General features: G+C 31.7%; 5 protein-coding genes across 11 annotated transcripts; 4 read left to right on the top strand and 1 right to left on the bottom strand.

Annotated features, from left to right (window-relative positions):
• Positions 1–14,763: 14,763 nt before the first annotated feature.
• Positions 14,764–25,122, top strand: LOC124359423 (zinc finger CCHC-type and RNA-binding motif-containing protein 1-like). Of its 2 annotated transcripts, none has more exons than XM_046812167.1 (5): positions 14,764–14,795; positions 18,294–18,405; positions 20,539–20,748; positions 23,767–23,904; positions 24,881–25,122. In XM_046812167.1, exons 1-5 carry the CDS (start codon positions 14,779–14,781, stop codon positions 24,986–24,988), a joined length of 585 nt encoding a protein of 194 aa, XP_046668123.1. In that variant the 5' UTR covers positions 14,764–14,778; the 3' UTR covers positions 24,989–25,122. The 2 variants fall into 2 exon arrangements, with proteins under 2 accessions (XP_046668123.1, XP_046668114.1); XM_046812158.1 differs by lacking the exon at positions 14,764–14,795 and adding an exon at positions 15,226–15,807.
• Positions 25,123–25,258: 136 nt separating this feature from the next.
• Positions 25,259–26,824, top strand: LOC124359414 (tigger transposable element-derived protein 6-like). Its single transcript, XM_046812147.1, has one exon. The coding sequence runs from the start codon at positions 25,850–25,852 to the stop codon at positions 26,822–26,824; it is 975 nt and encodes a 324-aa protein (XP_046668103.1). The 5' UTR covers positions 25,259–25,849.
• Positions 26,825–26,866: 42 nt separating this feature from the next.
• On the top strand, positions 26,867–27,701 carry LOC124359436. The gene is made up of 2 exons (XM_046812179.1): positions 26,867–27,211; positions 27,513–27,701. The coding sequence occupies exons 1-2, from the start codon at positions 26,867–26,869 to the stop codon at positions 27,645–27,647; spliced, it is 480 nt and encodes a 159-aa protein (XP_046668135.1). The 3' UTR covers positions 27,648–27,701.
• Positions 27,702–29,108: 1,407 nt separating this feature from the next.
• LOC124359444 lies at positions 29,109–76,585 on the bottom strand. Of its 6 annotated transcripts, none has more exons than XM_046812205.1 (16): positions 75,974–76,583; positions 63,438–63,564; positions 60,169–60,248; positions 57,350–57,511; positions 57,076–57,176; positions 54,996–55,204; positions 50,413–50,708; positions 48,104–48,261; positions 47,822–47,926; positions 44,622–44,748; positions 41,963–42,054; positions 41,573–41,709; positions 40,783–40,836; positions 38,233–38,463; positions 33,420–33,605; positions 29,109–31,689 (listed from the first exon to the last, which is right to left on the bottom strand). In XM_046812205.1, the coding sequence occupies exons 1-16, from the start codon at positions 76,274–76,276 to the stop codon at positions 31,511–31,513; spliced, it is 2,547 nt and encodes an 848-aa protein (XP_046668161.1). In that variant the 5' UTR covers positions 76,277–76,583; the 3' UTR covers positions 29,109–31,510. The 6 variants fall into 6 exon arrangements, with proteins under 6 accessions (XP_046668161.1, XP_046668155.1, XP_046668146.1 ...); XM_046812199.1 differs by having other exon boundaries at positions 60,169–60,245; positions 63,438–63,585; XM_046812190.1 differs by having other exon boundaries at positions 63,438–63,585; positions 75,974–76,582.
• Positions 76,586–82,726: 6,141 nt separating this feature from the next.
• LOC124359474 (DNA polymerase interacting tetratricopeptide repeat-containing, protein of 47 kDa) lies at positions 82,727–102,556 on the top strand. Its single transcript, XM_046812239.1, has 9 exons — positions 82,727–82,876; positions 86,392–86,561; positions 86,848–86,965; positions 87,139–87,310; positions 89,940–90,132; positions 96,403–96,517; positions 97,005–97,164; positions 101,638–101,799; positions 102,403–102,556. Exons 2-9 carry the CDS (start codon positions 86,418–86,420, stop codon positions 102,485–102,487), a joined length of 1,149 nt encoding a protein of 382 aa, XP_046668195.1. The 5' UTR covers positions 82,727–82,876; positions 86,392–86,417; the 3' UTR covers positions 102,488–102,556.
• The last annotated feature ends 5,263 nt before the right edge of the window (positions 102,557–107,819 follow it).

Here is a 107,819-nt window from a genome sequence, read left to right on the forward strand (position 1 = left end):
AACTAAAGTTCCGTTATCACCCTGAAAATTGTTATTTTCATTATTTTAAATGTAAGGAAGCATTTGTCAAACTATCTTTGTTTGATTTTAAAGTACGGTATCAGACATTTTACAAGCATGTAGGTCTATGTCGGCATATGTTAAAAGAACCTCGGTAAAAAAATATTGAATTCTCTATGTAAACCTAGTCTTTTGGGAAAGCTTTATTGCTTTTTGCTAAAAGCACATCAGCCACATGCATTATTACTAATGGTAATAGCTGATGAAATTTGTGACATCTGGTCAGTAGCGTAGCTACCTTGGGTGGCACCCGGTGCGGAAGTTGGTGGTGTCACCCCATCGAAAGTAAAAAGTAATACAAAAATCGCGAACTTTCCCGCTACTTCGCCCGACCGTGCGTTTCGTACGTGAACGGTTGCATATTACCTCATTATGTTTGATATTTCGCGGCCGCGCCCGCCACCGCGCCTGCGGGTCAACTTGAACAAGCACATAGTCGCGTACTTGTCGAAGTGTATATTTCAATTTATTATTGTGCAAAACGTGCGATTTACAACATTAAATTATATTAAAATATGAAAGTAGATAAAATCTCCTGACTTATATTATAATAATATTAGATAATACATATATTATAATAATATTAGTTTATAAGGAAATATATTATGTTTGTTATACATAATCAGATAAAAATCCCGTTAAAAGTATTATGACGTATTAGCACATGTTGACTTTATGGTGCCAGTCCATACGTACTCACGAAAAATGACTGATATGACATTAGCCATTTTTGCATAACCCTATAGGTTTCGCCCGTAGAAGTACTAGGAAATTAATCTTATAAATAAAAATGAATCACAAAATGTGTTGTTAAGCGCACATCTTGAGAACGACTAGACCACTTCGGTTAATTCCTTTTGTAAAATGTTCATCGAAATCCATGGAAGGTTTTTATGAAGCAAAATATAAGAAAAGTTACCTTGAATATTTGGAAATTCAGAAAAAATGTAGTCTTTACGTTTCATAATCCAAATTAAACTGGCACTAACCACCTGTTCAAACCTTCAGTTTTATATCGATAAATTGGCTCCAATATCTGTTTACATTTAAATTTCATGAAATATTAAGTAAACAGTGATTGATCAGTAGTGTAATGCAGATAGTAAATATGAAGTTAATATATAAAGTTTAATCCAGATTGGGTCAGTGATGGATTTAAATAATCTAATGCATTTTAAATATTATTTAAACACTGTTATGTAACCAACCTTAATGAACAAAGTTATGAATGTTTTCAAGTAAGTTACTTTAAACTGGTGGGCTTCCTTGACATTGTGATATTGCATTTTAACATTGGCTTATGGAAAACAGAGAAATGAACACTAACATACCTCAACGATTCATTGTTTCCCTGGCTGCAGTCCAAAAGGCGACTGGTATAGCGTGTATACCGAAAGTACATAAGATATAGGTAGGACTTCGCCCCTAGGTCGTAAGGCTTTTCAGTCCTACTTATGTGTGTATTTTCTTCATCAGGACAAGGCAAACTCAACTATGTCAACACGATTGTGACCAAAATAGATTTCTGTGAACTAGATAATCGAACGTATATAGTATTTTGATCGAGGCAATATGGCAAGCTACACTGTGACATAGTAGGTAAGTGAATTTAAGGGATCTTAAGTAGGTACTTTTTAACCGAAGTAGGCATCTTGGTCCTACGTAAGTATATATTTTTTCTTCATCAGAACAACAAGGCAAACTCTACTATGGTACTGGAAATATCTTAGACCTGAAATATATGATAAGGACTGGAAATATACGCTTTTTGACCGAAGTAAGTTTCCGAGACCTGTGTGATCCGAGATTTATGTTTCTTGATCGGGATGACGAGGCAGATTCAGCTGTGATGTTATATATATAATTAATTAGAACCAGAAATGCTCCTACACGTGCCAAACATATAATAATTAAGTTAAACTCTGATACTATTTACCATGAACTTAAATAATATCTACCTGATGTTTGCCTACTTACGTTTTAAAATTTTTATAGGACTCCCATCATATTACATCATAATTGCTTTCACTAAGTAATATAAGGACTTCGGTTTTAAAGATTGCGTTTGAAGCCGGGTAACAGCTAGTTTAATTATAAAATTATCTTACCTGTAAAATATTCTATAGGAATCTGTCAATCTTTTTAATCTTCACAAAACAGCATTTAAGTTTCTAAAATATATTTTTTTCTTTTTATTATCTATCACTATAGAATAATACACGTTTAATAATTCACGCCAACCAAACACAACACACTTCACGAAACAAATGAGAAATGTTGCGACTGAAACGTCAAAGATCACGAGTATGGGACGGGGAATCCCCCACGACAGCGTCAGGCTCTTTTGCGGGAATCCCCGAATTATACATATAGTTGAACTAGTACTAGTAGAGGAATCCCCGAAAAAGAATTTTAGTGCTCACGATTTATTTTGTTTGTTTTTACATTGTTCTTAAAATTGAGAGACCGGGTGGGTGTAACCTTTTTTCGGTGCGGCCCGCCCCCGCCGCTCTCCCTATGCATCTGCTAGAAGGGGCCTTAGGCATTGATTGAGGTCCTTTTAGCACACATAGTTGGCAACACTGACCAACTTATTTGTTTCATTAGATGCAATTAGTTTATGATTTTTAACTTTAGTACACCGCTGCTATGTCCTCTAATTAATTGTTTTTGTCATTCTGGGTGTTTTGAAGTATTCTAATAAGTTTGTGTTAGTTAAACGGTTGAGTTACGGGAAGTAGATAAAGGTGGTAGGGAGGAAAGGCTAAGGAAAAGTGCAATAATATTGTAAGCTATGGTAAAAATTGAGAAGTTTGCTGATTACAAAAGAAATACTGTGGCTAAAAGACTACTAGAGATGACTGCAGATAAAAGTTAAATCACATTGAAAGCTTCCTCCAAAAAAAACTAGATATGCATATAATATACGAGTATTAAAATGTAAGGTTGATCAAAAACGTGATATGTACTATCTATAACAAAACTTCCAGATACTAAATCATTGTCTCCGAGCTCAAATGTGCTACTTTTGATAAACCTGATTTTCAGTTCTCTTTCACTCCAGTGACTGAGATAGATGTGTTAAAGGCTATTATAAAGATGTCCAGCTACGCAATCGGGGCCGATGGTATTCCTATAAGATTAATAAAAGACACTCTTCCAGTCACTCTTCCAACTATCACCGCTATTTTCAATAAATCTCTGGCTACTTCAATGTTCCCATCGACATGGAAGTCTGATTCAGTTCGTTCACTTCAGAAGTGTTCCTTTCCACAAAATCCTTCACAATTCAAGCCAATAAGTATACTCCCTGCTTTATCAAAGTGTGTGGAGCGGATTGTTCATCAGTAATTAATTGTCAATATATTTTGAAAGTAATAACATTTTACCAAATTTTCACTCCAACCACTGCACTACTACTGCACTTCTAAGAATAGTTGATGATATACGCCTTGGAATTGATGATTCAGGTAACCATTTTAACCCTTTTCGACTTTTTAAAGGCTTTTGACTGTGTTTATTATTCCCTTCTCCTTATCAAACTTAAGGAGGATGGTTTCTCTGATGGTAGTGTCAAGTGGGTCGAGTCTTATCTTTCGGGACGGCGTCAGTGTGTCAGGTCGAGAAGCAGTCGAGATGGAGACCAGCCACTCGTAGAGTTCCACAGGGTTCAGTCCTTGGGCCACTTCTATTCTTACTGTACATCGATGACATTACTACTCTAATTACTCATTCCCCTTTTCACTTATATGCAGATGACTTACACATATACCGCAACTTTTCTATAAGAGAAATGGAAACACTTGTGTGACTCATGAATTCCGATATTGACGCTGTTACTCGCTGGACTAGGAAACATGGACTAAAATTAAACGTAGATAAAACTCAGGGTATTATGATAGGTTATTCAAAGCTTGTTCGTAATATTTACTTTACTACGGCTCTCAAATTAAAACTAAATAATCAGGAGCTAGTATACTCTGAGAAAGTAAAATATCTAGGACTTATTATTGACAAACACTTAAGATGGACTGAACAGGCCTCCTTGATATTAAATATGTAATAGGGTCTTTGTCGGTGTTCACAGCCTCAATCGGCTGGCTTCATATCTTCCACGGCAAATTAATTAATGCTGATAAAAACCCTTTTACTGCCTCACTTCAACTACTGTGACAAGAGTCATTAATGACATGTCTGTAGAGCTTCCAAATAAACTCCAGTGTGCTCAGAACTTTTGCATTAGGTTTATTTTCAATCTCAGACGTGATGATCACGTAACGCTCTACTTCAAACAATTATCTATCTTAAAATTACAAGATCTTCGAGACTATCACTCACTCACTTTGTTGCACGCTCTTCTACATACAAATTACCCCAGTTATCTATAAAACAAATTTCAACTTATGTCTGAAGTAAGTGAACGAAATACAAGAAGGGGTACGTCCTTATCATCAATCCCAATTCAAACAACTACCTTTAGTAAGTCGTTTACAGTTTCTGCCTGTAGATTGTTGAATGCTTTACCTGTAAACATCAGAGTCATCGATAAGCGCGCTCGTTTTGGGGGGAGAGGTCAGGGCTTGCCTTGATGCAGGGGGATCAGGGGGTATAGAAGTTGGCGGCTTTGAGGTTGTGATACTTAGGGCAATGCAAGTTGAATGAATGCGAGTGTGTCTTGTAATAGTAGTGTAAATATGTATAAAGTTACATGAATTAATTATGCTTATTTTAAGCTATGGTACATTCATATATAATTGAAATAAATGGATTTATGTTTAGGTATAAATGTATATATGTTAGTTTAACCTTTTACGAGGTTAAGTAGTAGAGATAACTTTATAGTTCTAACTTCCCACTAATAAAAACATTCTAATTTCATTTTCGTTCCGTTTCCGTTCAGTTTCGTCTTCCGTTTCGTTTCCCATCTCGTTTCCCGCCTCGTTTCCCGTCTCGTTTCTCGTCTCGTTTCCTGTTTCGTTTTCGTTTTCATTACGTTTCCGTTTCGTTTTCATTACGTTTCCGTTTCGTTTTCATTTTTATTCATTCAGTTTTCGTTTTCGTTTCCATTTCGTTTCAATTTCGTTTCATTTTCGTTTCCGATTCCGTATCGGTTTCAGTTTCATTTTCGTTTTTTTACGTTTAATTTCCGAGCCATCTTCATTTAATTTTCATTTCATACAAATAGATTCTACAACGAGGTATTGAATTCTCATATATTTTCGTTCCGTTTCCGTTCGGTTTCGTCTTCCGTTTCGGTCCGGTTTCATTTCATTTTCATTTCATTTTCATTTCATTTTCATTTCATTTTCATTTCATTTTCATTTCATTTCATTTTCATTTCATTTTCATTTCATTTTCATTTCATTTTCATTTCATTTTCATTTCATTTTCATTTCATTTTCATTTCATTTTCATTTCATTTTCATTTCATTTTCATTTCATTTTCATTTCATTTTCATTTCATTTTCATTTCATTTTCATTTCATTTTCATTTCATTTTCATTTCATTTTCATTTCATTTTCATTTCATTTTCATTTCATTTTCATTTCATTTTCATTTCATTTTCATTTCATTTTCATTTCATTTTCATTTCATTTCATTTCATTTTCATTTCATTTTCATTTCATTTTCATTTCATTTTCATTTCATTTTCATTTCATTTTCATTTCATTTTCATTTCATTTTCATTTCATTTTCATTTCATTTTCATTTCATTTTCATTTCATTTTCATTTCATTTTCATTTCATTTTCATTTCATTTTCATTTCATTTTCATTTCATTTTCATTTCATTTTCATTTCATTTTCATTTCATTTTCATTTCATTTTCATTTCATTTTCATTTCATTTTCATTTCATTTTTCATTTCATTTTCATTTTCATCATTTCATTTCATTTTCATTTCATTTTCATTTCATTTTCATTTCATTTTCATTTCATTTTCATTTCATTTTCATTTCATTTTCATTTCATTTTCTTCATTTCATTTTCATTTCATTTTCATTTCATTTTCATTTCATTTTCATTTCATTTTCATTTCATTTTCATTTCATTTTCATTTCATTTTCATTTCATTTTCATTTCATTTTCATTTCATTTTCATTTCATTTTCATTTCATTTTCATTTCATTTTCATTTCATTTTTCATTTCATTTTCATTTCATTTTCATTTCATTTTCATTTCATTTTCATTTCATTTTCATTTCATTTTCATTTCATTTTCATTTCATTTTCATTTCATTTTCATTTCATTTTCATTTCATTTTCATTTCATTTTCATTTCATTTTCATTTCATTTTCATTTCATTTTCATTTCATTTTCATTTCATTTTCATTTCATTTTCATTTCATTTTCATTTCATTTTCATTTCATTTTCATTTCATTTTCATTTCATTTTCATTTCATTTTCATTTCATTTTCATTTCATTTTCATTTCATTTTCATTTCATTTTCATTTCATTTTCATTTCATTTTCATTTCATTTTCATTTCATTTTCATTTCATTTTCATTTCATTTTCATTTCATTTTCATTTCATTTTCATTTCATTTTCATTTCATTTTCATTTCATTTTCATTTCATTTTCATTTCATTTTCATTTCATTTCATTTCATTTCATTTTCATTTCATTTTCATTTCATTTTCATTTCATTTTCATTTCATTTTCATTTCATTTTCATTTCATTTTCATTTCATTTTCATTTCATTTTCATTTCATTTTCATTTCATTTTCATTTCATTTTCATTTCATTTTCATTTCATTTCATTTTCATTTCATTTTCATTTCATTTCATTTTCATTTCATTTTCATTTCATTTTCATTTCATTTTCATTTCATTTTCATTTCATTTCATTTTCATTTCATTTTCATTTCATTTTCATTTCATTTTTCATTTCATTTTCATTTCATTTTCATTTCATTTTCATTTCATTTTCATTTCATTTTCATTTCATTTTCATTTCATTTTCATTTCATTTTCATTTCATTTTCATTTCATTTTCATCTTCATTTTCATTTCATTTTCATTTCATTTTCATCTTCATTTTCATTTCATTTTCATTTCATTTCATCTTCATTTCATCTTCATTTCATCTTCATTTCATTTTCATTTTCATTTTCATTTCATCTTTCATTTCATCATTCATTTCATCTTCATTTCATCTTCATTTCATCTTCATTTCATCTTCATTTCATCTTCATTTCATCTTCATTTCATCTTCATTTCATCTTCATTTCATCTCCATTTCATCTTCATTTCATCTCCATTTCATCTTCCATTTCATCTCCATTTCATCTCCATTTCATCTCCATTTCATCTCCATTTCATCTCCATTTCATCTCCATTTCATCTCCATTTCATCTCCATTTCATCTCCATTTTCATCTTCATTTTCATCTTCATTTTCATCTTCATTTTCATCTTCATTTCATCTTCATTTCATCTTCATTTTCATCTTCATTTTCATCTTCATTTCATTTTCATTTACGTTTCGTGTTTGTGTTCGTTTACGTTTCGTGTTTGTGTTCGTTTACGTTCTTGTTCGTGTTCGTGTTCGTTTTCGTTTTCGTTTACGTTTTCGTTTACCTTTACGTTTTCATTTACGTTTTCGTTTTCATCTACGTTTTCGGTTTCGTTGTTGTTTCTGTATTATTTAGTTTCAATTAATTTTAGTTTTCGTTTCTGTTTAGTTTTTTATTTTCATTTCGTTTTGTTATTGTTTTCGTTTCCTTTTCGTTTCCGGTTCCGTTTTGGCTTCCTTTTAATTTTCTTTTCGTTTTTACGTTTAATTTCCGTTTCATCTTCGTTTCATTTTCGCTTCTTACAAATAGATTCTACAACGAGATTTTGAAATGTCCTGTTACTGAGGACATTGAAAATGTTAGAAAAGATCATACTGTTAACATCAATATTACTTCTACTCTTTCTTATGAACGTTTAAAGGCACATTGTTTTACAATGTAAATAATACAATTTTCAAAAGATTTCATTTGGAATTCAATACATTCTTGGGAAACCCATACCATGTTAAAATGGCCCTAAGTCTAGGGTATTTAAAGATTCTTTTATTAATAAAAATTCATAAAAATGTATTGCAATAGAAATCACTAACAAAGACTCTTCCGGATTGGACGTAGCTAACCAATGAGCTGGTCCACAGTCATCTGACTTGTCACCCTTTGATTTATGGCTCTTGTTATGACAAAGAAACGCGTGCATAGCTAAACAGTTCGTGACGTTAATGAACTCAAGAGCCGGATACAGGATGCGATATCATCCTTTCCTCGCGAAATGAACGTACTTGCTTTGCATACCTCCGTGAAGCATTGTATTATGCGAGCAGAACATAATGGTAACCAGGTTGTGAGCTACTTTATTTTATGTTCTAGGTTCTATGTTCTAATGCATTGTTTGTTTTCATTCTTAAATTGTAAGCTAAGTAAATAAATTAGCCTACCATTTACGTGTAAACATGTTATTAAAATTCTCTGTATACTGTATATTGCTTTTAAAATAAATTGCCATACGTATGAAGTTATACTCGTAGTTTGTAAACAATCCTAGTTCCAGGTTATTAGATATTTAAGCTTGATTATATTACTAAAAATGCGATTTTTTTATAAAATGTCAAAGGGCTAAAAGGTTTGTATTTATCATATAACACTCTTTTCCTAACTTTTATTAAAATAAAAATTGTACTTTTAGAACGTTTACGACAATCTAAAAATAGGTACTATAGTTATTCAAATCTGAAATCAGCATACACTTATAAGATTATTCATACTACTAAATTATTTTAATTTATGTGTTACCCAGAATATCACACCAACGATATAAGTTGGTATACAACTACGTAAAGATTAAAATATGATCATTAACATACATTGCGACTTACTATTTTAATGCTTTAAATTTTAGATAAATAGAATTCCATGTTACTACAGTAGTTTGTAGCATCGTTTCTACATTAGTTCAAGTTAAAATTTATTTCATTAATTATTAGAACTAATAACAATTAATTAAAGAGATTATGTTTTACCTTATTATAATGTAGAATTGTATACCATATACCATAGGCAAAATATGTGTTGTGATTCCTCTAGAAAGAATACAGTAGGAAGTAGCGACGTTGCTAGGACTTAGTTTATCAGGAGGGAAGGGAGAAGTCAAATGGTCAGGTTAGTACAGGTTAGTAATGTTCTCTTTGTTTTTAATAACACTTGAATATAGATAGTATGGATTTTTTTAAATCTTATTTAGTCGCATTCTATTCACTGTAATCGGTAATAATATAATGGGGTCATAATTATCGAGATTGCGGCCGGTTAATTGCAGTTTTGGTATCAGCGTATCACTTATTTTAAGTAGTGAGTTTTTTCGAAAATGGTCCTGTGTTATTTAACGTAAGTGTTCAATTTATTAGAAATGTTCGTATATTAATAAAAGTAGGATTCAAAATAATATGTGGGGTTTTTTCTGTTTTAGAAATTATTAAATATATTTCAAACATATTTAAAGGAGAATTCTACAAATTTTAGTAATTATACTGACAAGACAAAGAAGTAATATGTAGTACTGGTTCTTTTTGCATGAAGTGAAATTAAATTTTCAAGAAAATTTTGATTCTGTTAAAAATAGGCTAATAGTATTTTGACGAACAGTTTTTTTATATAATAATAGTTTATTTCGTTGTATTATTCTAATTGCTAATTATTTGGAATTTAAACTGATGTTTGGGTTAAGAATATTGTTAGGTATAATGCATGAACAGGATTGAGAATACCATGTGTTAGTGGAAACTATTTGTTTTACGGTAATTTTTGTTTGAAATAACCCTCAGTATATAATTTTAATTTGATTTGAATTTTTGGATGTATAAAAGTTGGCATAAATATTACGGGGAGGTATGAATATTACTCTTCTGAATTATTTCCTGTCTGTTCGCAGGATATCTCGAAAATGATATAAGCTATTAATAGACTGGAATTTTTGTTGCAACCTAAGCAAAGTATGTTACGTGATATGAGGTATGGAGGTATGGTCTACTTTATCAATATCAGAGGCGGCGTTGAAAATTTGCCAGCCATGGGCTAACGTGATAGGGCCGTCTCTGCCTACCTCCTTTGATAATACAATAGTCTACGAGAAGATGTCATAACACGGTAAAATTTGAAGATACCTAAAAATGTTCAAGTTGCAATTTCTTTAGCGGACAAACAAACAAAATAAAAAGGGATGGTAGATATGTTACAGGGCATCAAACGTGTTATATACATTAAACTTTGACAATAACAGAAATGCCCAATATTTAAACGTATTTTCATCAAAATAAGATCTTTACTAGAAAATTAAAATGGATTTCAACTGTTATCGCGCCAACCTGTCACCCTGCGCTATAGCCCATATGTAAATCCAACCTAAGACAATATTAACGATATGTTCAATATCATATATTGAATATTTCAGTTATTTCATAACGGGTATAACATAATGATTTGTGTAGTCTTTTTTTGTTTGAAGGTTATTTTTGACGATGGAAGGATTGTGAAGGAAACAGGATTTTTCCGGACATTTGCCATCGTTCAGTGAAACAAGATATCAGTAACACTACGTTTCGAGATCTGCAATCTGATCTCTTCTTCAGGTAAAGAACTAACCTAATACATAATTACAAACTAGGTTAAAATAAACAAATCATTCCAAAGCGTTGTGGCACGCATATGTCAGAAATCACAACCACCATGTTGTTTGTCAACTTCACTAACTCTAAAAACATGCACTTAATAAAAACCATACACAATACTAATCATTAAAACTGAACTACAGAATACAGGTCACAATACGTCTGCATTCGTCTACTAACCACCTTCGACTGACCAGAGGGCACTAGCCAATGGCAATCGTCACGGCTGACAAAAACAAGATGGCGGAAATTAAAAGGAAGGGGGACAGAAATGGGCCCTTTCGTTATTATTGGTTCATGCTAGATGAACTTCTTAAAACCATATTGAGACTCCGCATTGGTTTATTACAAATATCTGATCCGTTTGATACTTTTGGTTTTCTTTTTAGTTCATTTTTTAGAATTGGTAACCAAAGCGGCCTAATCTCGACTGATGGTCGACTGATTGGTTGGTCTGCCAATTTAATGTATGTTGCTTCAATTTCTGAATGAAATTTTTACTGCTTATTTTATGATGCCTAAAGCACACTTTAACACAGGGATTTTTTATACTTGTGTTTATTTACTAACATTATTTTTTTAACATATACAAAAAAGGTTTATTTAATAATAGTTAAAATTTTTAATTTTTGTTCAATGACCAAACCCCTATGTTAAAGTGTGCTCCTTACAGTATAGAGCATGTGGTAAAAATTGCAATCTGATATCTTTAATAGTGTCTGAGAAAACTGTTCCACAAGTTTAAAAATCACAAGTTTCGGGAAATCACAATTAAAGTAGCCTAACGGGATTTCAGTTAAGCAACATCATGTTAGTACTCACCCATGCCAGTTTAGTTCAGTTTAAAACATGCCAGGATCATGGGTTGTCTGTGTCCTCTTGTAGATCTCCTAACATTCTCTTGGCTTGTCTCTTTGTCTGTCTCGCCTTTTTCAGTTCCGCTGTTGTTCGTAATGAGTTACGCAGCCTCTCAGTATCTAAACCCTTCATTGCTAAATTAGTATTTTTCCCTACAGATGTGCCAACATATTTTAGGACCTTGCACTGAGTTATTATAAGCTCCGAAATGTAAGGTTTTAATTAATGCCTACCAATCCAGTTTTTTGCAGTCTGGCCCAAATAACACTGTTTACACTTTCATTTGGTTTTTTAATTTGTTTGTGTAAAAATTATTTTTAAAATTCTCTATCGGATAGGCTTTGAAAAACTGGTTTGATAAATTCCATTATAACTACAGGAATACTGTTCTCTGTTCTTATGTGTGTAGGTGTCCATGTAGCTATCGCTCTTTGATACTTATACCAGCTTAATTCACCTTTTGGACTAAGTTCGTGCTCGGGGCTCTCATCAGTAGATATCTTGTGATAAAATAAAGCCCATGTAGCCTGTTTCATTTCTTCTACTGTATTGTTCCTACTTACAGCAAGACCACAATAGGTAGATAAAAGTCAGTTTTTACTGCCAAATGTGTTTCCATCTGATAGTTACAATCCTTTGTTTTCAGATTTCAGCCTCCACAACCTGGTCCTCATGCGTTTTTGGACATGACCAATACATTCCAGCTTAGAAACAGGTGCCTCATCTCCATAAGGGTTCAATTCTTTTAACGTGTCATATCCCTTTGAGTCTCCATCCCGTAAGTATTTCGTATATCGGACATCATACGAAGACACAGAGTTTGTAAAATGTTTATCGCTCCTTGAACTTCTTTTTGTTCACTACATCCTTGAAAGTTGGCTTTGCATGATTTGAGATGTTGTTTGTTTAGTTTGTTAGGGGACATACAATGTTTAGACTTAGTCGATACGTCAATCATTTTCCCAGTATCAAAACTAAAGACCGTCACGACTCCATTCAGTGAGGTGTGACCGCGCTTCTGCCACGTACACTGGAATGTCTCGAACCCTTTCATTCACTAACACTGCTTCCTCAACAACATCTCTCATTGATTTAAAACACATACCCTGTGATGCAGAGTCTAAAATCTCAGTGTAAGGTAAGAATTTTGTTGTAGGATTGGGCAAATTCATTATTCCGCAAAGGACTTTGGCAGCCTTTACCAATGGCGCGACAGCCATAGGCTAAACGAACATTGACTTCAAAAAGGTTATGTCTCTTTATTTTATCTGAGGTGTAAAATGGATGACAATGTTTACAGCTATTACAAAACACTTCTAGCCTAGACCATTAACCAATATTAGTAGCAAGGTTAGTACTATGCAGAATTTCAACGCCAACTGAAAAACACTGCGAACATGCCAGAGATTGTGACAATGCATCATTCAACAAACCTAAAACAATGATTACACTCTCTTTACTTTGGTTAGGTCAACAAACTGTTCATAGTTTTCCTTAATATTACCTAGCTTAGCCTTCGATGCAATTTCTGAGGCTTTAGATATGTTTGCTGTAGGACAAGGCCTGCAATCAGAATCTGGGCTTGGACCAGGCCTACAATCATTATCTGCAGGTAAAGGTTGAACCAAATATCTTATATGTATTCCATCATGTCTTCATTTTAAAAATACAATGCGAGCTTTTTTAGGTCTTCTTCTATCCATTTTAGTGAATGACAACACAACACTGCACTAAAACAATTCATTTGTAAAACAAACACACAAATAGGTTATTGTTTGACAACTGATATATAGAATTGAAAATTTGCGTCATCTTCAAGTCCTTATAGGCAACATTAAGTTTGAAGATTGTGTATAATATACACATTATATTATATTATATTATAATTTCATGCAATTTGGTTGAGCATTAGCTCATATTTTAATAGTGGTCTTTTTGATAACAATTGTGGCAAAGAGAAAATCATAGAATAAACAAATTTGTAAACAAACGAGTTCAGTTCACGATATAACATTGTAACATGTAACATAGAATCACATGTAATGAGGTATCGATTGTTTATTAAGAGTTGTATTACGTTTTGTCGGGTCCTATGATACTCCTTTGTGAATGTTTATTTGTATACATAAAATATAAGAGTTCGATTTTAGTGCATATCCCTCCATTATTTTTGACTAAGAGTTAGCAAAACCTATAACTCAGGGGGTTGCCTCAAGAGTAAAATACTAGTTCTGGAAGTTTAAGCATGCAACCACAGCGAAGCCTATTCACTGACAGGAGGATAAAGCGTATTCCTACCTTGTCCATAATTTGGTCCCTTTACAAAATGTTAATAAACTGAATGTATGATGTCTATCTGTCCACAGGACGTGTCAAGAATGGAATGAACTTTAGGCCAGAAATCTTTGTATAATGGATCATTGTCTATCTGTCTTCAGGGAATGTCAATAATGAAATGAGCAATAGACTGGAAATTTTGCCTGTCCCTCAGCGAAACCTGTGATATAACATAAAGATCAGGCATATTCCTGCCTTGTCAATAATTTTGTTCTATTGCAATATTTTAACACACAGATTGGATGATTGTCTATCTGCTGGCATGATATGTCAAGAATGAAATGAGCTATGGACCGGAAGTTTTGCCTACAACCTCAGCAAAGCCTATTACGTGACATGATGTTTTTGTGTAAATAAAGAATTAATTAAATATGTAGAATGTGTTGACACATGTGTGTTTATTGGTTTATTATTCGATATTATTCTACAGTACATTTAAACATTAAGAGATTACACAGCTAAAACAAACTAGACTATAGTTCTTGTTGTTGCTTGAATGATAAACACAATTTTAAGTAATATATTTTAGTGGCTTAATACCAGTGAAACAAAAGAAACTATGTGCATTATATAAGACAACAGCCATAATATAAAAATATTAATTTTATATCAAGTTAATAGCAAACATTGGCAACAAATAAGACAAAACAGTTTTCATATAACCATTATAACCATTATAATGTTTAACTTTTTTACTTATATAAATCATAAATTAAGAAATTAAATAATAATGACTAAATGCACGCACGTATCCCGATTTTTAACGGTATAAACATAATATTGCGTATTACTCACCTTAAATGTAATCTCGGTTACAGTGTTGTATCTGGCCTTGCAAGAAATGTGTGAATTCAAAAAGTAAATAGTTGTTGACTTCAGCCAATAGATTATATTGAAATAATTGTAGTATAAGTAAAAAACTTTCATATTTAAAAAATTATTGTCTTGTACTTTGTTGAATATTATCATCTTATTCAGTTTTTATCCATTGAAATATATACGGTTGCGGCTTGCAAGGCCTAATGGAAGGTACTCAAAAGTAGTTTAAAGTGAAAGTGTTACTAGAATTCTTGTAGAGATGTGAAGTTAAACTATATCGAGAAGATTAATTTGCAAATGCTTGCGACCTAAAAAAATCTTGTAATTTAAAATAGCCTTGTACTTTGTTTCTTTTTTTTATTTTGTTTTAAGTTTCTTATATTCTTACTATAAACATATAATTTTAAAGAAATTTAAATGTTACTTTTATTTATAAAATGTTTGAGGGAGTTATATGTTAATAATTAGCTTAGTTATATTTATTCCCTTAACTCGGGGCGTCATGACACCTTCAAAGCCCTCCTTTTATAAGTAAACCGGAAAAAGATGTCTTTGATAAACGATTGTTTACAGACAAAATTTGTTAAAGACTGAGTTGACAATAATGTTCATAACAAAAACAGATAATTAAATAATGTTGTATTAACCACCTAACCTCACGATTGTGTATCTTGTACCCCTTTCTCTACTTTAGTAGGTAATATTGTTCGTTGTGTTAACTTTTTGTAGGAACTAAAACGATTTACTTATTGACCTGAAATCAATTTCTGTTGGTGGTTAGGAAGGTTATAATATGTTTTAATGTTGTCTAATAAATACCATAGACTGGAGTCACCAAAGTGTACACAAGGAGTTACTGATTTGTGAAGATTTTTATTTAAATTTCACCTATTATTATTACAAAAATAAGACATCAAGTGCGTGTTCAGGTAGCCTAAATGAGTTGTGGTTTGGTACCGAGTAGAAGTACAGTATATGTGTCTAATCTGCCTTATTCTTTAACAAATAATGATTTACATAAAGTATTTTCCAAGTTTGGGAAAGTTGTGAAGTAAGTAAACATACAAATGTGGAAATGCTTTCTAGATATTCTGTTCTAGGTTATTGTTGTGATGAAAAATCACATTCAAGTTTGATAATACATTTTTTCAAATAAGATTAAGAACTTTTCCATTTTTGTTATATCATGTATTTTTGTTTTTTGTAGGCTTTAAACTAAAACACGGAAACTGGATCAACTTTTTTTCATTTTCTAGTAGCCTAACGATATCAGGTAATTACATGATTTGATCACAAGAAAGTACCAATTACAAATGCTCCTGGCCATCATTGCAGATTTTGCTACCACCCCAAACTGCTGAAACTAAAAGACAAACACCCCTGGAGATAACACCTAAATTGGAGCTCAAATTGTTTAAAGGTTGCAGTAGACTATAATGAGAGGCTTCCACAACAATCGAATCAGCTAACACATTATCAAATAAGGCCTATAAATAAAAATTTGTAAAAAATAAATAAATTTGAAGTACCTAAAACAGCTACAATGCTATTCGAAATGACATTTTGGTTTTTGCTCAATGGTTTAGATAATTACAAATATCGATAATTTGACTTTTGTGGTGGCCGCTTATTATACTGAGTTCACATAATAGTTTGTAAAGGATAAATTTAAATTTAAAAAAATCTTTAATACATTTGTACCTATCTACCTATATTGCATAATGATAAACATGTACCTATCTACCTATATTGCATAATAACAATCAGTAGGCCTAGATAGGGAAAGAGGATTGCTATGTTAGCTTCATTCATTTTTTTAATTAGGCCTGTTAACTTTTAGTTTGTCTTTCTTTCTAATATCTTTAATCATCTACAGTATAATGTTATTAAAAATGTTTACTTGGTAATATATTTGGGTAGGGTACGATAAGCGGACCCGGTTTTTTATATCGAAGAATGTAGTCTTCGATACCTAATATTCGCATCTCAAATCCTAGACTATCAGTTAATATAAAAGTATCTTGAGTCCTCAATAACAATCATATGTTTTAAATTATAATATGAATTTAATATTTACAGTGATCAAACAAGTTATTATAACAAAAATTAGGAAAACTGAAGACTACCATATTTGCTCCTCTCACACCTACAGTTGTTTCTTTCCCACAAATTTCACATAATGGGGTTTTCGGTACGAGTCCAACAAGTTGAAGCCACAAAAACAATATATTTTATTTATGTTTTATCATCTTTCAAAGCAATGTCGTGTAGTTTTCTAAAATTGACTGCCATTTTTAATAATTAAAATTACTTATGTAAAATTTAAATATTAGGCTACCCTACGTGTATTATTTTAGTGTTTACAGCTGTTGATATAGACTATTTAAGTTAATAATTCAAAATAATTAATCAGTATCGATTGATTATATCGATGGTTATGATTAAGTAATATCGATTGCCAATTTCGATATAAAAACAGGGTCCGCTTATCGTACCCTACCCATAAATTTCAATAAGAAAAATAACAATTGTGTAATAAAAATAGTAAATAGAAAAATGGGATTACTATGTTAGCTTCATTTGACATGTTAAATCTATTAGGCTACTATGGATTAACTTTGTCTTTCCGACACAGCTATAATCGTATTAAATGGTACAAAAAAACATTCAATTTATTTCAATAGTCAAAAATATGAGATTGATACAGTTATTGTAGAGAATTACCTATTTAAGCATCGAAATGGCACACAAACTCCTTCTGGTTAATTCTGATTTATTCCTGGATCAGTTAGTTAGTATTCTTACAGTATCTTTTTTAGTATGTTACAACAAATTAAGAAATATAAAAAAACCAAATTCTGGAAACATGAGTTGGAGTTGCAGCAAGTAATAATATTTCAAAGTTCATGTAGCACTATTTATCAACACTAGTGATGTCCGCAGATATTATTAGTCTTTATTTGTATGACGTTAACCGCAAGGTTAAGAAGTCCAAGTGGTCGGGGGAGTGTGGTGGTGCCCAGAGTAATCTGGTCTGCAATTCATTATTTTTCAATGCCCAGGTCTCGAGACGCTTGGAAATATAATATGAGCTAATATGTTGTAAAAGAACACAAACAAATATTTTGTCAGTATCTAATTTTACTGATGTGTATTGATTATTTTGTCACCCTGCAGGGCTAGAAAGTATTTTTTCTACTGCTGCAGACCTGTGAATGACCTGTGTGTTTTCAAGTGACTTGCAAGTCTTAGAAAAGCCATTTTTCATTGATTTTAAGTTTAAATAACCTTAAGCTTGCAGATTCACAGTATGGTAGTTGAATAGATTTGTAACTATCTATCTATAATGACTTCATCATTTTGCAAGAACCCTACACCATCATTCACACCACACCAAGACACTGACTCAGAATAGCCAACCAAACTGATTGTAATGTTCCTACTATTGAGTTGCCATCTGTTTGATAAATAAGCTTAAACATACCCATTCTCAGAACCCAATATTTATGACACTCAAATTCATTTGTTTTTCCACAGAGTTACAATTGTGAAAGATAAAATATCAAGAAAGAGTAAAGGAGTAGCATTTGTATTTTTCTTAAATAGAGACGATGCAATCAAATGTGCTTCAAGCCTCAACGGACAACAGGTAAGCTAGGTAAACAATTTAATTCAGTGGAATTAACCAAGTATGACTACTGTGTGGTTACTAGTCAATATTATCTAATATGTAATGTCTAAAACAGTAGTGGGTGTGGCTGTGTCACTAGTGACCGCCCCGCACATGATTTGTTAAATGGATTTGATATCTACATTTTAGAGTTAACATCGTTGGTAGGGAGATATTCATCAAAATACACTCTCAGTTTGTAAAAATACTGCAAAAACACGTCATTGAGTTCGTCTTCTATAGTCAATTCATTGTCTTCAATAAACTGATTCAAGGTGGGAAATCTAGCTATGATAGCCTTCCACATATGCATTTTATTTTTAAAACCTTCCACTTTGACAGGTTTGTATCTTTTCTTTTTGCAATTATTTGTTTAGTATGTTTAAATTTTCAAACAAAAAAGCTAACTAGCTTCGTCAGAAACCCCTTATCAATAAATTTGTTTCTATTGGCATGGCTTTCATTCTTCCGGTAAGCATAAATTTTGTGTCTCAGTTTAAACACTTTAGAAACGGAGTTGGCAACAACTGTAGAATAAAACACGAGTGGTCTGATCCTATTTCCTTGGACATTTGTTCAAAAATCTTGGCTTTGTAGGAGTGTAGTTGTTAATTTAGTTGATTGCACCAATCACAATATTAAATGTATCATATAGTTCCTTATTGAAATTTTCAGTGGCCAATGCCAATGCACCTCTTTGGATTATGCAATGGGTCAAAATCACACTGGTAACTTTTGCCTGAACTAGAGCTTCAAGCCCCCTTTTCTAACCTGCCACCATTAGTATGTATTAAAACACAAATTTATTACCAGTCAATGTCATGTAGACTCATGAAGTTATCTAAAATAATACATCATGTGTGCCTTTCAACCATTGGTTAACTGAACAAAAGGTAGCACATACACACAGCCACCTAACCACTGCACCTTTCACTCACAATGGGTTAAGAAAATGTATGTCTGCCTCCATGATACTTTCAGGAATATGCATAAGAAACACAATAACATTTTTAGATACCACAGAATTAATTTAAACTAGTGTGAGTTTATTTTGTTCACCAAATTGTACCTAACCAAACAAGCATTAACTATGAATATTCATGTACAGACAATTTAACACATGACCATATAACAGTCACCAATTAAGTGTTAAACATTAGAAATTTCAAATTAAAAATCTTATATTTGTGATAGCTTTGTCTCCTTGTTTAATCTAGCTATAAATGTAACTTAATATAACTTTTCTTTGTATTAGCTTTTTTGTGAATGTCTCTTGGTGCATGTATTCATTTCATTATTACAGATACAGTTTGTTTCATATAGGATTTGATATTGAAATACGGTAACAATAAATTAATAATATGGAGTATCTCAGTTACTCAGGTTTCATTACTAGCATAAGTACAGAACAACACTGTTTTTATAAATTCTTAGCTTTCAAGATTAGGATACCTCCTGACCACTTCATACTTTACCTTTCGGTTCACTTGTTCGTGTTTTCTCAGACTTCATCCTCTGAAATAGTAGTAGTTGTGTGGAGTAGTGTCTGAACATTAAGTTTTGTTTTTAATGAAAGTTTTTAGAAACTGAAATACAGATGAAAATATTTTCATTTTTATTCAAACTAAAAGAAATTTTTAATTTATAAAACTTTTTTTATTTTTGAGATAAATGCTTATTATGTTTGCACTGCCCAGGAAATGAGAATCAATGTGCATTGTATGTGCATACAGCCTAGTGTTTTTGAAATTAAATGAGGAATTTCTTATAAGAATATATACATTTTCCACAAGCCCTATTTTCTTTAGTAGATGTTTACAAATCATTAAATACTTAAGAGTGAATTAATATATTAAAAGAATTGAATTGTGTTGACAATGTTACGTTGTAGGGTAAACAGGAAAACTTAGATATTAATGTTCCTGAAAATCCTACAAACTTGTGTGAATTTTGGGAGATAATGTGATGATCAGATCATATATTTTTTTACAAACTGGATGTACACAGACTACGCTGATCTCTAAAACGGTTATATGTGGACCCAAGCTTTGAACTTGTGAATAAAGATGATTTATTGATTGAATTATTAAATGATTTACTTCAATTTAATAGATGTTTGGACGCACACTGAAAAGCAGTATGGCAAAGGACAATGGAAGAAGTACAGAATTCATCAAAAAAAGACAGTATCCTGACAAGAGTCGATGTTATGAGTGTGGTGAAGAAGGACATCTTAGCTATGCTTGCCCATCAAATGCCCTTGGTGAACGAGAGCCTCCACCTAAAAAAGAAAAGAAGAGGAAGAAGAAAGATGAATGTCAGGTAATTTTCCCAGTATAATTGTTTCAGTTCAGTTAGAGATGTGATGATGCTACTTATTTATGTCAATGGGATTATTCATAACGATTAAATATGGTAAAGTTAAAATTAGTAATGGGTCGAAGCCAAATCCCGAATCTTCAGCAGACAAATTAACCGATCACTAAACATGTTTTTGATGTCCTTAGAATATTAAAAGCCATAAGTACATACTTAATTAAATAATAATTATCATAATTTTGAAAATAATATTTTGCTTGCGGTTAGTATTTTCTATATGTATGTTTATACAGTGCTACATTTATACATGGATGACTGCTGATCACCATTACTAAAATTACTGATAGTGAAAACGTAATGTTATATTTTGTGTATGAAATCCCATAAATAGATAATTTAATGAACAAGTTATCGTTTTGTAAATAATATTTTGTTTTGAATTAGTAATTTGTATATTTATTTTTGTACATTGCCACAAGTCTACTGTGTCTATTTGTGGGTAACTGCTGATCGGCATTATGCAATTATCAATCGCTGAAACATGTTTTTATTTATGAAAAATCTTAGATAATCTATGTACAAAAAATATCGTGCTCTTATGAATAATATTTTGCATGCAGTTTATATTTTCTATGTTTATGTTTATTTAATGCCATGACGTGTCTGCTGCTTGTATGTAAGCCTAATTTTTGTTAACTTCACAACTATTTTAGTTGTATAAATATTTCCTTTACAAAATATGAGCTATTGTGTTTATATTGTAGATTATTTTTTATAACGACTAGGGTTGGTTTCAAATTTTTACATTTAAAGTTAAAAATAACATTCATTAAGTGATGCAAATTTATGTCCATTTTTTGCAGATTAAAAGCATATATTAAGGAATCCCATTAATCTACCACATTAAAGTATGAAGTGGGAGACATGACTTTGTTTTTAAAATACAGCTATTTCTCTGAACCTCTGCCCCTTTGGAAATCCCTTTCCAATGAATTTGTTTTCAGGGATTACTTTTATAATATCACACTGTCTGCAAAGGCTTAAGAATGGCAGAAATTGGTGGTAATTTTGTTTAATAAAAACATAGCAGAAATTGGTGGTGATTTTGTTCAATAAAAACATACTCAAGTGTTAAAAGAACTGGGAATTGATTTTTTTAATTTGGAATCAGATTTGAAAATTATCACATCACTAGGTGAAATGTTTATTAAATTATACTCTTGATACAGTTATCCTGATATGATACAGTGAAATTTTGTCTTTAAACAACAATATTCTTTAATAAATATAATTAAACCATTCAAAAATAAATTCTATGATTATAATTGTTTAGTACACTAACTGTGACGGATGCCAAATTTAAACTTAGAACACTGGTTAATATCATTTAGTATAGAGCCACAGTGAATGTGTTAAAACATTATGATAAATTATGAAATTTTACAAATTGTTTTATAAAAATATAAGTAACCATTTATCTAGTTTATATTAGTTTTAACAATAATCTTTTAGTTAAATAAAATTATTTAATAACAGTATGGAATTTCACAATAAAGAATCATCGAAAAAGGTGGCCTTAATTTTGATTTTAATAACTCAGAATGCAATAAAAATAATTTAATTATTTTTACACCAAAAGATAGAAAAAGTCATAAAGTTTTATTTACATATTTAGTATATGTTTTGATGTGAGCTCCACCTGTTGCACGACACACATCAAAGCGATACTCCACCTCCGTCCAGGTCCTCTTTATCATGTCAGGAGTCACAGTCGTTATTGCATCGGTGATTCGGTTCTTTAGATTGTTGCAGGCACTGGATATTTTGAGCGTAGACAATGTTTTTTATGTACTCCACAAGATAAAAATCTAAAGGAGTTAAGTCAGGGCTCCTTGGGGGCTACGCAAGAGGACCACCTCTACCAATCCACTGATTAGGGAATCTTCTGTTGAGAGCTTCACGCACTATAACACTGTAGTGAGGCGGTGCCCCATCTTGTTGGAAAGTAAAACAGTTATTCCGTTTTCCCTTTCAACGTCATCAATTTGTGGAAAAAACATAGAGTTCTAACATATCCAAGTAGTTAGTTCCACGGATTGTGTCTTCAGCAAAAACAAATGGGCAACAACACGATCCTGCATGAGACCGCACCACACGTTTTACCTTGGGTGAATCACGGACGTACTCAAACACTTCATTGGATTGTTGTCTGCATTATGTTGTTTGTTTCGCACACATCGCTTAACTATTTCTTTAACAATAAAGAATCAAAATCAATGCCACCTTTTTCGACGACCCGATATTTATTACAAAGCTTATTGATTGGTCAGTGATCATTGAAATTGTGGTTATAAGCATTGTGGATTAGGGTTCCATTAAAAGTCTATTTACAAACATATCAAATGAAAAAGTAGAATTATTTAAACTGATTAATATTCAACTTTTTAATGACACAGAAGGTTAGAAAGATAATAACAAAATTTTTAATGTTTAGTCAATATCAAGTGTATCATGAAATGGGGTGTGTTTTGAGACAGACTGAGTCAATATTTTGGTTTTTCTGATGATCTTTCTTTTGCTAAGTCAAATTGGGATTGCAGAAAACGATTTGGTGGAATATCCGGCTGGATTCAGCGCAGGGGCTTTGTTCAATAGCCAAGAGCAATGTTTTATCTCCTGCTCTGATCAGTAGAGGAAACAAGGCAAAGTTTTAAAAGGTTTAGTGCCAAAGTCAAATTAACAGATAAGGGACACTGGCTTAAATCTTACAAAATTACTCCCTAATGCACCACTATAGTTGTTGCACATTACGAATGATTGTTTACACTTATAGGAATTGCTAAGTATTTGTTTTAGGCATATTTGCAATATGCATATCTTGTTTTTGGAATTACCATTGAAATTTGGTCTCCAAAATTGATTGCTTTCAAAAATGGTTAGCTAATAGGCTACTATTACAGAACTGAATGTTATTGTTCTATATGGAATTAATATTAATAAAATTGTATAAACAATTTATAGAGAGACTACTCCGCATACGACAGTGATGATGAAGACTGGAGGGCTAGAAATCCGTTGAACACAACATGTGACACTGACGGTGAGGAGGAGGAGGGGGAGCCAGATCTGGAAACATTGAGTGCAGCTATTCAGATGGAGGTAAGGCACACAGACTAAAATCCATAATTGAGTTATTTAGTATACAAAGTATGATGAATTAGGTAAAAAAGTGAAATGTTGCTATTAGTTCAAGTTACATCACTGTTTCGCAGTTCAGCCCGTCAGGTTATAATCCATTTTTCATCACCAGTGACTATGTGGTTAATAAACTTGTCATCTTCACTCATTCATTCAAAAGAGTGGTCGTAAAACCTAACCATGTTAGCCAAATAGTCACCTTCATGGTACTGAATAAGAAAATGGAGCTTGTCCCATTCTTTTTCTTTTGAATTCATCAGTCAAGTTTAAACAATATCCAAGTTTATCAGTCTTAATTTCCCACTTTAGCTAGATTTTTATATCAGTGAATAATGCTTTGAGAGATCTGTGTTTGTGAACCTTCAGTTTTCCCTAACATAGTGATTGATTTGTTTGACGAGGTCATCAGTAACCACAGAAGCAGCTGGACAAGGAGGTGCATTTTGGTTTTCCATGAAGTAAAGTAATTTTTCTTTTAATTTCAGTTATCTCCTTTTTGAAATAACCATTGAGAACAATATTCTTGATATGCTATAATCAATTTACGAGGATGTACAAGCGTTTAAAGTGGTGATTTTGGGGAAATTACCACTTGCACCACCTTAATTAATGAACTTTGGAAAATACAAATTGAAAATTTGTTAATCTATTGTAATTGGATCATGCTCAACAGTGATTGATTGTGGAATTGCTTACATGGTTGGCTTCAATTTACTCAGCCAATTGGATAATAGGCTTTCCAATGCAGAAATTCTATACACTTTACAAGTCAATCAAAGAATTTGAATTTATTTGAAAATAAAAATTAGGATGGTATACAGAATATATTTTAAAGCACTGAAAACCTATCATTCTTTAATAATTTACTACTTATTTTGAACTTGTTCTTTAAAATTATAAAATAGTTGTTTGTAAAACAGAGTTCTTATGGTTTCAGCAAGAGCGAGAGGCTCAATCTTCATCTTCAATAGAGAAGACAACAGTTAAAAGGAAAAGGATAAAGAAAGATTCATATTTCAGTGATGAGGAAGAACTAAGTGAATAAATCTGCTGAAATAATAAGATGAAAAAACTGTTCAGAAAATCATGCATGATCAGAACAAGCTGAGTACTCTACCAAGACTGCTCACCTATTTTACTTCCAGATATATTGTACAAAATAATAAAAATCAAAACTCATGTTTTGGTCATTGATTTCCTTACATTAAATTTCTCTACACTACTTTTTCAACAATTATTAAAATAGTAATAATCCTGTGCTCTTTTTATGCCTTAATTGTATTTACAAATAAATTTTAAACACAATTTCTGTTCAATTGGTTTTATTCATTAATAGATATCTATCATCACATACAGTACCATAACAGCAATCTAAATTTTAAATCCTCATCCCCCCCCCTTTAAAGTTACTAAAAAAAAGATAATCAAAGTAAACTAAGCAATACAATCAAATACAGCCGACTCTCGATAATTCAAACATTCGATAATTCAAAACTCTTGGTAATTCGAACGAAAAGGCCGGCCCCTCGAAAAACTCTTGCTATTTCGAAATTTTTCAATGCATTTTGATACACTTGGTATTTCGAACTTACCGCAGAGGACAGACTAATTTTGAACACGCAGTAATTCGAAGTCTTGTCGGCGGAACTCTCTATAATTCGAAATGACGTAAACGAATTGAGGTTAGGCCGATACAGAACACGCAGTAATTCGAAGTTCACTCGACAGAACTCTTTGTAATTCAAATTGAGAGTCGGCCGGTGGGAAACACGCATTTCAACTTATTCCTGTCATAACAAGAAACTTTGCATCCTGTGTCCCAGAGCATACTCTTTGCAGTGTTGGTTATGTTTGCGCCGTGTTGTGTGGAAGTCGTGTTTGTTGTGTGTAAGAAGTGTTTGTCGTGATGGCTACTAAGCAAAAATATAAATGTCTTTCTCTTTCGGAAAAGAAAGAAGTAATCGCGGCGGTAGAAAGTGGTAAAGCGAAGTCGGAAGTTGCAAAAACATTTCAAATCCCTGCGAGTACCTTGTCTACCATTCTAAAAAATAAACAAAAAATAGTTGAAGTGAGTTCCGTAGCAGGAAGAAAAAGAACGACAAAAGGTGAATATCCTAGATTAGAAGACTGTTTAGTCACATGGCTTAGACAGTGTAGAGATAAAAATGTTCCTGTTGGAGGTTCGCTTTTAAAAGAAAAGGCAAAGGCATATGCTAAAGAGCTTGACATCCCCAGCTTTGCAGCAAGCGAAGGCTGGTTGACTAATTTCAAAAAACGTAATGATATATTTTTTAAAAAGGTTTGTGGGGAAAGCACTAGCATTAGCGACAGTGTGTGTTCCGATTGGCGTGCAGAGTTGTCCAGCTTAACAGAAAGTTATGAACCACACAACATTTTTAACACCGACGTGACCGGCTTATTCTTTAATTGCATGCCGGACAAGACATTTACATTTAAAGACGAGAAATGCCACGGAGGGAAACATAGTAAGGAAAGGTTAACTCTTCTGTTGACTGTTAACATGGATGGTTCCGAAAAATTGAAGCCCCTCCTCATCGGGAAAGCAGCAAAACCTAGGTGTTTTAAAGGTATCCAGTCATTTCCCGTAACCTACCGCTCGAACAAAAAGGCGTGGATGACAACGGAGTTGTTTAACGAGTGGTTAAATTCATTGAACAGCGACATGAAAAAGCAAAATCGTGAAATCCTCTTATTCCTTGATAACTGCTCAGTTCATAACAACCCTCCAAATCTCTCGAATGTGAAACTTCACTTTTTTCCACCAAATACAACATCCAAGTTGCAGCCTCTAGACCAAGGCATAATTCAAAACTTCAAAGCATTTTACAGACATGAAATAGTCAAGATTGTACTGGATTGAATTGACAGTAATGAAACTCCAAACATCTCTATTCTCACAGCCATGTTGATTGTTGGAAAAGCGTGGAAAAGTGTGAGTCAAACGACAATATTTAACTGTTTTCGTAAGTCTGGATTCTGTGTTAACACACCCGATGAAGAACTTCAAGTTGTGCAGCCAACACCTTGGGAATCTCACCCTGTAATAGGAGATGTTCCATTTGAAGATTTTGTGCAAGTTGATGACGAAGTTGCAGTATGGGGAACCCTTACTGATGCTGACATCTTGGCCGCTAAAGATGAAGAACAACCTGATGTTGATAACGATGAGGAAGACCAGGAGTTCCCGCCTGTCACACTGAAGGAAGCCAGCACATCCTTAAAAAAGCTGCGCCATTTTTCTCTCCAGGTAAAAGCATCGCAATAAACTACTGTAGTTAGCCTATCAATTTGTTAAACTGATTTAAAAATGCCATATTCTCCACACTGCAATTTATCCATCATTTTTTTACTGAATTTGATGTCCGAAAGTAGCGTAGACTTTTTTTAACCTTAGGGTCTTAGGGCTGTAAAATCAGCTGTTTGTTTAGTTTAAAACTTCAATGTAAATACTGTATGTCATAAGTTATAATACAACCAACAAATTACGTAATTTTCGGCATTTGTTACGAAATACGCTGTGATAGTTGTTTTCTTTCTTTTCTTTGCAGACAGAAGTTGGGCCGGAAGTGTTCGACGCACTATTTGTGTTAAACAAGGTCGTCGATGAGGCACGAATCAACAAGAAAAAGCAATCAAAGATAACAGATTTTTTCAATGAATCATTAGAAATTAATGTTCTTTAAGTTTTGTTAGTTTGCCGTATGACATTATGTGTTTAGTAAAAAAACTCTTGGTAATTCGAATAGTTTTCTTTTCCTCTCAATAAATCGAAACTCTCTGTAATTCAAAACTCTCACTAATTCGAATTTTTGTGCATGTCCCGCCAATTTCGAATTATGGAGAGTCGACTGTATTTTATTTGTATCACAAGAGTACAGTAAGTGATATTTCTGAAATACTGAAAATTCACAACTCTAAACCATTATTCAGTGTAACTTACAAGTATGGATACATTCTGTTTAGTTTTTGAGGGCTAAAGATGGAGGAATGGAACATCTTTCTAGGAAATAGAAGTGAACTTTTTAGTTACTGTTACAACATTGCCCATTTTCCCAAAATGGGATTTTGATGGGGTGGCTCAAAAGTTTTAAATGCAAAGACCCATTCTTTTACCAAGGTCTTGGTAAAAGAAGAATAATAGTGGAAACTAGAGCTTTCTATCTAAATTCTGTACAAAATGGCAGCTCATTGAAATTAATTGTTAAAAGCAATTATAGATCCTGCTCAACCTTCAATGGACAAAGATAGAAAAATAAAATTCAGGACACTCCTCTAGCAAAAAAAAAAAAAAAAAAAAAAAAAAAAAAAAAAAAAAAAAAAAAACACCCACTAACAATTTTAAAAGTTAAAATGTTTATTGAATGTTTAAATTATTGACTAAAATCAATATAATTATATAAATTTCAATTGAATTACTTCCTAAAAGAAGTTTTGATATCAAAAAGTCGCATATCATGACCAAATCCCAGTACAGACTAAAATTATCGGCAGGGCACATTAGCAATTCTTGTCATAGACCACACCAGTTAATTCAACTAACAAAATTAAAGTTACAGGAAATATGAAATTTGTTTCTAAGTACGTACCAATTTGAAATTCCAGCATTACAATTGTGTCCCACGCTTGCACTGTGTTTACCTAAATGTGAAGTAAGTGCTGTTATTTGTTTTCTTGGTGCTAAAGCGTGAAAGCAATTACATGCACAGTCAGAATTGTGAGCGTTTAGAGAAAACACTCGCCTTTGGCTCACTGGGGGCTACGCCTCCAGGCCCTAGAGATGAAAGTTTCCAAATTCAGAGATAAGCGGAATTAGGTAATATTTGGATTCTGAAATGAGGTTTCCACATGTGAAATTTCATGTTCACATGTGTGTCTGCTCTCGAGAACTGTGTAGGACTTAATGCTTTGTTAATGATTAGCCAAATGATGTGTGATATGTAAAAATAATCAATGGATTTTGTAGAAAAATGAACTTGTTCTCGAGACCAAAGCTAATCTAACAATATGTAATTTTATAATAAAGAAAAAGAAGAATTTAAAGTATGAAATTGACAAGAATTTACTGAAGTTTTGAATTTTAGTGGAATTTTCGGGACGAGAAATAGAAGTACGAGGAAATACTAAATAATCTTTTTAAAGCTCACTTAATTTCCAAAAGATGTATTGCATTAAATGTGTCTTCTGATCTCTAGATAGATGAAAATTGGCCCTGTAGCTTGATGATAGATGAAACACATTTTGTAGCTTAACCGTTCCAGATACAACAAAAAGTGGCTGGACCTTTTTTGTAGGAAATTTAAAACTTGATTTCTTATACTATTTTAGATTACTCATTAAAAAGAATTATTATCACACAACATTACATTATTATATATGCATGAGTATTTTAGAAATACGCAAACACTTTTTATAATATAAATTTATCATTGCTTATAGAAATTTGTATAATTAAAGACTCTTCTATCATGTAATCTCAAAGTCAGACCTTTGATTTATATTGCATTACTGGTATGCAGTCACAATTAACCATATGATATTATTCATACTTTACTTTGTCCCTTATAGGCATATTTTTCTATCTACTTGAACAGTAAATTGCCATGTCTCTGCAATTATCTATGGCCTCATTATCCTCATTAATTTCCACTTTTCAAATAAATTTAAATGCGAATTATTAAAAAAAATTCCGATTGATTCAAGTTCCATTTAACCTTGGAAGATTATTTTCGACTACTGGAGAAACATCGTCATTCACTGCAGACAAGATTTTGAAAAAACTTCAGCCAATCAACAAGAACCCAACCACATCTACAATCACTGGGTACTGCTGGTCATTTGGAAAGGATTCTGATCCCATTCAGAAGACACTCTGCGCTCCTGACAACTAATCGTGAGCTCATTCCAATATTAATGTTAACCTACATATTTTCCAAATTTATTATCTTTAATTACATACATAACTTTCTCAGCCTATAGCCACATAAGAACTCGGACTCTGATATTATATTCCATTTCTCATGAATCTATTGCACTTTCACATTTAACTGTATTGGATTTATTTATTTGTATATTCATCTTGGTCAAAATAATTGATTTCAATAAAAAGTTTTGTTACCATACAGAACTTTTATTTTAATTCATAGTTATTATGGTTATTATTATTATTATTGTTTTATTACTATAACGTCTGGTAAAATAATGCTGTCATTGCCACTCCTTGGGTGACACCAGGGGGTCATTTGACCAACTTTGTAAAGAAAAGCTTTGTTATATATAGCAGCAAAGCAGCCGTGCAATACTCATCTGACATAGCCAAATACTTTCTTGTGAGTTGGCTGTCAGTCTTTCAAGGCCACATTTTCCCCTCGTTGACTACTAAGGACAGAGTCACTTTGGGCTAATAAGTAGGAATACATATTAGAATTGTTTACATCAAGCTGATTAGTATGCAAATAGTGATGCTGGTCCTGCTGAATCATTGATAATGTTAATACTGGTGTACATGTCTAGGGACCATGAGCTATGATCCTGCTCTTGGTGATCATTGAGGAAAAACTTAACATGAGGACTTCAAAAACTGACTGGTGACGTAACAAAATATTACTGTCCAAGAAGCTATGAGTAGTACATGGCTGGTATGTGCTTCTATTTACCGAGTTGGTCACATAACCTCCTTGCACAAAGCTAAAAATGATCAAAAATAGTTTGGTAGTAAGTTTTGTGCAAAATTAAACAATGGATTTTAACAAAATATTCCATTAAAATTATGTATTATGTTTCTAACAGTACAAAATTCCCCTTATTTTGTATGTGTATTTAAACATTCATATAAAACCTTCACATAAATATATTTTGAGGTAGCACAAAGTTATAAACAATTCTGAAAAAATCCTTAATATACATTGAAAAATACTTGATCCTTCAAACAGATTTTTCAAGATAATTACATAACAAAAGGTGTTTATTAATTATTTAAGTTTTCTGAAAACAATTATACATAGTAAATTATACTTATATTAACTAGTTTTCTAGATGATATATGTTTTACATAAAAGTTAAGAACGTCTGAACCTTATGTACCTCTACTTGAGCGAACACTGCCAGTTCAAGTGTTTACAGTTACATATTTTATTATTACTAATAATACAATAAAAATCTCATGGAAAGGTTTTTTTTATAGTATGCTATTTTTATATGCTTCTAATGTGCAAAGTTTTGTTTTATAAAACATTTACTGAAAACGTTTATTGCTTGTATTAGAACCTTCCTGTTTGGTTCTATTTTTTAGGAATATTTTAAAGCTTAGAAGTCTCTTAAAGGTTTCATATTTATAAACGACTTGATTACACTGTACACAATAATTATTATTAGTGGTAATTTACAATAAACTTACAAATTTTAATAATGTTATACAGATTATACACTTATCTTTACAATATTTACAGTAACGTTAACTAGCACAGCTTCATATTAATATATTATGTAAATTTAAGAACTATTCTTACATATACTAGGTTCAGTAAAATAGCCTGAAGTTAATCACAGTTTAAGAAGTAACAATGTGTTTTGTTTGTGGCTGAAAGTTCAAACACTCCTGTACTTCACTGTCATTGCTAATGCAGCTCAAAGATTTCAAGAGGTCATTCACTTCACTAGTATCCCCTTCACATTTACACATCGGCTGTCGTAAATACTCCTGCATACACAAGCTTTCTAAAATGTTTCCTGAAAGCAAAATCATAGGCTAAATTACACTGTGCACACAGTCTAATTATCTACAAAAGTACAAAATTATATGAATGATTTGTTATCCAGCTATTATTCAGCATCTTTAAAAGGGTGACATTTTTTCTAAACTTAACTCCATTTTATTTTCAAGATACATACTGTTAAAACTTTAATGTGCAAACATGGACACACATTTTTTTGTTTTAAACAGCAAGCTCATCATGAAATGGACATGACATTCTAGACTCACATGTGTCATTTCCTATTTTTCTGTGTTTCTTTTGAAAGATTTAAAGTTTATTTTAATTGGTTTATATAGATCTTACAGTTCAAATATAAATCTATTTTTGATAGATTAAGCTGTCATTTATATGGTTATAAAAATTAACCAAATATTATATGGACTGGAGACATACATATTGATGCCCAAAAAATACTAGGTAATTCGGGTTTGTTTGCAATTAGAAAATGTTAAAATTGTTTTGGTTTAGATATCATAAAATTTAGTGTTTTATTCTTATATAGCTTGTGGAGTTTGAACATGAAGCCACCAAGGGGAAAACAAAAGTTTTAAAATTACAAGCAAAATAATCAGTGCTATATTAAATCTGATGAAAAATAATTTAAATAATTAAATATTTTGACTCATTTTGGACTTTATATTTTTGAATCTGTAATGTTATTAAAAATAATCCACTAAAACCCAAATCTTGTTATTCACCCATATAACACAATACACAAAAATCTGTAGGAAATAATTTTGCTATACCACAAGAAATTAAAATGGAGAAAAAGGTATATGTTGGAAAAATTTGAAAGTGCTATTTTTAACATACACATTTATTTTTTAAATTTTAATTCAATGTTGCTATTTCAAGTCATTGTAAAATCTGACATTGTTCTATTGTTCAAGATGTGCTATTTATTGACAAAGAGGTCATGACTTGACATAACTGTCCTGCAACAAGAATGACATGAAATCATGTAATTTCTTATTATCAGTTGTTATGGTATTCTTCATCGCACCACTCTTAAATTTGAGGATAAAATATCAAGTGTTTGAAAAAACAATGATATATTCAAACACAATTTCAGAAGCAAAATGATTTTGTTAGAAATAATTATGGGTTTAAATTTCAAAAGAGAGTCAAGAAGGTAAAAAATAGTGGCCAATCTTTGTTGTTATGCATTGGGAATTAATTTAAAAAGTATGTTCAACAGTTGAAAATCTAGAAAGACAAATAAAGATAATTTAATACACACACATATATCCTACATGGTCAAGTAATTACCCATTGATACTGTACAGTAGTTAAAAGAAAATACCACATTCTGATAACAGACAATCATAAGAATATTTATTTTGAGGATTATGACAAATTTGATTTCTACAATGTCACAACATTTTTATATCGTTGCATTCCATTAAGAATAAGTGAAAAGGACCAAGCCAAAAGTGAGCGTTTTCCAGATGGTTACAAATAATTTATAGATAACTTGAGTAGTAACACAATATATCTTTAAAATATTTTAAACTAAATTTTCTATTATATTTTGATGAATATAGTTATATGGGTAACAATGTTTTTAATTTTGAAGTTTGCTTCATACTTATCAGAGATATCAGAGTTAAAAGATTCCTTTTCAAGTAATGGACCACAAGGCATACAATCTTTAGCTGTATACATTGTATTGAAAAAAGAAATCACCCAGAAAATTTTACTTACGGCATGGTTCATTCAATTTTATGTCAAATGTAGTCATTGAATGAACAAACAGCTCATAGTAGCCCACACTGTCGGCATCAACATTGGCACCAAAATAATCGTCTTGGAACAGCAGTGTAGAGACAACCGGTATACCTTGGGTCAACAACTTAGCATACAACGGCTTCTCACTGTTCAATGGTGAAACTAGAAACACATTCAAGTATATTAGATAATCTAATGTTACTCTTGGTACAACATTGTACGGACTACCAGCACACCTTGGGTGAGCAACTTAGCATACAATGGCTTGTCACTGTTCAATGGTGAAACTGGAAACACATTCAAGTATATTAGATAATCTAATGCTATTCTTGGTACAACATTGTACAGACTACCAGCACACCTTGGGTGAGCAACTTAGCATACAATGGCTTGTCACTGTTCAATGGTGAAACTGGAAACACATTCAAGTATATTAGATTATCTAATGCTACTCTTGGTACAACATTGTACAGACTACCAGCACACCTTGGGTGAGCAACTTAGCATACAACGGCTTCTCACTGTTCAATGGTGAAACTAAAAACACATTCAAGTATATTAGATTATCTAATGTTACTCTTGGTACAACATTGTACAGACTACCAGCACACCTTGGGTGAGCAACTTAGCATACAACGGCTTCTCACTGTTCAATGGTGAAACTAAAAACACATTCAAGTATATTAGATTATCTAATGTTACTCTTGGTACAACATTGTACAGACTACCAGCACACCTTGGGTGAGCAACTTAGCATACAACGGCTTGTCACTGTTCAATGGTGAAACTGGAAACACATTCAAGTATATTAGATAATCTAATGTTACTCTTGGTACAACATTGTACGGACTACCAGCACACCTTGGGTGAGCAACTTAGCATACAACGGCTTGTCACTGTTCAATGGTGAAACTGGAAACACATACAAGTATATTAGATAATCTAATGCTATTCTTGGTACAACATTGTACAGACTACCAGCACACCTTGGGTGAGCAACTTAGCATACAACGGCTTGTCACTGTTCAATGGTGAAACTGGAAACACATTCAAGTATATTAGATAATCTAATGCTATTCTTGGTACAACATTGTACGGACTACCAGCACACCTTGGGTGAGCAACTTAGCATACAACGGCTTGTCACTGTTCAATGGTGAAACTGGAAACACATTCAAGTATATTAGATAATCTAATGCTACTCTTGGTACAACATTGTACAGACTACCAGCACACCTTGGGTGAGCAACTTAGCATACAATGGCTTGTCACTGTTCAATGGTGAAACTAAAAACACATTCAAGTATATTAGATATCTAATGTTACTCTTGGTACGACATTGTACAGACTACCAGCACACCTTGGGTGAGCAACTTAGCATACAATGGCTTGTTACTGTTCAATGGTGAAACTGGAAACACATACAAGTATATTAGATTATCTAATGTTACTCTTGGTACAACATTGTACAGACTACCAGCACACCTTGGGTGAGCAACTTAGCATACAACGGCTTGTCACTGTTCAATGGTGAAACTGGAAACACATTCAAGTATATTAGATTATCTAATGCTATTCTTGGTACAACATTGTACAGACTACCAGCACACCTTGGGTGAGCAACTTAGCATACAACGGCTTGTCACTGTTCAATGGTGAAACTGGAAACACATTCAAGTATATTAGATAATCTAATGCTATTCTTGGTACAACATTGTACAGACTACCAGCACACCTTGGGTGAGCAACTTAGCATACAATGGCTTGTCACTGTTCAATGGTGAAACTGGAAACACATTCAAGTATATTAGATAATCTAATGCTATTCTTGGTACAACATTGTACAGACTACCAGCACACCTTGGGTGAGCAACTTAGCATACAACGGCTTCTCACTGTTCAATGGTGAAACTAAAAACACATTCAAGTATATTAGATTATCTAATGTTACTCTTGGTACAACATTGTACAGACAACCAGCACACCTTGGGTGAGCAACTTAGCATACAACGGCTTCTCACTGTTCAATGGTGAAACTGGAAACACATACAAGTATATTAGATTATCTAATGTTACTCTTGGTACAACATTGTACAGACTACCAGCACACCTTGGGTGAGCAACTTAGCATACAACGGCTTGTCACTGTTCAATGGTGAAACTGGAAACACATACAAGTATATTAGATTATCTAATGTTACTCTTGGTACAACATTGTACAGACTACCAGCACACCTTGGGTGAGCAACTTAGCATACAACGGCTTGTCACTGTTCAATGGTGAAACTGGAAATACATACAAGTATATTAGATTATCTAATGTTACTCTTGGTACAACATTGTACAGACTACCAGCACACCTTGGGTGAGCAACTTAGCATACAATGGCTTGTCACTGTTCAATGGTGAAACTGGAAACACATTCAAGTATATTAGATAATCTAATGCTATTCTTGGTACAACATTGTACGGACTACCAGCACACCTTGGGTGAGCAACTTAGCATACAACGGCTTGTCACTGTTCAATGGTGAAACTGGAAACACATACAAGTATATTAGATTATCTAATGTTACTCTTGGTACAACATTGTACAGACTACCAGCACACCTTGGGTGAGCAACTTAGCATACAACGGCTTGTCACTGTTCAATGGTGAAACTGGAAACACATACAAGTATATTAGGTAACTTAATTTTCATCTTAGAAAAACAGTGTAGAGATAACTAGTACACTGTGGGTAAAAAATATTTTTAAATGAACTTTCGGCTGCTATTCACCATGTTTAACCAATATACTTTTCATATATTAATCCAATATTAAAGACTGGACTACTTTTTGAATGATGTATGAATTGAGAAAAAATAACTTTTCTGTTTTTATACTAAAAATAGTAATAAATATATAACTTGATTTACAACCAACTATGAATTATAACATATTTATATAACAAAATAGAAGAATCCTTTTAAAATTAAAAACACATTGCATACTTAAAGAAAAAACCTCCAAGGATGTATGTTTTTTTAAATTTGTATTAAACCACATAAAAAGATATTTCAATAATTTGTTTTGCAAGCTAAAAAATCATTTAACTATAGTTAGATTTTACAAGCTGTGAATAAATTCGTGCAAATATGGGAGGTTATGAAGGATGAACTAGGACTCAATACTTCACTAACAGATGCAGATATATAGTGGACACTTATGAGGATGAATAAGAATTTTATTCTGCCAGAAAATTTCACACAAATACATTGGCTCATCAATGCAATGTTACAACTTTTGTAAAACAATGAACATTCTAAAAGTCTTGCTTCGTCCACACTCTTGAGATGTACTCTTCCACTGAATAGAATGATCTTTTACAAAGAAAATAATTTAGTTTAGCTTTGAATTCCATATCACTTAGCATCCTTATATCTAATGGTAACTTATTGTATAGTCGAATAGCCATCATCATTGGGCTTTTGTCGGTTTTAGCTAGTCTAGTTTGAGGTAAGTTGATATTGTTACGACTTCTTGTTTCATAATTGTGAACATTTTTCCTTAGGTTTACTTTATCTAAATTAGCTCGGAGGTAAAGTAGGCATTGTTGTATATGTAAAGAGAATAATGTCAAAATTTTGAAACGTTAGAAAAGTTCTCTGCAACTATGATATTTATTGACTCCTGCCAATATTCTGACAGCTCTTTTTGGATGATGAATACTTCAATTGTGTGAGGAGAAGAGCCCCAAACAATCAAACCGTCAGTTAAATGACAGTGAAAAGCCTGAAATAAGATTGTATAAGAGCTTTCTCCTCAAGTTCACCACATAAACGTTTAATTGCAAACACACTTGTACTTAGTTGACTTTTAACCCCTACATTTGCTGATAACAATTTAAATTAGGATCAAAAGTCAAACCTAAAAATTTTGGAAATATATCTTCTTGCGTCTTATTAGGATCTTCCCTGAGGCTAAATTTTATGGTAGTTGACTTATCACTATTTAGAATCAAGTTGTTGGCAGTAGTAGTAGATGTATGGTTACATTTTCACATAGAGTTCACGGATATAAATCTGCAAAATCAAATCAAACCATACCAATCTATTTTTTATGTAAATACTGTTTAAATCTGCATTTATCAAATGTAATTTACAAAATTAAAAATATAAACTCTCGAAACACAAAATGTACAATTATTTTTTAAGAGAAATTTGTTTTGTGCATAGGCAATACTGCAGTTGGATATATCATTTTGTCATAAAACTGTGAACAACATTATTGGTGCCAATGTACACACTAAGTTTTGTATTATAATGTACCATAAAACATATTTCTAAACACAAGTTTTTTTGTCATGAGCCTAAAACATTTCAACCTATTTTACTGATTTCATTTGTCCACAAAATTTTAAAGCAAGTAATAAAGTTAACAACATAATTGAAATGGGAGGAAGAACTATGACTTAACTCAATGAGAATAAACTCTCGTCAATGTAAAATTAAGAATATTGGAATTATATTCAATGTTCTTAATATGTGCAAAAACTTGTAAGGTTGTTACACAGTTTTAAATCATAATGTTAACAGTATTAATTAAATATCAAAAATTATTTTGTTTAGGTTTTCATAATTTATTTCTATTTGTTCTCAATGATATTATTTTTCAATTTTATAATTCTTTAGTTTCTGTACTTTTTATGATAACTACCATAAACAATTGTGTTTATTATTTATTTTTGTATTTATTTATACTTCCATCAATAATAACTAAAAACACCAGAATCTTAATGTTTCCTCACGTTTTGGGTAAATAAAGCAAGCCTCTCCGAGCAGTGTGAAAGACAGCCTTGAGATGAGAGGACGGCATGAACACGAAGACTGCGATGGTACAGAGAACAACCACCAAGGACTCGTAGAGTTGCCATAGAATAGTGTCAGCACCCAAGATGTGAAAATATCTGAGAGTAAATATTTCTTAGACGACTCCACAATCTCTACTTGTTTACATAGCACTTGTAGAACACATGAACCTGAGACAGAAAAAATTAAAAATCACATATTACATAACAATAAACCTTCTTGAGAAGAACACACAAAATCTAACACTGTAAACTACACAATAATAATCAGAAGATCTCCTAAAATCAAATGCAGCACTGTTGTACAGGTTTCAGGTACTGGCATTAGTTTCAAGAAGCTGAGCTGACCTTCTTCATCACAGAACCTATCCATCCAATGAAGATTGCATTACAGACTAGTTTAAAAATGTCCATACGTACTACAAAGATTCATAAAGGTCACTTAATTTTGAATTATTGTTACTACTCTTTAATGTTCTAACCACTACCAAACTTATTCATTTTACGTTTAAATTTTTGACAAAGTAGTATCTGATATTACGGGTTCTTCAATTGACAGATCAAAGTTTAATTACTAAGTTTGGAACCATTTGATAAAGACTGAAAAAGAAATGACTGGCAGTATACAAAAGTACTAAGTGTTGAGGCTTACAGCTTAGAGACGGTAGATTTGGTTAATGGTGACATTTCTTCACACACAAAACACACACACACACACACTAATAGTTAATCAAGCACTTTAAAATCTAACAGAGAGTGAAATAGCTCTTTTGGACCAGTTGGAAGAAGTAGGCATATTTTGTGACACATGAATTATTAATATGGTATATTATAGTTACAGAATTTCAAACAAATTGGTAAAAAACCATTTTCCCTAAGCCACAAATAACAAAAAAGATTTTAAAGTTTGAATAGCCACCATATTGGAATAACATGATGTACCAAGTTGGCCAATGAACTAAGCAAAGATATTTATAAGGTTAATTTTTAACTTATTTCAGCATTTCTTTCGCCAGATCAAAAATTTTTTTTTAAGATTTACATGTAAGTGATTCTCGAAAACAATTTGAGGTACAACAAAACTGTTTATAAAAATGTTGAGGAAGTGTTATATGCATTGCAAAACACTTTTTTCTTCTCTAAGTTTTATAAATAACAGAGTTGTGAATTTTAAAAAATTGAACAATAGTTATTGATTCAACAAGCATTGTTATACAGGGTGTAAATTAAGTCATGATACGCTTGGATATATTCCAAATGGATTGAGATATCGATGCAAAATCTTCACCATAATTATTAAAATACTTTGGATTTTTTGGAGGATAAAAATATTTTCTTCCCTTTTCAAAGGGAGGTAAAAGGGGGTAACTTTGAATTTCCTAATTGCAACCCTTATCTTGTGATATGTCATTTTAAAAGTATTCAATAAAAAAATAATAACATAAATAAAACATCTCTACAATGTTCCTAGCAAAGTTATCGGCAAATAACCCTTTACATTTTAGGTTGTAAATTAAGTCCTGATACACCTGGATATATTCCAAACGAATTGAGATATCTATGTACAACCTTCACCATATTTATTCAAATACTTTTGTACATTTTTTTGGAGAATACAAAAATTTATCCACCCCCTTTTTAAAACGGGGTAGAACGGAGTAACTTTAAATTTTCAAATTTCAACCCCTATCTTGTGACATGTAATTTTAAAGTTCTATTAAAAAGAAATACAATGACACTAAGAAAACATCTCTACGACCTTTCTACCAAAATTCATGGGCAAATAACACCCACAAAAATAATAAATGCATGCGTGATATCTTGAAGTAAGACTTTCAACATGCCCAGCTTATACCTTACATAGTATCTAATTTATGGTGTGGTGTGTGCATAGGTTTGGTAAAAGGTGTTTTTCCAAGGTGGCACTACAATGTAAGGGGTTATTTGCCCATAACTTTTGCTAGGAACGTTGATATTCAGGCGTATCAGGACTTAATTTAAACCTGACACACATATTTTGAAACATGGATGAATTTTGGGCTCTGGAGTGTTTGTTATGTTCGGTGATGTCATGTTGAAGTTTTCCACAAGTCAATGAGGAAAATTGCAATAGGATGATTTTGTCTCCAATATCTATTTAAGATCGCACTCAAATAACAAAACGATCCAAGTGATCAATAGTTTTAAGTCAAATATAAACATAGAAAGAATCGACAAATTTTAATAAAGTTTCAATATGGAGACAGAACAAGATCTAATATGGAAAATAGGATAAGAAGAAAATGGAAATATAATTCAATAAAAACCAAAAAGAAACTAATGTAACTGATTAGTTACTTGACCTTCCCAATAAACTCACATTATTGATAAATCAACTACACCTATTATTTGAATGTGCTTTTATTCCATTAATACTATAAACTACTTTAAAAATTAATATCAACATGTCACATTTTCCCCATGCACTTATTTTTAACTGGGAATCCTTACCTGCCGTAAATGTAAAACCAGATTTCACTCGGTCTTCTAGAAATGCCCCCTTTTCTAAAACAACATTAGTTGTTATTACTGAGGATACAGGGGCAAGTGGACAGAAGGAAGGGGAAGTTCACAAGAATCTTTATAAGTCAATTCATAAATAAATAACTAAAATTTTGGTCTATTTGTTTTGAGTAGTATATGTCACATTTGTATTATCTACGTTGAAATAACATAATATATTTCTCTTGTGTTCATTCACATCTGTATGGCTTAAATGTATATCGAAACTCTGATAAAAATAATTCCTCAAATTTGCATGTTTGCCTTTCAGACTGGAATTAAAATATGTAACTCTGGTGTACCAACCTCACTTTCACCAAACACTAGAAATCTATGGTACAATATAAACACTGTAGCAACTGATAGTGACATAAAACTGCTATATATCATGATTCATTTTATAGATGACACTTCACTTAGAGATGAGTGAAAACAATTATAGGAGACGCTACTGGACATTCATTGCTGATGGCCATCTGAGCAGAGAGAAACAAATTCCGAAAATAATTTCAAGCTGATACATAAACAGCTGTGGACTAGTACTAAGGGCCACCTGCTCCTTAAGAACTTATTTCTTAATTGATCACAAAAAACATTTGGTAATATATTAAATAGGCTACTTTTTAACCATGAATAAATAATAATAAAAATTTTTGTTTTATTCAAACAAGTTTAAAATATTCATCCACAGCAAACTAACCAATAATTAAGCCTATATAAAGTAAGCACTTTTTCTCACTTGAGTTGTGACACAGCTTCTCTGTAATGTTGGTATACTTTGTGGCTGCCAGCAGCAGTTGAAGTACCTGGTGGAGGACCAAGCTGCCAGGTCGAGCCATCACTACACTTCGCAACATTTGTACGACAGTGTCCTGGCTGACAAACACAGCATTACCAAAATACAGCAAAATCAAAGGAAACAGCAGGTAAAATCTGTTTTACATCAACAAATTAAGAACTAGGGGAAACAATTTTGACAGTACAATAATATATAACAATATCTCCAGGTGGCATGTAACTTAACCTTTTATGGACAAATATTAACTGGGCAACAAAATATTTGCTACAAAGATTACAGCTCCATTGAGAGTAACAAACTTGACAATAAGATAGTGTATTCTGAATTTACCTTTCTTTGGACAAATCCACACTTGACAGTAACAAATTTCTGACTAAGGTTATAGCTCCTGCCAATACACCTTCAAAGATGGTTATTTTCCGCTGAAACATAAAATTGATCAATCAATATTTATTGCAGAGACATGGCTCACAGTCAAATTGCATATAACCTTTAGTTCAGAGCTAAAATTTTGTACATTCTCACCATATCAGGATTACACTTAAACATACAATTCAACATTCATGCATTTTCCAATTTGGCACTTGGCAGAAGAAAGAATTTCAATTTATTATTTGAACTCCTTACATCCCCAGATACTTCAATTATCAATAATTTGTCACAATATAAATGTAACAAAACCAGCTACACACCAACAACTTAAGTTAAACAAGCTATACTGCCTTGTGTTGTGTGTGGCTTTTTCATCTTTGTTTGATTAATGAAAACATATAGAGTTTTGATAGAATAGGCTTACTAGAATAGGCAGGCTTACTTTTACCAGATTGGAAGGATGGATTTTTCTCCTTCATAGAGACATTAAAAAGAACAAACAAAATGTCACTAAAGGTTTTGTGTATTTTTTATGCCTGTATAATAAAGCAAGAAAACTATTCTTCCATTTTGGTAAAGGTAAGCCTTCTCCTCCTATCCTATCAAAACTCTGATGTTAGAATCTGCTCTTTAATAAAAAAAAACCTAATTAATAGAATACTTAATATGAGTATGTGGAAGGTTATGGTGTCAAAACCACCTAAGGCCAGAGGGAAATCACAATCTCAGAGTTGGTTCTACTGCTGTGTTAATCTAAGCTATCACACCAGCCAGATCTATAGTTATAATTGGTTGTAATCAGGAAGCGTATTTACTATAAAATTATTGTTAACTCCACCATAAAAATATCTTTCTAAGTGTGAAATGCAGAGTTTTATTCTGCCTCAAGGTAGACCAGCAAAGAAATCGCTAGCTGGTTTTATATATGTGTTCCATCAATAAATGATTTAATCCCCAGAGCCAAACAATTTTTTATATATTATTCAAAAGTGCCAAGAGTTTTTTCATAGGTATTACAAAAAAAGTGCCAGGCAATTTCAACGATAGGTAATTCGAATAGTTATGTTTGTTTTTTATTGACTAATTTATAAAATTGTTTTGTTGTGTTTAAAAGTGTTTATAGTTTATACTAGCATTCTTTGTATTTAATAACAACAATGAAAATTGAAAAATAAACAATATAAAAAATTTATAATTTTTACAAAACATTTTCAGGAATGACACTCAAAGAAAACCTTAAAAATACCCCATATACACTTAGAACATCAAAAATATTTTCATCTACCAGACCATAATTTAACTAAATTATGTCTAAACATTGAAAAATTACAGCTTTTTCTAAAAATATAATTCTTATCTTTAATGAATTGCTTATCAAAATTTCTGGTTGTCAACTTTTACTACTGCTGATTTTTTAGCTGAATTTATGCACTATATAATATTTAACAAAAGGAACATTTAATTTTAACATATATCTATAAAAAATGTAAGTAAAACGTGAAATGTGCCAGTATAAATTATAACTAAGTACCAGCAACTATTATTTTTTCTTCAAATTGAAACTTGATTTCTATGAATATTCCCCTTTTAAACTATGATGAAATTGATGTTCATTTTTAAATTCAAAAATGTAATTTCAGGTACACAAAATACAGTATATTATTATTCGTGTAGAACAATGTATTAATGATCAATGTATAAAAATAAATTAAGGAGAGATCTAAAACAAAGTAACACATTTTAACATACATTTATGTACACAAAATTTAAACAATCTGGCAACTCTTATATATGTGCAGATATAACATGAAAAATATTTTAGTGTAACTTAGTAAAATATTGATATGGCCACCATTTATGGCTCTGAGGATAATGATTTCTTAGAAAGTTATTTTTTCAGATTTAGCAACTTTTCACATTAATGGTCATGTCCTGTCAATTTGGGAGTTAGAACCATCATATGAGTTTGTCAAGCATGAACGTGATACTCCAAAAGTCAACGTTTGGTGTGTTCTATTGCACGATTGATGTTTGGAGCCAATTTTATTTGCAGGGAATTCTGTAACCGGTACAATTTATTGTTATACGCTGGAACCTTTTGCATTTCCCCAAATAGACGTAACTGAGACTAAGGAAAGCCAATATATTTCCAGCACGATGGTGCTCCACCTTATTTCCATAACCATGTTCTGGATGACAAAAGTTTCAAGATTGATGGATTGGGAGGGGAGAACCGATACAATGGCCACCAAGAAGTCAAGACTCCAATGAATTTCTTTCTGGTCTTAAGCTGAGAAATGTTTGGCAAAAGATAAACTCCATAAACGGTGGCTATATAGAGATTTATTGAGTACCCATAAGAACTTGTTAAGTTTTTCTATCTTTTTTAAATTTATAAATGTTACCATAATATAGTAAACACTATGTGATTAAAAATGTATGTTCAAATCTGTCAGTTCTTTCTGGACCTCCCTGTATGCTTATTAATCCTTCTATTTTTATTTTCTGAATATGCTTATTATGTACTTTAATTTAGTAAAATCAGTAGATTTTTACAATGGTTGAACACAATCCTCAATTTTTCAACCGAGAACAGAAGTAAGATTTTAAACAATACCTTCAAGTAGATTTCTTGAGCAATGTCATTGACAATACTCAGTATAACTTGTGATGAGTTTGTGCATGTTTTAATGCCATCTGTACCACCATCTTTGCTTTTCTGATCTAGTTTATCCAAAATGGGCCTGTGAAAAAACATTCATTATAAGAATATTAATCTCTGATCTATTATGAAAAAAAAAAAAAACATTCACAAATTGAAGCTCAAAATATTCTTATTTCATGGCTATTTGAACTTGTCACTTTAAAATTATACTAGTAACAAAAAGACTTAATCGTAAAATAATTCAAATCATTTTTTAAACTTCCATAGTTTACTAAAAGTGGTTCATAGCAATGGATCTTGTATGCCAGTAGTTCCCAAACAGTGGTTCGTGCACCCCTAAAGTTTTATTGTATATTAGATTAATCAAGTTCTTTCACGATTAATTGTATATATAATTTATTGGTTTTTACTAAGTGCCAGGCCACCTTTGACTGCCCGGAGCAGAGAGGAAAGAGTGTGGGTAGCTCAACATTCAGCTAAAGTAAAGTAAAATAGTCAAAGTAAAATATTAAGTATTTTTCTGATGAAAATCTACATTTAGTATATTTTCTCTACTACTGCACGTTTTGAATAAAGTGAGCTAAGTTTGAAGCATTTATATTATATATATTTTTTTTGCTTTTTTTTATCAACTGTAGACATATAGAATACATTTCTCATTTTCTGCAACGAAGAATCAAACCTCAGTTTGAGGATTGGTTTCTATTCTCTTATTCAGGTTTCAAAAACTTAATGCATACAGGTACTTTTACCTGTAGAAGCAAAATAATCAGAATCAGTATGCAGCAGCGAACTCGTCAAATGAAGATGAACAACAGAACAAGCTGTACATTACATAAATTCAACCATCTACCTGAGCTGTATGAACATCACAAACCACAAAACTTCAAAACCCATGTGCAATATACATAACATGCTATACACACCAAAAAGAGTGAGAGACTGAGAAAAACTTAATATCAGGACATTACGTAGCATACAGTACTGATTCAGATGTTCTGAATCGAATCTCTCTATGATTGACAAAGTGCCCAGTGGTCATGAAATATCCCATTTTTTTGTATTCTTTTTAAAATCTCTATAATAATAAGAAGAAGAGGTAGGTTCTCTATGCCAGGTCAGGCAGACGTGAGGTGGGATTTATTACAACGTCCTGTCCTTCAGCTCAGTGGACCACACGTAGTTGCCTGATGAGCTGAAAAGCAAAACAATGAGGGCTCATCACGCCACTACCTGTGGACCACTGTATTGTGCAATTATAAAATTCAATCCTTATCCAGTTGTGGCTGGAGAGTGCTGTGATTTCTCAGTCAAATAAGTAACTAAATTGATATTCCTCTATTTCCAGTACATACCATAGTAAACATTGTTCAGAATTGTTTTTGATCCAACTGTCAGTGTCACTATAGGCACTATAATGTATCCTATCAATTTTTTAAAATACTAGTGCATTTGTTGGAGACAAAGCTCAAAATATGGAAACGAGTTTAAATTCTGTTGATACTTAAGTTCTACTTGAGACTGATTGTATTTTTATTTTGCAAATAAAAATACTTTTCAACGTATAACTTTGTAACAAATCAATATCGGTCAAATTTAAATTTCAAATAGTTCGCAAAAAGATCGGTAAGCGGAAGTTGTCGTGTACCACAAACAGCTGATAAAACAAATCAGATGTTATGTTTTTCATCACATGTAAGTCTAAAATAATTAATAAAGCAAATGATAAACCAACTTGATATTGGAATCGATTCGAGTTTTTTAATTGCGATGATAAATAGAGATATTTAAAATCTATTGGGCATATTAACTAACATCAAAGTAAAACGTATTAGTTTGGGTCGGATAGTTTACAGTCTCCGGTCTGTAGACCAGGGCAGATGTAGCAGATTTCTCAGCCTTCTTGCCTCATCTGTTAATGGGAGAGGACGTGTGTTGATGGTCCTCGTGATAGGAGAAAGCACATGTTCTTATAAAATTTTATTTTGATTAAATTTAGTCATATGTTGAAGCAAATATTAGATTAGCTGATTTCTGAGTGGAATTATGTTCAAGTACAGAATATAAACTTATATGAAAAATAGGAGAACTTATTATCCTGGACAGCAAATAATTAATTGGTGACTTCGGTGTTTTTACTGACTGGACCTCATTAGAATTGGTTTACAATCATATTATTTATTCATCTCATATAAAATTCAACAAAATTTGCAAACAATAAATGCAGTGAATACAAATTATTAATAAAACTAATTGACATTGGTATTCTAGACCTTATAGAGATCACAAGCTCAGGTTAACACAACCTCACTTTACACCGGAACCACGTCATAACACAAAGCAAGCGGCCCGCCTGCCCGGCCATTGGTGGTGGTTCAGAAGTCACCTTTAAGCCGTTGGTCCCCAGGTTAAGTATTAGAGAGGGCTTCTTAGCCCTAACTTCGCCTGGTAAAATAAGATATCTTTACTTTACTTTTACTTTATAACACAATTCAACACGTTCATTTTAACCTAAATCGGACATCCATTTGAGATTATTACCACAACAGAATCAATCTCACATTTTGGACTTTATCAAACGGCATCACCAACCTTGGGCAATACACTGCAACCTAATCATTGAACTACCTCAAATAACACAACAACGTGGGGCAATTAATTAACCTCATACTAGTACTTCATCATACAGCAACAACAACATTGTGCATTTACTCAGATCTACAACAACTTATATTACATATTACTTAGTTCATTTAAAAGCAAATAGTTATAAAGTTTCAACTTTAAAGCTAATAATCTTTGTAAATTATTTGAGATTTTCATTTAAATTTCAGTCATCTAAAGAACTGAAAGTCAAATACTGCCATTTAAATCCGAGACAAATTGATATACATAGTTATGCAAGAACCGAGTGATGACACAGAATCCAACCGGCTACTATGCACAGCCCAACAAGCTAAGAAGACAACCACCTGGGACTCCATCCAAGCTGAGCGAGAAATAAGTGGCCACATTATAGGCCTCCCAATCGCAAGGATTAAATTTCAATGGGTGCACCTATTTCTAAAAGCAATAAAGTTACTGAGGTTAATTTCCATCACATATGTGAATAACAATAATGGAAATACACTTCAAATAATCAATAGTCCTACCTTAAAAGAATTCTTTCAACAGCAAAATCTGAGATATCTGCCAGAATCGATAGAAGTGCCAGGGCTCTTCTAGCCCCGATTCCCCTTTCATTGTTGTATAGTTCCCTGAAAGAAAGAATAGATTATAACAATTAATTACTGTTTGTGTGTGGAATCACCACATTACTAGTTCATAATAAAGTTGTGAATAATTAATCAATTCAAAACAATTTTTTAACCAGACTTCATAGCCAGTCTAAAAAGAATCAGTTTCTAATGACCAATATTTACTGTGTAACATACTTGCCAGAGAGAAGGTTGTAGTTTTCACCAAGCCTCAGATTGTTTAACTTGCAGTAAATCAATTCCCTGTTCTTTTCTGTATCACGGTTTTGAGGGCCTGGAGCACATCTTAATTGATTAAGTTGATGTGATAATATCTGTTGACATGTTTTTATTACCTGCACAGAAAAACAGCAATAAGTTGTATAATTTATGTTTTGTTTTTTATTTTTATACTTGTACATAATCTATACATATATGTATTGAACCCTTTAAATTGGTTGTGTGTCAAAGCCGAATCTTGAATCTAGAATCTTCACAAAAGATTTGGATTCGATTGATGTGATTTGGTATTCAAAAACTGTAAATAGAAAACCTAATAAAAAAAATTATTGAAGTTTTGTAAACAATATTTTGCTTGCAGTAGGTTTTTTTTAAATTTATGTTCGTGCATTTCAAGTCTGCTGCAGATATTATTTTGTGGATGATATCACTAAAACTGTTGTTGTACTTGGTGTAAGAAAAAGCACAGATAAATAACTAAATCAACCAATTACCATAGTTATGAAAATAAAATACTGCTTTTACTAAATAAAATTAATTAATTTAACAAAACTTGGTCAAATGCAATAAATTAAAATTTTCTACACAACAGGTGAATGGAAACACAATTTCTTTTAAAGACTTGTTTTGGCATGTCTAGCAACATTATAAAGGATGAACAGAAAAAAACTGATAACAGATGGAAATACTGAGGAAAAGAATGATTGGGCAGACAATAGTTGTCGTAATACCGGTCTGGTCTCTCACATAATTCTTACAGCTGGGATAGAAGGAGGGACTGACAGCTGCAGCAGCTCTGCCGGTTATCTTGTTCCAATAGAGAAATTCGTGTACTGATCTATGTAATGCGTTTCAAGTCTCTAGGACCTTTCTATCCAGAGTTACACAAACAGACAGATGATACGATTTTACGAAGAACTTGTCGGGTTCTTAGTAACACACAGTTTTTCTTTCCTTCAGAGATATAATATGTAAAGTGAGAAATAAAAAAAGTTAATTAAATCTCGAAACCTGGTTTAACACTAGGCCATTTTGATAATATTATAAATTAGCATTTCTGGCATTTCGTTATCTTTGCAATATTATACCAACTGTTAGTGTTATATTTAACTTCAGCAACAAATAGTTTTTTGCAGAAGAGGGTTGTATATCTCTATTACCAATGACCAATGAAAAGAGGGTCCAAATTTTTCTAAATTTTAAGACCTATTTGGTTATAATTTTAATAAATGTATTTGTTGATTTAATATGTTACTTGACAATTACACAGCTTCATCAAGTTCCGAAAATTCTAAAACCTGAGAAGATATTTACTACAATGAGCTAACCCTGAAAGCGTTGACCGACCCGTTTGGTGTCAATCGTATGACTTCAAAAGTGCGATTGACCCTGAAAGATTCAATTCGTATTTTACCACTAAAAGATTTATTACCCGTCAAAGACCTTTAAATTACAAATCAATCAAAAGCGTAAAAGTTGATTTTATTGTTTAGTCGTCTTTGATTTTCTTTCATCCTGTTTCTAGTTCAAATTCAAGTTGTTTTTCCAGATGTTATTTTGTTGTTAACCTCTGTGCAGCAGATGTTGTTGTTTCTAAACAAATCATTTTGTTCTTTGTTCGAAAATTTTTTATTCAAATTGAGCAAAGTTTTATCATACACTGTTCATTATATAATACTTCAGAATGGGAGATCCTTGTAGATAAAGTGATATTCATGAAATTAAAATGGAATCTGACATGACTGACTTTGTTGAGTCTGAAGTAGAAGTGTGTCTCATTTTCTTTTTTGTTAATTTTGAAACCCATAACACTTTATATTATTGTGCTCACAACTAAATTTCCTACAATTTGGCTTTTTTGGACTGTTGAAACAGCTTGTATTTTATTATAACGTAGAAAATTTAATTAATTTTTTTCCACATGTCAAATACTAAATACAACATATGCTGTAAACATTCATAGATTTTTATTTTTACTTCAAAAGTATGTAGCTTGACTCTGATTCTTAACAAGAAAAATTATATAGAACACTTTATACATATAAGACTTTACACAAAATTTACAAAGAGACCCTGTAAAACCTACAAAAATAAATGCACAGTTTAGAATTGTTGATAGATGATTCCAGGGTTAAGTATTGATTCAACATAACACCGTATAATATTGAGTTATGACTATGATTTTAATATAAGCATTACAATCTTTTACTTATTTGCTTAGACATCAATCTTACTATTGAAAACAATGTAAAAATATCTTGACGAACCTGAGAGACAATCTCTTGGCCCTTTTGACTTGTGATGTCCAGTGTTTGTACAGAAAGGAGGGGTGCAATACAGCTTTCCACTGTCGGACAAGGAGCTGCAGGCTGTTTTTTATCCTCTGCCAAAGTAGTTTTCTCATTACTGATAGCTGTGATAAACACATTGTTCGAGTTTTTGTTGCTGCTTACGTTTTGCGGCAATGTAGGTTTCTTGCTGTTGACAGCTGTGAAAAACATGCTCTTTGAGGAGTTTCCACTGCTGCTTGTTCGATTTTGCTGCCGATTCGATCCAATCAATCCTAAAAACATTTAATTTTTAATAAATTAACATAAATTTCTTTATTACTAGTCAAAAAGGTGTAAAAGAAGTCTTATATTCTCACCAATCCTAACTTACATCATTATTTTTATTATAATCAAAACCAATACATAACCAATCACTTTGTTGTCATTATTTTGCTATGTTTGAGCTTTACGCACTTATATAGTTTCAGGCTGAAGGAATTTATAATCTTTAATTAAAAGGAGAGTTCCACTGGACAAATAAACATATACATATATATATGTAAAGATATTATATATTATTATTCATTTTTACTACCTTTCAAAATCGAATGACTAATATAATTTTTTTATTCCAATGGTAAACAGATTTTATTTTATTAACATAATTTAAAATAAAAATGTAATTTTAAAAGTATAACATAGTATTTGTTAAAAAAAAATGAAAAAGTTTGTAACTGCGAACACAGGCATCTATACGGGTATTATATTGTAACAATAAGGTTATTAATAGAGGAATATGTAAGGAATAAGGAGCAACAGGTCTGTAATACTTAAATTTTTCTAAACCACATTTTGTAATTTTCTCCATAATGCTGGAGTCTAGCTGCACTACAAACTGGTTATATAAAGGGAGGGAAACAGAACCTTAAAATCTGCTGACAACACTTGCAGATCAGTTTAGTTAGGATTTCAGGTGTAAGGATTATATGCCAAGGATGGTGTATTATATTGTGTTAGATTTTCTTAAATTTGGGTGGAAAATATATACTAAATTATGTTTTGGCAGAATTTAAACTATGTACTATATGATTAATTTGCAACTTTAGAATTTCAAATGATGAATTAAAATTATGATCAATAAAAATTGCATCAATATTTTCATTATTAAACCTTTTGCTTTCCGAAAATATTTGACAGGTATCCTAAAATAACTGGCTTTCTGACACAGGGTATCTTCCAGGTTCCCAGGACCAAATTATCAAATTAATTGGAATGTTTTAGTTTTTAGTTAAAATTTACATTTTATTTACTTACGATCCAATTTTAATCAAACATTTTTATTATAGGATAGAGGATAGAGGATAGAGAAAGCTATAATGAAGCAAATAGGGAGGCAAACAAGTTGCTGAGGCGGAAAAAAAGACTGTATCTGCATAGATTGCTTGACAAGGCTGAGGAAGATAATACAGCAAATAACGCAAAGGACTTCTACAGGAAAATAAGATTCTTCAAAAGAGGTTTTACCCCATACCCATATGGGGTAAAAAACAGAAATGGAGAGTTGGTGACAGAAAGTACAAAAGTTATAGAAAGATGGAGAGAGTACTTTTGCGAGCTACTAAATGTAGAGGACCAAACTAGGGACGAAGAGCAAGTTGGTGAATACTATCATGTTCAACCAAATATAGAACCACCAACCATAGAAGAAGTAAAGGATGCAGTCAAAGCGCTAAAGACCAACAAAGCTCCTGGGAAGGATGAAATAACAGCAGAATTCTTGAAGAAAGGAGGAGAAATAATAGTGGAAAATCTATGGAAACTAATACTTCGTATTTGGGAGAAAGAAGAAATGCCAGCTGAATGGCAAGAAGCAATAATAATACCTATACACAAGAAGGGTGAAAAAGAAGAGTGTGGTAACTACAGAGGCATCTCATTACTCAGCATCCCATATAAAGTTTTATCCAAAATTGTTTTAAACCGACTTGAACATTATACAAATGAAATAATCAGGGAAGAACAGGCAGGGTTCATAAAGGGCAGATCAACCACAAATCAGATTTTCATTTTCAAAGAAATATTAGCTAAATACTGGGAATATAATAAAGAATTTTTTGCCATATTTATTGACTTTCAAAAAGCATACGATAGCATAATCAGAAAAGAGTTGTGGACACAACTAGATAAATTTGGCATCCCGAGAAAATTAATAAACTTAGTTAAGATGAGTGTCACAGAGTCAAGAGGCTCAGTAAGAATTAATGGTCGGGACTGTGTACCTTTTGGGATAAACTCAGGAGTCAGGCAAGGAGATGGTCTTTCTCCAATCTTATTTAATATTGCCATAGAAGAAGCACTTCAGAGTGTAGCAGAGAGGGATTTAGGGGTGGAAGTTGGAGCTAAACTAAACATCCTGGCTTTTGCAGATGATGTTGTCATATTTGCAGAAAATGTAGATGATTTGAGGTCACTAACTAGACTATTTATGAGTGAGGCAGAGAAAGTGGGGTTGAAGACGAATGATGCAAAAACTAAATATATGCACTTTAAAAGGAATCAAAATCAAAGAGGAGGACCCCTACAAATTGATGGGCATGTTTTCGAACAAGTGGAGAACTTTAAGTACCTTGGGGTCACAATATCAAATAAAAACACAGATGAACCAGAGATACAAAATAGGATCAACTCAGCAAATAGATGTGTATATGCATGCAATAGGATACTTTCAACCAAATCTCTCTCTCACAAAACTAAAACTAGAATATACAAAACAATTATATGTCCAGTGCTTTTGTACGGATCCGAAACGTGGAGGCTAAATAAGAAGGATGAGAAAAAGCTTCTAGTTTTCGAGAATAGAATTTTACGTAAAATTTATGGGCCATCATATGAACAAGGGGTATGGAGAAGAAAACATAATAGAGAAATCAGGGAGCTCTACAATAGTACGGATGTAATAGGAGAAATAAAGTGCAGAAGACTCCGTTGGGCAGGCCATGTTTTGAGAAGAGAAGAGGAATGCAAACTGAGGAGGGTAATGTACGGTAACCCAGAAGGAAGACGACCCCGTGGGAGACCGAAAGTGAGATGGTGGAACCAGGTGAAGGCTGATATGGAGAAGGTGGGCGCTTCAGAGGAAGATGCAGAGGACCGTTCAAGATGGAGGAGCTTTGTTGGTGCGGCTAAATATCACCTCCGATATAAATGGCCCTGGGAGTAAGTAAGTAAGTAAGTAAGTAGTAAGTATTTTTATTATACTTGTAACAAATTTTACACTTTCGCTAATTTTCAGTTTAATTTTACAGACTTTTGATTTTCATATTTTAAGTGAGTTTTATCTGCCTCAGGTGGTGCACAAGTTATAATATCCACAAACTGAAATAATTTGTGAATAGATAGACTTCAATACTTTTCAGGAAGCACCACATGACTTTTTCTTAACTGGGCACTAACCCACACACTTTAGTTAACTAGCTTTTATAATTATCCATTATATTGTCATTACTGATACTGCATGTAATTAAGAATACACAGAATATAGAGGGTTAGACATGACACTTGCTGCTTATGAAAATCAGCCTCAAGTATATGACATATGCTTAAAGTAAATTAAAATACACTACCAAAATACATAATTGTACGGATAAACCACATCATCGATTATATTTTAATTGTGTAAAAAAATAAGTTCCTTTCTATAACAGAAGAATAAATATACTTTAATATCCCTAAAATAAGATAATATATTTTAGATAAAATGATAAAGTTTACCTTAAGATTTAAAAATTTAAGGGTTTATTTTAATTCTCATTAAAATTATTAGAATATAAATCAATATTATTATAACATATTTGTAATAAATATTATTACAATCATACAAGTTTTCTAATTCATACTGCATTGAAACGTTAGAAAAACTGAAATTTTGAAACATTATAAGCATGAAAGACTTGATTTTTTTTAAATGTATCCAAGCACATTCCATTCAACCAATTTCCTAGCAGAGGTCACAGTAGTAGTGAGTGATGAGACTCCCAATATATGGTTCTGCGCCACTCTGTATCCAAAAAGTTGTGCAGTACAGTACTTATATTCTACTCCCTATAAGTAACCTTCAAATAGATGGAGTTTTGTGGGTCTTGATAGACAAAGTTATAAATACTTCAGAATCACTAACAAAACAGTGATTGCACCACAACCACACAAATTTTTTGATAATTATCTAAAATGTAAATAAGATTATTATATCAAAATATAAGGAAAGCCCCAACGAGAATTTGTATAGGAAATTTTACTTTGGTATAGTGTTTATTTTAGTTGTTCTTAGTCAAATAACAAGTGGATAAGTGATAGTATGTATTTACTATCTGAATGTTAATATTGTCTTACTCTTCCGTACATTAAAGAAACATTTTTTAATGTACTTTTAAATCTTTTCGGTGTGAATTCACTAACCTGTTACGAGAAGAATAAGTTTATACCTAGTTATTATTAAATTACATTTATTCCTTAAATTATATATTGTCAATTTTGTCAGAACCCATAAAAAGGAGCTATAGCAGGCTTAAAAAACGAGTTACCAGAAAAGAGACCAGAACCGGTGGCAGTTCTGACCGGTTCCATTATGTTGGGTTCAGGTTGAGTTGGCTCCGACAGCTCAGGGAAAACCAGCTTTTGTAATAGTTCAAAGGAAAGATACTGAGTCTTAGTTCTTGTCATACTTTTAACATTTCTCATACATTCTTCATACAAAGATTGCTGTATAGCTTTAGATGCAGTAAGTCCTATTCTGAAAAAAAAAAACATGACAATATAAATGGAAGTTACAAAGTTATAAGTTTTTTGTCATAAACTTAATATTTTTCTTACATTCTTCATAGTTTAAGATGCTGTAAATATTGTTATGAAAAAAAAAAACAGAAAATTATTAAAAATCTTTCATTTAGTTTAACAATCCCATATAGACTTAAAAACCAGAATTGTTTGCTGAACTTTACGATCATAAGGATCACTATAGGAATATATTATTGTTTAATGATTTAATTACAGAATATTCTCCAGTGAACACAATCATGAAAGAGATGTATTTCCAATGCTATAGTTGGTTTGTAATGTTGTTTTAAATTAATATTTGGATAAAATAGTTAAACAGCTATGTTAAAATAAATAGTTCCACGGCCTGGATATATATTATTTATGCAAGAATCAATGCTAGAATGGATATCTAATTTTCTAGTTTAATTTATTGTTTTGGTCTAGTTTCAGGAATTAAGAAGTATAATCCAACATAACATCCACAATTGTACAACTATAAATGTTGTGTGATTGTCAATATATCCTATTAACCATAAAAAAAGCTTTGAGGATTGCTATGAAGTCAAAGCTGTAAGCAAAATTAAACCTTGTGATAATATTTTATGAACAGATTAAAAATCTAAGAAATTACGAATTGGCAGATCAACTCATACTACAATCTAAGCAATCATATGAACTATATTATTGTATTATTGTATGTATTGTATTATTGTGTTCCACTTGACTCCTAAGGTGGAAACATACCTAGATATAAGTAATTTAGCAAAATATAAAATTGCATTACATATAATTTTTATTTGTAAATCAATAACCTATCAAAATGTAAAAAATATCAACATTTTTATTCGCCTTTAAGAATTTGTGTTATAAGGTATTTTTTCTTATGTTTGTTTATTTTTATATAGTGTTCAACTTTTATATTAAGACTTTAAAAAGCTATTAATACAAAGAAATACTGTACATTTTCAAACTGTTATGAATAAATATATATTTAAAAAAAACCATTCTTTCCTAGACTAGTGTCTGAAAAATAACATGACTTCTATCACACTTATTTTTAAACCTATGATTTTTAAAATATGATTTGAAATGTTGCATGAACTCAGCAAAGGTTTTTTCTACTCTTACTCTTATAATGGAAATAGATTACAAGCAATGGAAGTAAATGCTTTTTGACTGAAGCAGTCTTCTCAAGCCTACGTGACATATTTTCTTGATCTGGGTAACAAAGCAAAATCAACTATAACACCAAAAATATCTTGGACCAGAAGTAAATTATAAATTGTGGAATAGACACTTTTTGACCATAGTATGCCTCTTAGTGCTAAGTATATGTATATATTCGTAGTACAAAGTAACTTCATTACATGTGTTGATATGTTACTGAAAAATGTAATGTAATTAAACTTTAAAATATACTCTGTTTACTAATTTATTTATTCTGTTTTTTTCTTTTTACCAACACGGTTATGTGTAAGAAAAATGAAACCAGGATCAGTTCCTTCACAGACAAAAATCAGGACTACCAATGGTATGATGTTTACATTTACAATACTGATGAAAGAGGTAGAGTTTCTCACTAAATTTTCTCAACTCTCTAGTAAACTAATTCGACTGTTATTATGTATACTTACAGAACAAAATCAAATTGTGTCATCAAATGGCAGGAAAGCCTTCATTAAACAGCCAGCTATAAATGTTACAATTAAAATATCAAGAAATTTGAGTTTTAAGTATATAGATTGCTTGATCTAAACTAGATTAAACCAAATCTAACAGAGACAGAAAAAAACAAAATAGGTAAACTTTATTTAATTAAAAAAACTTCATAATTTTTTTACTTACTTAGAGCTGCCTTGGAATCTGCTGTTTGAGGAGTCAGAATGTAATCGGGTTGTTGAGCTTAAATGTTGGAGTCTGCTTTCATCAGCTTGTTTTTCCATATCCTAAAATTTAAATAAACCATTTTTGTACATTATTATTATTATTTAAAGGTATAGGCATGTTTATTACTCAATACTAACAATCTCATATTGTAAATAGTTAGTGGATATAAACTGAAAGGATTAAGAGACATGATATACTAAATGAAATGCTATAAAAGGATATAAAATATTACCTTTACTTTTAGTTGACTTTTAAGTGATTTGTTTTCCCTTAAAAGACGACTTCTTTCCAATTCAGTTTCCTTCTTGTGAATCTCCAGCTTTTCCATAAGGGTACATTTTAATGTAGCCATATCTTTCTCCAGGCGTTTATTCTTTTCTCTAAGTATAGATGCCTGCAAAAAGTATTAAATTCTTTAAAACACTATAATAATGAATATTTTTTAAACATTCTCATTTTCAATTTGATGTGTTTAAAGCTGTAATGAATAAACTTTAATTTTTTTCAATTTCATCTAATACACAATACAAATTAATTTGTGGTTTTATTTGAACGTCATCACACATGTTTAGTGCAGACCGCAAGCATATGCGATCTAGTAGCATCAGTTTGAACTACTTCCAGCAATATTTTATATTGTTACAAAGAGGACATTGCATTTCTCATTTTTGTCTTCCCAGAAAATGTTTTCTTCTTATTCATCTGTTTATAGAAATCAAACAGTTGGCTCAAATCAGCTATATTGAAACACCACATGCTCTGTTGATAATTAGATATTGATTTTGTGTCTCATAACTTATGGTAAAACAATAATTGTTTTGTAAAAGTTTTGAGTCAGCACAAAATGTATAGGTTAGGTGTATGGATGTATAGGAAGTTTTGGTTTAAATACTATTCCACTATACAGGAAGTGTAAAATAATAACGATAAAAAAGTGAATTAGTAGGTGTGTGTTTGTGTTTGTAGACTTAAGCCTATGTGTGAAAGTTATTCGTTTTTTGCATAATTTTAACAATTTTTGGTAAGTGTTGCATTATTTCTGACTTTTAGACATTTTTGTACTATTTATACTGAATTTAATTATAACTAAAGAATATCATTATACGCTCATTAGTAGGAAAAATATTTGCAGCAGGTTCTTGGAAACCTCACGTTGAAGGGTTAAAACAAGATATCACATTCCCAATATTACCAATGAAAAATTAATTAACCACATACCAAAATCATTGAAAGAGCTCCAGATGAATGTGTTAAGAGGGAGGGAATCGATGACTCCCTGTGTTAATCAGTCCTTCTATATAAAATCATTGATATATTTCAGAATCAAAGTAACCTTATATTTTCTGAATTTAAGGCCGCTACTAGCTGAGGGTAACTTATGGTGTACACCAGGCAGAGATCACTTCTGGCTGGTTTATACCTTCCAGTTGAACCTACCGCTGGGCACAGCAAAAACCGATGTGTCACTTAAATCTGGGCAACCTTATGGATGTCCAGGAGTGGCACATCACTAACCGCAAATGTCGAGATTCTGGGGTTCAAGGGCAATTCGATAGGTCTAGTCTACTGAGGGAGATGACTGTTGAATTTAGGGGGGTTTGTTCCCTAATCTCAGAGGTTTTTTGCCTCAACAAAAATGTGCCACCCCCTGCCTACCTTGCCCCTGCCTAATTCTTCCTCGTGGATCTTGATAGGAGGCAGTCCCTACACTCTAACTTACCCATCCAAAATATCCTGTTATATCCTGCTAAAGTTCATATAGGACTAAGTGCAATTTATAAGCTTCTTGTCCTAAGAGAAAAAAAACTTGTGGTGTAACTTCATCTGTTATTAGTTTACCAATGGATTTGCTGGTCATTTTATGAGAGTACCCTATTATCCAAAGGTGACACAACCGAGTGACCAGTTACGGACAGTTGCCAAGCTCAATCACAAACCGGGTAACATTTTATTGATCAGAATTGTTCTGGGGCGTAGGGGTAAATCCATTCTATTTGCCAAGTCATTAGTAATAAGACTGTTTCTGCACATGCATGCAAAATCAGCTGTTCTCGCTCTTTCTCCCAACGTACACAAGTCATGTACTATATTGTTTACTATCCTAATCTCAAATCAAAACCACTGTCATGGTTGCATTGTACTTTAATGAGAACTGTTGAAGTCTCTAAGCTAAAATGAATAGTGAAGTTAGCATCAATAGGGAAAAGATGAGAGAAAATTATATTGTTTTATGTAGCCTAGCAATTCATACAATTATGGTTCATGTTAATCATAAGAAAAATCTTATTAGTGTACGGGCACAGGTCATCAAACAGTCTGTAATATTGTCTTGAACTTAATCTAAAAAGAAACATTAGATGTTTACGCATTTTCCAGACTCTTCTTCTTTTCTTCCCATAACCAGACCCTCGTCAGTCAACACCATTTTTGCAACCAACTAAAATGCCATACTTTAATGTTACTGTGAGTAGCATGACCAATGACAGAGTATAATTTTGCTGCAGTAACTAATATGTCACTAAAATGCCCCTAGATGCATCAATAGTTCTGTGGCTAATAGCGACCTTTTGTTTGGCGCATTATACAAATCAATGTATAGAATAAAGTTAATATATTTCTTGATTCTATTGCTGTTTCTGAAGAATATGTTAATAAAACAGTTTGTCTTTAGCCTGTTATCTAAAAATTCTCTTTGATGAAACTTGCAATTAAGTTTATTTGTATATTCCATTTTAAGTTTGATTCCTTTGATTCCATAAAAATATTTACAAATATAATTTTAGTACTTTAGTCAATACTTCCCTTATAGTTCTCACGAGTTTTTCTCTGTTTAGATCCAATTATTTTTTACCTAAACACCAATTATTTACTACATAATTGAAGGCTAGTATGTACTTCTACTCATTTATAGTTATCACCTATATATTATGTATGTACATAAGCTATATGCAACTAACATTGGTTTCACATAATCACTTGTATATTTATATGTTATCTATTTCATTAACACAAATTGTAAAATTTCATCATACAACACAGGATTTTCATTACCTCTCCAGATGATTTTGCAAGGGTCTCCTTCAGACGTTTATTTTGATCTAGTATTTGGGAAGAACTAAGGCCATTGGTTGCTGAAAAAACAATTCAATAAGTTTTTTTAAGATAAAAATACATGATTTCTTTGACCTAAAAAAATAACATTAACATTTTGAGTAGACAGAGCAAACCTCATCCCTTCAAACAATCACTAGCAATTAAATATTAATTTAATTTTTATCATTTACAATCATGAAGAATATTCAGGTTATCCTACTATTGTTCTTACAGTTTTTAATATTTCCAAAGGGTTCAACATAATGTCTATAGAAAGTTTTGATCGTTATTCATTAAAATTCTATAATTTCTAAGCGATTCAAATTAAACTTGGTACAGAGATAGTACCTTTACATGGCTTGTGTAGGTTTGTCAGGCAATCTCAACCAATAAAAAGTTAAAAAATGGCAGTTGTACAATTTTTTAATTTAAAATATTTTATAACACAGACCAAAAATGTTATGTAGTTTAGAAACTTCAATCAATTAAAAAAAAATTATATACTTGTAACACATTTTTCAATCTCCTGAATGTTTATGACAGATATTCAAAGTTTGGAAAAGGGATGCTTATATCTCAGTTATTACGTATGCATTGTAGAGCTAAACGAGTGTTTTAGAATTCTCAGGTCATTTACAATATGTATTGCTATGTCCTTTTCTTATACCTCGAAAGGGTTTAAAATTTCATACGTTGGAAAAAGGAGTATGTCAGTTATTGTGCAGCAAAATATAAAGGTGTAGAATGCTTAGGTCATTGATAACAATATTTTATTTACATGGATTTTGACAATATTTTGAATTATTTCCAGCTAGCTGGTATACAGTATTTTGAAAAGTGAAAATGTTTTTCCATACCTAGATGAATTGCAACTGAACAGGTCCACGTTTTTAGAAACAATTTATTTGATGAAAATGTTTTTTGGCTTTTAAAGTATTATGAATAATTAAAAAAACAACCATAGTGTCATACCATCAGTGTTGTAGACTAATATCTTAATCTTGTTTGAATTTTGGGATAATAGTAGTAAGTGAAGTCTTCTGACTAAACCAGAAATGACATTTTAAATTTTAAAATGGTGACCCTTTTAAGACTTTAATGTCAAATTTAATAGAAGTTACGAAAAACTACTGAGAAAAGATAAAAGGTTTTTTTTTTATTTGATAAAATTAGAGAGAAATTCTTACACTATATAAAAGTTTATGCATACTAAATTCTCCATGAGTTTTGGAAATTTTTTCCAGTTACCATCATAATACAATATTTACTTTGAAATTCTGTACTAAAAATTTCTGGTTTTAGGTTTATTTTGTATATAAAATCGACCTATTACAATTGTCCTCATGGTACCACTTACTGGAAACTTCACCAAACAGGAGTTTCATAGCTCAAAACCACTCCCTATTCAAAAGTGTATCTATATATGTTATATAATACGGTTTCTACAAACAATAACTGTCCGCCAAAATTGCCCAAACAAGTTGAAACTTGATGAAAAGATTGACATTATAAATATCTCAGCTAAGTTTGTTGGGTAGCCTGGTACACCATTTCGTTTCAAATTCCTTAAAACTCTATTATTTATGGATATAGAAAAAACAAAAAGTGTTCTGGAATGTTTGTAAAATTTCCCAAACATTGTGTAGTATAACATTTTTGTATCTCAAATGCTTTTCAAAATATTTATTACATGTAAATCCCATAAGAATTTGTCAATCGCCAAGAAGTAGAGAAAGGAATGCTGAAACTAGTTCTAATGTACAAAAATTTTTATTATTACAATCAAACCTCAATATAACAAATTCCTTGATATAACGAATTTTTCTAAATCCTCTAGAAGTCTCCATAAGAATAAATGTAAATTTCACCTCTACATAACAAATAAAGCATACTCACAACCTCGATATAACGAATTTTTAGTAATCCTGGAAAAAATAAATCACCCTCGGTATAGTGAATTTTTCTTTGTTAGAACCTCTTGTAGCGAAATTCACCTCTATATAATGAATTTTCCACGACTGCACCTTGTTATAACGAAGATTATAGCATAAGATTTTTAAGTTTTGTTCAGGTCATGTTTGCTTTTAAACTTTTTTTAATGTGTTTTCAAAGTACATAGCTACTGTATTACAGTTCTTCTGTTTTACATACTGTATTCTTAATTGAAACAAAATAATAAAAATAAAGTTTCATTGTTCCAAATTAAATGCATTTTTATTTCGTTTTACACACTATTTAAATACAGTACAGTTACGATTTCACAACGTTTTAACACGACCAAGCCGATGGTCTGAGAACCTCGATGTAGCGAAATTGTACCAAACCTAAACAAAATCAAACGAACCTCATTATAACAAAAATACTCATTATAACGAATTTTCTGTCCGGTCTCTTGAGGTTCGTTATATTGAGGTTTGACTGTAATACCTCGACTATGTTTGTTGGCCACAAAGAAGTATGGAAAGGAATGCTAAAACAAGTTCTAATGTTATATAAAAATTCATATTATTAATATCTCAACTATCTTTGTTGGCCAGCTTGGTATGCTATTTCGTTTCATTATAGCGGCTATTCAATTTAAAAAAAAATCACAACTCTGTTATTTACAAACCTAGAGAAAAAATAAAATAAGTGTTCTGAAATGGTTATAACATTTTTAAACATTTTTTTATAACAACTTCTTTTGTATATGGAACAGTTTTCGAGATATGGAGTAAATGTATATTCCACGAGAATAAATAAATGACATTTCAGTTATTACAAAACCTATTTACTTTTTTCGACTGAGCCGGAAAGAATATTTAGAACTTTCCCATTTGTGATATTGAATGTTAAGACAAGTTTTTCATATAAAGACAATTTTTTTAAACAACATAAATATAAGTATTAAAGGAGTGCTATTGGTAAAATTATGTATACAGTAATTATTTTTTAAACTTATATTTTAAATTGTAAAAACAAACAAGGAAGTGCTTGAACAAAATTAAAATATTGTAATGTATGAGCCTAATTGGTTAAGTTGGAATGTAATGTTTCCTAGAGTTAATTTAAAAACATTATTAAACAAACCCCATATACAATATAGCCTACAGAGTACTATACAGATGCCCAAAACATGTCATTTTTCAAATGGAATAAAAATATTATGAAACAATGTAACAATAACCTGTTAATATAAATAGCTTGATACTAAATAAAACTAATGAGTGATCTGAATTTATACAGACCTCTTTCATCCAACTTTTGGTTGCTGAACTCAGAAGAAAATGAACTAGATGATGGCCAGCCACTACTGGCCGTTCGGCGGAATTTGGTACCAGTCTTCATTTCAACTTGAGGTTTTTTTATTTCAACTTGAGATTTTTTTATTTCAACCTAGATAAGTAACACAGTAGTTTTTTAATTAATAACAAATGACTATGACAGAATATAATGTTTATGATTTTAAAAAATATCACTTTTTGTATGTAACAATGTCGGTATTGTAATACAACAATTTTTAAGTTCACAGTTGTTTTCCTTCTATATTAATATTAAGAAATAAATACAATTAAATACAATCTTGGAGATACAGAAAGCATTTCCAATAAAAAAATCAAAATTTATAAACTGTTAATCATAAATTTTGAATTTATTTGTTTATACCCATGTGGTCTTCTCTCTCTTACAAATCTATTTTTAATTATATTCTAAAATCAAGCTTGATGATTAAACGTTAATTTTAATTTCTAGTGACAGAACTGTTCTTAAATTGAAATATGTGTAATAAAACTTCTTAGGATAATTAGGATTGATTTTTTTTAGCTCCAAAAGTTTCTCTATTTAAGTGGTTTCAAAGTGATTTTTAAAATAAATTTTTATATAAAATTGTGTAGTTTTTTAAGTGCTATAGATTAAAATGGTAGTAAGTTTATCCACTATATTTATTATAAGTGTGAAAAATTTCCAAAACATTTTATTAACTTTGTTGGATCTGGCATAATTGGGTGAAGTTAATAAAAAGTAGTACTTGCTTCGTTACACTGATTTTGAAGCAATTACTTCGTTTCAAGTGAATAAAAAAGAAAGCGCTACCAAAGGGTAGTACTAGCTTCATATTTCCGGACCTCGTAGTATTTGCTCCAGATTCATGTGAATAAAACCTAGCAACTACTACCTTGCTGTAGTAAACTGCTTCGTTTTTGTGGAGTCTGGTGTAGGTCAGACTTCGTTTCAGTTCAGTCGGCATCATGGCGATGTTCATGCACGTTCGTGAACGTAAGTTATATCGTGAGCGTCGGCACGTCAGTGACAAAAACAACTTTTACGGTTTGAGGATGAAAGCATTAATTTTTTGACCGCTGAATTTCTGCCTGAAAGTGATGAGACAAGAGGAGGGGCTTTGACACCAAGGGGGGAAAATGGAAATTTTTTTACGTGCTGTGGCTGATCCAGGATTTCAAATTGGAGTGGCTGAAGATGTCGGAGTTGATCGCTCAACGGTTTGTAAAACCTTTCACTATGTTATGGACTGTATTACTGACCGAGCACATCATTGGATTAAAATTTCCGAATTCAGTGAGAAAAATAAATGATGCTCAACTCTTGTGGCAGACCCGTTTTAGGCTGCCTTCGGTTATTGGTGCACTTGACTGTACACAGATTGAAATTCTGAAACCTAGATTGTTTGGTGATGAATATGTGTGCCGGAAAGGATACCCGAGTATAAACGTGCAGGCAACTTGTATCGACCGAACAATTCACCAGCATCTGTGCAGAATGGCCGGGTAGTGTTCACGACTCGAGAATTTGGAGAAATAGCCAGGTAAGAGAGGTTATAGCCAGATATGATGGGGCTGCTTGTCTGTTGGGAGACTCGGGGTATGGCATTTCACCTTGGCTTATTACTCCCTTCAAACCTCCCCGCAATCAAGACGAAATACAATTTAATCGGCTGCACGCTCAAGAAAGAGTTATTGTTGAAAGAGTTTTCGGTCAAGTTAAAAAAAGGTTTCCTATAATAGCAAACTGTGTGAGGATTTCTCTGGAAAATAATTCCCAAACTCATTGTAAGCTGTGCAGTTCTACATAACATAAGTAAACATTTGAATGATAACTTTGACTATCAGCTTGAAGAAAATCCTGCCCTTGAAGAAGAACAAGAAGAGTTAGCTGCGGAAGAACAAATAGAAAAATGCTGTAACAAAAACTCGAGGTGTTGAAAAGCGTCAAAAGATTATCCAAATTCTGTTTTAAATAATACTTGACATTTTTATGCTGCAAAATGTATATTTAATGTAATTGATGGTTTGTTTTAGTTGATTTTTAAGGCTTGTTTAGGCGTCTGTTATTATTTCATACTTAACTTTAATTTTATCGAGCATATTTGTGAAATCTGAAGTTAATATTTTGCATTATTGATGTACTCTTATGTTAAAATGTATGTTGTTCTAAAGTATTATAAAAAAAAATAAAAAATAAAAAATATATATATGTATGTATTCTTTGTTTAAAGTTTGTAATTGACGATGGATGATTTGAAGGAATAACAGGATTGCGGGACATTTGCCATCTTTAAATGTTACAATAAATGATAACACTACGTTTCGAGGAATGGAAATCATCCTCTTTTTCAGGTGTAAAAAAACTTAAAACATTAAAATGTGGGCTGTATTTTTGTCACGTTTTATTATCAAGGAGGTGACATCAGGTTCTATTTACAGGTTAATTCTATGTTTAAAGTTAATTGTTGACGATGGTTGATCTGAAAGGAATTAAAGGAAATTCCGGACATTTGTCATCGTTAAGTGTTACAAATTAAAACACGACGTTTCCAGAACTGGAATTTGTTCTCTTCTGCAGGTAAATTAACTAAAAGATTCCAGTTTTCTAAATGTCTTGTTTAATCGACGATCGCAGGCACACATGATTTTTATAGTTTTTTTGTTTTAATTATTATTTTTTTTATATAATTTTTTTGTTTTTTAAATATTATTATTTTTTTATTTATTTATTTTCTTTTTATATGGGGGGATAGGATTTGGAACTTACAACAAATTATTTATTAATCAAACAAAGAAAATAAGTCTTCCGTGTCAGTTGAAGCATCATTGACAGTCTTCTTCAAATTGTTTAGCAATATTCTTTCTTTTTCTATCTGGATTTTTTGGAGTTCCATTTGTTGCAGCAACACTGCACGCTGTAATTGCGGAGTGGACATATCCCTTGTTTCGGTCCGTTTCTAGCATTGACAGCCTTTTCGCTCCTTTTCTCACAGCTACCACAGGCTGCTTTGATGTAATCACTGAACAACTTGGCTGGTGTTCTACTTCCATGTTATCAGCTCCCTTTCTGTTTAGATGAGGTTGTGTTTTTAAGCAGATTCACCTTCACAAATTCCTACTGAAGCAGCTCCTGGCACCTTTTTTAAAAACAGGATTTTCTTCTTGTGTAAGGAGCAGTAAGAACTCTTTCTCCCAGTCTTTAAGTTTAATTTTTTTTGTTTTCCAGTTGCTGTTCTATCAGTTTTTTTTCTTTATTTTTGTTTTCATGTTGTTCAGCATTTGAGAGTTGCGCCGGAGTAACTATTTTTCCCGGTGGCTTTAGAATATTCTGAACAATATGATATCCCAAGCTTTCTTCTTAGCACACATGACACTTGGCACTTAGACTTTTCTACGACAACTGAATTTTCACTCAATAGTCGCACAAAAAGTGTTCTGTTAACAACGTCAGCACAGTCACCGGCCTCATCACTTGACGACATAGTCAGCACCCAGAATGGTAAGTGACTGACAGACAGCAGACAAGTGAGTCATGCACCGACGAGCCGGTACATGGATATCCCAGATAAACAGGACTCCGTAGGAACGTTGAGTTTTGTTCACCAACATGCGGTGAGGGGTTATCGATAAGAGAAGGAAAATAAAAGTGAAGTAAATGCTATAGGGTAGTAAATGCTTCACCAACTCCGGACGGCCGAAGTACTTACTACCCAGTGGAAGTATATTATTATTCACATCGTTCTGAGAAAATGCTACTACTTCGAAGTATTTACTTCAAGTTAAATACTACTTTTTATTCACTTCACCCAATAATTTATACATAGATAAGGAAGGTCTACCCTTCTTATCAAGGATAGCTGACCTTTGGACAGTGACTGACTTATCTCTGACAACCTAATCTACCTTCATCTACAATTAAACTATCATTGTCTAGTTTGACTTATATTTTCATATCTGTTGGATGGCTCAATGGGTTGTGTGACAGACTTTGAATCTGAAGGTTCAGGTTCAAAACTACATCGTAACTTTATACTTTTTATGTCACAAATTAGTTAAATTATCCTCTCTTAATTGAAATATTAATATATTTTTCATACTCTTTTACAAATTCTTCCATATTTTACTATTTATTTCATTCTTAGGCCTATTTTATAATTCCTATATTTCCTATAACAAAGAAAATAAGTCTTCCGTGTCAGTTGAAGCATCATTGACAGTCTTCTTCAAATTGTTTAGCAATATTCTTTCTTTTTCTATCTGGATTTTTTGGAGTTCCATTTGTTGCAGCAACACTGCACGCTGTAATTGCGGAGTGGACATATCCCTTGTTTCGTCCGTTTCTAGCATTGACAAGCCTTTTCGCTCCTTTTCTCACAGCTACCACAGGCTGCTTGATGTAATCCACTGAACAACTTGGCTGGTGTTCTACTTCCATGTTATCAGCTCCCTTCTGTTTAGATGAGGTTGTGTTTTTAGCAGATTCACCTTCACAAATTCCTACTGAAGCAGCTCCTGGCACCTTTTTAAAAACAGGATTTTCTTCTTATGTAAGGAGCAGTAAGAACTCTTTCTCCCAGTCTTTAAGTTTAATTTTTTTGTTTCCAGTTGCTGTTCTATCAGTTTTTTTTCTTTATTTTTGTTTTCATGTTGTTCAGCATTTGAGAGTTGCGCCGGAGTAACTATTTTCCCGGTGGCTTTAGAATATTCTGAACATATGATATCCCAAGCTTTCTTCTTAGCACACATGACACTTGGCACTTTAGACTTTTCTACGACAACTGAATTTTCACTCAATAGTCGCACAAAAAGTGTTCTGTTAACAACGTCAGCACAGTCACCGGCCTCATCACTTGACGACATAGTCAGCACCCAGAATGGTAAGTGACTGACAGACAGCAGACAAGTGAGTCATGCACCGACGAGCCGGTACATGGATATCCCAGATAAACAGGACTCCGTAGGAACGTTGAGTTTTGTTCACCAACATGCGGTGAGGGGTTATCGATAAGAGAAGGAAAATAAAAGTGAAGTAAATGCTATAGGGTAGTAAATGCTTCACCAACTCCGGACGGCCCGAAGTACTTACTACCCAGTGGAAGTTTATTATTATTCACATCGTTCTGAGAAAATGCTACTACTTCGAAGTATTTACTTCAAGTAAATACTACTTTTTATTCACTTCACCCAATAATTTATACCATAGATAAGGAAGGTCTACCTTCTTATCAAGGATAGCTGACCTTTGGACAGTGACTGACTTATCTCTGACAACCTAATCTACCTTCATCTACAATAAACTATCATTGTCTAGTTTGACTTATATTTTCATATCTGTTGGATGGCTCAATGGGTTGTGTGACAGACTTTGAATCTGAAGGTTCCAGGTTCAAAAAACTACATCGTAACTTTATACTTTTTATGTCACAAATTAGTTAAATTATCCTCTCTTAATTGAAATATTAATATATTTTTCATACTCTTTTACAAATTCTTCCATATTTTACTATTTATTTCATTCTTAGGCCTATTTTATAATTAAAAAAAAAAAAAAAAAAATCAAAAAAATGAAAAGAAAGCAGAAGTCTCATAATTGTGGAAAACTGTTCAAAAAAACTATTAAAATCAAAACCATCTATACAATGTTCTGGTCAGTGTCTACAGTGGTATCACCTTGCAATGTACAGACATAAATTACTCTCAATTTAAAATTATTGCAGAATCCAAATCAAAACTGGAGCTGTTATATGTGCACCAATAATAAAAATAACAATCTATCTGATATCTGTGGTATATCCAAAGTATTGGAAACTAAATCTGATGAAGGTAATGATGACGAAGATAGTGAATTTATAAATAAAACTACTAGATAAACACTTGAAACTCTTAAACTTAGTTGTAGACACCTTAAATAAAGGCTTAATAGCAGCCAATGAAGAAATAAAACAACTCAAGATTCATAACAATAACCTAGAAATGTTAGTCCTTCAAAAAAAGAAGAAGAAATAATGAAATTATTAAATAAAAATACCAGCAGTTTCTCCTACTCACAATCTCCAACATGTTTGCCTGAAAAAATGAAAAAGAAAACTTTGATAAAGACAAAAAAAAACTTAAAAACATTTACACTGCCATTGAGAAAAACTCTTTTCAAGTGCTTGAGGGTCGCATTGATGATCCAGAGGAAGTTTGTAGTGTGATCGGAATTTTACCTTTAAACTCCAGTAGATCTAAAAACAAAACAAAGATCACACCGACTAGAAAAACACAGCAGAGTAATCCAGCCAAAGAAAAAAATAACAAAGAGGAAAATTTTGCTTGCTGCGGACAGTCATGGCCGGGACCTTGCACCGATTCTCGAAGCCAAACTAGGCAGCGGTTACGAGGTAACGGTAGTCAGCAGTTCGGGAGCCCCTTTTAACTACGTAGCCAACAACCTGCAGGACTTGACTAGGAGTTTTACCTTTAATGATCATGCTGTCTTACTCGCTGGGACAAACGACATCACAGACTCTACTAGTGCTAGTGTAGTTAATTTTAATTTTAATACATTTTCTAATATAACTCTCAACACTAACATGTCAATAATCGGTATCCCTCATAGATTAGATCAGCCTGCTCTCAATGAGAGTATAAGAAAAGTAAATGTAAAGATTGAGGAGGCTGCTAGTAATGTAAAATTATGTAATTTTATTGACACGAGTTCACTACATCTTACACATTATACTAAATTTGGACTACACTTAAACAAATCAGGTAAACTTTTTTAAACCGAACTAATTCATCAGTCTTTAAAGGTGAAAAAACCCACAATTGTACAAAAAAAGACATCCATACACCAGGACAAACATACATATAGTAAAAGCAAAGCTCCTTCACCGGAAAACAACTCCACTTTTTTAATCAATAAACCCCTCACACTTCATGTGGCAACTATTGATCCATCAGCTGACATTATTCTACATAACATCCATGCATCAACACCTAATGAGAACTCTGCAAAATACATAAATAAACCAAAAACATCCAGCGCAAGAAAATATTAACAGTAACCTAGCCTGTATATCACATTCACAAAAACAATACTTCTCTAACCTGTAAGAACCGTATAGATTCACAAAAAAAACAAATATTAATAATATAAAAACCTTAACCTTATTACACCAAAATGCTCAAAGTATCCTAAATAAAGTTATACAGCTGGAGTAATCTGAGTCATGATGTAAATGTAGATATAAATTGCTATAAGTGGAACATTGGTTGTCAGCAAAAAAATTAAAATATTTTCAGATAAAAAATTACGTTGTAGCCTCAATTTATTGTAGAATTAGTTTGACACGGGGAGGTTCTTGTCTTCTTGTAAAAAAATCATATACAATTTATTGAACGTAATGATATTTGTAAATTTTAGTGAAGACTTTGTTTTTGAATGTTCCTCTATAGAGTTAATTTCAACTAATTCTAATAAATTAAATTAAATATTTTAACTGTTAGTTGTTACAGAACACCAGACTCCGATATTCATATATTCATTTCCAAGTTGCAATTGTTATTTGAATTAGCTTTGAAAGAGAAAAAGTACTTAGTTGTCTTAGGTGATTTTAACATTAATTTATTAAACCATAACTCAGAGTCTTTAGCTTTTAAGAATATTTTAAAATGTTATAATTTTAAATATTTTATAAATGAACCTACTAGAGTTACCAAAATGTTGAATCTTGTTTAGATAATATTGTTAGTAACATACCTCAGAATCTTGCTATCAAGTCTTAACCTTCACTCTGGCTTTTTCAGATCATAATTTTCTCAAATTTTGAAAATAAATGGTCAATAATTTATTACTAAAAAATGAAAATAGTAAAATAATTACACATAGGATATTTTCTGAGCAGGGTCATAGAATGTTTCATGACTTTCTCCAAAAGGAGGACTGGTTTGATGTGATTTCTGGTGAATCTGTTGATGCAAATTTCTCAAAATTTGTTGATAAGCTGATATTATATTATGAATTAGCATTCCCATTAAAAACAATAACAAAACTTAAGTCAAGTCCATATTCCTGGGTAACTGATGTGGTTAGGGCAAGTGCTGTCCTGTCAAGGGAGCTGTTTGCCAGAGCCAAGTCAATAAACACAGAAAATAGCTGGAAAGAATATAAAACTTACCTTAAACATCATAAGAAAATAGTCCTTTATGCAAAAAGAGAACCCCTAGTAAATAAAATACAATCCTCTAAAAAATATTCCAAGAAACAACTGGAATATCATTTAATTCAGAGACTAAATCATTCGCTTCTGTAAAAAACATTAATCTAATTGTTAATGGACAAGATATTACTGAGCCAATGGATGTTGCAATAGCATTTAACAGGCACTTCACAAGTGTACCTCATATTATCTCAAACCAACTTGACTTGCTGAATTCAAGGCATTACGATCCACAAAATTTTTTGCCAAATCCATTTGTTAATGGTTCATTTTATCTCTATCCTGTTTGTGAAAAAGAGATAATTGAAGTTATAAGTAAATTTAAATCAAGTAAGCCACCAGGCCTGGATGGAATACCTCCAAGGATATTGAAGGAACACATCCCACATCCTGTCAAAACCTCTTTGCTCTTTGGTGAATAGCTCCCTGACTCACAGAGTCTTCCTGAACGTCTCAAGGTAGCCAGAGTAACTCCAATATTTAAAAACAATAATTCAAATCTTGCAAGAAAATTACAGACCTCTTTCAGTTTTTTCAAAATTATTAGAAACTATTGTAAAATTACGGCTTGAAAATTTTTTAAAATCATTCTCAATAATAAATAAAAAATCAATTTGGTTTTCAATCTAATTTGTCAACTTCAGATGCTATCATAAAGTTTAACTGATTATGTGCTAACTGCCTTGGACCAGGGACAGTCGACCTGTGGCCTGTTCTGTGACCTCCGGAAGGCTTTTGATTGTGTAGACCATGAAATTTTGTTAAATAAATTGGAGTATTATGGTATCAGAGGAGTTGCTCTCAATTGGTTTAGTAGCTTTCTGAGGGATCGCAGCCAGGTAGTAGAGATAGTTCAAAACAGTGCTGGTTCTGTCCATAAATATCTATCTCCTGCCCGCTATTTGGAGGCAGGCGTTACCCCAAGGGTCAGTTTTAGGTCCAATATTATTTTTAATTTTTATAAACGACTTACCCAAGCAGTTTCAATTTATGTGACAAATTAATTCTCTTTGCTGATGACACCACTATTTTGATTAAATCTGACAATAAAACTGAACTATCTCAAAAATTATATGATAACATTAGTTTGATTTTTAAACTGGCTTAAAGCTAACAAACTATCCTTAATATTTCCAAAACATCCATACTTAATTTTCACTTTATTAGAAACTTTAGAGAACAACTTGAAATAACTTTTTACCAAAGTAAACTTACTTCTACAAAAAATTGTAAATTTCTTGATGTTACTTTAGATGACAATCTTAGATGGGAAAATCACATCAGTCAGTTAAATGGGAAACTAAATTCAGCATGTTATGCTATTCGTAAAATTAGAGACTTGACTGACTTAAGAACAGCAAAAACTATTTTATTTTGGCTATTTCGAATCTGTGTTGAGATATGGAATTGTTTCCTGGGGAAGTTCACCATTTATTGAACAGGTTTTCAAAACTCAAAAGAGAGCAATCCGAATTCTAGGAAATTTGAAATTTAATCAATCATTTAGAGGACATTTTTTTAATCTTCAAATTTTAACAGTAAGAAGTATTTACATAATGGAAGTTTTAACTCAAACATATAAAAGAATACAGTCCAATCCCTTTATCTCCCATCATAACAACACAACACGTAATAGTTATTCTCTACCTGTTCCTATACAAAGAACAACCCATTTTAAAACATCTTTCTCTTACAATAGTCAGCATTTTTTTAAACAAATTACCTTTAGCATGGAGAGAGATTCCTACATTAAAGGCTTTCAAAAAAAACTATTAAAGAATACATGCTTCAAAACTGAAATTTATACTTTTGACGATTATCGTCCGAATTCACCAGAAAAATAATTAAGATGTGAAAATATCATACCACCTAGTATTAGCTATATGTTACTTGTGTTGTAGTTAGTATTTTTTTTTTTAATTGTTATTTAGTGTTTAGTGTTATTATTCTTGACGAGCCTTATAACATTGTAATGTTCTATTGGGCTAATAAATCATTTCATTTCATTTGTGGATTTAGGCTTATTTAAATCTTAACAATGTTTTTCAACATATGTAATTCAGCAAAAATTAAAATAATAATATTACTTATATAATTTTAATTCAATAATAATTATAACTAAAACCCAAACATTTACAGATTTTTAAAAAACCTGTACAATTCCATTAACATTTATAACAGAGTTTACGTTAATCCAGTTATACTTGATTCCCATATGTATCAATAGGTCAAGTATTATAACAGTAGTGTTCAACAAGTATAAAAGAACTATGTATAAATCACTGATACAATAATGAAACAATTTGAATATCTATCCTAAATACACTGTAATAAGTCATTTAAGAGTTACTACTGCATAATCTGATCATAACCTTATTACACAAACATCACTTATACCATAGTTTATGTAGAGGATGGATCAGCTGCACACACTATGATCAAAGAACCTGAAGAGTAGGTAAATACATTTACTTTATCCCTTTCATAATATTTGTTGATTTTCATATGCAAAAAGCTTATAAAGTGAATAAGATAGCAACAAGTTTGTGGAGAGTCCTAAAACTTAAAAATCCTATAAAAAGGAACTAGTAGTCAAATGGGGTGACACCAATGCCTCTGGCCAACAGCGCAGGCTAGGGCAGCACATAAGGTGATGCCTAGAAAAAAATATCCTTCAAGATAATACAAGGGTCATCTGAAAAGTAAGGTCCATAACGCCGTAACTAATCGAGTGGTGAGCGAACTGCACAATGTATTTCTAATTGATAATGTGGGATTCTGATTTGATTATGGTATTGGCCACTTATTATAATGCAGCCTATGAGGTTTTATTAAGAACAGATCTAGACTGCAATATAATAAGCAACTTCCACTACAATCGAATCATGATTATAGAATCATCGATATTCATTACTTTTATAGTGAAATACTAATAAAAATGTGGAACAAAATTACGTAATAGGTATTTCAAATAACGATAGTTATGTTTGTTTTAAATCTTAAAATATATTAACGATACATCAAAAACTATCTATGCTATACACATTTAAACTATGTTTAATGCTTTTAAAGTCATATTATAAAAAGCTTTAATTTTTAATGTAAAAGAAATGTGTTTCTTCCAGATTATATAAAATAACTAAACTTTTTTTAAACTATGTTTGAGCAGAGTAGTACTTACAATTATGTACTTCAGCCAATCTGAAATGGTATTTCTGCATGTACTGATGCCGTCAAAACTACATTCAATAATTAAAAAGGCATAGTTTATATGATTTAAACTGAAAAAAGTACATGATTTTCAATATATTCATAATAACAAATTTAGAATGTTCAAAATAGTCTTCTCAAGTACATTTTTTTTCTAACTTTTCTTGCAGTGAAACACTATTTGATTTCCACCTTTAATTCTAGGTTTCTTCATTTTACTGAAAACTGGACACTTCAGATTTAAAGGAGCAAGGTTATTCATTATCTAGTAACCATTTAAAACATTGTTCAATGTTTAAAAATACATTTTGAGACAATAATTGCATGTTCATTGCCATTGATTTTGCGGATATCACTAGCCTACTCATTATGTAAATAAAATAAAAAACAGAGCTGGTAGTAATGATTAAATATAAACATCTTGGCCTGAAGGTCAAATGCTCAATAGTTTTGTTACTTCTAATCGATAATCATGATCCGATTGTGGTGGTAGCCGCTTATTATAGCCTACTACAGTCCAGACCAACATTCTCACCACACCTGCGGGAAAATGTTACAAAATATAAACATACTGTATTGTAGGCTGAGCAAAATGAAGGACTTCTTTCCAGTGCTGTCAATGCACAAGTACAGTGATTTGCCTTTAAAAAATAAGAGGCATTGACTTCAGAGAGTTCAGGACAAGACTAAGGATATAGCTAGAAGCAATCCACTATATTCTATTAAGGAATATTTTGAGACAGACCTGGACAGAATCATTGCCATACCACCAAAATAACGTGTAAGAGATATAAATATGTGTTTAATGTTGTATAAAATGTATATTCTGACACAATGAATCTGGCGCCGCTGGTCAGTGATGAAGTGGAAGGTATCAAAGTAACTTATCCAATTTTTTATCATACTTTATCACAAAATTTATTATATGCAGTATATACAAAACCAACATGACTGTGACATAATCATGTTGTGTCCTTCGTCCAAAATATTCTGCTGCCTTGCTGAAAATCTTATTCATAGTCTAGGCTATGGTTTAATTATGACTAGACCTAGGCTTTAAATGTAATATAGAGATATTAGACTTACCTGACTGAAAACCTGTTCGACTTCATCACTGTCGGGATCATCACCCCATAAATCATCACTAGAACATTTACTTTTTCTGATATCAGGGCTTGAGTTTCTGCTTGAATATCGTATTGATCCTGATAATCCAAAACGTTTGTCTATATCAAGTTTTGGTTTTTTAGAAATAGGTTGATAAATCTCAGAGTTAGAATCCTTGCTTGAAGAGGACGAAAACGCACCTAGGAACTTGCTACTACTTCTTTGACTACAATTTAAATATTTCTTCTCATCCATGGTAAACAGCCAATTTTCTGAGTCCATTAAATTATATCATAGATGTATACATAAATACCTTACGAATATTTAAACCGGGCACTGCTCACTTTTTAATCAACATCAATCACTCCATTCCTTTCAGAACCATTATCATATTTATCATTAAGTATGGAAGGTAAGCCTACAGATAAACATATATCTACTGACGAATTAAAATTTCAAATTACATTGAAATTTAATAAATTTAATGTGAAATTAAAAAATATACTACAAATTGAAAGTGAATATTATTATGTTCATAGTATGTTTTACTGCATTGCAATTTTGTAATTCAAAACAAAATATTTAACCAAAACACAAAACCTCATGGCAAATAGTACCAACGGACAAAAAGTTAAAAATCAAGTTCAAAGAGGATGAGAGAGGTACGTACGTATTATTATGTAGTTTTCTATCTCCAGCAAATAGAGGCCGTACAGTCGTATCCTTAATAGTAATTGAAATATGTGCATCCAATAGGATTTTTCAGCTCTATAAAAAACTCAGTATATTGTAATAATGACGGAATAATATTTTTATTAAATAGTAAACCAATGTAAATATGAAAAAATGAAAATTAATATTAAAATTCAAATTATTAACATATAATTATAAATTATCAAACAAAATTATAACAAACAATGTTTTTTAACACAACGAGTTACTAATAAAAACTATTACGTTTGAATTAGTGAAATTGTCACCACGGTTTTAGCTACTGTCAGAAGTTTCAATCCCGGGTTGGCCTGCACTCGATATTCAGTTGTTTTATCAAATTTTTCGATTGTTTTTATCAAATTAAGAGTTTTATATTACAATTTATTTTACTTTACGTTATTTAAACAATAAACAACAAGATGTTAATATTTTTGAGAATGTGTAAATGACGATGGATGTGCGGAAATTGTATAAGATAAACAGTTGAAAGTGCTTGGCGTATGATTAAGAGAAGTTTGAGGGGTAAAATACCGACAGACTGTCTAGCAGATCATCTTTGTTGTTTTTTGTATTCTGCCTGTATGGGAGAGAATCCTTTCATCCATCTCACAACTGTGGTTACTCACTGATATCCGGGCAAGCTATAAATGCCTTAACGTTTCTAAGTTATTTGGGTCTAGTCAAAAGTTTATTTAGATTTAAGTTAAATTTATTTGACTAGAAATTGTATTGTATTATTTTGTTTTAATTTATTAGGTATAATTCTTGTTACGTAAGATTATTACATAATATCGAAGTTGAACAATATATCGAAGTCGATAGTATAAATCCACTAACGAGAATAGACTACTTATTTAAAAAACTTCCCCCCCCCCCGACAATCCTCTTCTAAACTCCTCACATTACCCTTCTCGATTCTTGCAGCGATGCTATCGGTTATTCTGAAACATCGTATTGTAATTGAGTAGTTCTGTGTAGAAAGGGCGTATCCCGGTATACGCCCTTCTTCGGGAGATAGCATTTTTATCTTCTTCATATTTATGTTCACAACTATACAAAGTTTTATTCCTCTGCGCCTTTCCATTTTTCTGCGTAAATTTATTAACATGTCTGAGTTTGGCAGAAATCAGGTTTTTCTTTTTTCAGGGATTGTAAGGTCGTTTTTCATTATATTTTCTCACTTAAATACACACGCTGTGTTGTATGTGTGAACATTGTAATATGTTCAACATACAATCTGAGGAAAATTGTAAAGTTAGTAAAAAAACTTATACATTCTGAGGAAACACATCTTACAAGTGATAGTAAGTCAACAACACCCAATAGACATGTACAGTAGTTCTGAACTGTTGCAAAGTAAGCTGTGATAATAATGTAAATAGAAATGTCTAGAAAACATTATTGACGTGACAACGTCTTAAATTAGGTTGCGGCTCGGAGTCACTCATGAAAAAATGTAACGCCCGGTAACGTTACGATGCCCGTCCAGTGGGTCCGCCGCACGGGATCCGCACGGGATAAAGCAGATAACTGTGGGTCCGCCGCACGGGATAAAAGCAGATAACTATGTTTATTCGTGAAAATGTGGAGTGCTTAGATTCGTCATTTACAACAACTACAACAATAAAGGTAAATAATTGTACACTGATATTTCATTATCGTAAACTATGATTGATTGATTAATTGTTAGATTGACACAAAAGTTGAGAAACTGAGTTTATAGGTTATGTCATACTATTGACAAATGTTGATAGTGTTAAGTATATTATTAGTTTAAATCACTCTGCAATCAATCGTAATTCAGTCGATTGAGAAGAAACAGCGCGTATTGCTAGTCAAACATTTAAAATAACAAATTATAACCTCTAACCTGTCATAACAGTGCGACCAAACAAACGAACTAAACCGACCAATCACCACGCGCGGAGTTAGAATTTAACTGTGTTTAGCAATAATTTCAAATTCCAATTTTAGTAAATGTTTTATTCAACTTTACCATTTACAATAACAAATTTTAATTAATTTCAAATTATGTACAATGTTTTAGTAAACAAAATATATTTCTATAGTTAAAATTTGTGCAATTCTTATTTTCATTCAATTCCTTGTTCCTATTGTGCAATTTAATAATATTCATATCAATAAATATTCTACCGAGAAAAAGACGTTGTCACGTAAAATCTTCGCCCGTAAAACCGACTTTACAGGCAACCATAATTTTTTACCAGTTTTACACATCTGTATCAAAGGAGCAGCAAGATACAGAACTGGCTGGTTTCCTAAAACCGTAGAGACGAAAACACAGTTAGTACGTGCTTAGAAAGAAAAGAGACGTTACATGGAAATACCTAATTAAAGTACATGGAAAAGAGAAGTGTATTTGCAGGCAATTCAAACTTATGTTATTCCAAATAAAAACACGTTTAAGTATAATACAGAACAAGGTTTTGTCCGGAGAATTGTTTGATGAAAAACAAGGTAAACATGTCAATCGTTCCTTCCAAATTAATAATGATGTTTAGGAAATGGTAAAAACTCACCGTGCTTCTATTCCGAGTCGTGAGTCACACAATTATAGAAACAAAAGTATGAAACGATACTTCAAAATCCTTATTTAACGACACAAATATTGTATAGTTAGTTGTTATAGGCTACAAACTGGCAAACACTTGAAGCCACATTACAAAACATATCATGTATTGTTTGCATAAAACGAACCTTAGATTTATGTATCTGCTAACTGATATGTGTGACTATTGATCGGAAAGTGTGGTTAAACTTAAAATAAATTCAAATGATGAATGCAAGATAAATTATGGTATGCACAAAAAAATATAAGGCTTGAAGATTGAAATAGATTGAAATAGATCAATCTTACGACATTACAAGGATTTTGACTCCTTACATAACTTATAAAATAACACTATTTAACCAAATTAATATAATGTTAGAACTTAATTAATGAATCAGGTCTATGGAAAAAAGCGTATAAAAAACAAGACGGACAACCACATCCATAATAAGGGCATACACAAGATTTTTTCCAAATAACAATATTTATTTTATATATTTATTAAAAATGTAATCACTTATGAATTGGGGTTCAGTTTAAAATGAATTTATATTTAACTCTATGTGTCCGGGCTGAAAAGTAAATACATTTACTATGGCAAGTCTGTGAATTATATTACATTCCACTTCTCAAATCTCAGCACTGTATACATAGAACTTATTAATTGAAGAGGTGGATTCCAAAAGGAGCTAAGTCATTTTTAAAAATTTTCAGGAAATGGTAAAAACAGTTTAGATAGGTAAATTTGAACATATGTTTTAATTGTTTTAGAGGTATAGGGAAACAATTTATGTTATTAATCTATTGATAGGCGCATTAGTGCAACCGACAGCTAACTGTAGCGAGCCCTCTAACGATCAAAACACAGTTTGTACGATCTGTGCAGACTGGACGGTTTTGAACTAGCCCTTTGTTAGAAACCCGAAATTAACTTACTAATAAGAACAAAATTGGTTCTTTATTATTTTGGGACTATCTAGACCTCCACAATAAGTTTTTTTTTTAACTTTTTCAAGCAAGTAACCAAGAGTAAGGCACTAAATTTAAACATACAACATGCTTATTTTATCTAACGATAAAACTCTTAAGGTTTTTGAAGTGAAAACTTCTTTAGGCGCGTTGAGCGTTTTGGTAGAGGGTAAAACCCTCGGTTCGCGTCACCGACATGCTAATGATACTAACCTGCATGAAAAAGTCAGTCTCGCTGTGTTTTTTAACCGTAGACTTGGCCGCGGACTACTAACCTGCATGAAAAAGTCAGTCTCGCTGTGTTAAAACTGTCCCGGCGGAGTATGAAAACAGACTGCGAAAATCAGTGACCTTTACGGCTTCCTCTCGCGATTTAAAAGTGAAGCCAATGTCGTACAACTCTGTAAGATGCGTCAAATTAAAGCTCTTAATATTGGCAATCTATTGGTTACATTTTTAAATATTAAAAAAAATTTCGAAATAATTTTGATTATTGTTTACATTTTACATAGCGTTTACAATGACAAGAAAAAAGTAGTAAGCGAGGATTTTTTTTTATTTTTTGGTCAGACAAAATTTGTCAGCGAGAAAGTTGTGTGAAAATAGATGAATATTTTTTTTGTAATTTATCATTTTTTTATTGGAAGTTTAGTTTAGCCTGTAGTAGCGTATGAAGTGATGAGTGAACGTTTCTGCCGGAACTGTAGTTGGCGCATTGGCTCACTGATACCGTATTAACTCAATAAATTAGTTTATTGTGCAATAAAAATACCTTTACGAAAGAACCAAGTTAATTTAACTAATTTATTAGTTTTAAAAATATTGTGGGTTTAATTGTTATTGCAATTATATACTTTATCCGTAAGTAAAGTTAAATTGACCACATGGGAAGTTCAAAAGTGAGTATGAAACATATTAATATTTTTATACAGATAAATGAATAATGAAAACAACGAATATATTTTTAATATTTGTACGAATATTTTTATTTAAAATTTAGCATTATTCATTTTAATTATGTTTTTAATATTTAACCTCTTCATCATGAAATGAGTATTATTACGGTATAAGATTTATCTTACTAGCGTGGTAAAATAGATTTCTAGTTATTTGATAATATTTTTTCGTGGATTTTAAAATTGGAAAATTAAAAACGCGTCACATTTACAATTACAGATGTACTGCTACTATAACGTATTGTTAATTACTCTCAACTTAATAGTTTCGTTTTCACTTCTATCGGCAGTCCCACGACTGCTACTGTTTTTTTTTATTGTAACACTTTCTGACTCAACATTGGCTAAATGAGATATATTCACTTTAAGCATACGTTGGGTGTGTTAGTCCAAGCATTTCTTACTCACCTCCGTCCATGCAACAGTTAGTAACATTTCCTGTGGCAGGCTATATATCCTGAAGAGGTCAAAGCTATGTAACATTAAATTATGTTTAAAGTTTTGTAATTCCATTGCTAGTTTAACATTTTAAGTAGGATGTGTTAACCCAGGAGATAACAATTTAATACTTAAATTATTGTTTATTGCTAATTTTAAACATTTTATTTTACATACACACGTTTCGACATTTAAGCCGTCTTCATTATACATTTGAATAACCTCTGAAACAAAGAAGTAAATATTCACATATAGAACATTTAAACTGATGTTAAATTTATAATGATAATTTATTTTTGTAATTTTGATCGGTGTTATATATTTTTTTTAAGTATGCAGTTCTTCTTTTGTGATTAATATGTAAAATTTTGAGACATTTTCAATGTATTTTTTTTACTATGGTTCGTTTCTAATAAATATTCAGCAAAATTCTAATTTATTGTTGACATGTTATTTGCTATCAAATAAAATGTCTAAAAAGGGATTTAGTTTCATATTTTTTGTATTGATAAATGTATCAGATGTTTAACTACAAATATTTTTGGCAGTTCAGGCTACGGCAGCACTGATTACCAGAGGCACTCGTTATCAAACCCTGGCTTCTGAAATGTCAATGTTTTACCTGGTAAAGTATTATCACAAGAGATTTTGTAGTTCGTCGCCAAGTGATTGGGAGGATTTGGTAACATGAAACATAACTGAATGGTTGTTATACTGATATTAACATTTAAAATTTACAAAAACAGTTTCGTTATTTTTGGGTTGAACGGTATTCTTCCTGAAGTTGGACGATCATTCTCATCATATTTATATATCTAACACTAGTCAAAATACATTTAAGCTGTAAACCAAAATACTTGTCTGTTGTCCGTAGAAGTTATATTGGTGGTTAATTATTTATGTTTATCTACGTTTCAAAATACTCTTTATATTACTATAGTTCAATGTTCAATCAATTATTTTTTAATACCTGTAAAAAGAAACTCATCTAGTCATGAATGGTTTGTAAAAGTATTGGTTTCTAGATCGTCATTATTAAGATCAACTATTATAATGTTTTACAATGGTAAAGGGAATTGCGTCTAGTAAGGGAAAATTGGTTTTGTTTATTATCACAGTATAGAAAAAAACAAATATCAACTGCTTGGTGTTATTGTTTCTATTTGTAATGAGGTTATGATTTTAGTGAAGTGTTGTTAGCGCCTTTCATATTCAAAGCGCTCCATATTAGTGGTAAATATATGATACTGTACTGTATATGATACTTGAATTATGATATTTTATTTGTTTTAGATTTAAACAATGATGTAACCTTTTATGATAGGCTGACATTTTTGTAAATTTGATTTATGTAAGCTAATTATAATTGGGTATAATAGGCCTATTTGAACTAATCTGGAAAAGATAAGCAGTTAGTTGCTACTGTGGTGGTGGTCAATTTATATTTAGTGTTCTGTCTTTATTTACTATACATAAAAAAATAACTTCTAAAAGCCCACATTAAAACAATCCATACATGATTACAATATTGGTATTAAAATGTAATCACCTTTTATTTTTTTGATCTTGGCTTTTTGTTATTAAGGGACAGAGTATGATAAGCAGACCTGTTTTTATCTCCCTTATTACAATCATTGATACTTTATATATTGAATAACAGAACTATCAACTGATATCAGTGTACCGTATCTAAAATACTAAATTAAAGTCACATGTTTCAAATTAATAGAAAAGGGAATCATAACCATTAATCAAACGGCAATAAAATTAAGACAGGTGATGAAAAATATAATTTAAATAATAAAGAAAACGTAACAAGTTACTCATAGATTAAAATTGTGTTTAGAATATGAAAATGTGTATACAGTTGGTACAAATGATTTATTTATGGTTCAGATTAATTACTATTGGTTGATTATATTGATGTGTATAATAATTAAATATTGATAATTTCGATATTAAAAACCTTGTCCGTTTATCGTACTGTACCCCTATTACGTTGCAGTGTAATAAGCGTCCAGCACTCCAATGATCAATACTTATGTTTATGAGACTAGTAATGGAAATATTACAATATGGAATATTCTTTTACAGTATTATTTAGAGCAGGTTATCGTAAAGATATTACTAGTAGTACCAAAGTTAAAGATAACCTTTACATGTACTCACGTGATCTAAGCTTAAATTTGGGTACTACCTTGAGGGCTGTTTTCTTATCCAACGTGATTTGGGATGTGATTTGAGGTCAGGAAAGTACCGATTAGAAATGCCACTGGACATCAGTGTGGCTTTCGGTGAAGCCAATGCAAAAAAAAAAGAAAAATATACTTCGAGATAGTACCCAAATTCAAGCTCAGATCACATAAGTGCTCGTAAAGGTTATCTTAAACTTTTTATATTTATAATATGTACGTATGTATAGCCTAATAACAAATAGACGAGGACTGTGTAGTACAATCTGGGATTCCAGATTGTGCTTCAATTCTTGCACTATTGTTGCGTTAAACTGTCTTCTTTTTGTTTGGGTCAGTGGCTGTTTCGTAGAATCTGTGAGAATCGTACAAAGATATATTCTATTCTACCTAATTGTGTTGTATATTGAAAATTTGAATTAACCAGTTTATCAGTCTGAGTATTACATTGTAGTGAGTTAGTTAAATTTTTGTATACTGGTTACATGAATATACTAATACCTCAACATGTTATTTTGTAATAGGTTATTGATAAACACGAGTATTTCCCCTCTCTAGCTGCCATTACTCAAATACCATACACATGATTTAACTTTGTTTGAATTAATTTGGAACAATAATGATGAACTGAATTACGTTATAGACTTGAAAGATTGTATTGTATTGAATCTATATTTTTATGTGTAACAGAAATATAGCCTACGCATTTTAGATTATAAAAAATAATGCAACTTGATTTATACTAAGTTAGATCAGCATAGTACTTACAATTATTACTTTATAGAGTAAACATGTCAGATATCGTTAAACCATAATTAAATCAGTCTAATCAAAAGTTTATTTTGATCATTTGAGTCTTGGACGCTTAGTATACTGCAGCCTATATTTATCCCCCTGAACATAATATAACTTTCTTAGTTGTAGAGGGTGGTGATTACAATTAACCTTTTTAATGCCGGACCCGTTTTTTGTAATGTTGTGAAAACACTTGACTAAATATTGGGACAAAAGATATAGGTTGATAACAGTCACATGGACCTAATATGTCACTATTTTGTGTAAACTTTTACTAACAAAATTTAATTTTGTTACTTTCATTGCTCTGACTCTATATCGTGAACATGAATATATATCCAATCTAGGGAAAAAGGAAAATAATATGAGAGCTTGGATAAGGTTCAAATAAAAGGCCTAGTTCTGAGTATTGAGTACAGTATTTCTAGGCTGGCCCAAGAAGAGGAGGCCAAGCGTTGGTGCGGTCATGCATTTTTTACACCTTCTCTGCCTAAAAAAAGTAAATTTCCAGCTTGTACATTGATATTAAATAAAAATGTGGCATGTGTGGAACAGTTGGTACTTGTGGAAAATTAAACATATATTTAATACTAAGGCTATTATCATGTAAAACGATTTGCTGAACACGAATATATTGGTCTTTATTATCGTAAAAGCATATAAAAAAATTATTTAAACAATGTAATAAATCTTTAATTTAAATTTTTATTGATTTAGATTAAGTTTAGTGTTTTAAATGTTAATATCAATATAGTTTGTTTACACAATAACTAGTTTGGACATTATTTCTATAAAAATATTAAACATATTAGAAGGCCTTGATAGACAAAATCAAAGGTTCTTTAAACCCTAACATCAACAATGATGGCCGTAGGCATTGGTCATTACAAAGTGAAGTTTATAATGATATTTTAGACAATTAGAGGTGTCTGAATGAAAATAAATAAAAAAAAAGAATAATGAAGCTAAAATAGTAATCCTCTGTCCTAAACCAATAGAGTTCTTACTTGAACCAAGAGGAACCTATATACTAAGTTTCAGATCTCTAGGACTATTCTATCTAGTCATATCACAGACTGACAGACAGGTAAACGTACTGCTTTTGGACCTTTTGCTCTTTGGAGTTGTTTTTCATAGCACTTAAATGGAAAAGGGCTTCAATAAATTGAAACCGCAATCCATCACATAAAATTAACATCATAAAGTCCAGATTTACTAAAGATCTTAAACCGTTTGGTTGGATCCGAGGGAAAAATTTTGCTGTACAGCAGTTTTGATTCTTTGCACTTTCTTTCAAATATACCTATTTTTATAATGTGTACTGCAGAATAAACAGGTAAATTTCTTTGTGTATTAATAATTTATTTGTTTTATGTTTGCAATTAGATAATAATAGTTTATAATAATTTATTATTTTTCACACGTGATAAGTGCTAATGTACAAATGTTATAATAATGGGAAATCTGGGATTTGGAGAGTAAATGGAAAAAAGTTGTTTGGTAATAATATAAAAGTAAAAGTGTACATTGCAATGGTAATAATGTAAAATTAAAATAATACTTTGGAATAATTTGAATTCATGTATTGTACAATTATTAAAGAATATTTCCAAAGGTTTGTCTTTCCACCCCTTACTTTTTCTTTTGAAAGAGAAATTTTGTTTTTCATGTTGAAATCCTATGTTTTGTTCATTTGAAGCTCTGTATTGGAAACAAAGTTTGCTGTAAACTTGTTCAATAAAGAAAAGGACTTATTTTCAGAAAACACGTAGAAGTCATATAACTAAATGGAGTCCCAGAAGAGTACACCGATGACTGATGAAGAAAGGGAGAAATTGGCTGCTAAACTTGATAAAGAGCTTGATGATTTCATTGATGGTTTGGAAAAACGTTCTTACACTGAAGGTTGGCCTGAAGACAGATGGCAAGAGGTTTGTTATTGTAGCGTTTCTGTAGAATTAAACATTAACTTGAGGACGGAAATTTAATGTTATTCAAATTTCCCAAGCCAATCATATTATATTTTGATGAGGTCTTATCTTTATTGTACTAAAATAACATTTAAATTGTAAACTGTTAATAGAAAGTAAAAGCATCAATACTTTCAAAATTAACATATTTAAACAAAAATTAGCATCCTATGAGATTGTTTGATTTGTTTACAAAGTTAAATAGTAATTTTGTCATGAATATTCTCAGCGTCTTTTACCATTTTAGGAAATGGAAAAACATCCATTCTTCATGACGAAAGCTCCAAATCCCACAGACGAGTTATCACCTCTTATGGAAGGTATACAACAACTGAAATATGATTCTACAGAAAATACACCGGAAGGTGAGTGCTCAAGATCAAGTATAATACTGGACCATTGGTGAACAATTGCTTTTAGAATACTATTTATATTTAGTTGAAATCAAATTACATGTTACAAGTTACATGCTCACTTTACATGTTCACTACTGAAGTGTACTGTTCAGACTACTGGTTGATATTTGTCACTGTTTTAGAGTTAGCTGCAACTTATAAAGAAGAAGGCAACTTCAATTTCAAATGCAAGAAATATCGTTTGGCAATATTAAGCTTTACAGAAGGAATCAAACAGAAGTGTAAATTACAGACTTTAAATGCTCAATTATATAATAATCGAGCAGCAGCAAACTATTTTCTAAAGAATTACAGGTTAGTTACCAAGGCATATCTTTATTACTACCATACGACTACTACTATATTTTATGGGAACTATAACAGTTTTATTTTTTTTGTTCATTTACAGTTCATTTCTTGTGTGATGTTCTCTCAGTTAAGAGCTAGCTGGCTGTACTGGTGACCATAAAAGCAATATTACATTTTACGCTCTAATTTAGGATAGAATTCCTTATTTTAAAGTTGTGACATACTCATTCAAGTCTCTTTGTGTTTTAACTGAATTTTTTAAGTATTTGAATGTTTTTAGTATGAGACCAATTTTAGAGTTTATTTTGGTTAATAATATTGAAAAAAAACAAAAAAGAGACATGGATAAGTATGTTATCAAAAATTATTAAAGAGTTCTCAATACAATGTAAGAAAAAACACAAGTAAGAAATGGTTTAAAGTGAACGAGAGTTTCTTATATCGGATTTTAAACTAGTAACAGATTATAGTAATTCAACTAATTCAACTCATTTTCTAGTCATCTGGCACACAATTTTAATTCATATTTAAATCTTTTGTTTGATGAAGTTGCAATATACTTTTAACCTTCAAATACATTACATGTGAATGTGATATGTTTTATTTGTAATTGGAATATAGGTAACTATTAGAAACACATATAATTGTATTGTAAATGTAATGTTAATAACATAGTCCCAATTAGTTTATTTAGAATTTCAGTTTGTAAATCAAATAGAATATAGTTCATAAATAGCATGAATGGGTGATTACAGCACATGCTGAAAGTACAGATTGCATAACTGATGTGTTCAAAATTGTTGGCAGACTTGTATAGTTTAATCAAGCCATAAAAAGTACTAGAAAGAATAAAATTTAATGTGGAAGTTTTAATTATGTCTCGGCATAATTATTTTTGTAATACTTAAATTAATTGTAATAATTAGTTTACTTAGTAATTCTACACATTGACACATTCCTTTAACAATTTTTAGAGTTTTGTAAAATAATGATATTTTCTTGTTGTTATTATTAACATAAATTATACACAATGAAACAAGAATTAATTATTGTTAAATATTATTGGCTGAACATTAGCGAAGCTTATTACTTGGGAAGTTGGAATAAATTTCCTTCTGCTTGTCTATTCCTACAATATCTAAAAAATAATTTAGAGATGAACTTGAAGTTTTGCATGAAGCTTCATTTTTATATGGACAACATCAAGTTTGATAATGATGCATGTCTTTTGGACAATGGCATGAACCATTGTTGAACTTAAGTTCTAATTGGATGGAGTTTCTAAACATTGTAATGTTACTATGAGTATATTAATATTCCAGCCTGTATGATCACTATACTATCAGTGTGTATAAATTAAACCAATAATAGATCTCTAGTTTAATGTTTCCTAAAGACAGTCATAAAATCTGGCTTTTTCTGGCCAAACCAGAAGGAATTAGACTGCGGATTTTGAAAAGTAGTCTAATTGATTTCAAGTAACACTGAATGATGGCAAATGTCCGGAAAAACATCTGTCTAGAAGGGATATTTATATGTGAAAATGCTTTTATGATATGTTATATAGTAATATTATTGTGTTTAAATGCAACTTTATGTGTTTGGATGTAGAGGCAGGATATTTGATTGGTTTCCAGGTTACTTATATTATACAGATAATAATGTGTAAAAATAATTTTTTCCCCTGTCAATTCACAATATTTAAACAGGATATTTCCCCAAGTATCAGTTCTAGGTGCTGTTTAATTTCATGTGGTGTATAGGTCATTTTGTGGTAAAAAATTCCATAGTAATCTAACTTTATAGTATAAAAATATTTAGCCTTTTCATAAAAACGTCAACAATACCACATGACTCTCAAAACTCTAGTAAGGTTAAATTAATGATAGTTTAAAAGCATTGAAATGGTCCTTTGTTTAAAGTTTGTTATTGATGATGAATGATTTGAAAGAATAGTAGGATTTCGGACATTTGCCATTGTTAAACTATAACACTACATTTCTAGAATAGAAATATAACCTCTTCTTCAGGTGTAAAAAATCATATTTTCACACAACTACCATATTATTAGGCCCCAAAAACTAAATTTATAAATTTGAGCTTGAGAGGCTACGTTAGTTTTGCGGATAACATATATTGTAAGCTGTTTGTGTATGTCTCTAGACATAAATAAGTTGTAGCTTTAAACTTGCTTTTAACCAAGTATAAAGTAATAAGTGCTAGTTATTCCAAATCATAAATTGAATTAGAAAGAATCCATGTTAAATTTGAAACATGTTAGCCCTATGAATCATAAGCAACAATTTGTTTAGCAAATCAGATCCTAGCCTTGTGACAGATCCAATGAACCCGATATTTGTGTCAGAAGAGTAAGGTAATTTGAAAATAGAATGGAATATTGCTTAACCATTTTAGTGAAAATAGAGTAATGCGTATAATAATATATAATAAAACAAGACAAATGTATTTTGTTTATACTGGACAGTTTAGTCTAAATGATAAAATGTTACTGTGCACAAATATCATAAAGACAAAACATGACTAGTGGTCAAATCAAAACAGTTAAAAATAATATAGTTATAAATGAAGAAAATAAATTTATAAAGAAGAGGCGGTTGATTTTTGTGTGTGGCAGGACAAGTCTGGCAGACTGTCTGATTGCTTTGAAGCTGGAGCCAAGATACGAGAAGGCACTGGTTCGGGCGGCCCAATGCTGCTATTACCTCGGTAGGTTCCAGAGTTGTTTGGAGTACTGCGACCAGGTACTGGAGTTTGACCCTAACCACACCGTAATTGTCAAACTGCGGACAGATTCTGTCCTCAAACAGGTGAGTCTAACTCTCTTAATCTTGTAATCATATCTCGCATCAGAATGTGCAATATTTCATGAATCGTTTATCAATTTAAAAAATATGTAATTCATTAGACAAGTATAACCAGCTTTATTACTAATTGTTAAATTTGTTTATACAGTTAAACAGTGTTAAATACTTAATGCTTGCCTTCAATTGACATGTTTAATTTCATTTAACTTATTATCTTATCACTACAAATCAATATTCCAAATGTTTTGATTTATTGTCACATCCATAACTAATTACACCAAAAGCAGTTGTTCTTTGCAATAAAAAAATTAAATAATTCACATGTACATCAGACACCCTGAGTAGTCAGTAGAAATATTGCTCTTCCATTGTTTATAATGGTTTGATCCACAAACAACATAAACTCACATGTACATCAGACACATTTGATTTCTATAAAAAGACAATAAATTTCATGATTATTAAAAAATTACAATAAATTAATTAATATCTGAACTTGCATGGAATTTGTTTAAATATTTGCAAGATCGTAGTTCGTCAATTTATAATACTAAGCAAGGTACAAACTATCCTGGTTTATGTAATACAAATAACCAAAATACAGGATCTATTTAATAAGTATCAGGACTGGTTCGCTGTATTGTTAACCCTTTGAGTGCCAAGGGCCATTTAATCCAATATTGGTCATCCTGTTGCGAAATATTGACGTATGATATCGTAAAACGTGTCAAATTAAAGCCCAAGAAATGTACGACATAATTCACGTAGTGATAGTTTGTATATATAGTATACAATATTTTTATGTAGCTGATATCTAGAAGGCTGTGGTGCGAACCGCCTGTTGTCACGCTGCAGTCGTTTTGTTTACGTTCAGTTGTTTTTGCTAGCTGTCTAGTGTGGCTGTGTTGACATTTTGGTTAATGTTTTAAAAGTTTCCTACTTTTATTACTATTAGTTCAATTTCATTATTGAATAAGGTATAGTTTGCCGAAATGAGTAAAAGGAACAGATCGCCCTTAAGCGAAAATAGGTCAGATTCCGTTATATGCCCCCAACGCTTAAACTTTTTTCAATTAACTTAGAACGTTAGAACACTATGTAGTTGAGTAACAGGACTAACATTATGCCCCCAACGCTAATTTAACTAAACTAACCTAAACTTAAATAATCGTGTGATGTCGCGCGGCCTGCCGTAATCAGGATTCTCGAGAAAGCTAAGATAACAGCGACAACAATACCGATCGCAATACCGGGAAATGCTTGTTGATTGATGGAATGTTACTTCTGTTACACAACTACATCGTTTTATAACGTTCCTAAGTTCATTGAAAAAAGTTTAAGCATTGGGGGCATATAACGGAATCTGACCGCGAAAATACATTAATTCATTCTTATGATAAAAACACTCACTCAGTTATTTCATCCGAAGGATTTAGTATAATAGGCCTAATGAAATAAGTCCAAAGTAATTAATTTAAGTCTGTTCATAATAAATAAATAACAGTGTTGTATAATCTACTTTGATTTAATTTCTTAAAACTAGTAAAATATATTTTACATGAACAAGAATAAGCGTGCATGTTGGAGCAGGTTTTCAGCATTTTGCAGCAATATATAAAAAAATTCAAAACTCAGTTATATATAAATTAATTTTATGAAACTTGGTACATGTATTCCAACTAACATGGGGAACATAAAATTGGCACATAAAACTCCTAAAACAAAAATAAATAAATACTTATCGTATCTTAAACAAAAAAATGTGTTTTTTGTTTTTGTATTTTTGTTTACACATATATAATTTTTTTTTAATTTATGGTCAAAATATATATATATATATATATATATATATTATATTATATATATTATATATATATATATATATATATATATATATATATACCAATTTGTAGCCTGTATCTTGCCCTAAATAATAAAGCAAAAAGTGTCCCATTATGTTAATCTTTAAGGAAGGTGTTAATTTTTTAGTAAAATACTGCAGTAACATAAAAATAGTGCTTGGCACTGAGGGGAATGGCCTGTCACAAATGATTGGCACTGGCTGCATGACCTCCACCACTTCGTGTGGCACTCAAAGGGTTAACGGAGCGGTGGAATGGGGTCTGACTAGTCGGCCTCTGTAGAGGGGTCTCCAACCACTCAGGTACACTTTAATTTATTTGCCTGAGGGTAAGACAGAAGGTGGATTTTCGTAATGTGTGATTTTATGAAGTGTCATCATGCCAGCATAGAAAGGATAATGAAAATTTTCTTAACAACGTTATTACCAGTGATGAATCATGGGTGCTTCAATATACCCCGAAAACAAAATGTCAAAGTCCAAAATAGCATACGCAGGAGTCCCTGTGTCCGAAAAAATTTAGTTTTTTTTTTTTTTTACTGACGTGGCATTGTTTATAAGGATTCCGTGCCTACTTGAACGACCGTAAATGCTGTATTTTATGTGCAAGTACTGACACACCTGTGAAATGTTATGCGCATGTGACTAGCCTTGCCAAGAATTGAAAATTCACCATTACAATGCACCATGCAATTGTTATGCGGCAGCTGCTGGTGAAATTCGGCATGTCAACTTTGCCTCAACACCCCCTACAGCCCAGACCTGGCTCTACCAGACTTTTTCTTGTTTCAGTGAATTAAAAGGGAGTTCAGAGGAAGGGTTTAACCATCTGGAGTCATCATAGTTTAAAATTCACGAACACAGTACAAGCACAACGTACTCCAGATAATCCTCACTTTTAATATTTATTGACGCTGACACCAGATCACTTATTAAAATTCGAAACTGTAGTAGTGTTTGACTACAATTTGAACTGATTGACGTAGTTAAAGTTATTAGTCAATCCGCAGTACAGGGCCATATAATATGGAAATTAATAAATTAATAGCACCACCAGTCAGGCTAGAATAGCTATTCAATATAAACATGTGAGGTTAAAGTTGGTAAACACACTTTAAAACATAACATTCACAAACAATGTTTAAAACATGAAATAAAACCTAACTATGTCCAAGTGAAAATTAGAAACAACTCGTTTACCACAAAATGAACAAAATCAACAGCTGAGAAGCTTTTGATTAGGAAAAAAATAAAATTCTTTCATCGGAAAAAGGTCATGTTAAACATATTAGTATATACACAAAATATCTCGACCTTCGAAACACTGCCATCCAATTGAACTTGATTTAATAAATATAGAGTGCTTCATTTCTAAACTTATTCGAAGTAAAAAATCAAATCAAAGAAACAAATTTCTTAAGCTCTTGAATGACTAGAAATCTAGAGATGATATAGATTACTACTTGATTTCAAGTTTTATCCTAGTACTGTAAGCAAAACTTCAATTATAATTAATAGCAATGAACAGATGGTATTTAAATGCAGAAATGGCAGTAAAAGATATTCCCGATTATGAAAGCAGAAATTTAACTAGGCTATTTTTAACAAAGAAAATAAAGAAAACTTTTGATAATAACTATGGTCAGAAACAAGATTTTTGACGTTGATGAAAATAAAAGATAAGCCCAAAGAAAATAATGTAATACTTTGCAAAGCTAATAAGGGTAACACTACTGTTATCGTACACTAACACTTACTATACAACCAAGGTCAAAAAATTCATTAACAACAATATTATTAGCGAGTTATCAAAAGATCCTACTTGAACATATCAGGTTAAAATTAAAAACACATTAATAGTAGCGTTTATTTACTGGAAGATGTAATTAAATACCTGCATATGAGAATCCGTCAGCTCCAATCATGTGCGGTTTATCTAAAGTTCATGAGGATGGTGTTCCCATTAGGCCTCTTGTAGATTACAAATCGGCGCCAACTTTCAAATTGGCAAAATAGCTGGAAGTAATATTGGGAACTCACATTAAAATAAATGATAATTTTAGTTTTAAAAATTCCTTTGACCTTATAAATAAAACAAAAAAATACAAAAATAAAATTACATTATATGTTTGAATCATTTGATGTAAAAAATTTATATACAAATGAACCCATTCAAGAAACTTTAAAAATAATAAATAACTATCTAAAGACATCTAATTTGTTACCAGAAAAAATATCTTAACTAATGATTCTTCTGAAACAAAACTGTTTTGAGTTTAATGTTAAAATTAACATGCAACATGAAGGATTGGCAATAGTCTTCCCATTATCTGGCTTTTTATCAGATTTGTAACTCAATCATATAGAAAACGAATACATAATGTTGGATTGGATAAATACAGGAATAAAATACTGTTGTACCATAGATATGTACAAGACACTATTTTATTGTTTAGTGGTAATGTCTGCCAGTTAGATCTTTTCCATAGATATTTAAACACCATTGCCCCCAATCTGAATTTCACCATTAAAATAGAAACATCAAATCAACTGAACTTTTACACCTCACCCACAAAAGCAACAATAGTTTTGAATATAGCATTTATCTTAAACATACAACATCAGACCAAACAATCCATTCCACTTCATATCATCCATAAACACAAAAATGGCCATTTATAACTCTATGATTTACCGAATTCTCGAAGTACTACTGAATGTAACCAATTACAATAAAGAATTAAATATCATCAAACATATTGCCAAGGCTAACGGTTATAGCAACACTATGGTGGACACAATAGTAAAGAATAAGAAAATATTACTCGGTAATAATAAGAAAAATGAAAAGCAGGACAAGATTAAATGTTTTTAAATGTATTTTATGTACTGTTTTGATGTCCAGTTTTATTGTCCAAAACTAGTGGGAGGGATATGTACTGTTAATGGCTATGGTTTATAATAATAAACACTAATGCTGAAATAATAGTATTTTGTCTTTGTATTGTGAGTTATGTATGAAATGTTGTATTGTTGGTTGATAGGGAAATGTATGTGTGGGTGTAGGAAATTGTACAATGGATAGTATTTGTTTAAAATAGATGTAGACATAATGATGATTATAATTTATAGTTTATTTTATATAATTAGTGTATGTGTGATTTATCTGTTTTATCTTGCAAGTATGAATCTAATTGAATTTTGTTGTAAAGAGGGTTTTAGGATTATGTTATAATATTTGAAAATGTATAATTGTTGTTCTATCACTGCTAGTTCTTTTATTTTTATGAATCATGTAAATGCCTCAAAACAGGCTTTGCCTTGGAGGCCAATACTTTATTTCTCGGTGTATGTATGTATGTATGTGTGGCATGAATGTTAATGTGTCAAGGTCAGCCAGTACTGATATACTATGTAATCGCGTGCTATGCACAAGATTATTTTGCTATGTATGTGGTTTGCATTTATATTTGTTGTATATTTGTATTGAATATGTTGGAATGTGTGCATATTTATGAGAAATAAAGTTTATTCTATTCTATTCTATTCTATAGATATGCGTTGAGTATAGTGCGATTATAAAGTATTGCACTAAAAAAGACCTTAAATCCCATGGCTTAGACCTAGTCTTTAAGACAACAAACCATACTGGAAACATTTTGAGATGTAAATCTCAGAACTTGGACAAAAATGTTCAATGTTCAGACCGGCATTTATAAACTGTCTTGTTCCGATTGCCATAGTTTTTACATCGGACAGATAGGCAGGTCGTTTAGCTAAAGACTTAAAGAGCATTGCCCGAAACTTAAATTACATAAACAAACTTCATCGTTCACTCAATATATGATGGATGAGAACTACACACAATAAACAGAATTAATTAAAATATGGGGTGTTACATCATTGTTGCAAAGACAGCAAATTAAACATGCTTGAAGAATATGAAATTTATAAACATCTATAAGGAATATATTAGATGAACTCATGTTCAATGAGAAGTTACAATTCAGCTCCCATTATTTGTTCAACACATTACTCCATCGCAACAGTGTCTCGCCAACCGACCAATCAGCTGATAACGACAATCCACCGGGAACTGGAATCACCTAGTGTCAGTTGTCCTGTCTTCTGCCGGCCGTGATGTTATATCATGTATTAATATTTAATATTCATGTGTGATAGGCCTAGTAGCTATTGTTATTATTCAATCCGCAGTTCAGGGATATATCATATTGAAATTAATTATTAAGTAATCGTAATGATACCTGCAATAAGTTTTGATTTTTGGAACCAGTTCTGGTACTTATTGAACAGACTCTGTATATCTTTGTGAGTTTTAAAATATTAAATAAAATCATGTTTGTTTTGTAAAACATTTGATTTTTATTTATAAACTTTTTAAATATTTTTAGAAAATGGCAGAAAGAGATAAGAGAAAAGAAGCTATATTGGAGAGGAAAGCAAGAATGGATGAAGAAAAACTTCTCAAGGCAATACAAGAAAGAAATGTCAGAGTTCTTGGTTCAGGTAAACAAGTAGAGATCACAAGTCACTGTCAGTGTGTTTATATAGTTGTAAAAAATTCTGACAATAGACTAGAAGTTATATGTTAGTTAATCTAAAGAAAAGAGCCTATTGAATGGTCTTAATGTATTTTGAATGTTTGTTTATCTGCTGTTTACACAAACAAAAAGTTTTAAAGACTACATTAAGATTTTCATTGTACATCATAACTGATAGTCATTGACCAAGAGTTCATTTGTTTAATTTATTTTCAATCAATAGACATAACATGTATTTGTTAAACAATCTTTGGTCTGGTAATTTATTTATAATTTAATAATTTTTACTAGTAAATAATTTATAATATGATACTATTCTACATATACCTTTGTATAAGATGATATAAAGAGATGCGGCTGTATAGTATATTAGATTAGAGATTGAAATATGTTTTAAATGGTGCATTTAAGACTAGAATTTGTGTTAGCTTATTTGAAGTATTTATTTCTAGATAACAGTGTTTCCTCCTTGAAGGAGATAGAGGCAACTTTTCCCGAAGCAGTACAGAGACCAGTTCACTTGGTGAATGGGCGACTCGTGTGGCCTGTCATCTTTATGTATCCAGAGTATCAGACTTCAGACTTTGTTCAAGAATTCCATGAAGATACAAAGTAAGCAGTAGCATTAAACATTTAAGAGTTCAATAGATTGAAATCATATTTAGTGCCTTTAACTAAACCAAGAGCACAGACTGTCAAACAGTCATTCAGTTTTAATTCACATATGCATTGAGTAAATCGATTGTATCAAGTCCATTGCATTATTGAGGTTAGAGGTATTAGAATGGGGGAAAGACGTATATATGATGAGGGGCGTTTGTAAAGTATCCAACCTCCCTTTTCTGGCTAATTGTTACATGGCCGATATGTTATAATGGTAATGGGGGTGGAGGGCAGACCCTTCTGAGAATTTCACCAGGTCACTAAGTAACAGTGCTCTTTTTTAAATGTTATTACATGTGCTTACGTCGCATTTTGCTATGACTAAATGAATGTCTTGAACAAAGAGTTTATGTTTCAAATTATGTTACCAGTAATAACATGAAATATATCATATTATATAGTTTATATTACCAGAAATTAGGCCATTCTGCTTCAGAGACACATGTTACACAAAACTTATGGTAACAAGTCTACAGATGATACTCAGATAAAACAGTTGTTTAAGTGATTCAAAGATGGCCGCATTTTGGTGGAGAGTGGCCCATGATCAGCAGGCCTGCAAAGACTAGAAATTCTGGAAACATTGAACGTTCATGGGGTAATCAACTAAAACCTTCGATTTATTGTATGGCAGACAAAAGATGATTTTTGGCATTTCAAAATCTGCAGTCTGTAATTTTATAAGACAATTTGAAAATGAACCACGTTTCAGCAAAATTAGCTTCTTGGCTGTTGATGGACCAACAAAACATGAGCTGCAGATAATCGCAAATGACAATCTGGATTTATTAAATAATGACTGGGGTATATTCAAAAGTGTATTACTAGTTTGGGACAAGGTGGCTGTTGTGAAAATTGAAATTCCTCTCAGAGGAAAAGAAATTTGAGGATATTAAACAAATTAAACAAAAGTACAATGATGGTTCTTTTGACCATTCCAAAAAATGAGTTCAGAGTCCTCCAGTCCAAAAACTTCTGGGTTGAGTATATTGTTTATTCCATAGAGATATTTTATAAGATTTTTTTGGTAGTCATCAGGTCTTCTAGAAGGTAGTTGTAGAAAGCAGTTTCTCAACATAAAGACTTCTTACTAATAGATGTAGATAATAAGTGTCAAGTATGAAGTTGTGCCTATGCCTTTGTTATATTTTGTCTTCCGATCTGGCTGGACCTGTTCTTACTGTAAGCGGAACCGCTTCTAAAATGTACAGTGCAGTTACTGTCTGTATCTTGAGTTCTTTGGTGGCTTCTCTGCAGGCTTCTTGTAGCCCTAGTCTAGTTAATGTCCTTATGACTCATTTCTAAATTACTAATACTTTTTGAATCCCCAGGAGGGTTCACTTCTGGCTGGTTTATACCTTCCAGTTGAACCCACAGTGGGTACAGCAAAAACCGATGTGTCAATTAAATCTGGGCAACCTTATGGATGTCCAGGAGCAGCACATCACTAACCGCAAATGTTGAGATTCTGAGGCACAAGTATAATCTGATAGGTCTAGTTTACTGCGGGAGATGACTTTTGGAGTTGGTGGGGTTAGTCCCTAAGAGTCAAAGGTTCTTGCCAGCCTAAACATAAGGGTGTGCCACTCCCTCTGCCTGCTTTGACTGGAGAGGTTGGTTCAGAGCTGGCTTCTCCTTCTTCCTAGGGGACATGATTTGAGATTAGTGCCCTAAACTTTTCCTCATGAATCTCGACAGGAGGCAACCCCTACTCTCAACCTTACCCATCCAAAATATCTTGTCACTCTGGAAGCAGCGCAAAGGTCCTGATACAACTAGGTGCAATTTTATAAGCTTCTTGTCCCAAGAAGTAGAGAAAAAAAAATACTGTTTGAAGGTTTGAGATGTTCTTGTGACTTTATAGTTTTATTTCAGACTTGTATGGCCAGTGCCATAACTATCTTCTAAGTTTACCGGTTCACACTTTATAGAAACTTTCCTAATGAAGTTAAAATTTTAAGATGATTTGACTTGTGGTGATAAAATGGTGATAAAAACACAATATTTAATGACTGCATACATTATGGCCCTTACAAAAAATATGAGAAATACACTTATTAATGAATTCCTCAATAAAAACCTTGATGACCTTTAGTTTCATTATTGTAGGTTTAATTATTTGTAGTTGTTTATAAAAGTGTGCAGCAGTTTGCAACGTACGAAAGTGTTTTATTAAATGTATTGTGCAATCAATATATTATTATTATCATTACTTATTAGCTTATAGTTTAAATTACAAAACGTACCTGAAATAAAATGCACTAAAACATTTTTGCTCTTTAACTTTGGTGTAATCAAATTGGTTATATTAGTATGTGGATATTGTATCATACATAGTAAAACAATAAACATTATTCAAGTGTTTGTATTGTTCATTAATCATAGGCACAATGCAATGTACTGTAATACTTATGGTGTTGAGCACAGTTACTATGGTGTTGAGCACAAGGAACTGTCTCTGTTCACTTCTTACCTGACTGATCGTTTGCAGTATGTGAGGGTGGGCGCAGACCTGTCTGGTCTTAAGCATGTTACTTGTGGAGTGCCTCAGGGCTCCGTCCTGGGCCCCTTCTTGTTTACTGTTTTTGTAAATGACTTGCCTGCCTTTGTGCCTAACAAAACCATACTCTATGCAGACGACACAACTCTGTTAACATCAGGTAAAGATCGTAACCTGAATAATGTAATTTTGAATTACATGAAAGAAAGATCCCACATATGGTTTCATGCAAACAAATTAAAGGTTAACCAAGAAAAAACAGAAAATATTGTATTTAGTTTAAGTAGTAGACCTAAAGGCTCTGAAAATAAATCTGTGAAACTTCTAGGAATTAATCTAGATTCTAGCCTTACTTGGGGTGTTCATGCCAACTCACTCTGCTCTCGCCTTTCTAGAGTTATCTTTTGTTTAAAGAAACTAAAGTTATGTACAAGTCCTAGTATACTTATCAATGCCTACTTTTCACTTTTTCACTCTCACCTTTTGTATGGCACTATTCTTTGGGGCAACTCTGCTGGTGCAAAGGAAGTATTTAAATGTCAAAAAAAAAACTATTCGATGCCTTGTGAACATAAGTGAAACAGATTCTTGTAAACCTTTTTTTATAGAGCTAGGCATACTAACGCTGCCAAGTATTTACATTTTGCAAAGCCTGGTTTTTATCAAAGAAAATCTGACTTCGTTTAGCCTAAGAAACTCTGTACATTCTTATAATACCAGATCTGTAAACTTAATTGATGTGAAATATACTAGGCTGAGCAAATCCCAACATAGCTATATCTACATTGGTACAAAACTATTTAATAAGTTACCTCTCAACGCCAAAACAATGAGCACTAAGAACTTTAAGAATATGTTAATTAAGTGACTAAAAGTGAAAGCCTTTTATTCAGTTGAGGAAGTTTATTTAAGTGATTTTAATAACATTGAATGTTGAATTTTAAACTAGTTTTAAGGAATTTTAATTCGTTGTAAATGTTGAATTTTAAACTGGTTTTAAGGAATTTTAATTAGTTATAAGAAATTGACAATTGATGTGGCCTAACTCATACCAGCTCTGACATTGTTAATACTTTTAAGTGGGACAACAATAAAGATTCTTGATTTCTTGAATTCAATTTGGGATAATACAGGACATTAAGTACGTTTTTGTATGTTACAAGTATATTCAAAATGAAGTTTTTGCTCTGTGATGTAAATATATTGTATTTAATTTTTGCTTTGATTCATTTATACAGTTTACAATAAAGAAAGTATGCAACGAATAGTTTATCATGGATTAATAGTTTTTGGTTTTTAAATGTAATGATTTATGCACCAGTCAGACCAGAGTTTTAAACAGTGTTAGTAGTAATAATAATATTATTGTAATGTAAATTTTATCACCATTACTTAAAAAGTCTTGTTTGTTGAGGAAGTTGATAAATAAATTTAGAAGAAGAATATCCCAAGCCAGTGCTGACAATTCACTATGTTACATAGAGAAAACAATGGGAAGAGTGAAGAACACTGAGAACTAATGCAGAATGCTTAAAATTCCATAACCCGTGTTGCAGGTCCAAGACCTTATGCACCTTACATTTACTCTATTACAACAAAATTACAGTCGTGATATTGTAAAAACTATATTACTATTTCTTGAAGTATAGCACAGCAAATTTACTTATACATATTATATATTGAGTTAACTGCTATATATAACAACCAAATGTAGATGTAAAATTATTATCTGAAATTATTTTTCTAGTTTTTCGTTCATTGTTATCTTTCTTTATAGATATCTTAGAATTAGGTTCCAATCCGGTTGTGTTTCAGATATAAATTATACGGAAACCTCAGTTTATCATGTTTTGTATGTTTAAACAGCTCTGTTACTTACCACCACAGTCCAGAAAGAAAAAACTGAAAATGTTATTTTTCAGGTTTTCTGATCAGTTGGCTGAAATGTTCAGTGAGCTCCCTGAATGGGATGGGGACAGAAAGTACACTCTGGATAACATTCATGTGTATTTCGAAGATCCTGATGGTTGTGCCCACATGGTCAACATAGACAACACTTTAGGCCAAACTATCAGTGATAAAAGGTAATTATGTACTATTTTTGTTGTTGTTCTATAATTGTTTTCAATAAATTTAGATTAATTAAAAGAAATAAAGAGCCTATTGAATGGTCTCAATGTATTTTGTATGTCGATCTGGCTAATTTTTACACAAACAAAAGTTTGAAATATTATGCTATGATTTAATTAACTTTTCAAAGCCATTAAGCCATTGTTCAAAGGTTCATCTATACCAATTAGCATAATATGAGAACGAAGCTGCAAAGAACAAAATATAGGCTAATGCTAACATATACAATCTGCATGATAGTAAATTTGAGTAAGAATGGTTGAAGGCATCAGAATTTGGATCTGAATGAGCAATAGTGATATTTAAGGCATATTTGTGATATTTAAGGCATATTTGTGATATTTAAGGCATATTTGTGACTGTAGCACTTTTATCAATACTGAACTTGCACTATTCTGTTTGGCATAGGAGACTGGGTGGAATAAATATAAAAGGGGGCCAGCTTCTCCTTTTAGTTTTAAATAATAGAAAATGATTTAACACTAATAATTGATTAATACAGTATTATACTAACTCCATGATAGGTTACAATGTCAAAGAACAAACGACTGTTGCAGGTACAGAGTTGATGGTGGTACTCCGAGCTTCATTGTACTAGCTAAGGGAACCAAAGCTGAAGAGAGATTCTTGAACTTACAGTAAAACTGTATTGTTAATGTACACATTTTTATTTTGTAAAAAACCTCTAATAAATACCTTATTTTTACTGTCTGATGATGTAATCTTACAAGACTACCTGTCGATTATGTGAGTGTTTTCTGGTTACACACAAACAGTGGCGTAACCACTGGGGGGGTATTGGGATGTATCCTCTCCCAAAAGCTTTGAAGGAAAAAATATTTTAGGAATAGTACAAAAGTAGGCCACAAAAATCAGCTAACAAAGTTGATAAAGAGCATTATGAATTATTAATAACACACTTGAATGGACTGTGGTGCGATTCATTTCACAGAGTAGGTCACAAATGGACATTTTAACCCATATTGTCAGTATGGACAACCGTTAATATCCCATAATTGCAAGTAAATTACTAACTAAAAGAACTAGTTTGTTACGATTTGAATTTCATAAAAAATTTAAGGCAAAACAACAGTATAATGGCTTTTCCATCGCATTACGCTAAACAGAAAGAAATTCTATGAAATGGACCTTGTTGTTACTATTGACCCACTAAGGAGGAGTTGCCACAAAACCGTCACATATAAGTTTACCACCAACAAGGTATGCCTTAATATTTTTTTCATTATGACTTATGATTACAACCAAATGGTGTATACTCTTCTGTTCTTCTTCGGTTTCCTCATGGAAAACCTGGATAGTATCCAAAAATGATTCTCAATGGCCAAAGATGAAAATTAGAATGACTTAAAATGTTACATTTTGCATGTTATGGATTAGCGATGGGATAGTATTTCTTATATATTCATCACTCAAAAACCTATTTCAGAAGTTTATTTTAGACATATACATTTGAATTGAAGTTAATACAGGGCTTTGTGTTAAATAGAGGAAGAAAGCCCACATAATATAATAAAAAAAATCAAAATGCCACAGCAATCATCCAAAAGTGCAAATCCAGATATTTATTTGACAATAACCTTTAATTCAAAGTAAGTGAATTCCCAAGAGATCATCCTGATATTGTTTCTAGAGTGTTCAAAGGTAAACTTAATAAAGTAAAAAAGATGCACACTAAAAATTATGTGTTGGTATAGTAATTGCCTTTATGTATATAATAGAATTTAAAAACGTAGCTCGTCACATTGTCATATGCTATTGATTTTTACTAAAGTGGGAAAGTTCCAAGAACCAGCTCAAACTGATTGCTTGCGGCTGAGTATTAACTTTGTCTGTGGTATACGACAACTAAAAATTTAATTTATAACAGTATACAAGTGATAGTTATTTGATGAAGACCAATATTAAAATCAATAAATTAAATATAATGTTACAAAACCAATTTAAGTACTTTACATTTAAAAGATATTAACGTGTTTGATAATAATTCTTACTCTGACAAATTTGTTTATGTACAAAATTAATTATTGAATTAACTTTTAATTTTTTACAACAACTATCTTGTACCCTCAGGTTTACTTTTACTATTTTATTAATTTTAAATGTAGTAAAACCATGGTTAACCAAAATAAAGGGGGAGTAGCCATTTTGGATAACAATTTTTCGGTTAATCCAATTACATATCAAGATAACCAATTAAAATAGGTGCATAGGAGAAATAATGTATGTACAAACTATAAGTTATACTTTTGAATGGTGGTAGGAGTGGAGGAGATGAATAATAGCAGTGTGAGTCGGCCGGTGTGGCGGTGGGCGCTGATGCCGAGCATTATTGTGGTGGTTGGTGAGGGAGAGGGAGGGTGAAGCATCTCAAGGACATTTGTGTGCCCAGCCAGTCGCTACAACGATGTGTCATACACCTACCTATTCTTCTGTTCAGTGGCGTAACATTGGTTTAGTGTTCTGATGTTGAATATAAACTGTATTGCTCAGTTATTTATATGCACGATATCATTTGTGAAACCATTTCGGGTGACCGGAGTTCAGTGTTAACCTATGTTTTATTATTGTTGAATGTTTTACAGAATCTCCCATTTCTATTCAGTATTTGTGGATGTAATAGGCTTTTGTTTAGAAATGTTAATAAAAATTAAAAGAATAAATATCAATTAATATAACAAACAACTTTTAGCCATAAAACAATTTTAATTTATTGTTTTAATCTTTTATTAGATTTTATTTTGTTAATTGAAATGTGTTACACTTCTATGCAAATTTTTATCAGCTCTCCTCTCTCTTTCACTCGAAGATAGTGCATAGTTAATCAATGTATGGGTGAATTTTACTACATTGATCACAAACTCAAAATGCAGAGTTGTTAATTAGTATTTTTTTCTACTATTAATTTGCAGAACTGAAACAAAACATTGTATTCCAAATACGGAATACCTAAAAGACAATGTAAGAATATGCCAGATCACGTCACATAACAGGCTTCGCTGTAATTGCATGCAAAATGTCAAGTTTATATAGTTCATTTCATTTTCAGAATGTCCAATGGACAGTCAGACAAACAGAAGTTCTTACAGCCCTTAGGCAAACAGAAGAGAAATTTTTCTAGTCTACTGAGTGATGGTTTTAATGATGCTCAGCCAAATCCCATGGATGTAATGCACCACTCTTGTCCATACAGGGTGACAATTAAGTCTGGAACCCCCTTTTTAATTTTTGAACCACAATAGAAAGAAATACCAAAGTTCAAACATGCTTACTGGTGATAGTAACGCACACATCTGCCCAATTACCGACCAGATATTCCCTTTGGGGGACGGTCCACAAGGAGTCAGACAAAATTCTTAAATAGCAGCATAGGTCAAGTTTGGTATCAAATTAAAGGTCTCACTTAGCAGAGTACAATGCCGGAAACCGGACTTCAAAAGGTGGATTCATTCAGTAGTTATAGCTATTTGAATTTTATAACAATTTAACAATGTAAATTATTAAGTATTACAAGTAAACACCAATTTTTTAAGTACCTGTGATCAAAGTAAGTGTTCAAAATGTTCCCCTCCCATCATCTAACAATGTAGTAATCAAAGCCAGGAATCAATAATTATTACCAATAACACAATTACTGTTAGAATGTGAAAGTGGCAGATTGAGTCATACACAGCATCCACAGAAACTTAACGTTTGGGCAGGTATTATAGGAAATCTAATTATGGCCCCATTATTTATCAATGGTAATTTAAATGGTGAATCGTATCTAGCAATGCTCCAAAATGAGATAATTCCTGCACTACAAGCTGCTCTTGGTCGACAATTTCAAAGAATTTATTTCCAACAAGATGGCGCGCCACCACACTTTGCTCTCCTTGTTAGAGAATACTTGGATACAATATTCCATCACAGATGGATTGGAAGACGTGGTGCAGTAGAGTGGCCTGCTCGTTCCCCTGCTTTATCTCCGCTGGATTTTTTTCTTTGGGGATACCTCAAAGATAAAGTTTATCGTACTAAGCCTCGAGATTTGGCGCACCTAAGAAATCTCATAGTCCAAGAAGCTCAAGATATTCCTCGTGACTACCTTCAAAATGCAGTGGATGGTTTTAAAACCGCCTAGGACATTGCCAGACGATGGGAGGGGAACATTTTGAACACTTACTTTGATCACAGGTAATTAAAAATTGGTCTTTACTTGTAATACTTAATAATTTACATTGTTAAATTGTTATAAAATTCAAATAGCTATAACTACTGAATGAATCCACCTTTTGAAGTCCGGTTTGCGGCATTGTACTCTGCTAAGTGAGACCTTTAATTTGATACCAAACTTGACCTATGCTGCTATTTAAGAATTTTGTCTGACTCCTTGTGGACCGTCCCCCAAAGGGAATATCTGGTCGGTAATTGGGCAGATGTGTGCGTTACTATCACCAGTAAGCACGTTTGAACTTTGGTATTTCTTTCTATTGTGGTTCAAAAATTAAAAAGGGGGTTCCAGACTTAATTGTCACCCTGTATATCATGGAGATCATTTTGGTCTTGTAGACATGGTCTTTTAAGTTTCATGCAAAATTTAAAATCTAGGGATGAATTCCCTAGAGATATATTTTGTAGGAAGTTATGCCAGGCAAACAATAAGCCAAATCCCATATAGGGACAAGCCCATCATTGTGCCCATGTAGAAATGAAGGTATATGCAAAATCTCCAATTTTATAGCTCAATGTTTTATCGAGATTTGTGGAGATTGTATCTGAGGCTTTCCTAATGCTCAGGTAAATTCCATGGAGGGACGTGCACTATCTTGATTAAATATATTTGTTTTTATATTGTGTATAATTCAGTTATAAACTGATATTACATAGTATTGAATGACCATTAAAAACAGTTAAAGTACTACAAACCAAATCAAACAAAGTATCCTCATTATATGTGTTACTATGTCATATATTTTAATGTCAAATCTGTACTCAGTTTGTACACAAATTTGGTTATCATGCAACTTTCTCATGCTCAATGCACCACAATCGAACTCAGTGTGGTTGCAAATAAAGCCTTGTGTTAAATTTCAAGTCTGTAGGTCAATTCGTTTTTGAGATATCGCGCCGACATACAGACAGAAACAAAATTGTTCCAACCTCTTAAGTGATAGGCTTCAATAACGCTCAGCCAATAAAAACTTGACGTGTGCAGTTGTCTAGCACTGAAGTATCAAACATAATGGAATAATTCTGTCCAAATGTAAGTTCCAATCCAGTAGATTTAACGAGTTCTTCAAACATCATTCTTCATCAACATTAGTGTTATGAGCCAACTGTTAAAAACTGAATTTTTCAATTAAAGGAAGAGATTATCTTAATGTTTGCAGTTTTTTTTTTGAACGAAAAATCAACTATCCATATCGATTTTAAGGTGCAAAAGTTCTAGTGATATTTAACTTTGTTAATACTCAGCTTGGAAATAAATTTCAGACCTCAAAGGCCAGCTACTGATCTAATTCTTGTAATTTTAATCAGAGATAATATATTTAAGTAGTCTGGGAGTGAGAGCCAGTTTGCATTGTGGAAGCACACAACCTAGTTTTTTATGAGATTAATAGAAAACGATTCCCCTAAGGAAGAGGAATGTCATCCATGCTAATTGTGAGTGTTGAAATGGGAGAGTTACAGAAGGGTTTAAAATATTAATGATACATTTGTATAAATCATGTTTTTGCTCTAGACCGAAAGACTTCATCATTAATTCAGGATAGGCCTAGAAGATATTTGTTAGTGAGTAAAATAGCCTATGCCTGAAATGGGATTTAAACATGGGACGGTTCAGACGTCTAAACCATACTTTTATCTGCATTAGGCAAACATACTAAAAGTTACCGTTTTCATTTAAGTAGTCTTTCTTCGGCTGTTACTGATATATACAGTTTTGCTTACATATCTAACTATTGTTTTTCAA

Source organism: Homalodisca vitripennis, chromosome 1 (assembly GCF_021130785.1).
Source record: "Homalodisca vitripennis isolate AUS2020 chromosome 1, UT_GWSS_2.1, whole genome shotgun sequence".
In the NCBI taxonomy this organism is placed as follows: Eukaryota; Metazoa; Arthropoda; class Insecta; order Hemiptera; family Cicadellidae; genus Homalodisca; species Homalodisca vitripennis.

What these genes read in the sequence shown, in the direction of transcription:
- LOC124359423 (XM_046812158.1), top strand. Translation starts at nt 15,695, where the DNA reads ATGAGTTGTGGTTTGGTACCGAGTAGAAGTACAGTATATGTGTCTAAT. An exon ending in CAAGCCTCAACGGACAACAG is followed by an intron (nt 18,406 to 20,538) that starts GTAAGCTAGGTA and finishes TCAATTTAATAG; the next exon opens with ATGTTTGGACGCACACTGAA. An exon ending in GTGCAGCTATTCAGATGGAG is followed by an intron (nt 23,905 to 24,880) that starts GTAAGGCACACA and finishes TTATGGTTTCAG; the next exon opens with CAAGAGCGAGAGGCTCAATC.
- LOC124359414 (XM_046812147.1), top strand. Translation starts at nt 25,850, where the DNA reads ATGGCTACTAAGCAAAAATATAAATGTCTTTCTCTTTCGGAAAAGAAA.
- LOC124359436 (XM_046812179.1), top strand. Translation starts at nt 26,867, where the DNA reads ATGTTGATTGTTGGAAAAGCGTGGAAAAGTGTGAGTCAAACGACAATA. An exon ending in TGCGCCATTTTTCTCTCCAG is followed by an intron (nt 27,212 to 27,512) that starts GTAAAAGCATCG and finishes TTTTCTTTGCAG; the next exon opens with ACAGAAGTTGGGCCGGAAGT.
- LOC124359444 (XM_046812190.1), bottom strand. Translation starts at nt 76,276, where the DNA reads ATGGACTCAGAAAATTGGCTGTTTACCATGGATGAGAAGAAATATTTA. An exon ending in CCAAAAGTTGGATGAAAGAG is followed by an intron (nt 60,249 to 63,437) that starts GTCTGTATAAAT and finishes TTGTTTTTTCAG; the next exon opens with CAACCAATGGCCTTAGTTCT. An exon ending in AAAGTCAACTAAAAGTAAAG is followed by an intron (nt 57,177 to 57,349) that starts GTAATATTTTAT and finishes TTTAAATTTTAG; the next exon opens with GATATGGAAAAACAAGCTGA.
- LOC124359474 (XM_046812239.1), top strand. Translation starts at nt 86,418, where the DNA reads ATGGAGTCCCAGAAGAGTACACCGATGACTGATGAAGAAAGGGAGAAA. An exon ending in CTGAAGACAGATGGCAAGAG is followed by an intron (nt 86,562 to 86,847) that starts GTTTGTTATTGT and finishes TTACCATTTTAG; the next exon opens with GAAATGGAAAAACATCCATT. An exon ending in CAGATTCTGTCCTCAAACAG is followed by an intron (nt 90,133 to 96,402) that starts GTGAGTCTAACT and finishes AAATATTTTTAG; the next exon opens with AAAATGGCAGAAAGAGATAA.